The 144179-nt window shown below is 38.4% G+C and overlaps 1 protein-coding gene and 1 long non-coding RNA gene across 2 annotated transcripts; both read left to right on the forward strand.

Moving 5' to 3' along the window:
- The first annotated feature begins 33760 nt into the window (after positions 1–33760).
- Positions 33761–117054, forward strand: LOC122995259 (polypeptide N-acetylgalactosaminyltransferase 10-like). The gene is made up of 14 exons (XM_044370341.1): positions 33761–34025; positions 53389–53491; positions 57940–58078; positions 61377–61543; positions 90852–91037; positions 95002–95185; positions 102169–102286; positions 107748–107855; positions 110299–110520; positions 113371–113487; positions 113731–113880; positions 115859–116093; positions 116325–116488; positions 116623–117054. Exons 1-12 carry the CDS (start codon positions 33867–33869, stop codon positions 116021–116023), a joined length of 1818 nt encoding a protein of 605 aa, XP_044226276.1. The 5' UTR covers positions 33761–33866; the 3' UTR covers positions 116024–116093; positions 116325–116488; positions 116623–117054.
- LOC122995262 lies at positions 78061–79141 on the forward strand. Its single transcript, XR_006406767.1, has 2 exons — positions 78061–78649; positions 78896–79141. It is a non-coding gene; the product is annotated as an uncharacterized LOC122995262 (long non-coding RNA).
- Positions 117055–144179: the final 27125 nt, after the last annotated feature.

Genomic DNA, 144179 nt, shown 5'->3' on the forward strand with positions numbered 1-144179 from the left:
ATAATTTGTGACATCACAACTATTTTGGAGCCAACTGTGGTTCCAATATTCAACTTATGCAAGTGTGATGATATGATTCCCACGCATGATGATGAGGACTTTAAAGATCCCGCCCAGACATACATGTTTTAAGATGTGATTAAAATATTCTACTTCAAAGTGATTGATTGATTGAATTGTTTATTTAAGTGTCCTTCACCTTTCTGGTGTCCAGCCCATATGGGCTTACAAGACACTAGACAAAAATAACCAAGATGGCCACATGACAGATCATAATGTACAGTTCCTCAAATTCAGAAATAAAGCATTTCAGAACATTTAGTTCATAGAAGAAATGTCCCGTTATGATGGATACAATGTTCTCTGTCTTAGCTGCTGAGCATCTCCTATAAATCTCGCTAAAATAAAAATTTCTATATTAAAAAGCCAACTCAACACATCAGCATCGGACAACCAAAACAAATCAGGGTTTTTCAATTCTGTCTTTTCAAACAAACAATCCCTCAAGTCGTTGTACAAAGGACAATGAAATACAATATGAAATTCATCCTCGACAACACCAAGATCACAAAAAATTCATAAACGTTCCTCTTCAGGAATACCTTTGTATCCGCCAACCTCAGCTGCCAGTGGTAAAGTACCAGTTCTTAACTGAGCACACTGGGACCTTTGCCTTCTCTGTAAGTTTAGCTTTATATATGGTTCTGTATAATAATGTCTTCCTTCCATTGTTCCTTATAAATCTTTAATAATTTTTGTTTAAGTGTATTTATATTACACTGCAAGTTATTTCTGAAAATAAAATTCAAATCAGAAAGAGGAAATACTTCAAATAATAATTTGCGTCTAATATAATATTGTTAAAATCCTTCTTCCTCCTTCTCTGTATCACACTTGCATAAGTTGAATATTGGAACCACAGTTGGCTCCAAAATATTTGTGATGTCACAAATTATGCTTGTGACCTAATGAGAGAGAAGCTTTCCCTCTTCAGCAGATGAATGTGAAACCAAACTCTGCACATACATCGTTCTGCACAGAGAAGCTCAAACACTCAACTGGAAGAACAAGAAGAAATAAAAGATTTTTTGACTGGAGTGGGACTTTAAGAAGGTTTTTTCTTGTGAGGATTGTCTATCATGCTACAGCCTTTGAAAACAACTCAATGATCTCTACATGTTTCTATATATGTTTACGTAGACTTAAAGGTGACTGTGAATGTCACACTTGCTTTTCTCGCCTTATTCTACTTTTAAAAGAAATATATTCTCATAGCGGGAAAGAGGAAGGGACACATCAAGGATGTTCCACAAACTGGCTCCGTCGCTTGTCGACTCTGCTGATTGTATTTTCCTGTCAGTGAACGTACATCCACACTGTGCTGAGCAGATACGCTCATATTGGTGAACCCAAAGCCCCCTTCCTTCCCAATCTGTAACTCCAGCCCGTTGCTGTTGAGTATGATGCATGCTGGATGAGCTCCAGTGCCCTCTATTTCTCTTCTTTCCACCCCCAATCCTCCTCTTTCTCTATCCTTCTCTCTTCCCCCACGTCCCCCTTCTCCATCTGTTAGTCAGATGAAAAATTGGAGAAACATTGTTCTCACCATTTGCCATAACCCAGAATAGACCTGGCCTAGTAAAATGGCCCCTTCTTCACCTTCCCATCGGAATCGAGCCAAGAATACCTCCTTTTTTTTCATGTCATAATTAACTTACTGTTACTTCCTGGAAAATATTTTACATTTTGTGATTATTTGTGGTTTACCAGCAGTCCAGTAATATGAAGGTAAATATGTTACAAAATGTGAGAGCTTGTAGAACACAAATCTGAACTTGTATGTTGAAATTTTCATTCATAGAAAATATTCATACACCCATGATTTGAATGTGAAGTCACACAGCTCCAAGTGTTTATGAAGCATGGATGTAATCGTTGAATGCAGGCATGATGATAGGCTAGACAAGCAGCCCCCCCGCGAGTCAATGAGATGTAAGTTGATTGGCTGCCCAAAACCCCGACCCAACCCACCACCTCTGAAGCCACAAGTTCAAGTTTTGCAACACAGTTATCGCAGGAAGTGTTGCAAAAACCAAGGCGCAGATTCGTCACTTTGTGATGCGAGGGAGCACATTTGTGAAGTTGCAGTGACCAGTTCGAGAGGTTGTTTTCACCGAGTTGCGGTTGTACTGGAAAATGGACTCGAGTAAAACAAACAAACAAACAAAAAAAAAAAGAGTAAATGTCGGATTACAAGTTTGCAACTATCATTGTATTCATGTAAATATCAATCTACACATTTGTGAATATTTTAGTGACTTCACATTCAGAACATTGGTGTGTGAATATTTTCATGAGTTCACATTTTTCTACAAGCTCTCGTGTGTTTTGCTTTGTTCTCTGACTTCAAATTAAGCTCATGTGTGTGAAAATTTTATACAAGTGAAAATTTAAACATATGAGCTCAGATTGATTCTCACTTCAAGTCTAAAAGCTCTTACATTTTGCATTTACCTTCATGTCAGCATGTTACAGTAGCATGCAAAAAATGACTGATTAGTGCAGCTGAGGCTGATGGAATATAATTAGTTTTGAGTATTGGACAACTTGAATTTTTGACCTGATGATGGCATTAGATGAAAAGTTCAAAAACACAGGAAAACAGGAAAAAAAAAGGAAACATGTCAACAATACTCTTGACTGTGTCAGTCATGAACTTTGATGATAAGAGTATATTTTAGATGCTAGATGCTCCATGTTAATGTGCCATGGAAACAGTAAATCAAATAGTTCCTCTCTCCATTGTCAGCCTTCCTGTATGAGTAACCATTCAAGGCTTCTCAGACAAAACCTAAGCAAAACCAGAATGTCACAGCCGTCAAACTCAATTCATATTACATAATACACTGTATTCTGGCAGCGTACATTATACAGATCACAGGTTTTCTCTGGAAGCCTCACATGTGATTTTTTCTGTGTCTCATTTTTCTGTGTTTCATTACGCATTATTGAAGATTGAACACAACATTTCATTTTCTTCTTGTTTTCATGCATTAACCATTTCATTCTGTCCAGGTCAAAATTCAAATGTACATTTGAGAGCAGTAAAAACACTCACACATTTCTTTTAGCCTGCAATCTTATGAAATACATTGTTCTACATACTGTAGAGGGTGTTGGGGGTTAAATTTGATCCATATTTATTCAAAAATTCTAAAAATCACAATTAAAAAAGGTTGTTGCACTCTTGAGTTTATTTATTTGTTTCATTGTATTTGTTTGCACGGGTTAAAATCAAGCAAATACATACAAACAACAAGAAAAAAATAAATGTGCAGGGAGAGAAAAAACCTATTGGGCTTATTGATTACCTCTATAATATAACATGCTACTTATCCTTACTAGATCTTGTAAACGTATTTTGTCCTTATATTTATTATCTATATATATTTTTCTATTTACTCTTCAAAGGATTCAAACTATTTAATGGGGTCATATAGCTCTTAATTAAATTAAACTTGACTATGCTATGTGCCCTTTCTACCGGTTATCGTTTCCACTGATTACTGAGGTCACACTTCCTTCATTTAAAGAGGCTGCATTGTGATTGTTCATTTGCAGATGGATCCTATTATATAATTATGTATTCTCTTTGCTGATTGGCGTTTGAACCTTACCTGTTAATATATATTTTAATTTCTTGTGTTTTTTATTATGCTGATAATGGCCTCTGGCTGAAATGCGTCTGTTGCTGTCTACAATGAAAAACAATAAAAAGATAGATCCGTGAGTGCAAAATAAGAAAAACAAAATCAGACATCAAGAAAAACAAGAACAAAAACAAAAGAAAACAAATGAGATTAAAGAATCAAAGTTAAAGCCTTTTTAAAGATCTGCTGTAAAGAGAAATTTTAACCCACTGAGAAAAGTGGTTCCATAAATTTGGAGCCTTTTATCTGATTGAAAATGTGGTTGTCAGACGTTTGGGAAGATGAAGATTAAATGATTGTCTGGTTGAGTGAATCTGAGAGTTAGTTTCAAAATATGATCTGAAATGATCTGGAATATTTCCCTCCTTGAATGATATCCTAAAAGTACATACTTGGAAAATACGAATATCATAGATTGTGAGAAGTTAATAGAGGAGCTGATGGGGAGCAAAGATTTGAGCGGGTTGCAATTCTGACAAAGCGTTTTTGTAAAAGAAAGATTCTGTAAAGAATTGGGAAATGTACTTGCACATACTATATTGCAATATGAAGAGTAAGGTTAAATTAAAGAATGATAAAGAGTATGAAGACATTGATTGTCAACAAAATAGCCTGATTTCATAAGTGTACCGATATATTTGGTTACTTTTTACTAACATAATCAACATGTTCTCTTCAGCTCGTCAATTATCATTCCAAGGAATTTAGTTGTTTGTTTTTCTCTTTTAACTTGAGGCATGTTATTACTCTCAAGTGAGATCTTAGATGAGTTCTGACAACATGTTTTTTTGCCACTTAAAAATAACAAAATTTGATTTTGTAATATTTAGAGATAGTTTGTTTACTTAAACTACTCTGCATAAACAGATAAATCATAGTTAGCATCTTTAATCAATGACATTCTTCACATTTGAAGTAAAATTAATTGAAATTATTATTATTGCTGTTATGCTCTCCTGATGTAGCAACAGACTATAATGTATTATGATTATGAATGCTTTTTCTTCATAAACAAGTAGCGTAAAACCTAGAGAACACAGTCTTTCTGCTCTCTGAAATCTTAATTAGGGATTAATCACCTATTAATTAATGACTGAGGTATTTATGAATGAATGAACAGTATGTAATGGTTAACACATTCATGTGATGAGGAATTTTACTACTTTGTAGAAAATGCTGACACCATTATACCAGCAGCAGGTGAAAAAAACGCCAACTTTAAACTAACTACTGCTGCATCAGCAAAATCAATGTGAAAGACATGTTGGATATAAATCTAATCCTAGTGTTTGTTAGCAAATGTTCAATAAAATGTATCATTTATTCACCAAAAACTTCTTAAAGTCAGAGCAAGGAGGAAAAAGTCTCTTAAAATACTTAATTCCTTGCACTGACAAAACACACACACATACAGTACATGTTCACTTTGGCACACACTCATACATATTCACCACCTGCAGTCCTTGTATAGAAGCAGCAGACCTAATCTCTCCCACATACTGTTGGGTGTAACACGGCATGAAAGATGCATGCATGACATTTTCAAGAGAAGTTGCACAACACAAGGACATGACTTTCATTCTGTGTTGTTCTGATTGGTTCGTTGTCTTTCATTCTTAAGTAGTGGATTTCTCTCTGCAAGCCAGCAGAGTTTGAATATGGAGTGAGGGTCGTGCTGTTGGTCCAGAACTGATCCTTGTACTGTATTAAGAGGAGAGAGTTCTATTAGCAGGGCTCAGATGGCTTTGACTGTACAGGAAAAAGGTCATTTAGTGGTTTCTAAATAGGTTTGCTGAGTAATGAAGGTCGTTCTGTATCTTCCCTGTGAAAAGGCATGGAGTTTTATCTATGAATTGCAAATGGGAATGACTGTGGAATTAAGGTCACTCTGTGGGTCCATAATAATGTGCTGTAATATTAAAATAGATTGAGCACTTTTCCCAAGGACCTGAATCTGTTTGACGCTCAAATTGAATTGGATTGATTAACTTAAACTGAAAATTTATAATTCAGTCCAATTATATTTCTGTGCTAATGTCAACAGCTGACGGGAAGTAAACTTGGGTCAAAGCTGTTTTTAACTGTATTTTTGCATCAGAATTCAGATGGATAGGTCTCTATAGGCTGTAAAAATGCATAATGGGAATCACATACAATTTGTGTCATATGGTTAATTGAAACTAGTTATTATGTTAAGTCATTAGAGGATATAAGTGGACATGTTGCAACATAAAGCTTTGGTGTGTTTCAATGATGTCTTTTTATATGTCTTATAAAACTGTTAGAATAACAGCTGAAGCAGGGCTGGATTAAATAGAGAATCTATTTGATTACTACTATTTTGGCACAAAGCAGGATTTGTGTAATTGCTATATGTTGTAATGTAAGTTGTTATAGGTATGTATTATTGCATCATTTCATCTAGTCAGATTCCATCCAATTTTTATAGTTCAAAAAGTGATTCTGAACCTTCCTCGATTCTATTATTGATCAGCTAACGTGTATTACTCTTACTTACAAAGCTCTGCACGGTCAGGCTCCTGTCTATGTTGCTGATCACTACACCCATACACATCAGCTTGCTCTCTTAGGTCAAACATGCAAAATTCCTCACACTCGCCTTAAGACCCGTCGCGACAGAGCTTTTGAGGCCGTGGCACCTAAGCTTTGGAAATGCTCTGCAAGCAACCTTAAGGTCTGCTGATTCTGTTAATTAATTTAAAAAGCAGCTAAAAACACACCTTTTTAGACAGGTGTTTGAGTAATCCTGTAAGTTTTTTACTGTGTACTTTTATTACAGATTGTGTATTTCTCTGTATTTCTTTGTGGCATCATGGTCATGTAAAGCACTTTGTGACTGATGTCTGTGAAAAGCGCTCTATAAATAAATTTTACTTACTTAATTTTACTATTATATGATAGCTTTGGATTTTTTTTATTCAAACCGATCTTAAACCTGAGTGTGGACCTTCTGTCTCCCTCTTCTGGCAGTGAGAGTAAACAGCAGTTACCTAGATGTAACTCCAGTTCTTCATCTGCCACACCATTCATGTTGCATCACAGCTGAAAAAGAAAAGTGATAGAATCAAAACCATCGTGAAGACAGCAGGAAGATTGCTTGATATGAGAGATTTAAAAGCAGACCAGATGCATGCACTGCTGACAGCAAATGAATTTGGAGAAATTGTACAGGTTCAGGGTTAAGACTTTTATTATGATATCGCACAGACTACAGTGGAATGTGAGAAGCCTCATAGTGAATGGCGAAGAATGCAAAAAGTATGAATTAGTTCCAGATGTGGTATGTGTGCAAGAAACTTTCAGTTTTGTAAGACACGACAGAGCTAACAACTAAAATGTTGGAGGGTGTGCTACTTTTCTCAAAGATGGGTTGGCCTATAGGGAGCTTTCCTACCCTGAAGATATGGAAAGTATCATAGTTGAGATTTGCAGCCCAAGGAAAGAAGTTAATATTAAGTTAATCATTTTGTTTAATCCATGTAGAAATCTAACCGTGGACAAGGAAATGGCAGGGACAGTATAGAACGGAGATATGGTTTGCACACAGCAGCTTATGGGTAGCAGTCACACAGACAGGTCTTTTTTGTTACTGCTGGAGTTCACTGATCCACTCTGCTAATGTTAGTCTTTGAGTGACAGTGTTGAAAGTTCACAATATACTTCACGTTCATCTCGCAAAGGTAATTATTTAGTCATTAAGCCTTTTTTTTTTGCCTATTCAACAGAATTTCAATCCTTTTTTTGGAAAAAATGTACCTTTTTCCATTATGAGACATATAAAATGTATAAAACATAAAAGGTTGACATTTGAAACCAACTGCAAGACCCATAAGACGTGCCTCCTAGTAGCTGCATGAACTCAACAGAACTTATTTTACAATTCGACAAACAGAAATTCAAACTGAAGTTGATCAGAAACTCATTTATGGAAAACCCACTGAAACAGGCTCATACTGGCAGCTTACTGTATACCAATCAGAGGTGAAGTACAGGAGGAAATGAGGACACTGACTGCTCAGCAGTACATTACTTTTGTGTACATCAGTTAAATGAGCCTTTTTACATGTCAGCTAACATCAGCCAGAAAATTGCAGCCACTTAAAAACTGCAGTCTGGTGACTCTGAAAATAGATATGTCCGTTCCATTATAGCAATGACCAACAGACACACGCCCACTCATACATCTCGCTATGATGGGCCAATTAAAGTAATGCTTGCTGGTGAAATGTGCTGCCCCTGCTGTTTTGCAAAATGAAACAATACAACAAGGATAATGTTTTGTTTTTTTTTTTTTTTGGTCTCAGACAAACAAATCTTTTGTTTGGCTCTAAACTGCAGCAGCTCAGCCAAGTACTTGTTGACTGCCAGCGAATCTGTAGCTTGAAGGCCAATGTAAACATAAAACCTGAATAATAGGACCCACTGGCTTGTAACATTTACAGACCAGTACCCTGGCTCCAAAAAATTTAATGAATAATAAATTTGTGGACAGATGTAGCCTTTTCCCTGCCAAAGTCTCACGTTTTCACTGCAAGCCTGCAGAGATGTCAGCTGAACTTTTGCCTCACCCTCAAAGGGGATTGTACAAGACAAGACTGACCTTCTTTCACAAAGCCATATAGTTGTTTTGGTAACTACTGAGCTGAGAGACATTAGTTGTTTTTTTTTTTTGTTTTTTTTTTATACAGTATGCTTGATTTATTGAACTTCATAAACTTTTTTTTTTATTGAAACTCTGCTGCTAAGACAACATGGCTCCAGGTTTATTTCCTGTAGCAAACTTTGATTGTAGAGAGGGACGTGTAAGTGTTATACATATACATACAAGTGTTTTGCTGGAAGACAATGAGAGACAAAATAAAAGAAGGACCTTAAAACTCAAGAGTTTCTTTCTTTTCCATAAACAGCACAATAATGGAAAGAATTACACTTTGCTCCATTCATTTCAACACCATTGAGTCTCCCGTTGCTCATATCTGAGCTATCATCTCTTAACCATCTACAAATGGTCTTAAATGCTGCTGTAAGGCTGATAACCGGGTCCAGCATGTTGACTCACATTACACTAATCTCTGCACTGGCTTCCCATGTGTTTTAGGATTCATTTTAAGGTTCTTGTTATCACATATAGAGCCCTGCATGGACAGGCACCTGAGTACATCAGTGATCTTATCCATCCCTATATCGTTAGTAGGTCTCTTAGGTCCTTTGATCAGGACCTACTGGCTGTTCCTTGCTCTCAGCTGAAAACTAAAGGTGATCGTGCCTTTGCAATTGTGGCTCCAACACTATAGAACTCGTTTCCTTTACACGTACGGTCTGCATTCTCTATAGATGCTTCTAAAAAACAGTTGAAAACCCATCTTTTTAAATTGGCTTTTGTGTCTCATTGAGTTGTGTGTGATGTCAAGTGATTGTTCGTTTGTTTGTTTCTTTTTGAAGTACCCTGTTGCCTGTGTTTTGTTTTTCATTTTAACTTTAACTTGTGGCGTATGCTTTTATTTTATGTATGTTTTTATGGTCTTAATTTTAACTTTTATTCCTGTGAAGCACTTTGTGAATTTCATTTCTGTGAAAGGTGCTATTCTAAATAAACATATTATATGTCTAGGACCTCTTCTTATGATTACAACAGAAAACAAGGTTGAACCCATTTAGGATGATGAATGTCATGAAAATTGGCTGAAACTTTCATTTAAAAAAGTGCTCTGAAGTACTTATATAAGTTAAATCACTGAAATAAAAATGGGCAGAATGGAAATTATCATTCACACGACTCTTCTTCCATAACAGTCATAAAAGAGGAGGAAATCAATACCTAGAGACCTTGTGATGAATATTTCTGTGCATCATGTTTGTCCCTGTACCTCCTGATGAAACACACAACACAAAAGGGAGATATTAAAGTGGGTAACCAAGTATAAAGCTAGGACGTACATTAATATCTCTGTGGTTGGCTGTTTGGCTGCTTCTCATTTTTACAGAACAGTCAATGTAAAGAAATGCCACAAAGAGCTGGAAATGTGTGGATATAAGCAATGAGCCAGTATCCATAGCAACAAGAGTCCTCATGTCCCACATCAGCAGGGCACTGATGACCTATCTATACCAGTTTCTATCTGTTGGGAAAATGCAGGATTAAATGATGAAGGAGGAAGGGCTGCTGCATTTGCTAACAACATTAAACAAAATTTTGAAAGCTAAAACTACATAAAAAAAACACTATAATTAAACGCAGGGGCAAAAATATTTAAAGCTCCTCTTGTAGAATTTGAAATTTGATGACTTTGTTGACCTCTCAAATATAAATAAATAAATAAATAAATATATAGTGAAGTGGATAAGGCAGCCATTAGCATTCACAGCAATAATATTATTCTGTGTCAAACACAGAAGATGAAATAATCAAACAAACTGCTGTCATTGCTGTCAAATGTCAAAGTTCATCTTTACCTAATGTTATTTGACCTACACTGTATGTGTAGTAGTGCCTTATATCAACAGCTTCTGACTGATCTCAAAACCTACCAGAAACCCATCTCCTTACTACTATCCGTAATGAACTGGAGTCATTTAACATAAGGATACATGAAATTTTCTTCCCTAAAGCTGCATTCAGACCAAAATCAGCCCTGTGTTATAACAATGCAAGGGGCTGCGTTGGTCGAGATATATTGTTTAGGGTACTGGTGAGACATTGAAATACGATCCAGGAAGTTGAGTTGGAGCTACAGATTAATTCAAAACACCGCAGAGAGGTTTTTTAATACTCACAGACAGGATTTTACAACTCTGGCAACTATTTTATCTGTTTGCGTTGCAGAAAGAGGTTCAACTTTTTTGCTGAATGAACCTGTGGTGTTTTACAGGAGCTCTCTGTGGTGGCACCCCCGCTGTGTCAACATATTGCCCCCATTCAGATGAATGAGAGGGCTGCATTTTTTTCACATAGAACTGTTTTCTCTAAGAATTCTACATCCCACCTTCACTTTAGCTGCTGGCTAAAATGGTGCGTATGTGGGTGCATGTGCACAGGAACATGTTAGCTGAGCCAGTAAACACTTACAGTATACGGTTACAGTATAGCATCAGGGTCATCAAACAGCTTCAAATTATTTGTGACAGTCTTGAATGAGGCAATGTTGGACATTCACCCTGCACAGTCTGCACAAAGCGACTCATAAAACACACAGAGTTAACCCTTTTTCCAACGTTTTCTTTTCTTTTTACAGCCGGTGTACTATGCTATCAAAATTGATTAGATAGTGTTGCTTTAACTGTGGTACATGTTGCAGGTTTAAATATATCAAATGAACATTTGCATAAATGCAGGACTGGAGAAAAGCTTGTTATTCACAGCCTCCATATCAATGCATAATTATATACTCACAATGTAGTTTTGCTGATGCAACACTGATGCAACGCTGGCCCAACCGCTGTCTGTCTTATACCTCTTCACTTTTACTTATTTCTGTCTTGAATGGTTGTAGGTTGAGATTCGTCTCTTCCCTCTCAGAGCCCCTCTGGCTCCCAGTTATCAGATATTTATTCTCTAATCTCTCTGTCCAGGAGCAGGCTTGGTCTGGGTCCATATGGCAGAGAGCTGAGGTGGCAGCTGGCCCTTTATCAAAGCACAGAACTCGGCCAGGTTACACACTAACACACACCAGGAAAAAAAAAAAAACAACCACATGCAGTACTAGATACACAGATACAGTGCAGACAGCACCACTTGCAATCCTGCAAGCCCTGGCCATATTACACACAGCAGTCAGTAGACAATGCACATGCACTGGAACAATAACACAGATTGTACAAGGCAAATACAAACATTTGTGCAGAGAGAATGTCAGGGAACTGGCACAAACACCCATGGGAGAAGGTGGACACATGTACACAACACACAGACTAAAAGGAATTATAAAACTGTTTACTACTGAGGAATGAACACAGTTTGGAGACAGAATTGTATTTTTTAGTTATTGACTTATCTGTAAAGGGAGCACAAAACAAATCCAACTGCAATCACGATGTAAGTCAGTATAAGATAGCACACAGGGACACAGTCGAACATTTTGATCACAAAATCCTGATTTCTACCACAGTCAATTTCAAATCTGCCTACATATTTTTCTGCCACTCTGCCACTCTCCTCCTCCATCAAAGGTTTCCTTTTGCGTTTTATTGAAGAGGGTACAGTTGTTGGAAGTTGAGTGCCTTCTACGGTCGGCCCATCTGTCATTTTGAGCAGCTCCACAGAAAGTGATGCTGTGCTCTTCATGTCTCGGTCAGAAGTCACTTGCCTCATATCACAAATCATATGTTACACATATGTCGACCATGGAGTCATATTTATCATTTGTCATATTTAACAAATACTCTTCCTAGTGCAGCTTTAACAGCCCTTCAAGGTAGTGGAAGCTGATGCTGAAGTAAATTAAGAATAGCCAAAAGTTCCCCTAATGGACATCACAGAAAATAAATCATATGGAATGAAAATGAACGTATAACCCCCAACGTCCTGACATGATACGATAAAAGAAAAAGGTATCACTTTCTGCTCTATATGAGGCTTCTAAACCCTTCATACCTTTTATTAACCTTTATAAACTACCACAGAGGTCATTTTAGTGGAGCAGTTATAAGAATATCTATGTTTTTCGATTGCCGAATGTTAGGAGGGCAAGTTTTATCTAATCTGCAAGAATGGTGGATGCTGCAAAGTAAAGGAAAACATTTTTATTGAGACTGTGATGGAAAATGACGTATCGTGGTGTATCATTTCTGTCTTTGTGTAATTGTTAACTGAATTATGTGAAACAAATGCAGATCTATGATATTGAGGAAAAGCCATTATTTAGTGCCAAATTTAGCAGCATTCTCTCTTCCGTGAAAGCACCTTGTCTTTCCAGTTTAAACCTTGTGTCTTTGCTTTGCCAGATGACTAGACTTACAAACTCTTTTTTGGGCTTGAAAAAAAAAAAATCTCTAAAACTGACTCATAAAATATTTTCACAAACCCGGTGAATCGTGAACTTTTTTATATTCTGCCAATATGTTATTTTCATCTGATATTGTTACATCCTGCCTGGACTTTGTTTGTTTTTTGGACTTTTTGTGTACTTTTTGGTTTCCTGTATCTGAGGGTATTATGTTTTTGGTTTTCTGGTTTCCCTGTGTTTTCTCCACGTGTTCATGCTCCTTGTGTCTTCCCAGCACCTGCCCTTTATCAGCCTCATCAGCCCTGCTCCTTGTGTCTTCCCCAGCCAATCGGCCCCCGTCTGTTCACTCCCTGAGTTCTCCACCCATCTTCCCACCTGCACCTCATCTCCTCGTTAGTTTGGTTGGTATTTAAGGTCTGGTTGTGAGCTCAGTCTCTCTTGAGTCATCTGTGACCTGTCCCTCCTGACTGAAATAGACGACACGTGATCGGTCTATTTTGTGCAGAAACAGTGTTGCTTTTTGTTGTGATAATGTATTTATATTCTTCATTGCTCTCCATTATAATGACCTGTCCCTCCTGACTGAAGTAGATGACACGTGATCGGTCTATTTTGTGCAGAAAGAGTCAAATGATGTGCCAAACGCCCCCCTTTCATGGGGATGTGCAGAAAGCCTGAGTTAACAAAGAAAGTTGATATCCACCGTCGTGATACCACTTATCTCTGATTGTGAGTTGAGGGTTTGTCAAGCCAGCTCACACAAAGGAAGCCAGAGTGTGTTGAACTTGCTTCGTAGTACACCCCTCTGGTCTGTGTCTCAGTGTCTCCTGTGATTTGAATTAATTCATTAAATATTCTGCATCGTATCCTGCCTACCTGCTGTCTCTTGCGTTTGGGTCCACCTCCTCCACTCACCATCCTGACAAATATAAGATTGTGTATAAACAGCTAATTTCATAACACGAACTTTGAGCTATTAATGACACATTTGTACATTGTTTTAAACTGTTAAGTTGCAATAATACACTGAGTACTACTGTAACCACATACTGTGACTTGGCATGACATCTTTCAACTTCAGCTCTCAAGTCACTTGTATATGAGATAATATTCATGTTTTTCATTGGTTGTGTTATCTATATATTTCTGAATGTAACTACTGTATAATTTTGTCTTGTTGACACGTGCTGACGCACCTCCTGCTGATTCATGACAGCAGGTAGAAAACATCAAATCTCCCGCTTGTAAATACCAGGAGATTGACATGAATATGTTCTCCAAGGCCTCAGGCTGTATTTACAATCAGTCCAGTCCAGTCTTGTCACACTGACTGCTCTGTGTAATGAATGGGACAGAAGATGAATCATCCAGCAGTAATGCATTATCAATTACTTGATTTCTGCCCGGTCTCGGTCAAATGGATGGACACAGTGTGGGTTGACAGTGAAACCATTGTCCAGACTGTCAATACGGCACAGCTAGAGGCATCACTAATCTTTTTAATGTATGTGGTGAATTAGGACTCTGTATAAGGGCAGCTCATTAATCAGGTCCAATACTGTATTATCAATAAGCTGATCAATGGCAGACCTGAGCCAAATCTGGTACAGCAGTGAGTTCTTTAATGTGTAATGAATGGGGAGTGTTTGTGTGTGTGTGTGTGTGTGTGTGTGTGTGTGAGAGAGAGAGAGAGAGAGAGAGGTGGAAGTACAGTATAACATATAGTCTATAATGGCTAACTGTGTCTGTTTGTAGTTTGGTGTTAGGCAGGTAGTGTTCAGTGGGTTTTCATGGCTTTTTCTCTGAAAATGGCTGCCTACTGCAGCCGAAAACGATGCTATGAGAACGCTGAGAGTGAACCAAAACAGTAAAGTTGCAGCCGGACAGCTAAACCATGAGCTGAAACTCGCTATGAAGCTCCTTTAAAGTCAAGAAGAGCTGCAGATTAGCTGATAATTCTATGTAGCTTCATCACTATGAGCGCCACCTCTCACATGACACATTGTCATTTCATACATTGTTGCTGTGAAAATAGTGATTATAGCCTCTTTAAAGGTAATTAGTAGATCTTTTCCTGCTGCTGCTACATGTATTGTTTGTAAAAACCTCAACAGGAAAAATGTGTAAGCACAGTCAAAGGTGCATTAATTGAATCTTTTGGCCACTTGGGGACAGTGAATAAAGTTGTAAACACAACATTCAGCATATAATGGCTTTCTTCACCAGCTAGTCGTTAACTTTTTGTGCTTTGCAAGTGGTGTGCAGTGGGTTAATCAGAGCTTTTAAACTGGAAAAAAGCTGCTCCTGCTGGAAATGAGTGGTGAGAACCAAACAGTCACAGGTGACAAAAACCAAAACAGTAAGCTAAAAGATGCCAAAACGCACAGTGGAGGTGAGGGGAACTGCAGAGTTGAATGATAATTCTCTATATGGGTTCATCACTATGAGCAATTCTCACACTAGTACTGTCGTCAAGTGATCAGTTAACATCAGTTAACATAAAGGTGAAAATGATTAGTGCAGCTTTAAAGAAGTAAAAAAAAAAAAAAAAAAAAAAATTCTAGGGAGAAGAAAGCAATTCAGAAGCTGCTCATCACTATGAGATTAAAAGTCAACCCGATCTTGTTTCCATCTGAATGCACACGGGGCACTCTGGTACCACAGAACCTTACTTTTTTGTCACAATAGTGATGAAGATGTAAGAATAGCAAAGTTGTCTCATTTTTCATTCATTAAACAATTTTTTTTTTTTTTTTGTCCTTTGGTGTGCAATGAGCCTTACAGCCTAAGGTGGTCTTGGGTCTTCTTTTGCAGCTGCTCTTACTTTAAGAAAGCAGCTTATTCATTTTTGCACATTACTCTTTGATACAGTTCAGTCCATTAACTGCATATCTTAGTCTGAATGCTGGTATTTTATAACTGTAGTTCATTTTGTCAAGGCCAAAATCACTAACAACTGTACTAGATCATGGGTTTCAGTTTAAATTATTCCTTAAGATGGAATTTGATTTAAAAAAAAAAAACATTTTATAATTATTCCCTTTGCATTCATTACATAGACAGTAATGTTTAATCAACTAAATAAAGACTGATACTAGAAACAAGATGTTTGTCTTTTCTCCTCAACACATGAATGCACTTTAACAAAGGAGATAATTATTGTTCAGAGTGCTGCTGTCCTTCAAATGTCTCTGCATAAATAGCAGCGCTGAAGCGAGTAACTTCAGTATGTACACATGGAAACGCCATGACAGACACATATCCATTCACATTTATATTTACATCAGAGGTAAATACAATGGATTATAAATATAGAGGGCACTGAAAAGTGAAACTGTTTCACTGGCGATATCTCTTGAAGCCGTGAGGATTCTTGTATCTCTGGAATGACATGAATAAACTACCATTTCAGCCTGTTCTCCACATTTAAGCCACTGGAATAAGTAGTTAAAGCAGTGATCTGTGTATCATTCTCTGTCAATCAATGTGGAAACAATCACTTTGCTCAGCTTTCATGGAAGAAAAATCACAAGGGAAATAAATGCATAAAGGAGAAAAAAAAAAAGATGGAATGGGAAAAAAAAAAAAACCTCATTCATGAATTCATTCTCACCATATCTCCCTGCGCCTGAGTAGCTCATATCTCTGCTTAATGTGGTTTCATGCAGACGAGGATCTGAAGCTGTTAAATGCAAAAGAAGCTGCAATACGGCAGATACCATGAGAATCATTCCCAGCCTCAGTCAGAAAGGAAAAAAAGGACTTAGGGAAATTTATAAAGACAGCATTTGGAAGAAAAAAGACAGAACTGGTGTGAAATGTTACCAAAGTGAACTAAGACATGCATACAATTTTGATCCTTATTCAGTCTTTTTATAAAAACACAGTAAATTGCAGGGTAACTGTATCATTTGCAGGTTTGAATTTTAAAATTGTTCAGCCAACTAACCACAATTGCGATCCTTGCCATTAGTGCCATTAACATATCTGTATAACACTGAAAATCCATTTGTGTCAAGGCATAAGAAAATCAATTGAAATGCATTAGCCAAATAACAAGTACAAGGATTCAAAGGCACCAGTTTTCATGTGAGATGGCTGCATTGAGTCAAACAGCTCGTCTGAAGCTGGGAGAAAATCACAGCTGAATCTCATATTTATTTTACTTTCTTAGTAGAAATTGTCATTTAATCTGTTTGTCTCTCTCTGAGCCCGCAAGCTCGTCTCTGTCAGTTTCATCCGCCCAGTGAGGGTTCACATCATGTTTACAACCGCTTGTCAGTTTTTTTTTTTTTAAAAAAAAGAAAGCTCTGTTGCCTAATGTCCCAGTCGTTTTGTCAAAAATGTTGACAGCTGGAGAGCAAACATAGCCACGCTCCAAACACCTGTGATGTAAATCAAAATCACTTTGGGATTTAAAATGAAGTTGGAACTCTTCAAAGTGTGACAATGTGAAAAACTTTCTGAGCAGCGCTAGAAGTGGGGGCACCAATCTATTATATATCATACATTAGATATGGCAGACTCACTGTGGGAGAAATACTCTATTTGACCTTTTTTTTTTTTCCATCAGCAGTGGGTTTCTCTGCTTCCCCTCTTCACCTGCAAACAGAGTGATTAAATGTTTAAAAATACTCTTCCATTCACCAACTCCAACTCTGAACCTGCATGATCACTGAAACAACTGTATAAACTGAATAACAAGGTATTATTCACAAATGAAAAAGATTATTTTGAGTTAAGTGACGAATTGATTAACATTGAATTGCACTGTCAAAAGTCCAAATCCCTCATTTTCCTCATTTGTAGATGGAAAGAGACAAAGTACACCTTTTACTCCAGCCAATTAAAGGGGCAATCCATCTATTTTACACATGACGATCACACGGAGTGCCACTCAGCCTGTGAAAACAGTTGCACTGCATGATGTCTTCTGTTGCTCTGGAGGGAGCTTTTTAAAATCTGAGAAAGTAACCCTGATGATGTAATTTGGGTTATCTCAGACTAGACTTGAAACTTGTTACATATTAGGGGCATAGGGTTTGAAAGATCTGGGAGTTTACCAGGCTGTATATGAAGATGGATGTAGCGAGATGTGATGTCACCCATTGGTTTGCATTGGAGCCGGTTTGAGTTGCAGCTTATGGTTGGCGCCATCTTTTCTGCTTGAAAGCAGGATGACCAAAGCAAAGACCATCTTACTCTTTGTGTTTCCTCGGACAGTGTTTCCCTGTTGAGCTGCCTTGGAAGTATAGTAACATAACGATGGACTTTGACACTAAAAAGACTGTAACGTTGAAAGATATGATTTGACTCATTTGGACTGTTAAATCCTGTCAGTTGAATGGAAACAGAGCTGTTGTCCCAGCATTTGGCCCCCACGGGTGTTCTGGGTCTTGGATGAGATCATGCATTATTTGACTTTAATGAATAATAGATGGAGGGTCAGCTGAAAACCCTCCGTTCTCTTTGACTTGACATTTCTAGTATGTCAGTTCGATTAAAAAGACGAGGCACTTATAGCACTGGAGCAAGAAGGCACTGAAGTAGCTGTATGATCTTAATCCTCATCTTTTTATTCCCTCAGTCAGCTCTGTCTCTTACATTCACACTTTATAAATCTGCACACTCGTTTTCTCCCTGTGCCCCTTGGTCAGGAATAACAAGGCCACCAGATGGGTGTTCACACATGTTAATAATGGAATGCATGGATATGTCTCAGGTTATAACTCGTATTCACAGCCTTGATCAGCACAAGAAAAAAACATTTAACAGGCTTTTGAAATATTTCTGCATTCTGTAGCTGACATGCTTGGCCAAGGTGATTTCTTGATGTATGATAATTATAAGAGTTTCAAGTTTATCTTCAGTTTAAGTGGCTTGGCTGGCTGGATGGTAAGAAACTGACTGTTCGCTGAACCTTTCCTCTAAACAAAGATTGTTCAATCTTAGCAATCGTATGCTGAGGCAGTGTGGATGAGGAGCTAGTGAGATACTTGGCATTTAAAGAATTTGGAGAATTTGTATTTGACGTTTTTACCCTTTCCAAAGCCAAAAACACAAGAAAATAAGTCTAGGGAATGTCTTACAAACGTTAGCATGTCCGGCTATCTAGCCTACTACAGCTTACTACAGTTATAACCCAACGCAGTGTTGCTTCCAAGGCCAAAGAGTGATTTATTAGCTAACTACATTTCTTTTTTTTTTTTTTTTGTGATTAATTATTCACTGTTTTATTTCTTAAAACAGAATGAGACATGGGTCAATAGCATTTCCTCTTTATGTCAGCTACAGTACATACGATGATGCATCTTCCAGTACAAAATGTCCACTTGCAATGTTTGTTCACAACTTATTAAAGGGAGTAGCAAGAGTGCAAATCAATACATGCGACTATAAGGTAACATACTGTACAGTATGTGGCAATTACGGGAAATGCTACTACATCTACCCTGCTCTTTAATGGATAAGTTTACACTCCAGCTACTAGGAAGGTGCAGAGGGCCGAGTATTTGTATTTGTATCTGTATTTGTTGAGGCAGCAAAATTATTTGTATTTGTATTCGAATAAAAGTGAAAAGAGGCTTAAAAATCCTGTTTTTGATTTTATTATGCTTTTAATTTTAGAAAATTAAAGTGTTACAATAAGTGTTCATGAATAAACTACCTTACGAAGGAGAGATCATAGACGACTGCGCTGACTACTGAGATAAAACTTTACTCATCGACTCATTACAGACAGACCTCTACCTATTTATATACCCATAACACAGAGACAGCACAGCGTGTAATGTGTAGGGAAGAACTTCAAAGGTGATTTTTGCTTTGCACTTTTCATTACTTGCCTATTTTTTACAACCTAACTTTGTGGAAAAGAGAAGGGGAACAACAGGTTATGGAGTGTGTCAGTAGCTCAGCTGCTCATTGATGTCCATATTAGGAAATGTGCGTCATGTAGCAGGTGGATGTGACTCCCCTCATTGAGACCTGCTGATAGACGTACCAGCGGAGCAGAGGAGAGAGACTGAGATAGCGATGTAACCGACCTGCGTGCTGGTATTTGAGTTTTTTAAAATATTTGTATGAAACAAATATTCATTAAAAAACCCACTATTTGTGCTTTGCTGAATGATGTATTTGTAATCCAGCACACCCCTACCAGCAACCCCAGAAAAACTCATTATCTGTGATTATGTTATGTTTGCCAGAGTCTTGTTAACTTTAAAAAGTGAAACATTGTGGTTGAAAACACCAACAACAGAGCATAAATCTAACCTTTGTCTTGCTTATCCAAGGAAGCAAAGCAGTCAAAGAGGGTTATGTTAGAATGCAATAAAAATCTAATCTTACATTTTTTATTGTTATCATACATAATATAAACTAGGATTAATACACAGGTCATCAACTAGTGAAGATGCTGACTTTTTGCCTTAGGCATTCAGCTTAACCTTGTCTTTTAGCATGATGTATGTATGTATGTAGAAAAGCTTGACAGACGTAACATCAGTAAATAAAGGAAACAAGACATAAACATGCTATATACTAGAAAATGTACAATTTCTTGTTAATGGGATAAAATGTGCAAAACCACCTGTATGGTCCTTTTAACTCTGGCATTCAAGGTTATCTCACTACAAACTATTATTACTGCTTTAATCTCAGAGAAATTCACTATCCTCGAGTAGATGCATTTGCAGCACCATCTGCCAAACTCATTAAGGCTGTTGTTTGTTTAGAGGCTGATGAAGGTATTAAGGCAGCAGTGGGGAGAAAATAAGTCAGAAAATGAGTGGAAAATGGAATGGGCTGGCTATGTTTATGGTAGAGAGGGAAGCTTTATGATGGTGTTTGGATTGCAATGCAATGAATAGATTTGGAAGAGTGATGGATGGAGCAACAGAGGGAGACAGACAGAGGAGACAGGGACGGACAAACGGTGGCGGAGAGAGAGACTGACAAACAGAGAGAGATGACAGGGTTGCAGGGTAGGAAATACTGTCATTTTTTTTTGTATGGTTATAATTTTGAAAATGGATGGCAGGAGGCGGATCAGCATTTAGATGAGAAACAGAACAGCAAAGTGACTCGTGGAGCCATGCTTTTGGCAGCAGGATCCAGATACTATCGCTTTTGTTCCTTATGGAAGCAGGTGAAGTCATTCATATCAAACATCCTCATATTTCCAACAATGCTCACATGGCGGTGCCTGTTAGCGACTTGAAAGCAGGCAAGGCTCTCAATGTTACTGAAAACATGCAATCGCCGCATTTCACTGAAAATCTCAACACGTCCTCATAATTGAACGACCACATAGGTCGATTGTACCATGCCCTCCAGAACGACCCATAGGAGCGTTTTCTAATATGCTGCTTTCCAAAATGGTTACAAATCATTGTTAAAGAATAATTATGGTTTATGATGTGACAACGCTGTGGTTAAGGTCTGCTTAGGTTTAGGCACAAAAACCGCTTGGTTAGGGTTAGGGAAAGATCGTGGTTTGGGTTAAAATGATCAATTGAAAGGTGGTGTGGGTTCAAGTTACTACTTCCTTAAAATTAGGCAAATTTCGTCATCATAGCAACAGTAAACACCACAATAGTCGTAGTTACTGTTTTAAAAAAAAAACTGTTCTGACTCACGGTTGGAAAGGTGACACTCGTGGTCAGAAATTGGAAGTGAACAGCGGGTCTCCGGCAGCTAAGTCCACTTTTTGCCATCTATCCATCTAGCCGTCCACCCAACCCGCCTCCTCCTAATATGGGCATTCTTCACCTTTATATATATACCTCATCTGAACCGCTTCACTTCCCTAGGTCATAATTACTACGTCACCCAGATGATGTCCTTCATTCAAATGTAACTATAGGTCGTTTTTGGTAACTGAATTTTCAACCTATACTGGCGTTTTTTTCTTGGGGGTGATTTGGCGAGAAAATCTCCATGACACCACTGAGAGGAAAAAACACTGTTTGATGGTCGGTGCATTGATGCTGTTATCTTCATTCTCATACTGTGAGGTGTGGAGCAGATATTATACATAATTTAAGAATGATGGTTTTTGAAGATGAGTATGTTTTTAAGCCCCCTTATCTTGAATTCACAAATTAATTGTCTAATTATTGCTTATGTTTAGATTTTTTTATTACCTTAACATATCAAACATTGTTTTCGCGTGTTAAATGTTTTATTATCTTATGATAATTTTGATCTTTTGAAGTTTGTTTCATCATGGAAGTTTCTTTTCGGCCTCAAGAGAGAGAGAGAGAAAGTGTCCCAGAAGCAATAAATAAATAAATAAATACGAGAACCCCAGAAACACGATTCCTTATCTAATGAAACTAATGAATATTAGGATTATAACATGAAGTTATGCTGATTAGGAAACTGTTTAAATCACCATACTGTGAAGAGAAAATTATATTAGCAACGGCCTCCACAACAAACATTAGCTTCTACAGTCAGTTCAGTTAAGACAGTTAAATATCTGCTTGTATTGTGTTCAAATGTTTATACTGTGTACATACATATTATGCACAGTACTACTTAAAACTGGTCTGTACATTTCAGCAAGTAGAATGCTGTAGACATTGTATACATTGTATACATTGTATACATTGCCTACTCAGTGTGAATAGACAGCCACATCTAAATTAAGCAGAAGTGATATTTTTACTGTCTGATTTAGCTCTTTGACTAAACAATAACTCCCAAATTTTCCAAAACAAACTGTAGGTATGTACATATATGCTGAGATGAAAAGGGTAGCGTTAACTAATGAGGCTTACATAGGTGTTACCTTTAGTTATTGTGGTTTTGGAAGTTTTTTGATTATTCTTTATTTTCTTTTTGTTTCTATCTTGACAAGTTAGTTTTTATTCTAAGTTTGTACCACCTCCCTTGAGTTGTTTTTACTCCATTTTCTGATCTTTCTATTTGACTTCTTTTTGCTTTTTCTTGTTTTATTGATCAATGTGATTTTAAATTTAAATAAGTTTTGTTTAATGTTGCTGTTGTTGTTTGGCCTCAAGGAAGACTAGCGACTAGAAACTGAGGAGGATCCAAATAAAGAATAAAGAATAAAGAGCTTCACTGCCTGCAGTCCAAAAACCTTCAGAGGCATAGTCACTCATTCTTGAATACACGAGGTCAATCAAAACACTGAGAAGATCATGAAAAAAAAAAAACATCCCGCAGTGAAATAGATCAAACTTGTACATCCTGAGGGCAAAATAGACAATCAGAGGACATTATTTAGAATACTTCTGTGCATCTTGTGCATTAAACCTTTGGTGCACAGAAAAGAGAACATAAAAGAGAGCAAAAGGTGACTTCAGAAACACAAAGATATGCAAGCAAACACAAAGTCTGCCAAGAAATCCAGAAGTTGGCAATTTGTCATCACTCCAAGAGAGAGATTCACATTATGAACTGCTTGGGGGGCCAGAATTGACACATACGAGAGCAATAAAAACCAACAAGATGCAACAGAAGTCAACAGAAAGGGGCACAGTGGACAATAAACTGGGATGATGGGGCCTATCTATTGTCTCACAGCTGGGATTTTTTTTATCCCAGACAATATTCGAGGCAACAATAGAAGTCCCCTCAGGAAAGATAGGTGTATGACCACCTGGCGGCACCTTTTGATATTTCTTTATATAGGAAAGGAGCAGAACTACAGCCAAAGCTGTCAGAGAAAACAAACAAATGCAGAGACAGTTAATGTGATGTAAGGGATGTAGAAAGTACTGTGGGACCACAGGAGACAGATTTACAGAGGGCACTGGTCCGGGAACAGCTCTGGGAATGTAACAGCCTAATCTCTCTTTCTCTGCCAGTTACACCATGAGTCTTAGGGAATACTGATGAAGCATAATTAATTTATACACAAAGACAGCAGACTCCATTATTGTCAGCACAGAAGGATTCCTGCTTGGAGCATGTTTGATTTGGCTGCTGGCACACATACCACCAAACTGATGGTGTGTCCATATTTAAGTCCAGCTGGAAGACCTTTAGTGCATAAAATGAATAAATAAATGAAAGAATTCAAATTACAATTTCAGTCTGTGACTTTCAGTGCATTCCACGAGTTATCACATGATGTAATGTTAACTGACTTGATTTTTTCATTTCTCGCAATGCCTCCTGACAACTCTCAGAGAGAAGACATTAACTTTCTATCATCTCAACCAGTAACACTGTATTTTAACTCCATATTTAGCTTATATAAGCAGTATATAAACACTTAATTAATTGTGTTTATTAATGTATTTGTCAACAAATAAATGACTCACGAAGCTTAAACAGTTAATTAATAGCTGGTTGATAATATAACAGTACTGTTGTAATTATATAAAATGTGTCTTCATATTTATATGAATATGAAATACCAGGTAGATATTAGTGTAATTATTAGATAATATCGGTTATATTATTTGTTGTTTATTCATTGATTAAATATGTATTTAAATATAAATACTTTTTTGTTAAAAAACTAAAAACAGAACATTTTCAGAGTCTGAACAGTATTATGCATGTATACATTCAAACACATGCATACACACAAATATTGATATACATATGGATGCCGGTACTTTATATCAAAACATCATATCCAATTATAAAAAGAAGTATCTTAGATTTGTCTATTACATCAGTTTTAAATAATCCATTGAATGTCTGTATTGTACTACATATTTTTACTTCATTCTCAGCTTGATCCATAGTTTCACATCCTCACCCTTGATTTGTGAACATGAGAACATATCCTTCTTTAAATATTTACTATATCTTTTTGCAGACATATATAACAATTTTAAACCCTACTGTGAATGATCTGTTGTTATACATGCATATAAAATGTTAAAATTGTTTCATGTATTTATTCATATATTATTAAATATGATTGCAGCTATGTTATACTGGGTTTTCAACTATTCAGTAACAGTTTGAACACCAGTTATATAGCTTCCCCTATAGGATAAGTTACAATATATACAATAATTTCACAAGACATACACTTTCACGGGCATAACATGTTACAAGCAATGATAATAATTTAAAGCAGATATAATGTCTATGTTTCATAACAATGTATAAAATGACAATGTGCAATGTTTTGGTCGTAGCTCATACTGATGAACCTACAGAGAATTATCAGCGACTCTACAGCTCCTCTCGGCTTTACGGAGCTTTATAGTGAATTTTCATCTTGTTGTTTATGTGTCTGGCTGCAACTTTACTATTTTTCACTCTCAGCGCTCCCATAGTGTTGTTTTCAGCCGCAGCAGGCAGCTGTCATCAGAGAAAAAGCTCTAAAAAGCCGCTGTACACTACCTGCTTAGCACCAAACAACAACCAGATACTGTTAGCTGTAGACTAGCTGGTGAACATAGTGGAGCATTTCGCAGCTAAAGAGCCAGAATTTTCCCTCAGGAGTTGGTAGAGAGTAAAAACAGAGCTAAAAGAGAGTGAGTATTGGACTTCACATTCACCAGATGGACAGAAGCTCAAAATGAATGATAATGTTGCTCCACAACTGCTGGATGTGGAAATAAGCAACTGTTTGCTAACAACTTCAACATATCAACTTAAAAGTTGATGATATGCATATTCTGCTGTCCACAAGTGGCCAAAAAATCTGTTAGTGCAAGTTCAAATTGTTTAAATACTGCTTAGAAATGCTAAATTTGGTTTTGGACTGCATATTTTCCATTTTTTTAGCTGATTCCAGACAAAGTGGCTCCATAATTTGGGAGATATTTTTGACAGACCATCAGCTTTAGTTGAGAATAGGTATGAATAGACAACCAATTTCACACAAAGTAGTCTGTTTGAAGCATGCAGAGGTTATCTGGCTTCCTCTGTGGGATGAAACTCTCTCTTAAACTTTCCTGTGCTTGCCCACATGATAGATTGCTGTGCTGCAGATTTAGCCAGAGAAGCTGAGCAATTATATAGAAAGCATAAGATGAGAATAGTGAAAGTGGAACCATAAAGCAAACTCTTCACCAGTTCCATGCTTCATAACAGCATACTAGTCATGCCTGATATTATTTCACTGTCTTACCAAGTGCAACAGTAATTTCTCTGGTGAATTACCACATCTTGACCTTTCATGGCATTAAGAAAGGGCAAATTCCACATAAATTGTGTATGGAGTGTTCCTCCAGCTGCTTTATCATGAACAGAAAGAAAGCAAAGGCAGCGAGAGAGTTTAATTATGGGAGATTTGTTTCTTTTCTTTTTAACAACCAGGCTATATTAGTGGTTGAATGCAATTTCCCGTCTGTCATGAATGTGCTTAGCACCAACCAACAGTAATACAGCAGACATTTGAATAACACTGTCAATGACATTTGAGTGTGCTGAAAGACATACAGTACACAAATCCCGGGCTTCAAGTAAATATCCTGTTGCACATCCTGCTGATTCAATGAATGTTGTTGAATATCAGGTCTTTTTTTAAAATCTAAAATCATGCATTTTCATTCTTATTTTTTGTGGATTTGAGTCCCACAAATTTGCCAACTTTAGGGCAAGCCATAGCAATGCCGTATGTCAACTAAGAACAAACCAGAGAAACCAGAACTGGCCCAGATCCAGAATACACATACCTGAGAGAACCACATCTTTTACCAAAAAAGGCCCACATTTGATTTGGGATATTTGGACCATATATGCTATTTTACATGTGGGCCATTTCAGGCTTACATCCATTTTGTCCAGAAGAAGGCCAGTAGTGCCGCATCATTCCCTGAGGTGGCCCACTTTGGTATGCTATCTGGGCAACCCCCCCCCCCCCCCCCCCCCCCCCACTCTGACTGCAAACTGATAAAGATCCAAGAGTGGTGAGACTTCAGTGAGGAGATGTTTTAACATCATCTTCTCAAAACACTTGATAGGCACTGAGGTAGATGTGTTTCTGAAAGCCCATGGGATGTGATTGTCACTACATATAGCACCTGCTATTATGAAAAGCTTAAACTGTGAGACATATATTTTACTAAGGGTGGCAGTTCTGCACTGCTGTAGTTTTCTATCATGACACAAAGAAACACAACAAATCCTCAAATCTGAGAAGCTTGAAAAAAACCCCAATCAATCAAAATTGAAATTGTTGCCGTAAATTTTCTGTCAGTCAACGAAGTGACTTGCTGATCAGTGAAGCTGTAAAGCAGATGAATCACCACCCGGAGATACAGTTTTTGAGTCACCGGTAAGAAATCCCCAAACACTGTGTATATTATGGTCATTTATGCTACAAGGCAGAAAGAATCTTCCATAATTCTCCTTAGGGAGAATTTCAGTTTCCCATTTACAAAAGGGTGAGATGGTAGTTGGCCGAAGCTGCAGGAACAGAAATAATTGCCCATAACTCTGTTTTGTCTTCAGGGGAACAGTGCCAGCAGTAATACTCCTCTAATCACAATTCAGCTCAATTTAAAAACAGCATTGTTACATAAATCAGACACAGAAATAGATATACACATGCTGTAGATTGAGGTAATATTTTATTGGACAGTGGTTCAACAGGTGCTGTATATGTACCTGTTCTGATGATGATGATGATGATGATGATAGACATCCAGAATCTTAACCTACTGTAGTTATTTCTGTTCTATTTTTGATGTTTCTTAACCCGACAGCAGACCGCTGTTTGTTTCCCTTTTTAAATCGTGAGACGGAACAGTTATTTAGAAACTGTAACTACGATCATCCTCTAACCTAAATCCTGTGGTTATTTTATTCTAGCCATGACAAAGACGGTTGCCTAACTGTAAGGAAGTAGTAACTTTAACCCACACCATATGTTTCTCTAACGGTAACAATGTGATCATTTTAACCCAAACATGATCTTTCCCTAAACCTAACCAGACCTTAACCACAGCATTGTCCCATAAAACATCATTATTTTCTAACAGTGATTTGTAACCACTTTGGAAAGCACAGACAAATGTTATCCTGGTGATTACTGCCGATAGAGGCACCAGATTACAAAAAACATGTCTGTGTGTCGTTCTGGAGTCACATTGTCAAATTATGTAATTGGTTGTTTCATTTAGAGGACTTGCTGCATGTCAGGGATAAACGGACGTTTTCACCGGGGAAAATTATTGTAATTTCTACATACAGAGTTCTTTCACACTGTTTTCCCTGTTTGCTCAGTGTGCAGAAGCACATTTTTTGTATTTATATCTGATTATCCTTCCAGCACCGAGCAGAGCTTCTCTGCCAGGCGGAAGTGGACGGTGTTAGCTCTGCGGTTCATCAGTCCATTTGGCCTACTATTTGAGCTCAAAAGTGAAAGTTTATGCATTCATTTTTGCTAACATAAATAAAGTTTTGCAAAAGTAGTTTCTACTCACTTTTGTGACCGTGATTCATATAGAAAGATGTTGAACTCCTCTTCTTGACCTCAAACTGCCCCTGTGATCCATTACTGTGTCAAGTGGCAGCTGATTTGCCTCTTCCCTGTAACCTCTGACACACACACTATGAACAAATCCTCATTTCTAAGCCAGTCAAGCATCCCCCTAAGTCTCCCCTAGCACTTGCATTTGACAGGCATGCATATACAGAGCAGAGAGAACGAGTGTGGGTTAACTGGAGATTAGTCACATTGTTTAACAGAGTGGACTTGAAACCAGGATGTGTTGGAGTCTCTGCCCCTGCTAATCCTGCTCTTTCTATTCCTGCTCTGGACACTTGGAGAGAGAGCGAAAGAGAGAGAGAGAGAGAGAGAGAGAGAGAGAGAGAAAGAAAGCTCATTCCTCTCTCATTCTCTCCATCTGTACCAGCCCGAGTTGTGACAATTCAATCTGTTCAGTGTCTTCCAGCATGAATTATGGATGAACCCTGCAACCTCTGAATGTGCTGGGGATTTACATTTTTTTATAACTCCTCCCGCTCATGTCACAGGCTCAGTCTGGATTTGAAAGAGGTTCGGGAGGGGAAAAAATCAAGGTAATTTTCAGCGCATTAAAGCAGAAGAAATACTAGTATTATTATCCTCTGATGGCAGACCACTGATTGACTCTTATGTGCTAAAAGCCATTAGCAGAGCTCATTCAGAAAGGATTGGGCCGTGACTTCCCTGATAAGCCATAACTATATGACTATCATCCTGTCCCAATGAAGTGAGCTGTAAAATCTGCTCCTGTAGGTCAAATAAACCCAGATTTCACCAAGACTCTTTTCAGAGAAACCACAAATAGAAAGACATAAATTATAAGTCTGATAACACATTTTGTAATGTACGTCATACTGTGTGTGTGTGTGTGTGTGTGTTTGTGTGTTATGAGTAAATATAAGACTTTCTTGCCAGGTGTCCATTAAGCAATTAATACTTTAGGCAATGAATAATCAGATCAATAAATGTTGGAATCTATTAAGTGATAAATTGCGAAATAATCCAATAAATCACAAAAACCTAATTTTGAAATGTCATGTTTGGCACAAAGGAAACTAGCATCAGTTAAAAAAGAAAGCCAAACATAACATTACATCAGGAAATGTATGGGAAATCATGCAAAATATTGTATATAGTCATTAACTACAAGAGAAAAGTGTTAACAGAGACATTTTCTTTTTTTTTTTACCAGTCTACTGCTCCACACTGCAGTCCAGTAGGTGGCAGTAATGGTGAGTTTACACTATCAGTGCATTATCTTATGTTCACTTTTGGTAAAAATGCAGCAAAAGAATAGACCATATACTGTATTTAGTTTAACGCACAAAATAGTAAATCTGTGTGATTTGTAAATGCAATTCATATATACATACCTGTAATCCTTCAAACTGTAAAAAAAAAATGAAAGTATAAAATCATCACTCAACACAACAGTGAAGATAGTTGTGCAATTATTCATTTGGCAAACGATGTGTAAGCTATGAACTGAGTAAATATTATTATAACCAATAGAAAAGACGACTTAATTAGACCCAAGTTGTAAGAAAAAAGATTTCTTCTGACTGGTAAATGGACTGCATTTATATTCTATTCTTCCGATCACTCAGCATTGACTCATTCACACACACACACACATTCATACGCTGATGGCAGATGCTTCCATGCAAGGTGCCAACCTGCTCATCAAGATCTAATCTAATTTGCATTTAAACACCCACTCACACAACGCTGGCACAGCCATCAGGAGCAATTTGGGGTTCAGTATCTTGCCCAAGGACACTTTGACATGCGGACTGTAGGAGCTGGGGATTGAACCCCCAATCTTCCAATTAGTGGACGACCTGCTCTAACAACTGAGCCACAGCTGCCCCTGATAATGTCCCTGATGAGACGATTAATTTCTATTCTATTCTATATTAATGACCTTATAATGTACCGTCTACACAGTGAAGCTTTAGGTGCACTGCAGTCATAGAGGGGGAATAGTGGAACAAACCTCCCAAGGCCCCAACATGGGAAAATCAAGAAACCTGGAAGTTAGTATTATGTGCAAATTTATGATAAAAATGCTGTTAGGAGGTGGCTGTAGTCGGCTGAACTAATAGTTTGAATATGTTTAGTGTCAAAAACAATATTGAAGCCTTTTGAGGGCCCCTCCCCTCTCTGAAAGGTGCACTTTTTAAATTTTTTTTTTTACACAAGGTCAAAGGGACACATACACAAATGTATAAAGAAAAATATTAAGTGTCAGCAATGAAAACATATTGCACATGGCTTTGTTTGCTCCTTGTAAATAGATAGGACAAAAACTGTTCATCTCCAAATGTGGTCATTATACAATATAGAAAAGAGTGCTGCTGAGATTTCAGACTATGCAGACCAAAGTGCTACAATAATACATTATTGAGTAGCATTTGCTCATAAACTGTCATTACTGATGGCCCTAAAAACCATTACATATGCATATGTTTGATTCAATTATTTGTGCATGTGGTATAGGGGTTTCAAATCAGGCTACATTAAGATGTTCACACCAAACGCTGAGACCAGAGAGATGTGCAGACAACCAACGGGAGTTTATTTCATTACACACGAATATACAACTCATACTCTCAACTCACACCCAACCCCTATTTATACCAGAGCGGACGTGACTTTTGGCACTTTGTGAGTCAATGATCACTTGGATTTTGACCAATGAGAGGAGGACATTTCTTAATTTCGTCTTTGCACGCTGTGTGCAAAGACTATTCCCAGATGTCTCCTGTTTGTCTGGTGGCCTGACATTTTTTGGGTGTGTCAATGATCGGCATAGGTCAAAGCATCCTGGCAACAAGAGTATTTACTTCTCCAGAGATTGTAACCGGACTTTTCGAAAACAACTCCTTGTGCTCTGTGTATTATTTGGCACAAACAACTCCTTATCTATCTCTTCTGGATATGCAGCTATTTATTTAACCTGAAGTGCTCTCTGTGTTGTTTGGTACAAATCCACACGCTATCACGTTTTTTCGCTTCTACAGTGGGAGAATGGATGTATTGAGAAGGGAATGGGGCCCAGATTTTTAATGTGTACATGATGTGGTCCCACATCATGTACACAATGTGTACATGATGTGGGACCACATTAGGTTATAGAACATTCCCTTTTTTCCAGCAGTCATCTACTCTTCCTGCAACTCTGTTTTTGCCTTGAATAATATTTAGCAAAGGCTCTCATTCAGATTCTAGAGTCAAGCATCAGTGGTGTTAATTAAGTAGGAAGTGGAGAGCACAGTGACAATGGACAGCAGTAATTATATCCAGTCTGCAAGTGTAGCCTTGAGAAAAATTGCATGAGATCATCAGGGAGGGAGGCAGTGGAGGAGGGTTGAGGGGGATTTAACAGAACTTTCCACATGGAAGCACGAACGTTTATCTGAGGAAGTTTACAGCTGTGTTTGGCTTTCTATTAAGACAAAGAAGGAAGAAGTGAATACAAAAAGACTCTGGGATGAGGACAATGGCACATGGTGGAAAACAGCCGTAACAAAATGAGACAAAAGAACTGGCACTACTGGTCTCTCTTAGTTTATTTTAAAAGAGCCATTTAACATCAGGGTGAAAAGCAATGTTTTCTCACCCTTTGTGGTTGGAAGTGTCAGTCTGTGCTCTTGCATCTGTGTGATTACAGGTACGACAGTGATGTCACTATACTGACACACCTTGTAGTACACCTATAGATTACTGCAGCAAGGCAATATGCCTTTGTTAAACCACTGGAGATCAGCAAATACAAGATTTTCAGCTGCCGTTAAGTTGTTCTTTAAATACTTGACTGTTATTTTTTTGCATGGTTACCCGAACAAATTATGAATCATTTACATACAGCAACATGTTTTAGACTTTTCATTGTGATTTGTGGCTTTGATTAGTTTAAAACCCTGACACTTGTTTGTGTTTAGTTATCTATGACTAGTTTTACTGTTGTAGATTTTACCTTATTGTTCAGTGTAGAGTTGTGTTGTGTGGATTGATTTGAAACGTCTGCACCGCATCACCAAACGACGACAATTTACCTTAAAAGCAGACAGGATGTTCGTTAACGTGTCTTCAAATGGATTTCCATACAAAAATGAATGGAAACCAATGGATACATGGATGGTATGAAAAATTACACCATGTTTTGGAAAATGGTCATCAGCCTGAAGACTCAAAGTGGTCATGTAATTGAGCTTGATGCCTCTAATTTGTCCTATTGTTTCAGTCTCATCTACTGCACTGACAATGAATAGATTAAATGATGATTATAATTATGATGATTATGATAATGATGATTATTATTATTGCGTTTATTACTCGTTGCATACCTTTACCTTAATGTGTATCTCAACATGTTTGTATTTCTGCTTTTGCTCACATGGCAGATTTTTCATTTTAAGCAAGCACTAAATTCAGAAAACAAAATTTGTCATTGTCAAACGTGTGATCCACTGGATTACCTTCATCGGTCCTCTTTCAAAACGATCTCTTAACTGCATCACGTTTGTTAGAGAGAATGAGAAAGCCGCTGATTTATTCTGCAAAACAAAAGTGTCAATCAGGTCATTTTCAGAGGAGGGGGAGAGGAAGTGGGAGTGCAGAACAAAATAAATGAAAAGACTCAGTGGAATCATTACATTAACTTCAGAGTGATACTGAAGCAGTAAAATGCTAATTTGTTACAATACTAATAATTTCCTGGTGTCAGAGTTTCTTGTGGCCCATAAAACGTAACATTTGATAACTTAATGAAGCAAACAGAAAAGAACATTTCAGTTTCATTGCAGAGCCATAAATTCAGAAGTTTCTACAGCTTTGCAGAACCTGAACACAGTGTGGATTCTTCCAAATTGTAAGGTGGAAATTTTCTCAGTGACTTCTCACAGCATGGCACACAAACAGTGTTCATACTGACACCAGCTTAGCTCTGATTTGGCAGCATTTGGGAATAATTATGTTACAACCATGGATTTAAATAAACCTTTAAGAGGCAGTAGACTTACTTTCAGGCTGCTAGCTTTATTTTTTCATTGTGTAGCTGTGTACATGTTTGAAATCTATCTAGATGAGTTTAAATAATATCCATCATGTACTACAGAATGCCTTTGTTTTGTTTAACACTTAAGATTAAATTTGCATTAGTTATTTGCATATTGAGGCAATTAACAAAGACAGTCAGTCACATACTGCTGGAAAGACTTATTTTGGCCTCTTCAATCTGATATTTAGGGACATTTTAGTTTGTTTCAGATATTTTATATGTATTTTATTGTTTTTATTTAATGGTGATTTGTGAATCTGGAGTGTCTAGGATTCTTTATACCTTTCATAAAAAATGTATTGATTAAATTTCTTTTCCCTCCACTTTATTAAGTCAGACATTGAATTCCTGTCTCCATCCTGATTAATGTTGATGGACTGTCCATACAGCCAATAAAAACTTAATTACTGAGACTCATTTGACTTTACCCTTGTGTTTTGTGACACTGACTTTACTTCAGGCACATCATCTAACACGAACAGTCTTGCACATGTAGTTGAGAACAGTCAAAACGACTTGTAAGGCTAAGATATCTTATTTTGAAAGTCACGACCGGACGTCGCGTATGTTAGTATATTTCAAGTAGCTTATGAGCAGTCCGTCCCGCCAGTCAGAGTGAAAGTTGTCTCCGCTTGGGAGAGCAGGGAGTCGGGACTCGCTAGTTTTCACCGCTGCTGCTGCTGCTGCTGCTGCTTCACACGCTTTCTCCCGGAGAGATGAGGCGGAAAGAGAAGAGGCTCCTGCAGTTCGCCGGGTTGCTCATAGCGGCTCTTCTTTTCCTCCCCAACGTCGGGCTGTGGTCTTTGTACAAGGACCGCGTGTTCGACAACTCGCCCGACATAGGGGACGGTCCGGGCGGCATCCCCTCGATACAGGTAGGGGAAGCTCGGTTACTACTACTGGTGGTCCTCTCATATAATGCTTCTCAAAGTGGAGTCCGGGGACCTTCAGGGAGGATTAAGAACATGCAGGTGCAGAATATTTTTCATAGTGTTCTCCTCGTTTTCCTCTCAATTCAAGCGACCCCTGAGGTGGAGTTGCTTAAGGTTCTGTTCAGGACTCGATAATCTGAAACAAAGAGCTCACTCATAGGCGACCTCATAATTGTGAAAATAGTCCCAACATAAATGTTTTCAGACATGTTGAGAATGTCTTATAAAGCAGAATGTTCCACCCACCGTATGTACAGTATGTTTGGGGTAGAGAGTCAGGACCATGGAGAGCGACTTGGTACTTTAAGCGCAGCCAAGGTTCAGCACCATGGAGAGCGCCCAGGCTGTTAGATACCCAACTGACGGCAAACGACGTTTCTCGGTTTTGTATGACTGTAGCGATAAAGCATTAAAGTCTAGTTTGTGCAGGTTGCAAGACTGCAAAGAACTGAAAAATTGAATTAGTAATTGTGAGATTTCCAGCAGCCCCTGAAGACGGCTATAGAGGCATGAAATTGCAGGCGGTTAGGCGTTTGGATCATTGTTCCGCTGCTCTAAAGTAATTTGTGCTGTTAGTTTTGTTTGCCTGTTGCTATTATTCATCTCTGTTACAAACTTGGTGAACTGCTGCTGTTGCGTGTACTGTATTTAGCAAAATCATGTCTTGGTTTTTATTTTATAAAACCAACCATAAACCGTTTCATGTGTGCTCTTATTGATCATACAGTCCTTCATTATCTGCTTTGTAGCAGTTGCCATGGGGAATAACTAAGGCTGCCACTGTTTCTGTTTTTTTTTTTTCTTTTTTGGAGCGTTATTGAGTAATGTAAGGATTAATTGATCATGTAGGAGATGAAATGTCAAGAAAGAGAAAGCACTATTCATCAGATTGTTTGTGTTTGGAATTGTTTGTGTTGTTCAAGAATAATGAGGGATGCACTCACCACAGGCTGCCAGAACCTAAAGTGATGCCTTCAAACTTCTTATTAGAAAAATCATTTTGATATCATGATATAATAAGAATAAGTATAATAACAGAGTAAAGCAGCAAATCTTTATTTATGGAAAGCTGCAACTATCATGTTTTTTATACTAGATAATGTTTTCTATTATTATTTTTGCAATTAATATATTTCCTGTTTATCACTGATCCTTCAGTTAACTAGAAATGACAAACTATTATACATAAGCATTTACGGCTAATTACCGTAGCTCATCTACAAATCAATGCTGAAGTACTTTTTGTCTTTGTCTCTGGTATTTGGTATCCCATTCAATGTGTCCAGCATCTCCCTACAGCAGTAATGAAGCTCTGATGAAACCACTGATGATAATTATTAGTCTCAGCTGGTCACATCTACAGGATCATTGACATCACACCAAGCTGTTGTCACGTTTCTACTTGTATATATTCACGTTTCTACTTTATGTGTGAGAGGAAAGCCACCCTGAGCTCCAAATCTGATTACAATCAAAGCATGAAACAACAGTTTTCCACTCAAAATTACCTCAAAATCATACAGAGGTGTGCTGTTTCAGTTTGTTTGAGGACAGCTATTATAAGTGGGTAAATTAACATGATTTATGTGCCAGTATGTGATATTATTCCATTCAGTTGCTGATCAACGGTTGTAAATGTGACAAACAGCAGAATGTTCAGACATGAGCTGCCATGAAGATTTCCCTCCATGAGTTTCTTCTTATTGATGCTTGCATTGATTCCTCACTTTCCTTCCCACTGTTTCAGCAGAGCAGATGAGACAAGATGAGCGCAGTGATTAGAGTTTATCATATGGTTTACAGACTGACTGACTTACTGTCCGGCTAATTTACTGAATGCAAGAGTGGATGACTGGCCTGGAGGACTTTTTGTATTTGAATTTGCATCACTGCATAAGGACTCATGGCTCAGTTTTAATGCAACAACTCCTGAAGTCCATACTTGGAAAAACCAGAATCTCTGAGCAGAGCTGGCATTTCTAACTGAATGTGTATACAGTTAGATTAATCTATTGACATGTTAAGTTAATAGATTAGATAAGATAAGATTTTTGCAGAGGGTTTGTGGAGGATATCCCCTACTGTCGCTGTCAAAATCAGTAATACTTTGGATTTGTGTTGGCTTTTTATTTCATTTTCCAATATGAGGATCCTCAGACGGTTATCACTAACAACCCCTTTATGGCATAATGTCAAATTTTGTAAACATTCAAATCCATTGCAGTTCTTAGGTGCTTTGTGATGTGGCACAAATTTCATCAACTTCTTCAGAGAACATTTTGCACAGATTGCCTTTAATATCCCTCATGAGTTCAAAAATATAAAGGCTAATTATGTTACATAATTACAGTATATCTTTATTACTGAGCTGGATTTACTCAGTGCTCATTTGGCAAAACCAGCAGTGTTTCATGCTAAATATTCTGAGTGAGCAGCATTCTCCTGTGTCAAAGTCTGTGGTTTTGTTGACCCATTCAACCACCCAAACTCCTCTCTCTGTAGACTTTGAGGTATAAAACCTGATACATTTGATGGCTGGAACTATAACAGCAAGACCCAAGTGGCAAAAAAGCATCATCCCTTAACTTAATTTAGAGGGACAATTTAATCTGATATTTTTCATGCATGCATTTTCTGTTATGTTTCGAGGGATGAAATAAAACATTTACATTTCAAATTGTGAAATAAACCCCAAATTTCTCAATTTACCCTCTCATCTTGTCATCCTACCATTCTTGCTTACTTGCTTATTCACATCATGTTGGATGGAAGACAGTGATGGAAAAGATTTATATTTATGACCTGCAAGTTTTTATATCATAAGATGTATCATTGCAGGTTGGCTGATGTTGTGGTCAGGACAGCATTATATCTATTGATTGAGCATTTAATTACCTTGAACAGCAGGTTTTGGCTGATGTGAGGCATCTAGGATTGTTTGCATTTTCAGGCAGTTCCATATTAATTTGTGCTGAGTTGCAATGATGTTAATGGCATTGTTTCAGTTTCATGTGGGTACTGAACCCTATCCCAGCATACATTGAGTGAAAAGCAGGGAAACACCCTTGACTGACTGCCAGGTTATTGCAGCACCAATATTTCTCATTTTAACATCTAATATAACAGAAGAACCTGTTTTACACTGCGGGACTCTGGCTGAAAGGATTCATCTCTTGTTCTGTTTCTTTCTTGTAAACTTTTAATAGCAAAAGACAAATGGAACACCGGACAAACGAGGAGAAAGGAAGGAACAATATGTGTGTCTGTGATCTGTGTTTGAGTGCTCCCAGTGGGCTGTTATGGCTTCACTGAAGTAGATAAAAATCAATACCCTAATCCCATTGAGCCTTTTCCCACATAAGTCTTGTTAGAGACATTTGTAGTGGATATTTTCTTACCCTTGTTGGTTTCTGTCTGTGTTGTGGTTCACTTGAAGACGACACAGTGCTTAAACCGTCAGAATAAAATCGCAGAGGATTAAATACAAACAGAATGAGCTGCAGCCTCATTCATATACAATCTACTCTTCCACTGATGTATTAGATAAAATGGAATATAAATGAGTAACATTCATTCATATTGTTTTTTTAAAGATTTGTTTACTCAGGGGGGAGGCCAAGAAGGCTTTTCTTCAGCAGTGTCCTTATTTACATGTATTTAATTTAACTTTTTCACAAATAGTTTATCCTGCAGGATTTTAGCTGGAGGAAAGTGTGTTTTACATACAGTACATGCCTTGCTAAAGGGCAACCTAGCTGCTATCAGCAGCATAAAGCTATATCAGTCTTTGGCCATACAAACAACAATACCTCTTTTAATAGGGACTATTTCTTTAGTAATTCTGAAGATACTGTTTATGCAAGAAAAAAGGATGTTCTCGAGTCAAATACAATTTTTCAATGATTTGAGCACCACAAATAAAACTGAATTCAGGTTCATTAAATTGGGATGGCAGAACAAATTCCAGACACGGATTCTGTATCTCAAGAAAAAAAAAAAGACAAGGCAATAAATGAGGCAATAACACTAAATCTACACCATGTGCATGGCTAGATACCACTAGGGGTGAGTTGAAAATGTCCGTTTATCATTCAGATAAATTGACCCTTCAAAGGGTAATTCTGAAGGGTTAGTGATGTCAAACCAGGTGTTTTCATATATTTATTTGAATTCCCAATTTAATATTAGATTATAAATGTTGGACTTTACATGTTTTTCCACAGTGTGAAAAGTTATTTGAACCATACAGTGTAGACCACCAGTGTGACAAAATGCCTCCCAGCAGCAGAGTGAAAACTCTTTGTGTTAACTCAATTGATCTGCTCCTCTTAAGCATACTGAGCAATGATTGTTGTAGTAGAAGGAAGGAGCAACCTGTCTCTGACCCCACGCCCCCACCCCCCTGCCTCAGAAAAACACAGCACGACTCAGCAGGATAAGTCTGCTTTAGATCAGGAGGTGTATAGTACGTAAGGATGCTGGGAGGAGGATTATGTGAGCCAGTGAGATGATGATGTAAGTCACATCTGTCCTTTTGTAGTCCCATGTTGAATGGAGCCAAGCTCAGAGGCTACAAGGAGAGACAAGTCACTCATCTGTAGTCTGAATTCTGCTGACAGAGACTTTCATTCACACAGAGGGAGAGAGAGGACTGCAGGGTTGCCACTGCTGCTACCGGTCATGTGACTGGGAGTTTCATCTGTAGCTCTAAAACCACAACTGTGACAGAGAGATACAGTTTGGCCACTGGTGGCAGTGGAACAAGTTGTAAACAGTTGGGCAGGTTGTACCAATATCAAACAATCTTACCATTTTAATTTCACATATCTTTAATGGTACAATCTATGCAGAGTTGCCAGGTTTGTGTGTTTTTTGTGAAAAGTGGGTTATTATGACAAAGAGTGTTTAAAGTATCATTTTGTTTTACTTTTAACATAAAGTCTATTTATTAGCCTCATCTCAATATCACTGGCACTTCACTTAAAGGTTAACTTTGGTATTTTTCAACTTGGACCTTATTTTCCCATCTTTGTGCATCTAAGTGACTAACAGGGACAATCATTTTTGAAATTGGTCCAGTATTCGGGGAGAGTGCTGTAGCAGGTAAAAATGTCAATTTTTCTAACATAGAGGTAAAAATGGTCCCTATTTCTTAGCTTCATCTAAAGGTTTAGTGTATTACTGAAGCTTTGGAGCTGGTTTTGCCGAGCAGAGAGTCAGGGGCTGATAGCTGCGCCTGTCTGTCAGCTTCACCTCTAGCTGGGATGGGACAAGAAGCTTCTCTTTGAGCTGGCAGCACCCTGGCTCAGCACTTAATGGCCACCGTACAGTATTTCTGTGTTGTTATTCCCCTGCCTTCCTCTCCCACAGACATGATAATAAGGAGCTTATTTGAACAGCTCAGATGGGTTTGGACTGGAGCCAGCAGAGGCTGTGATTCCAGCAGTGCCAACACAGCTGTAAATTACCACTGAACTTCCCAGCAGGTCCATCACACTATGCTTATAGCTAACAATGTGCTGTTGTCTGCTCGTTTATATACAAAATCTTGTGCAAGCGTCCTTAAAACATTTTCTCTCTTTAAGAATTAAAGCCTTGGGTTCCAAATTCTCAAAAAACAACAACAACAAAAGATGTATTTTGTCACTTACCCCACTTACTAACCTTGGTTATGCAGATATTTTTGGTTTTATGTGCTGAAGTTTTGAGATATACATCTCTCAAATGTCTGTTGTTACATTACACTCACATGGCACTTTCATCCAAAGTGACTAACAATAAGTGTATTGTAACACTGTCTCCAACGATGTGGGAGAGAGTTAGACATCACCCAAAATTGTTTAGTGCTACAGTACAAGTTGTTTTACCTTTCTTTCAAGAAGTGAGACATAAGTAAGTGCTAGCAGGGCCAGGGTTGTCGAGATGAAATCTGAAATGGTGGTTTTTAGCCTGCGGCAGAAGATGGGTAGTGACTCTGCTATCCTGACTTCAGTGAGCTGTTCATTCCACCACTGTGGAGCCTGGACCAAGCAACCACAGGGTTGTCTGAGTGATTTGACAGCTAAATGTCCAGAGGCAGAGGAGTATAGGGTTTGACCATGGCTTGGAGCTAAGAAAGAGCAGTTCCCTCCACTGCCCTGTAGACCAGCACTACAGTTTTAAACTGGATGCAAGCAGCAACAGGGAGCCAGTGTAGTGAACAGAGAAGAGCATTGGTATGAGCTTTATATGGTGCCTTGGCATCCACTCAGAGATGTCATCCAGGCAAGCATTGATGGGCGTCAGGGAAAGGGAAATGGTGAATCTTGTTTGTCATCTTCAAAATATTGGAAAATCAACAGCAAATCACAATAATCCACACTGACCTCACCATCAGCAGTTTTCATATAGGGACTATTTCTCTGGAGGGAAGTAGTCCTAATGAAAACTTCATCATGACAAGAAGCAGACAGGAAAGCAAATAAAGGATGTGGACAGGATTGTAAGAATGGGCAGCTGCAGTATCATGAACTCTGCACAATTTAGTGGGGTCTGTGCATGACAGCAGTAGCAGGAGTGCAACACCTGAAGCACTGAGTTTAATCATTGAGTTTTATGGTTATTAATTATGGCAAGAAAGGTATCTTCAAAGCAGTCAGGTCCTTATTATAAGTCCTCATTGTATGCACTTAACAGGCTTTTAAAAACAAAACAAGCAGTTAGCAGTAGTGTATGAATATATATCAAAGTTTTCAGTAGCAGTAATATGAGCAAAATTCAGGTATCTGCATGTTTCCAAGCTGTATCCACCAACAATAACCTTTAAGCTGTTTGGGAGACTCTGCTGTCAGCAAGCGATAGCAGGACTGCTTTAAGCTGGAGGTGCGTGTGTGTGTGTATAGATATGCAAAGTTTGCCCTCCTTAGTGTTAGTGAAGTCCTCTCGCTATGTTTGTGCACTATGTATTTGCCCTCTACACTTTTTTGTCAAGTTTGTTTGCTTACCATGTGTGTATGTGTATGCAGACCTGACAAAGTCTGCAAGCTGAAAAGAGAAGTAGAGTACGGCAGAGCAAGAGAGAAAAACAGTCTGGAAATAGACAAAAGTATGTTGACACCCTAAAATTACACCCATATGTGATTTTTGAACATGTGATTCCAAAACCATGGGCATTAATCTGCTGTTATAACAGTCTCTGCTCTTCTGGGAAGGTTTTCAACAAGAGTTTGAAACCTGGCTGCTGGCATTGGCTCTCAATCAGCCACAATAGCATTAGTGAGGTTGTATGCTGATGATGGGCGATAAGGTTTGTACTTAGTGTCCCAGTTCATCCAGTTCAGTATGGGGATGAGACCAGGGCTCTGTGCAGGCCACTCAAGTTCTTCCACCCAAAACTGGGAAAACCATTTCTTTATGGATGTGGCTTTGTGCATGGGAGCATTGTCATATTGAAACGGGAAATGGTCTTTTTCAAACTGTTGCCACAAAGTTGGAAGAACACTGTTGACTAAAATATCATTGGATGTTGTAGCATGAAAAGTTGTCTTGATTGGAACTAAGGGGTCTGGGCCAAACCAAGAAAAACAGCCCCAAAACCAAATGCATGTGGACAGTGTGTCCAGCTGATCGTTATTGAAAATATTGGCCCATTTTTCTGTTGTGCTTACAGACATGACTGAAGTAAACAAAACCTTTAACACCATCAACTAACATGAATAACTTGAGAGATGATGTTTAGTTATTGTCTAGTGTTCACCTCTGTATTGTAAGACAATGTCAGGTTATTTGAGAGTGACAGCAGGTTTTTATCCTGTGGTTTAGTGGTTGGACGACCCTTTTGTTCATATTTGAAGTTTGGATTAACATTTAATAGAAAAAAAAGCTACACTATTATTAACAGGTTAAATCACAATGGGCCCCTTGCTGAGCTATCTTATTAGACCAATATTAAACCATTGACACATAAAACAGTCTCTAAAAAATAATTATCCCTGCAGTTTTGCAGCTTTTCATCTTTATTTTCTTTTGCTAAACATTTTGTATCAGCAAATGCAAATGAACAAATTGTACAAATAATATAAGTCCACTATTTATCCATCCATCAAGTAGTGTTTGAATAGAAAAATGGTCTTGGTGTTGAAGTGACATGTTGTATTTTATGATTATACTAATTTTCATTTCTTCTCATGATTGACAGGCTGAGATGTGACTTGACATTTTCTGGAAAGTTAAACCTTTCACTGGAAGTGCTGCACTCTGCCAAAAAAAGCCGCCAGGTGCAGCGTCTCTTTAAAAAGAGCAGTTGCACTTTGATTGTGTTATGGCTGCTTTCCATTGCTCTCTGTGCATATAAGGAAAAGTAAAAAAAAAAAAACAAAAACAAAAAACAGAACATAATTGCATGTAAACACATCCATTTGCAAAATCCAGTCCTCAACACAATGCTCTCATGTCCCCAACTTCATCCTTCATCTTTAGTTTGATTTAACAGCTGATATCAAAAAAGGAGCGAAACCCTTCATCTGGACTCATGTTCTCTGGTCATTTCATGGAAACAGCAGGTGGTTCAAACACTTTGTAAGACCAGTGTTTGTATCACAATCCATCAATATCTAAGGAGAAACCGCAGGAGGCGGAGAGTGCTGGCCTCTCTCTGGTCCTCTTGCTTGCTCTCTCTATCTCAGCGGGACTCTCAGTAATGACTTCTTCTGGGAGATGGACTGTGCTGTGGCCTCGCTGAGCTCCTCTTTGAGGGGGGGGTTTGGAGTGCCTCGCTGCAGGGTACTCTGCCTGGAGGTCCTCTGCTTTAAGCTCAAGTCTGGCTCAGACAAGATAGAGAATGGGAGCCTAAAGAGATTTGCATGTGAATCGCAACAGGACTACTCAGCCTAAAAGAGTGTTTCTATGTGCTATTTCAGTGCTTCATCGAAAGTGGTAAGTGAAAACAGATACACCTTATGTTATTTTTAATTTTACTTACTACACAACAGCAAAGCATTTTTAGCCAGTGTTGTAACCTGTGAATAGATAGTCAGGACTTTCATATCTCTCTGCCTCACTGAACTGAAGTAGGAGTAGGTCAGTTACTCTCACAGAAGCACACAGGTTGTTCTTAGAAGAGGGAAGGGTTGTGAGTTGTGTCCAGTGCAGATTTACTAGTCTGTGAAGTGGTTCAAGCTGGAGGAGGAGGTGCAGAGGGGTGAGGTGGAACAGGAAAGACAGGTAATTGTATCTCTGGGGGTCAAGGTGAATCTGTCTGTGATCTGACAGAAGAGGAATGGGGGATAAACAGAACAGAAAGCTTCCTCTTCTCATTCAGAGCTACTGTCAGCTCTCAGCAGAAGGAAAGGAAACAGAAAAGGGAAGTATTGACCCAAGGTGGTCTGATTCGTCCTCCTCAGAGAATGAATGGGCCATTCTGTTCTTACCAGAATTACTGTTCTGCTGGTAATACAAGCTTTTCCTCCGTACCAAACAAAGGCAGTCCAATAGAAGTTTTCTGTCTATCTGTTCATAAGAACAGATTTGAAAGCAGCTAAAAATGAACAAAGCACCACCAGCTCACAAGCTGGTGCTAGAAACAAGAAAGAAATGACGCCTCGCAAAACAGCAACAACTTTTGGTGGTATTGATTTTGAGCCATTCAGCTGCTGTCGGAAGATACCATAAAGCTCAGCAATGTTCAAATTTCCCGCTGTCTAACTTGTTTTCATCTAGTAATTGTAGTTCCACTGTGTCACAACTTCATTCAAATTTGCATCAGTGTATAGGGTTGCAACTAACGATTATTTTCATCATCAATTAATCGTTTCATCTATGAAAATTCAGAAAACAGTGAAAAATGTCACATCACATTTTTTCCACAGTCTAAGATGACATCTGCGAATGTTTTTCTCCAACCAACAGTCCAAAACCCCAAAATATTCTGTTTACAATGATATAAAAAAGCAGCAAATTCTCACAAAGGAGAAGCTGCAACCGCTTTGAAAATGACTGAAGTGACTATTGATTATCAAAATAGTTAATTTTCTCAGTAGTCACGTGACTAATTGCTGAGTGTCACACAAGTGGCCTTGCTGAGTTGCTGAAATGTGCAACACTGGTGCAATATTATTTTCCTGGTTTTATAAGCTGTAGTGATTTTTATTGATGTCATTGGTCTCATTGTGTTCTTTTTTTCTGTTTGTTTGTTTTTGTATTAATGATGTAAGGTATCTATGTGAGTATATTTGGGAGATAAATTTTGTGATGCAGCAACACTAAGCCTAAGAAAAATTTCCCTAAGGGGACAGTAAAGTATATCTTATCTTGCAATGAGCAACAACTTGAAGTTGTTGAACCATGATGTAAAATTGATGGCAGAGCTAAACACAATTAACTGATAAACAAGAGACAACTTTGCTAATATTAGATCCTTACCTCTAGTGTGACAAGAAATTCTAAGTTTTCCCTTGGTGGCACCAGAGGAGAAATCATGCTGTTCCCTGATTCCAAAGTGTTTATCTTCCAAGGAGCACAAATGTCCTCGGAATATTGCACATTTCCTTATAGTAGTACAACAGAAAGGATCTTGAACTAAAACACTAATAAATTTGTAACGCTGGTAATCACAGGATAAACAAGGATATGATACTATCTAAATATATTACATGATACCAATACTATATCACATCAAAGATTATTCTATGATACATAATATATTGGAAGACATTCAACTTACATATATCTGTGTAACTGCTGGGAAAAAAATACAGTATCTCTGAAATGGCAAAATGTTATTTAAACTGTAATTTGGCTATTCAATGTCCATTCGGTGTGTTTTTTCTGTCCCACCCAGGACTTTGAGCAAATGGAAATGATGGATGGGAGTGTGGTTGGTGCTGGTGGGATGGTCTGGGTGCCACCAACATTTAAACTGAATCCATGTCATGGTATTCCTCTATTTAGATTGTGAAGCATGTTGTGTACAATTACCCTAAAAACAAATTTCCAAAATTAAAATATCAGCAATTTGTCATGAGCTAGAGGCTCAGACAAATGGATATTTAATCTGTCGGTGGCACAAGATGAAACTTCAAGGGATCACCAAAGTCTTTTGGATTTATTTCTGGAGACAATGAATGGCTGTAGAAAATTCAATGGAAATCCAACCAAAAATTGCCAAGATGTGTCACTCTGACCAAAATGTTGGACCAATACACCAACTTTTCCATCTCACTAGTGTAGATAAAAAAATATACTCTATATATTCATAAGAAATCCACAGTGGATGCCTACATTTAGCATGCATTCATCCTGGGGATTAAATGTAACTCAGGCATTATTAATGTCACACCTGACCCATACAAGAAAACTGTGTGTAAAGTCAAGCAGCTGAGATGAAAGCAACACTCACATTTTCTAGTCAAATCTCTGGAGGCAGGGACAGCAGTAGCTTATACTGTCAACACCAGTAAATACTGTGCTGCTGTTTCACAAATGAGAATACAAATTTTGCACAGTGTAATATATGAATGCTTTCTGCCAAAAAAACCCCAAAAAACACTCTAATCATTAGTTTAAATAATTATTGTAAATTGTTGACTTGGCACTTAGATTCTACTCTTGGGGCTCCTCAGTGCAGTAATACAGCATACTTGAATACATAGAGATAGATAAATAACAAACAAAGAGCAATACAAAGTGGGGATGGGATTTATTAAGAAAAGACCTACGTGGTGCTTTCAAACTGAGAAGACACAAAGCATTTGGAGGCTGGGATGCAACAACCACCATATGTGATAAAAGATCAGCATTCCAGCCTCTTGTGTTTAACTTGATCTCTGTAAAGTTTCCCGTTGTGCTTTAATGGAAAGTTTTGGAAGTACAAGTTAGACCTCAGAGGTCACTGGCATTTTGTTCTGATTTTGCTGTCATTTATTTCTCCGGAGAAATGTTTCTCCCTTGTGCCATAATACAGCCGCTGAAGAATAAAGCCACTGCCACAAAGCATGATGAGGTAACTCTTTGCTGAAAAGGTGACACCTCAGAGGTTAGCGTGGCATTTCCAGTCATTGTGGTGTGGTTTTCATTGGTTTTTGCAGTGCTGAAGACCTTTTCAAGTTTGGTCAGGTGCGACGTGTAAGACATTTTCAGAAACCAGGGAAATGGCACAAAATGGTTAGCAGATATGTCAAGAATATAAAGTAATGTAGAACAATAAAGGATAAAATAGAATCAAGAGGTACAATGTGAATCTTTCATGTCCCTGTAGTGCAACCGACCATTCAGGAAGGGTCCAACTTTCTTACAATTATTGTTGCTTCGCCTGTCAAGCTTTCTGTTGTAGAATGACACATATGGAGTTTACACTGATAAACTGTTAGATTGACCATTAAAACAATCATTGGTAATATTTGAAGTAATGGGTTATTGATTTTACTTGTCAATTTTGTCAGCTGAAATGGTAACTGTGTGGCTGATTTGATCAGCTCTAGAAAGCTAATAAAGCTAGTTTGTTGAAAAAGCTTTCTCTGGCTAACTTTAATGTTTCAAGTTGCCTTGTTTTAAAAGGAGATATGTACTTGATGGCTGTGTACATCATATGCTAAAAGACTGAGACTAAAGCCGCACCCTTAGCCGTTGATGATCCATGTAGAAGACATGGTAAGAAGCATTGTTGTTCTGTTATTTCAGGGTAGAAAGTCAGTCCCAGTATGATGAATGAATATTATTTCATTCTAACATAACCCTTTTTAGGTCCTTGCTATAGAATAACATACTTAGACAGCAGCAGAGGTTAGATTTTTGCTTTATTGTTTGTTTTTCAAAAAATATGTTTCACTTATATAAGAGAAAAGGCTTTCAGGATGAGAACTAACCAGTGTGTTTGGGGGAAAAAAACCCAAAAAACATTATCTTGAGTAACAGGTTTTTGCTACGGCTGCTAGTGTGTGGACATCCGCAAATCCAAGCAGGACAGAGTCTCCAATGTTAGCTTAACTTCTGTGACTGGGCTTTTTGTAACATAACCTCTATCCTCACATAACAATGTGGTTAGGTCATAATATGCCCCTTGTCTGAAGATATAATGCGGGTTACAAGTGTAGGTAGAATGTAGGAGGCAAGTTAGCCAGTCATACTAATGTTTGCATGTTACAGCAAATAGATACACTGTATTATCCATTCCTTGGACTTTGCTCTTGGCTTTTTGGTCTTGGAAAACAAAGACCCTTTTTGACAGAGCTGCCGTGCCTGGTTATGCTTTTTCTGTCTCTGTCCATGGTGCTGAAAGAGTCAAGTTTTGGGGTTTTGGCAATCTGTCACTTTCTCTTTAATGTGCAGATAAGCTTGCACACACACACACACACACACACACACACTCACACACACACACACACACACACACACACAAATCCATGCTGAAACTTCAAAGTGGAACTCATTCATATTGTTTATCCTCACCCAGGGACAGAGCAAACATTAGATGAATAGATGAATAGACCATTAAAAGACTACATGAAAGTTAATTAGTGATCACTCATGCAGGTGAAATTGGCCACTCCCCCCCCCCTCTTTCTCTGTCTCACTCTGCTGTACCCTAAACGTTTTGCTCGATAAAAAGAAGAGCTTCCATTCCAGCCTGTCACTTATCAGACACAATGTTTTGTAATTAATGGTTGAACAGTTGATGGAGATAAAACACGGCCTGCATGGCTTGTGGTGTAGCTCATATGATGCCCTATTAGCTTGTTTATGCTGAACCTTGAATATTGATGGAGCAGAAAAGTGCCCTGAGCAGACATTTATTTGTGGCAGCGTGAAGCCTCATCCTCATGATGCTGGCCATTAGCAAGGTAGCAGCAGAGCACACAGCAGGGAGGCAAAAAGAGTACACAGAGTAGAATAAAGAAGGCTGTGTTTGACTGTTTTTTTTAAGTACAACGTGAAAGCCACTTACACCAGCTTTTATGAGGTGGGTATTGGTGATGTGGTTGATACTACACAATACAACCCCTAAGCAGTGTAGATTCACTCCTTTATTAGAAACCTTCTCCCCTGCCTTGCCAGTTGAATTACCTCTTTTTCAAGTGTTGGAGTGAATGAAAAAGGGTCAGGTAACCCTGGGGGTTTTGTTTAGTGAGGTAGCAGCAGGTGAGGAGCTGTGAGATGAAGATAAATGACGGTTAGGTTTGCTGAAAGGTTTTCTTGTATCTTTTGAACAATAGATTGACTGCCTGATTTCAGGATTTCTGTATGTTTGGAATTAACTTCTAGATGTTATGTTGTGATTAATACCTTTGCAACCTTCATCTCAACCTGGGTTGAATGGAGGTCAGATGCTGCTTGGCTTTGGTGAGGAGGTGATTCTGTTATTGAAGGGAATTTATTTTAATGTGATTGATGTTTAAAGCTGCATTCAATGTACAGTGGGTTTATTAGAGCTTGTTTGCTGAAAACAGTGATGTTTCATTTGTTGAATTGGACTCTGATTTTTTTCTGTGACAACTAAAATGGGAAATAATTTAATTATGTAATGCAATTGTGTTGTTTAGAGGTAAAGAGAACAGAATATAGTTGCAAACTGGAGTGATTGGTAATGGGATGGGATCAATTTATAACAGCTGTCTAGCAAGAATTAGTCCAATGGAGACATAATTTTTTTCATTGTTGACATGATGTGTTGTTATTGCACAGACCTCCTCAATGATTTCTTGGTATGTGAACTGAAAATGTACAAACAAAGGAAGAAAACGAGCAACACTGTCAAGGTAGCGAGTAAATAATGGTGAGCAGCAGCTTTTCTTGTCAAAAGTCTTTAGCCAACAAATCACACTGACAACTTCTGTTTGATGAGGTTTGACATCATCCCAGTTTTTTCTTTATTTAATGTGCAATAAATGTACTCATTTTAAAGATAGTGTAGTTTGCCTCTTGGTTCCCAGCACAGCCTAGCACTTTATCTCATCCCTATTCTTATCTGTGCCTTTTTATGGATTTTATTCATGTATTCAGACTAGAGCGAGTCATTTATCCACTTTTATTGTTTAATATTGTCTTTTAAAGCTGCTTTGCTGCAAAACTCTTGTGTGATAATAAAGAGAAGAACTGATGAACCGAATTTTCCCACTTGACCCACAGTAAGAACCATTGTTTACTTACAATAATTTGCTGTGTTGCATTCATGTCTGTTGACCTCACTGTGGGTGTAGAAATTAATCTCTGGCTCATGTGCGATGGATTTTTCCTTGTATGACTGTTGAACTTGGGTGCAAAAAGGCAACTCAAGAAAGAACCTCCAGCTTTTTATAGCAGAAAGTAACACCACTGCAACTATGCTCTAATATGGTCAGTGTAGTTCCGTTTATATACTACTATTGATGTTGAACCTTTGTATGGTATGTACTGTATTTCTTGTCATGTAGTGAGGTGCACTACATTGCTTTTTTTTGTTGAAGCCCACAATTTGAAAAAAGAGCAGCTTGCTGCGTCTTTTTTTCATTGCTGAAAGGCAACCACTGAGTAACCTGTTCTTAGCCTAACCATTATTTTGTTGCGAAGTAAACTCACCCCAGGCCTGCTGATCTGTTCAGATCATGGCAACTACAGTTAGTAAAATCATAAGAAGTCAAAGTCAGCTCCGGGTATCCAACAGTCACCACTAGTTTGTCCTCCATGACCATTAACTCCACTTGTTATTGTCACCACCACAGAAGGCCCACCTCTTGATTAATCTGATTGGACAAATGGGGAAAAAAGGCAAATGATGTCAGGTATTCTGAGTTGAAGTTTTATCAATTCGAGGTGTTCAGGGCGCTCCTGCAAAAATACGAGGCACATAGAGCAGAAAAACGCAAGGAGATAAGCAACGCAAAAGCAGCGAGTAAAAACTTTCACTCTCATTGAAAACAATTACAAAAAGCTGCCCCAGGCTGCTTAAAAGCGCTCTGTCTGAATGGGGCCTTATTGTGGTGTCCAGTTCCATTCCCTCCATATTAGTGTTGAGTGATTACGACAGCTTTTCTGGGAGCTAAATTCCCCTGGCTGTTTGTACAAGGTCCTCTATATCTACTCTGTGAATGTGTATGAGAGAGAAACACACACACACACACATACACACACATACAAACCTTAATCTAAGCTCAATTCACACCTCTCCGTTAACCTTAACCAGGACCTCAGAAATGACATTTTGCCTCATTAGGACCGGGCTTCGGTCCCCATGAGGACTACTGGTCCCGACAAGGGCGGTGTATATTCTGGAAAAGGTCCCATTGAAGTAACAAAAACATGCACACACACGCACACACACACACACACACACACACACACACATACACACATGTAAATGCCACAAAAAATAGACTTAGAGAGATTATGAAAAATTTCAAGTTCTCCTTGTTTGTTTTTCAAGGTCTTGTTAGAGCAGAAAAGCACCAGTGGAATTATCATGGTGATGTGTGCTGAAATTTTAATCAAAAGGAAATGGGGTGGAACATTGTTGCTTCCTTTTAGTTGGAAACGCACAGATGGACTCTTCCTGCATGTCAGACCCTGATGTGACTTGGAGGAGAGAGGAGGCAACATGAAGCAATCAGAAAAGAGAGGGATGAAGTTGTAAGATGAACTGGCATTTTATTTTGTAAGAGAAAACTTAAACTACAATTTCAGCAACAGCAAGGATCAAATTGAACAGAAGTAGAAAAACGATGACAACCTTAGATTTGCATTTGTAGTCTGAATCTCGTTAAGTTTTCTGCGGATCCAAATCAATGCTGAATAAATCTCTGTGATGCTTTCGGGATGTTATCAGTGGCTGCAACGGTTCAATGACCTCATCACACAAATCATTCATAATTGACCTCATTACTAACACATCGTCAATCAGAATAACTAGCCACTAATTATTTCAAAGAGGTGGCACTGAACAATCAGGATGCTGATTTTCCCAGTTAATGAAACTTAAATACTGTAGCTGTGGTATCGACGCTTTGTGTTTGAAATATCCGCACGGGTGCATCAGATCCATTCTGTCACTCAAAACTGTCAGTCTGACTGCTCTCTGCCTAACAAAGCATTCTCATGACATTCATGACCAATTATTTCTACATGTAAGTACATTTTCATCACACTTGCTGTATGTACAGACGGGTGATAAATTAAAGGAAAAACCATTAAACAGTGTCTAGTAAGGTGTTGGACCACCAGAACAGCTTCAGTGCGCCTTGGCATTGATTCTACAGTCTCTGATCTCTACTGGAGGGATGAACACCATTCTTCTAAAAGATATTCCTTCATTTGGTGTTTTAATGATGGTGGTGGAGAGCGCTGTTTAACACGTTGGCCCAAAATCTCCCATTGGTGTTCAATTGGATTGAGGTGACTGTGAAGGTCATAGCATATGATTCGCATCATTTTCATACTCATCAAACCATTCAGTGACCCCTCGTGCCCTGTGAATTGGGGGCATTGTCATCCTGGAAGAGATCACTCCCATCAGGATAGAAATGTTTCATCATAGGATAAAGGTGATCACCAAGAACAACTTTGTATTGATTAGCAGTGACCTTTCCCTCTAAGGGGACAAGTGGATCCAAACCATGCCAGCAAAATCCTTTAATTTGTCAGCCGTCTGTATATGAATAAATCATCTTTACTGTTAGTGGAATTTTCATTCTTATTGGATCTAGTTTTATTTATTAAGGAGACAGTGATTTCATGCTATTCAGTTTGTACATCTGAGTTAAGTTTTATTCATGAGGTTAAATTAAACTATTACATAAAATATTAAAATGATGGACATTTTCTGTAATTGTGTGCAGTATATACTTGTTTATAAGTCTTGTTTAATCTGCTCATTAGTTCCTCACTTGGTCTATAAAACATCAGAATGGAACATCAGTGGAAAATGCCCATCACAATTTCCTAAAGTATAATGTAACAACTTGAAAAGTCTTGTTTTATTCGTTTATCATGTTTACTTAAAATTAAGGATTACTTTTCCTCATTTGGAAGTAACTAAAGGCTAAAATACCTACATTGCCTTTGTACCTTTTGTCGGTACAAAGTTTTTAGTGGCAGCCTACTGTAATTGATATTTTTGCTGTTGCTGCCAGCATTTTTTTCTTTTTACCAGAGACAGTCGGCTAAAAATTAGAAGCCTGCTACTATATGTTTTCCATTGCTCTTAATTAAAAAGAATGAGGAGAGATAAAAGGTTTAATCTGTTAGTGCAGGAGTTTAAGAAATCAGATTATTTGGCAGACCGGAAACTGGATCCAAAATGGAACCAGCTATAGGAACCTGTCGCTAGTATGCACCACCTTGGCAGATTGGCTTGGCTGTCTCTGAAATGTCAAACAGTCATATGGAAACAGAGAAAACACCTACTGTAGGTGCTTTACACTCACATTTACACACACTCTCATTACTCGCCATAGCAGTTTGTTTGACAGTACTGTGATATCAGCTAACAGCCTGGTTAATAGTATTCCATGCAGTCAGACGTGTCATTTGTATTTACAACGTTTCACTAATTGCATCCTCCCATGGAGCTAATTAATTTACCGTTGTGCTGTGCTCCTATAATATCTTGAGTCACTGAAAGTCATTTCTAAAGCGGGGAGAATTTCATAAATTGCTGCTTTTGCATTTTAATGCCGAGTAGAGAATAATAGCTTATGGTGATGAGGGTGTGTGTGTGTGTGTGTGTGTGTGTGTGTGTGTGCATGTGTGTAAAATTGAATGTCATTTTCTTGGTGTCATACAAATAAACAGATTTCATTTTTGCTTTGTGTGAAACCCCAGCTGTCAGCAGCACATGTAGAGTCTGTTTTTTTTTCTTCTGTTTGTGTTTGTTGAAATGATTATAATATTTAAGCATCTCAGTGCACCAATTCTTATTTTTAAACCAATTATATAGATTATTATGAATCAACTTTATATTATTTTATACCATAAGCTGTCTTCCTGTATTTTTTTATTGTTTGGTATTAAATGACAAAACTTGAACTACATGGATAATCCTGTTTTTTTTACAGACACTGGAAATCTGTCAGTATTTCAAGGAAAATTTCTATTCTCAAGGAAACCTCTCAAGTTGTATATGAAAGCATAATGTTCTTTATTGTCATGAGAGTAATACTTATGTTTCAAGTGTTTCAAGTCTCAAATGATGCTCATGCTCGTTTGGAATAAAGTTTTATTTTCTTTATCTTTCTCTCTTTGTTCTCGTTTTTGTTTGAAACGACTTAGTGGTCAAGATATTGCCCGAAACTGAGTGCAAGCAGCTAAAAACAGCTGTGACTAAAGTCTTAATAGTTTGTGTGTTTTCTGTGTACTCTTGCAGGGCTTGAACCAGATGAGGAAGGTCGCTCAGGTGGGACTTGATGGTGTGCGGAGGACAGACTGGCATGACTATGAAGCAATGAGGAAAGATGCTGCTCGCATCGGTAGGTCCAAACTCTTTGCTGATGCTGCTCTTTTGTTTGGACATGTTTGCTGAGAACATCTGCTCTGTTTCAACACAAGGCCACATACACAGACTGCAGCACTGCAGTTCAACTTTCTTTTTTGTCTTTTTTTAATTTCCTCAAAGTGGATTTCTCTCCCTCAGAAGTAGTGTGAATCAATGCAGTGAGTACAGTTCTGAGTTCATAATTTAACACTGGTAATCTTCTATAATAAGCATCGATTGAGCTTCAAGGCAAGGCAAGGCAAGTTTATTTATATAGTACAATTCATACATATTGGCAATTGAAAGTCCAAATGAACAGCTAAAAATATAGAAAAATAAGAGATTAAAAAAAGGTGAAGTGCATTAAAAGAGATAAAGGAACACATGAAAATAAGAGATTTAAAAAGGAGGAGTGCATTCGATCAGTTAACAAAAAGCATCTTAGAACAGTTGGGTTTTAAGTCTAGATTTGAAACTGGCTACAGTTGGAGCATCTTTGATACCATCAGGAAGTTGGTTCCAGAGCTGAGCAGCATAGCAGCTAAAAGCTGCTTCACCATGTTTAGTTCTGACAGTAGGCATTACCAACAGATTTCTAGCAGGTATGTACTGCTGAAACATATCTGAAAGGTATTTTGGTTCCGCCCCATTTAGTGATTTATAAAAAAGCAGCAGTGCTTTAAAGTCAGAAGCCAGTGTTATGGTGTGTTCACATCAAATGTGAAGTTTTTTTAGTTGTTTATTTGACTCAAACAGCCAGTGAGCAACGGCAGGCACCGACTAGTCCCCACCTGGACAATGGCAGGCAGTGCAGTGATGTTGCTGAAGCTCAGCCTTCCTGCTATCATGATGGCTCAGTCCTCCTGCTAACAATAGTCATACCAACACTTATCTGTAAACACTGAAAGATACATAATCAACTCTTCTCTGTTCGTCTTGCTGTGATAAACTGCACTAACCCATCACACAAAACTCAAATCTGTTGCTTCACTGCACTTCCCAGACAACAACTACAGGCCTTAAAATTGGTATGAAGCCAAAATAAACTAGATTTTGCTGTGATTTAATTGCAATAAGTGGATCAAAAGGATGCTGAAATAACTACATCATCTGCAAGACAACAAGTAAACAACAATTAAAATGCTTGTTTTTTGAATGGAGTTCAGATCGTACAGGGCTATGCTTTGCAAACGTTGTAGCTGCTCCTCATAACGTCATCTAAAGATACATATAAACTCACTGCTAAACTATATAAACGGCTCCGGATTAGAGCAGAATCGGGTGTGACTGGTGTGGTGGTCTGGTATGTGTTCATCAGCAGCAGCTCCGATGTGCTCCCTGACTCCCTCCTCCTGCTCTCAACAGCTGTCTGGAGGGAAGCCACAGCTGAATCCCCTGGTTCAGCCCTGCAGTACACGCAAATTTTTTGCTCAAGCTGACTATTTTCAACTCACGAAAATATGCAAGTGACTCAAATTTTGGGTATTCGCATTGCGAAATTCACATATTTGCGTCATTATTAGCTGCTTAACCGAATCAAACATGAAAGACATGAAATCCTACAGTTCTCTGATTGCTGCTGATGTTCTATCAGCAACTGTGCGGCAGAGCTGTGCAGAGCACGTCTGGCTGTGTTTGACCGCTACGTGACAGATCATAGATGATCTAATCACAAGCACGGCTGGTGTGCCAGTATGCTAGCTGCTCTGCTGAGTATGTCCACTGGACTTTCTGTGAGACCCACTGGCCGGTTGATGTGGTTGTGTGTTCAGCAGCTGTAGCAAAAGCAGGATTTGCTGGGATAGCAGTACGGGTATGTGCCACAGCATCAGTGGAAAGCTACTACAGCCTCTGGTTGACAATTTCGGCCCAAAGGCTGGGGTCATTGTTTGATGGCAGCCATTGAGACATCGGCTGGATTGGAAAGGCTGAGCGGTGGTGGTGACACAACGTGGTGATTTCCCTTTTGCCTCTCATAACCAGTAGTCTGAGGGTTGGGGGTTGAGCAGGGGGATGGCCGCAGACATGACACAGGATCCCACAGGATAGTGTTCGGTTCTTTGGAGAATTGATGGATGTCTCTCTTGAGGTTGGTGACATCTATGTTGGCTCCATGGAGCAGCTGGCTGTCCTCACACAGCACATTGATAGCATTGATCCGAATATATTTGTGCAAATGGTGATCGATCAGTCTCTCGAGTGGAAATCTACCACTGATTTAAAATAGGATCAGAGCAGCAGGATTTGTCCAGGGAACCACTATAATAAACGACTCTTCAGGCCTTTTCTGGGAAACATATCTTTGTCTTTTTACTCCAATTCCAGCAGATTTAACTGGCTTTTATATGGTATTAGGAGATACTTAGGTGGCCAATGAGCTGGAAATTCAAGAGAGTACCAAATAGTTTGAGACTCTAAAATGATCAAAGCAGTAGATTTTCTGGACAAAACAATGGTTTTGGCTGTCAGGGTCCATGCCTCTATTGTCCCCCACATTTTACTACCTTTTTTTCCTCAACATCATAGTAAAGATTTGCTGATTTAGCTGTGTGGACATGGTATGACAGTCCCATTCATTTTCTGCAGCATTAGGTGACTGACAGTTGGAGCACTTCCACAACTTTGAAACTCTCCTGCTTGAATCAGTACAAAACATGAGCAACAGTGTTAGAAAATATCTCATTCATAAAAATGTGAAGTGGGAAGTTAACTACGACTCCCAAGGTAACAAACAGGATGTGGGTAACAAACACTACACTGAAGATTATGCTGTTGAGAGAACTTGTGATACAATCTGCAGCTTCAGTTAATTTACTTTTGGAGTCAGGGTCAATTTTGGGATGAATTCAGCAACTGTGGTGCCTCTTACTGGCTTTTTCTCGATGGAAACAAGCTCACAATTATTGTAGTATTTAGAGCCATCCACCATAGCAAACTGATTTATAAACTGAACTGATAACATAAACCGGATTGTTACATTATCAAGGAAACTCATATGTGTCTATGTTGTGTTACTTTGAGGATATCATTAAAAGACAGACACACATTTGCTTAAAACACAATTGAAGTGATCCATGTAACAAGTTTATTATGCAGGGAAAAGTACAATGTTAAGTAGAAGAGTTTATCTCTGAAATGAGCCATTAAAGTGAGGAGTTATTTTCCACAGTTATTACCTTCAGGAATATAGACAGATCATTTCTGCCTAATGGAACAAGGCAGCTCATTTTAATTCGATGCTCTCCTCTGACTATAGATCAGCCTCCATGCATGTGTGTGTTTTGTGCGGTGCATTGATGAGTGGCTAATGCAGCGCAGTGTAATTTGATGTACCCCTGAAATGAGCTCAGATTTCATAATGTCTGTGTGTGAAAAAAGGTTGTTATGGAGTGATTAGGTATACTGATACTGAATGTCCTTATTATATACAGTTTACACCTATTCTCAAACTCTGTGCTTGAATGCTGTGATCTCTTGCTAGGTGGGTGTAGTGAGTTTTGGCCATGCCTCAAGACATTGTTTTCACAGGAGACTTTCTGTTTAAATAGAATGATTAATAAATTAGGAGGGAGACCCTGTAAATATCTTGTAAAACAGAAAGCAGATTTTTATGTTACAAGAACAGATTCGTCTGATCGGACCTTTCATCCAAGTTTCAGTCCAAGTTTTGTTGCACATTTGCCTCTGTTGACATCTTGCAAGCCACATATTACATGTAATTAAGAATACTACAAAACTTCATTAAAATTAGTTCAAGTCAAAATCAGGTTCTCTGTAGACTTTAGGTGTGTTTCCATCCACCGGTTTTTATTCACATTTTCAATGTGTGCATGAAAAAAATGTATCAATGCTGAAAATTTGAAGAAATCCCAAAATATCACAAGAAAGTTTTTAAGCTTGGCAGAGGCAGAAAAGACAAAGTACAATTAAAACAGACTTAGCAAATAAATCATCATGTACATGAAGCACGTTACTTAAGTTTTTTTGTGATTATTGTGGCCAAAAATTCTTGATTTTGCAGCGGCTTTTCTCAAGAATTGCTATACAATTTGCAATATTTTATGTGCTCTTTTTGCGGTTAAATTGCAGGAATTGTGAAAAATAGCAAGCAATGGATTTTTAAATGCAATTTTTAAAAATTACTACCAATGAAGAGTCATATGTAATCACTTCCTGTGCGCTGCGATGATGTGAAGTTACCACATCACAAAACGTTGGTCCAAATCACAAGTGGTCTATTGATTTGGCCTTTACATGTGGAAAAGTTGTAGAAATTTTGCAGAATTTCAACCTCTCGCAAATACGGCAGAGATTTCTTAAATTTGCGTTAATCATAGCAATTGCGAAATTGCATTTTCCTGGAGGGATCGGTATGATGTGTACCGATGAAGAGTTTGTTTTTACACTGACATGCATGTATGTGTGTGTGTTTGTGTTTGATAGGTAACGGTGAACAGGGGAAGCCGTTTCCTCTAACAGACGCTGACCGGATGGACCAGGCCTACAGGGAGAACGGCTTCAACATTTACATCAGCAACCGGATCTCCCTAAACCGCTCCCTCCCGGATATCCGCCATCAAAAGTGAGTCCTGTGTATGTGTGTTTGTCCCTCCAGGTAAATGAATGAAAGCACTTATTACAGTAAATAAAGACACTATCGCTAACAGTAGTTTTCACCAGCCCTTTAGGTCAAAAAAGGGCCCTACAATGAATTCTGTGATAATCACAAACATGGTTAGGATCAAACCTGATCTGGCGTGGTATCGATGTGTTGTGTTAAGATTGCTTCACCTGGTGCCTCAAAAGAAGTACTCTTTATTCACAATTAAATACTGTGACTTAATTAAGTCCCTGAAATCCACCTACAGTTTGTCTTCATCTTCATCAGGAACAGCTGGTCATTTAGAGGATGCTTGGCGCAGTGTTTGCCAAGGATTACTGCTGGGGCTGTGCTACATCAGGAAATAGTGACAAAGTTTTAGAATTCCTCTCTAAGAACCAGAACATGTCGAAAATCCTGTGAACCGCATGCTCCCTTTCAATCCCAGAATGGCATTGTGAAAAGCCTTTAATCATGGTTTTTCTTTTGCCTGACAAGAACTTTCCTCTGACATTTGACCCTCCCTCCTCTTTCATGTGGAAAGCAGCTTTGAACGCTTCCTTGCTGCCAGTTTCCCCCCTGGAGGACTGAGTCTTTTTTATCTGTGTTTATAAGAGCAGACCTTCCTTGACCTTACACACCTCTTGCCATGACCTGTCGGTGCTGACAGGTACTCACCATAAATGCAACATCTTTAAACATTCACCCACAGATACCTAGTTTTCCACATGGGCCTCCAATTTGGTTCTAAAGCCTCCCGATCTAGATGCGTGGGAAAATGGGACTCCTTGTTTTTGGACAGCCATGGTCAAGGAATGGCTTGTTATTGAATGCATTCATATCCATTTTTAAGATACTTACATGCTGATTAAATAGAGGTAAAGACTTTTGGGGTAAGTCCCAGTCAGTCCCAGTCAGACCCAGTCTCAAATCAAGTCTAAAGTCCGTCATGGCAAGTCCAAGACAAATGGTCATTTACATATCGCAAGTCACAAGATATTCTTTCAGGTGTCTGGACGCTGATCTTACAATGACACAGCATTTGAATGTGTTATTTTCAAAGCTGTTAATAGTGTTTTTTATTACATAACTGAGACAGAGTTCTTTCAGTAAATATTCAAGGCATGTAGCAAGGCCTGTTTGGCATCTTATTTGTTCTTTAATGTTCCAGGATTTTAGCAGCTCAAAACTAAAGATTTGGATGTTGTTGCTGTTAAGTTAAATCAAGTCTCGACCCTATCCCTAGCTCACACTGGGCAAGAGGCAGGCTACACCCTGGACACATGGCTGGTCTGACAGGATAACACATTCACATATTCACCCCTAAGGGAAATTAAGTCTCCAAACCACCTAACCTGCATGTCTTTCGATATTAGGGAGAAACCAGTAAGTTACTGGATACATGACTTTTTAAATATCTAACCATGACCACGCTCTCTTTCTAACCTGCTACAATCAACCACAGCATAATATTGTATTGCTATGAGTGGAGATGTTAGGGAAAACAAATGGAATTCATTTTCAACATTTAAGTTTTGCAGATATGTTCATTATCTACATTTTGCGACAGAAATGTAGTGAAAAACTTAATTTGGTCGAAATTATATGTCTCTCAAAATGTTTTTGATGTTACACATGCAGCATACTAAGTGCTGCATCGCTGTGCTGTGCTATAATTGAATTATTAGAGCTTAATGAGTGAATGCTGTTGATGACTGACGTGCACCTCTAGCTGCCAGACGCTCGTGACTCTTCTGTGACCAGTCGGATGGACACTCCTGCCACAAACCAGTGGCTGTCCACAACCACTCCCCCCCGTTTGAGTCTGCCTCTTAGTGATTGCCATGTTGTTGGGGCCACGGAGGCAGCCAGTCCCAGATCTGCGACTGACACATTCGATTTCTGCACGCTGACAAGATTTAATTGAAGCACACACACATGTACACACACACACACCTCCATCCCCTGCGGAATTGGACAGGGTTCATTAGGATTCACTTGCTGGCTGCCTGTCGATCACTCTGCCTGCCTGTCTACCCGGTGTTCATATTTGAATGAATAACACGCAGGCTGATGTTCAACACAGACCTTGATCGCCTGACACAGATCACTACGCACTTTCTCTCTCTCTCTCTCTCCATCAGTGAGGGAACATAACTCTCTTTCCATGATGAGCTCCTTTGCAGGGGGTTCGGCCGCTTGCTGTGATGATCATGTACGAGGTGATCGCTGTAACCCGTCATCGGAGCGCATGTTAGCGGCTGATAACAGCTGTATATGCTGCAAATAATGAAATTACAGCTCTTTTCCTCTTGCGTCTCTGATGCAGGAGGAACACGTCAGTAGCATCACTGCAGAGCCTGCTGCGCTGACCTCATAGGACCTGTCTGAAGGTCTGGTCACTGTTTTGTAGTTAAACCACTTCTTGACTCTTTCATACAGTATGTATATAGTTTTCTCATTTGACAGCAAAACAGATTATTCCAAAGAAAACAAATTCTTCAAATGCAAATGTTTCGTTGCCAATTTTGTTTTTTGTTTTGTTTTTTTATGGGGAGGGCTCCTCAAAAACGAGATCATTGTTCTTAGCCATGCTAGCGACGTGACTGTGCCAATCACTACTGACACTACTACCCAGATTGTTGGCGACCCGCTTAAGCCAGTTGTAAGCGGTAGCATCACGCAGTAATGAGTAAAAGCAATTGGCACTATTTGGCCAATTGGAGATGATTGGAGAGGTTCAGGGACACCAGTGACACCACAAACAAAAAACCACCGACCTCCGATAAGTTAGGCCTAGAGGTCTGGAATTATATACAGGTTGACAAGATGTAGGAGGTATATTGTGTTCTGCATAGTTCTGGCATAAAGCATGTCTTAATTATTGTTATTCAAATATGACTCATTATAGATGAAGACCACTTTTTTGAGCCTTATTTGAACTGATGTAGTTTTGTTTGTTTAACCAGATGCTAAACAAACACATTTCCAGAAACTAGAAGATGTCACTTGTCAAATGAAGCCTAATACATACATCGTGGCCTTACAGTTCTTCTGTTATGAGCTTTTTCCATTTGAGTGTGCCAAATAGGTGGAAATTCTACAAAAAGGGTGGATGTTAAGGAGTTAAATGTATTATTTATTATGATATTAATAGTCCTTATGAATCATCCTTCCCTCAATAAAGTGTAAGGAGAAAAATAAGGACAATGTTGTAAAATGCACACCATAGAAGTATGAAATGCTTATTCATATATATATATTAATTCTGTGTGTGTAGCTGTAAACAGAAGCTGTATGCGGAGAAGCTGCCCAACACCAGCATCATCATCCCGTTCCATAACGAGGGCTGGTCGTCGCTGCTGAGGACCGTTCACAGCGTACTCAACCGTTCTCCTCCACAGCTCATCGCAGAGATCATCCTGGTCGACGACTTCAGCGACAAAGGTACAGAGAACACACACTCATCACCGATAAGACCAAAATACACACATCTGCACAGATGACACACCTTGATTTTTATTTATTTATTTATTTTTTTGATTTCTGACTTCACTGAAATTGAAAAAATTATGTAACGGTCCAGCTTCAAGTACCCCAACAAATGCTTGTCCAACTTGTGTTTGTATTGCACTAAAAAGGCATTTAAGAATATGATAATATATCCAGTACATAAGCATTAACAGTCATTTAGTGTATTAGATGTGATGATATTCAACTTTATTGTCATTGTGTATGGTACAAGTACACAGGCACTGAAATGCAGTTCGCGCCTAACCAGAAGTGCAAATATATATTATTTATGGATAAGTGCTGCAGGAAATATAATTTATACTACAGTGGTATTGCAGTAACCGGAGGCATATTAATAGCAATGAACAGAGCAATAGCATAACCACATACAGCATGCTGTGCAGAACAAAATGAGCAGTAACATGGCACATATTATGTGTAGTACAGAAACCCCCCCCAGAAATGAGCAGTATATGCAGTATGTATGAACAAGATGTACAGTATATACAGGGTGCAGAATTTACAGAAAGTACTCATATGTAAACCTGGTAGTCTTGAGGCAGGTGTGTGTTTCTCAATTCAGACCTAAAAACTCCAACTCTGCTGTTACAACCAGGAAACATGAATGTAAAATACAAATTTCTCCCTCAATTTCTGCTGAGGTTGATCTGAGAAAGGTACTAAACTAAACTTATTTAATCTGCTTTAGCTAACAGTAGCATTAGCAACAGCTGCTAATGACTAGCAGGGTGGAAGTAAGTGAGAAGAGTGTACACGGTCAGATTTTTCCAGAAAAATACAGGTTCAGGGAAAAAAAAAAGTTATTACCTGGAGATTGAGACTCATATGTATCACACAGAAGTCTGCAGTAATTTGTCATTTAATAATGGCTGCCCAATTTCCAAAGTAAATGAAATCATTAATTATATCGGACTGAACAAAAACACTACTGCGGCACTTATCGCTGCGGTCCACTCTGTTCAGCATACCTGGGTTTGTGTATGTGTCTCTGTCTCCCCATTTCCTTTCCATTTTTGCATAGTTTGCGCGTGTGTGTGTGTGCATGCGGACATGTCTGTGTGTTATTTTCTCCGTCCCTTCACAAGCCCTCATAAGAAAGTGTTTAATTCCTTGTTAATTAGTGCTCTCTGTCACGGTCCCTCGTTGAAGGATGTGTTTACTTCTTGTCTCCACGGTAATGAGATGTTCCGCTGCCTCACACTCATTTGGAGGTTAACACCCATCAGAGCTCCGAGACGAAACCCTCCCACGGCTGCTGCTGAGCAGAGAGGAAACAAAAACAGGCAAAAGTAACACTATAATCATCAAGACTGTCAAACTCCAGGACACTTAATTAAAAGTCTTGTTATTTTCAAATATTTTCATCTGTAATATCTACATGTTATGTAGTGTATGTAAAGCATTTTGAAAGTAGAAAACATGTTGCGAAATCTTATCACGAAACAAAATCAATGATGCAACACATGAGTGTAGTTGTGACAGTCTGAAGACGAGGCAGGAAGTTTAATAAAGTAAGTATCTCCATGTCCAAATCAACAAATAACCTAATTGATTTGACTTTTTCATTAAATTATCATTTATTTTAGCACATGAAAGCGCATTAGAAATGAGGACTAACTTTTTGCAGATGAGATTTTGTAGAAATTTAGCAACATACAGTTCCAATGCAGTAAGATGACATCCTTAATGTGGAACAAAAAGTTGCAGGCAGGGATTTGGATGGATGGATGACCAGGATTTGTGTCCCATACCACAAATGAGAATTTATGTTTTCATAATTAGATAAAAGGCAATGATCTTTCCCCAAACTTAAGTGTTTTAATTGCCTAAGCTTAACCATTACCAGTGATTCCCTAATCGCAACCAAACGATTAAAGTTAAGCACATTTTTTTTAATACAGTATGTGTTCAGTATAGTGAACCTTTTCCAATACTGTTTAATACAGTTTTGTCAGTATATTTATATATATAAAAAATAAAAATCACAATCTGGCAACATTATATTTTCTCCAAAAAGTGTTTAGCTATCCATTTGACTTCAGTTTGCACCCCACTGTTTGAGTGTAGTTAATCAAAATGAACCAACTTAAATTAGGGTTCTCACCAAGGAGAATCATTTTATTCCTCTGTTTCTTCTGTGGGTGGGGAGTAAGAAACAGCTCAACTGTGTGAAAATAGCCCAGAAGCTAGGATGGGTCTGGGCCCCTCTGTCGTCAGGATCGATGGGAGAACATTACACAGCTGCAGGGGATGGATTTAACCTCTACAAGCTGTCTGCTCTAACGTTCTCTCTCATCGCTGTTGTCCTTTGATAAGAAATTACTTGAGCTGTAATTAAAATTTAAGAGCCCAGAGAACAAAGTGAACTTCAATCAGTTCTGGTCTCTGGTTGAGAGACTGGTTTAACAACGACTATGTTTACATGCACACTCATTTTCCACTATTATTCTGATTACGACGATATTCCGAATTTGATACGGGTCATGTGAACAGCATATTCTGGTTGGATATTCCGAATTAGGCCTTATTCTGAAAGTAGCATTTTCCGATTAAGACGTGGGATATATTATTCCGGTTTTAGAAGCATTCTTTGGACAGCACTTTTGGAATATGTGTCTCAATTGAAGTTTTTACTGCAGTTTACAACACACGAACCTCTTGCCTGTTTACCCCTGCACAGGCTAAATGACATACGCTGGAGCAGGAAGGCAGACAGTGGAGAGGAAAGAGAGGAGAGTGGAGAGCTGTTCAGGGCAGGCTGGAAAAACAGAGCGCACCTTTTCTCCATAACAGGGAGGGAGGGGATTGGTTATTATCCTGAGACACAACTATTTAATGACGGCGATGACTTGGTGTGATGCACCAAAAACTCTCATCATCATGGGACAACCTAGGTGCTGGATTCGCCTGTAACTATAAATTTATAATATCAGTCAAATCAATATCACTTATGTATATCAGGCAGGAGCTCACTAATTTTTTTCACCTTGCTGGTTTACTGCCTGTGGAGATCTTGTGATTCTCGTTCCCACTGGAGCAGTGGGAAACCCTGAAAGTCCCTGAAAGCATGTAAATAGGAATATTAGTGGAACATTCATTTTCATTAGCCATGTAAAAAGCTTAGTAGGAACATGGTCTTTTTTGGAATAAGGGCAAGAACCGGAATGTTTTGTTCACCTAAACATTGTCACTGTTGGAGAGAGTAATTCTGAACAGTTTCTTTGCAGAATACCACAAATCAATGCTCAAAGCTTTGAAACCTCACATAATAAATAAGTGCATCATAGAGGAAGAAAAAGTGATTTATCGTGAAGTGTGGTTCAGAACTACACTGTAGTGCTTAATTTCTGGTTTGCACATTAATTTGCCAAGCAGGGGAATAATTTTCTGTGAGAATGTGGAAAAAGGAGGGAGATGAATTGGTGATACATGTGTGCTGGAGCGTCTGAATAAGTCCTGTCTGTGTGTTGGTGTTTGTGCTGCAGCTGTTTTGTTGAGACAATAAAGCAGTTTAAGTCTTTTTTGGAGCATTTTATACCGTTTATTCAACAGGGACAATAGGGAGATGTAACAAAGGTCCCCGGCTGGATTCGAACTAGGTGACATTGTCCATAGTTGTTCTTGACCTGCATGGTCCATCTAGTGCTTTGGTCTTTGGGCAGACCTAAAACCTGAAGACACAACCTAACTTAAACTGAGTCTTAAGGTCCAGACTTCCCAGCTTTCACCCATTCCTGACAAACCTTTCAAAAGTCAAAATGGGGTGTTCCTCTTTGCCTGCTTACTAAAAAAAGATTCAGTCCTTAAAGATTTATTTTTTCCAAAGTTAAAGGACTTTTCGCAACATGGTGGGAATACAGATCATAGCACTCATCAAAATTCTGCTTAAAGGGGACATATTATGCTTTTCCTTATTTTCAGACATATATAATGTCACAATATCGGATGTTCATGTTAAAAGTGGCCGACGTGTCAAATAACGAGGTAAATGCAAAAAGCAGCAGCTTCAGACTACTCCGAACGCTCGGTTTCCAACCGTTTTTTCTACTTTCAGCCTGGGCTGATGTCAGTTCATGACGGATTTCTTTATATGGACATCTGCTACGTGCACGGCGCGCGAGTTCACCGCTCTGCTCCGAGAGTAGTTACGCCAAGCCACAATGCCATTACACAGCACAGCAAAGTGAAATAAGTAATTTACCTGTTGGAGGTGTGCTGGTTGTCTGCAGCTCTCTGCAGCTTGTGGGACCGATTTTAGTGCACATTTTTACTTCCTGTAAATTCTTCACAATAAAAGTCTCCCATTGGTTAGTCATTTAAAAGCTTTTAATTTGAAGCAGTAAAGCAGGAAATGTTTGGTTTTCAATGACGGTAAAGTTACACAACTCTGATACGTAAAGCTGGCCAATCAGAACAGAGTGGGCTGCATAAAGGGCCAGATAATTAATAAGATAATTAAGGAGTTTTTTGAACTTTGAATCACGCTGAGCTACTCTAGTGGAGTCCAAAAATAAAAATTTAGAGCTGAAATGAGCATAATCAATACACTTAACCTATCTAAACCAAACATAAACAAACCAAAACAAAACACAAATAACTTACCCTGCTAAAACATGAGAAAATCAGTATAAACAGGACACCCACAGCTACATCTCCCAGCGCAGCAATACATTTGTGAAACAGATTTTTAACAGTAAAATACAACTTGCACGTACACAGCAGCACATTGACTTGGTTTCTTGAGGGCTGCCTGCAGGCTCTACCCTCTCCATACCGAGGGAATCACTCAAACACAACTTATCCTTTGGGAGAGAGAAAGATCCACAATGAATACCCAAGTTTAATATGTCAGTGAGACCTTTGGATGGAACAAGGATTACATAAGTTTTAATTTGTACCAGTCTATTGGAATTTGTTATTCATAGGAGGTTTACACAGCTAGTTTGGAGTTGGATAAGGTAACAGACACAAGACCTCTTACTAATTAGAGGCGACTCACCAGCAAACTCCAATTGCTAATGAGATTGGGTTTTATAGCATTTTCTTTTAAATAAGATAAATAATTCATTCATTTTGACAAACAGTTCATCTTGGGTCCAGGTAAGATATTCAGTTTTTTTTAATTGCAATGTCTGTAAAGTTCTAAAAGTTGTCTTCTTGTTCTTCTTTCTTGAAATATAATATCACTAGAGAATATCATCAGTTTACCGTGTTGTTGTTTCACAGCTCTTGTACCTTTTATTACTTAAACACTTACGCTTTTCACAAAACTGGACCAGAGGTCAGCACAAATCCTGAAATTACACACAGAGCATTTAAGCTTTTGGCAATTTATTGAGTGAGCACAATATAGAGAAGGCAGAACACCTGGGATGGAAAGTGTAAGTGAACTTAAGTAGAGTTGTTTTTTGGACAAGCACAAATGCATGCGATCAGACAAAAATATGTATAAATTCTTAAAAAAAGGAAAAATCTCTGTGTAACAGATAAACTGAAAAATTCATTAAAATCTGAATCTAGATAGAAAGTTCGTATCTAACTACCTAGTAAACTAGCTAACAGCCCTGCTAAATTTGTTCTAGCTTGCCCATCAAATTTATGACACTTTGCATATCCACACAAAGGCACACTTAACCGCGGTGTATGGAGACTTCAAGATCAAATTGTCATTCACAAATAAGAATCAATCTGCATGAGTCATTCATGGCCTAGCCCACCCACTGCTCCTTTCATAACACACACACCCACACATACACACACACACACACACACACACATATTGAAACTATCAGTCGGCTCTGCTGACGCTACTTTACCTCTCTCTGTTCACCAGCAGCTTGCCTGCAGTCATGCTAATACCTGATATATTTATAACACATCATTATGCACCAGAGCTGCTTGTAACAGTGAACTCATGATGAGACTGTTGTTTTTGTTTTTTTTTAACATCGTGAAGTTTGCCTGTGAGGTGAATGAGATAACACATGTTGTATTTATAGGAATGACCTCTAGTTTCAAATGTAGTCATTAAAGGACCCCTACTGTGTTGATGAAAAGCCTCTCTATCCCTTTATCTTTTGATTCTTGTTCTTTGTCTCCTCGATATCAATCACAATTGTGGAATGTATATGTCACCTGTAGCCAAATAATATCCCGCCTAGTGTAGTTTACTGAAAACACAAAGTTTAGAGGTTAGAGCTTTGGAAACCTGTCACCCCAACAGAGATTTGTCCTGCAGAGATAATTCAGATCTTGATGATGGTGGAGGTTTTTTGCTGTACCTTCTCTCATGCATCAGCTCTATTTATACCAATTCAGAACACATGAAGAATATATTTCTATTAGTCTCAGTCCAGACTTTGGTTTGCAGGCAAAGGTTCCACATTTATCTTCATCTTGCATTTCAGTGCCATCCTTGGTTGTGATGAGATTCTGAGATGCTCATACCACTTTCTTGTTTGTTTTTTTTGTTTTGTTTTTTTGGGTTTTTTTCAGCTAGAACAGGACTAGAAATTGTCTGAGTGCCTTCAGGTTTGGAATGGTGTTTTTATCGCTTATCTAATTAGCAAAACTTCAGTCTCTTCCACTGAAAAGGGGTTTACCATGAAATTACCCCCTGCTGTCAAACAGTGGAAACATCGGGAGGCAGCATTTCCATTTAATTTTCATCTTGGTAATTTTCACCTAGTGGCAGATTGAAAGTGTCTGCTCTCCCCCACCTCCCCTGTCAACAAGTCGTGCATCTTCACTCTTGTTGTAGAGTAGATAATAAAAGCAGCTCGGTGCCTCTCTAATCTCTGCAGGTTTTGCACTTTCTTCATATTTATTCAATCACAGGTATCAGTTGAGGCTGGTTCAGGCGTCAGGACAGAATGACCCCCACTCTCTGGTCTCTGCCTCTGTGTCTCTGTCTCGCTCTGCCTCTCTCCCCTCCACCACTCTGTCACCACATCTGACCAGCAGGCAGCTGTGATTTACAGCCAGCAGCTCAAGCGTGACACTGAGTCAGTCAGTGAGCAAGTGTTGCTATCAGAGCTGACAACAGATCTTTTACATCTCCGTGTTTTGACTCTTTTCTTCACCTTATTTTTATGCCTCCCCACTACATACAGTATATAACTTGAAGAAAATAGTGAAATACCTACATCTAAAGCCCCTGTATGTAAAATATTTTCCTGAATACACCATTTACCATATGAAGTCACCAGTAAAAGGGTTAGCCCTTCAAAGGGGTTTAACCATGAATCAAAATTATCGTGATGTATGATAATGTCAAAATTATATATTTCTGTGATTTGTGATTATAAGAATAGACTGATATCCCCTTGCTGTTTATAGACAGTCACACTGGGTAAATGGTTGTGTGGGTGTGTGTCTGGCAGCTTAGCTTTGGTGGATGAGTGTCAGCAATGAATACTGCGGGTGGAGCCCAAGTCATTTCATGGATTTATGGCCAGACGGGTCAGGGAAAGTCGCTGTAACTTATCACATACAATACCAAACAGAAAAGAACAGAAAGCTGCCTCCTTCTTCTACACATCAGGGAAGAGAAAATAACGTACGGGAGACGAGGAGAGGGAACATTGTATGCAAGACTGTGCATGTAATGGTATGCAGCGGCTGGAGCCTCATATGTTCCATCAGTTCTTCAAAGGATCAGATCAAGAAAGCTCCTAAATCTGACTCATAGATCAACCAACATCAGTTTCAGTCACTGCTCAGTTGTCATATTGTCAAATATAACTTCTGCTCCTAAACTCTGCTGCTGTTGACTTGGTGAATTCTCCACCAAAAGTCAGTAAACTCATAATTGAGCACACTCCTATACAATATCATCAAAATGTTAAATGATTCAAAAATGTATCATCTTACAATAATTTGTAGTACTCTTAGGGTGAAGTGTAGTGTATTTGATCTTATTTCTAGTGAAAAACAAACAAGTTAGATAGACTACACTGACAATACAGACCTCAAAGTACAACCTCAGTGCAACAAAAGTGAGTACACCAGTGACCACTGATACAAAAACTGACTAATTGCCTGAACAAGGTTATAAAAGAACCTGTGAACACCACAACTTTCTCAGTTTTGGCTTTGGGTTGTGTCTCATGCAACATGGCTCCACGCAGGTTGTGAGCCTGCATGAAGATGGGTACAAGATCATCAGTAGGCTACCGAACATCAGCCGAAACACAGTTGCAGCAGTGGTTAGGAGGTACAAGAGGACCCATACTACCAATAACAGAAGGCGCAGTGGCCATCCTCGAAAAATGACAACACGCATACTTCGGTATCTATGCAGCCTTGCATTGAAAAGACAGATGGGCAAGTGCTTCTGACTTGGCACAAGGATTATCTTTGGAAATTGGTGTTTCAGTGACAACAAGTCCTCAAAATTAAACGACCACATAAATCGTTTGTACCTGCACTCCAGAACGACCCCTTGGAGCGTAATATGCCACTTTCCAAAACAGTTACAAATCACTGTTAAAAAATAATTATGTTTTATGATGTGACAACGCCGTGGTTAAGGTCTTGTAGGGTTTAGACACAAAAACCACTTGGTTAGTGTTCGGGAAAGATTATGTTTTGTGTTAAAATGTTCACTTGAAACGTGGTTACTACTTCCTTAAAGTAAGGCAACCCCCATTGTCATGGCAACAGTAAACACCACATTACATTTTAAAAAAAAGGCGATTAGAAACAGGAAGTGAACAGCAGTCTTGTGCATCTAAGTCCATTTTGCCATCTAACTAACATACTAGCCATCCACGCAACACGCCTCCTCCTCATAAGGAAGTCACCTTATATAGACGTCATATGAACTGCGTCACTCCTCCAAGTCATAATTACTATGGCTGCTAGATGGCGTCTGTCACTAAAACATAATTGTAGGTTGCTTTTGGCGACTGAATTTACGACCTATAGGGACATTTTTCTTGGAAGGACAGGCTCTTCAGTGACTGCTTTATTGTTATATACTGTATTTGTCCACATATCAAATAGTGACCCCCTGTAGCCTTGAAATGAGGTTCTGAAAGGTTTGGAGCTTACTTCTTCATGGTGGACAGCAGCTGTTGCTGTAGCTACTGGATTGTTATACAGTTACAATGGATTCAAATCTGAACCCGTTTTCAAGGGCAAAAAAGTACCAAAACATTCCTAAAACTTCTCAAATCACTACTGCAGCAAAAATAAGCATAATGAGGAAACATTTATATTTAAATATCTTCAAACTGTTAACTGTTAACATTTAGTTTTCCAGCAATATCCTTTCTTGGCAAGTTGTTCTGAGGTGTTAACTTCTAACTGGGTACGTTAACTTAGAGCGGAGGCGTAGCAGAGCCATGGCAGCAGCTGGAGATAAATCTGATGTTTTGGCAGCGCTAATCAGAGCCCAGCACACAGTCACTGTAGTCGCATGCATAAAACTGAGGAAAATAGATGTGAAGTGTCTTGCCATTTTGTGGCCTGTGTTGACAGCTGCGCTGAATGAAAATAGAAGCATATCTGTTAGGTCAGATGTGTGTGAGATGGACAACACACTGTTGGACTAAATGAAATCACATTTTCAAGAAATAACATATACAAAAGAACTGTCACAGCCAACTGCATAATTATGAATTACATTTACACATAAAGTAGACACAAGACCATATGAAGGAACTCAACATTACAGTTCACCTATACAATCTGACAAAGTTAACAGTATCTGACTCAATTCTAGTAATTATGACAAAATGCAGTTCTTTGTACACATACACTCACCGGCCACTTGGTGGTGTAATGGAGTGCATTATATTGCAAGGTGTTCCTAATATTTTGTCCACTCTGTTAACATACATGAGGGTGGCAAAATATTAGGAACACCATTCAATATAATGCACCCCAGTAAACCACCACCACCGCCCACTATGACCTCAATAATTAACATAAAGTAGAATTATCACCTTTCCGACAACGTCAACAAAAACTAAAAACGTATAAGCTTCATAAATGTAGAATTTATGGCGGAGCTGTTGTATTGGATTGCATTAGAGTGCACAGGTGTACCTAATGAAGTGGCCGATGAGTGTAGTTACACACACAAACACTTGAATAACAGATGTCAAGAAGAGGCAGCACAATCCAGCAAATTATGCTTAATTGAGTGCAACTGGTGGCTCTGAAACACAACCTAATTAACCTTATGGGTGTTTTTTTTAACACAAGTAAAGCGTAATAAACATTTTCACATTTATGTTTTTAGATTTAGGTTAGGGAAATGAGAACATAACTTGATGCATGAGACATATTTAACCAAAACCAGATTTTTTTTCCTAACCTTAATTATTTCAGTAGCCTAATCCTAGCTATATTTGCGACGCAGAATGTGAACTTGGTCTCCGAACTCAGGCTTTTTACATTTAGACTGCCCACCACTGCCGTATAGGAATTTCACACTTCCTGGACTGGAAAAAACTGGAAAACCGACAGCAATTACGATTTATCCAAAGCATAGAAGCATATAAGTGATATATACAGTGAATTCATTACTCAGACACATCGCCATCACATTATCACATTCAGGATTTTGACACCACATGAACACTCACCTTTAGACTTTTCAGCTTTTTTAATGACAACAAGTTCACAAAGAAAAACAAAACATTGTTTACAGCAGTAGCTGTGGGGGAGAGCTGTCCACATTCATATCGTCACACCTGGGAGCCGGCCAGTACGACCACAGCCTGAATCTACTGACACATAAACAGCACCAGTAGAGCAGTTTGGGGGCGAAAGCTTTGTTCTGGGGATTCTGACAGGAGTTAATGATGCAGGGGAAGGTGTTACTCATTCAAGTCCCTCGGCCATCTCACCGTGGGGATTCATACAGGGGGTGAGCTGAAGTAGATAGTTTGTTATTTTGTTTGATCTAGTCACAGCTGTCTCCAACTCTGAAAACTGTGGAGCAATATTCAGAGCCTAAAACGCATATCACATTTTTCAGTGCAGAGGTGAAGCGTATTGAATAAGTCTGTTTGTTAACTTTCCTCCTACCAGTGCTGCCAAGTGCTTGAATACATACTGATTCACTGTTTGCTTATTTTTACTCTTCTATATTTTATAAATGTTAAGAGATCATGTGGGGTTTTTTTTTTTGCCTTCTCTGTCCCATTTTATTTGGAAAGTCTGCCTCAAGCTTCTCTGTGATAATATAGCTCACAGTTGGTTTTGATCTGTGGTGCGTTCGGGTGCTGTAGAAACCCATTATTTCTTTCTTCCATTCTTCTGACCACTGTTTTGTTTCTCTGAACCTCATTCACAAGAACGATCAGATTGACTTGTCTTATTTGTCCAAATTTTGTTTTTATTCCTATGTCTACTCCCATTTACTTTTAGCCTTAGTTTTACGTCGTCATGCCTTTCTTCTCAGAATAACAATCGCATAGTGCCAGAATAATGATAATCATAGAAAAACATAGAAAAACAACATAAAAAAATAACTTTATAAGTACATTTTGAACCCCAGAACAATAGTACAAAGTAAGAAAATTTTTTTAAAAAAGTTATCCATTTGACAAGTAAGAATCTGTTATGTATATAATAGGTCGGATTACTAATTTTTGAACATCTATATTCTGTTTCTGTACTGTGCGCATAATTATGCACAGTAGTCTCCTAGAAATTATGTTCATATAATGACTAAATTGCAACAGCAAAGACCTTTTGCTAGAAATGTAACACTGGCTGAATTATATTTCCTCTCAACATAAAAAAAGAAAAAAAAAGAAGTTGTTAATTAATTTATTTGAAAAGTTGCAAAATGTTGATACTGAAGGTATGAGTGAAATGTAAACAGACAATGTAGTTCTTTGCCAACGCAAAATAATTAGAAAAACAATTAAGGTAAAAACATAATTTAAACTTCCAGGAGACAGTGTTGTTTAGTTAAAATAACAATGTTCCCTGGGAAGAAACATAACTACACTCTCTCTATCTATAAGACTCTCTGGCAGTATTTTGTCATTTGTGAGAAGTCTCTTTTTTTAATTAGCAAGTGAATACAAAACTCATTATGGGGCACATGCTAAGATACATACTGGCCATTTTAAAATGATTTTGGCAACCGTATTTACTTTTTCAAGGAGATTCTTGAATCATAGCAGATGCTGCCGGTGGCTCAGCTTCTCCCCCTTTATTACTACAACAGTAATGTAGTCTGGTCAAACAGTTGCTCCAGTGAAAAGCACAGCAGTAAACAAATACCTGTTCCAAATGCCTGATGCAGGTTCGTATTTGGCCAAAGTGGAGTGTGACATTCATGTACTTCTGTTGCATTTGTCAATAACATTCATTTTCATTCAGAATGAAAAAAAAGACTTGTGTCATGTAATCACAGCCAGTAACAGAGCCTGTATTTATTCAGTGTGGCTGCTATGGCACACTGCACTCTCAGCTTCTCTATGATGGAAATCTGCCATTGGCAGATTGATCGCCCAATTACTTTCTCACTTTCTGCTCCACGATGGCATCAGTTGAGCAAATGGCTGCAATACTTCATTTCAAATAAGGAGCAGCCTGCGTGCTGTTCTTATGCAGAGTGAGTTTTGATGTATTTCCAGTCAGTCGTAGGGGCAGTTTGGCGGTCAGACAGCGCGGCTCCCAGCAGGTGTCAGCACAGCCTCCAACCTGGAGCCACCACAGAGCAGACTGCCAGAGGTCTGCTGATAATGTGTCTCACATTTCCATGGCAGACGGATTTTCATCGTGTGATATACACATACAGGTGCTTCCTTGGCTTTAATTTACACCTGGCATCCTATAAATATAACGCGTTTGATGTTTCTGAATAAAATGTTGCAAATGAAAAGTCAAACGGGGCTACTGTCTATCTGTAAGAATGACCACAGCATCAAGAAGACAGTTGCTGCTGTTTACTGCTGTGATGCCGACTGGTTTTTTTTTGTTTTTTTTATTATTGCACCACACTGTGAAAACCACATAAGAGGAGAATGGAGTCTGAGTGCTGAGATGTGTTTGTCAGATTTCTACCATGCCTCAGACAATTTGTTCTGTAATTGTCCTTGTTTTAAGACATACGAAGCTTCAAAACGTGTCTTCCTGTGCTGTGTCCATGTGGGTTCAGTTTTCCTTCCTCTCTTTTTTTTTCTTTCTTTGTTTGTTGTTTTATTCTCATCATATATGAGTATTCATTGTTAGAGCCCTTCTCTGTGATTATTGTTTTGGTGCTAGAGGAAATACCCTGGAGTCATGGATATATGCACAAAATCTCACAGTAATCAGACCGCTTAGGAAATATGTAATTGTCACAACCGGGCTCAAGGCTGGACTAAGGAGGGGAAACCAAACATGAGTTTTAACTAAAAATAGGGTTATTGTACATAACTAAAAGAGAAATTAGACTTAAGACCAACTAAACACAACAAAACCAAAGCAGGTGGAGAGAGGACTGCCATCAGTTTATATAGAGCAGCTGGTCAGTCCAGGTGAGCTGAATGTCCCTGATGACCCCACCAGGCTCCTGCAGTGAGACGCCAAGGAGTCTAGTGAGGGTCGTCACATCACGTACGATGCTATAAGAAAATCTCATAGAGTCTCTAAAATGTAAAATACTTATCATCTGGGGTGCTTGAATATTCTTAATACATTTCAAGGCAATCTTCTCATCAGATTTAGAAATGTCTGTACAATTGGAAATTATTTGCTTGATGGTGGCGTTAGAGGAAAGGTCATGAGGTCACCGATCCCATGAGGATGTATCCCATCCTCATTAAGAGTTGTAGCAAATTTTTGGCATTGCAAGACATTTTGACCTGGTGGTGGCGCTAGATGAAAGGTCAAGTGATACCCACAACCACCAGGAATCAACCTCTGGTGACCATGAACATCTAGAGCAAATATCATGGAAATCTGGCAAATAGTTGTCAAGACAGAGAAAGTATTGTTCTGAAGCAAAGTGTTTGTGACTGATGGACATACTGGCCACCTGACATCACTATGCTTTGGCTGTGCCCACTATCAGGCATCGACTGAGGCATATGGTATGGACCTAGTACAAATAGAAACAACATACTTTATAAACAGTAAGCTTCTAATCAGTACTTAATAAACTGATTTCATTTCAGGACAGTTTTATTAATGATTTAGTTGCTTTGGCTGCCTGAGACAGCTGCTGTCAGCAGTGTAGAGCTGCTTTGAACAGTCTTATCAACACCAGCAGCCTCGCCATCTGCATGATGAAGGGGTGGGGAGAGGAAGCGGCAGCGATGAGGAGATAGGAGACGATGTGTGGGGATGGAAGCGAGTACGAATGGAGAGAGAGGCAGCAGCAATGCATAAAGATTGAACAAAGTTCAGCATGTTTATTCATTCATGTCACTGTGTGTGTGTGTGTGTGTGTGTGTGTGTGTGTGTGTGTCTGTTAGTGTATGTGACTGAGGGTGGGGGAAGATAATGAGGTAATGGTGCTCAGTGAAGTGTGACGGCGAGACAAGGGAGAGAGTGATATGAAGAGGGAGGTTGAGAGGGAAACGGACGACAGAGGACAAAAGGAGCTAATTGAGTGTTGCCATTCAGGGATGTAGAACCATCAGTTGGAGCCGATCAATTCAAACATCTTTCTGAAGACGAGAGGACCAGATGAGTCACGTTTCCTGTGTGAAGACAAAGTAAAACATATCTACTGTAGCTCTGATGATGTAATTATTGGCCTCTGCATTAAGTTATGAGGTGAAGAACATGCCATCTGGAGCTTCATTTAAAAGCTAAATTCACTTTTATCTGATCTGGCTTTTAATCTCACAACTACCAACATCCAATACCTCAGCTGTTGTGTTACGTTATATGTATACCTATACCAAAGTTTATCACATGTAAAAGCAATTTTCTAAGTCTGTTGTTAGGCCTAAAATGAAATAATTTCCTCCATCAATCATCATTTTACTGGATTAAATGTCTCTGAATGATTGTCCTTGAAAACGACTGAATCGGGCTGCTCACAAATGAGTTTATTAAGGCTGATCAGTACATTCAAGCTGTCATGTTGACAAAAAAATATATAACCATCTTTGTTGCATTTCACAACTTATCAGAACATCAGTTTACAACTTGGATTCCTGAAACCTTTTACATAGAAACTCTACTCCGGCTTTTGTTTCCACATTACAACAGCAAAGGAAACTGGCTTTATTTTTCAAGGTTACTATACATGTAGAGTTAAGAGTGGTAGAAGTTATTCAGAAATACTTTGATCATCAGCACACTTAGATAGAGTAGTCACTCTGGTTGATGGCCCAACCCCTCAGGAGGTTTTTCTGTGGTTTAGATCCAGATCGCTTCACACAGGCATCTAACAGCTCCCTGTTTAACTGCTTATATTAACATTTGGTGGCAGAAGATACGTGACAGACATTTGTATTAAACCTGTAAAAAAAAAAAAAAAAGTATTTCCTCCTTTACATTTCATTGCCTTATTTTTGTTCTTTACCCCCATTCTTTGCTCATGCATATTTATGCATATTTATTTATAAGGCATTTTTAGAAAGAGCTTATATTTAGCATATCAGCAAACAACAGGGATTTCATTATCCCTCCTGGTCTGAAATCTGGAGTACTGAGATACTTGAGCATAGCAGAAATAAACCACTAAGACTCTGTAATAGAGTTAGACTTGTAATTTGAGTTCTCTTATTTATAGGAGCAGCATCTTAAATCATGAATTATTTTTATACATTCATACTTTTTTTAAATTTACACCTTCCCTACTGATCATGTGGTTTAGACCTTAACAAGACTTGCACCAAGACATCTTTTATTATTTTCTGTGATTTATTTTCTTCCCCTTGTCTCGCTGCTCTTCTCCTCAACAAATCATTCTTAATGAAAGCATTTTTATTCTAATAAGACAAGCCTTCAATTCCTTCGACATCTCTGGCTTATCTGGAAAAAACACCTTTACTCTTTTAATTTTAATTACATTAACACAAAACATGATTTGCTAAATGTCTTCTAGTCTCATTGTATATCATCATATCACATAATATGCTGCGGATTGTGTCCTTTGTTAGTTTTTCCCGTTTGTCTTTTTTTGTATACTACAGTTGTGCTGCAAGGTATCAGCTATGAAAGTCTAGAGAATAATTGAACACAAATGTTGTCAGCTCTGTTTTCCCTGACTGTAAACGTGCTGGTATTGCCTGTTGGATATATTTCATTCACATGGATCGAAGATGTTGTCTCGCAAAATGCTGCTGCTTTTCAAGGTTCCTGTCCTCCTCTCCAGCATCTAAAATATGAATCCCTAAAGTAGATAAACTGGTCTAAAAGATAATCATCATTCACCAATATCTTCCTAAGTTTTTTCTTAAATTTGTCCTTAAGAAACGTCCTAAGAAAAGTCTTTGTCAGATTCACAATGTGTTCCGCAGAATTGTTTGCACATGTGTTCTTATAATGATGAATCCCATTGTCCTCGTAAGTTGAAAGAGTGTTCCAGGTGATCCTAATTAGCATAGGTAAACGCCCCACCAATCCCTATTAAAAGGAGACTGCAGGGTCGTGTGCAAACACCAGCAACAGCCCAAACCAAAGTCTAAAGAGGGTGGAGCACCGGACTCCAAACGTAAAAAACCCTCAGTAGTTCTGAAGTGGAACTACTGCTGCAGGAAGTGAACACCAAACGAGCTGTCATATGTAGTAGCATCAGTAGTGGATATAAAATAACCAAAAAAGAAAATATGTATGAGATGCTATTACTCATTCAGTGGAGAAGGTGACACACAGCTGATGAAGTAAAATAAAACGGTTTTACCGTAAATCTGAGGCAAAAAAAACATTGCCAAATACAGAAGAGAGATGCTGACCACTAATGTGTTATCTGAGCTGGACCAGTGGATAAGGGCCATAATTGGAAAGACAGCACTCTCAAGTGTGCCATCAGATGAGCATTTGGACACAGACCTGGGCCCCGTGTCAGTGGTTTCATCTCCTCTCCTCTCCTGATCTCAGAATCAGAAGGTAAGCTGGTTTTGTGACACATTTAACATGTAAACACCAGTATGTAAAACCTAAAAGGCAGGTGATTATTTTTGTGAATAAGTGTTTTCTTCTTCAACATGTGTTTAAAAAGTGTTACCTAAGTGCTTAGTTTGTATTCAAAATTTAAACATTTGCTTTTGCAGTATAGACCAAACATTACATAATTGAAACCCCCTAAAAATGAAAGGTCACTACAATGGTTTGATTTTTATTATTTATTTACAGATGTTCCCCCGCTGAGGCAACAACCCTCAGAGATTGAACCTGGCACCTCACAGCCAGTAACATCCTGCAGCAGGAACCACCCAGATCCAGATCTGGTCTCAGATGCGATCCTGGACAACCAAGAGAGAACAGCCAAAAGGCTTTCACAGATAGCCTCAACACTGGCCACAATCTCTGAGACACTTGAAGAAATGAATATAAGTGATAATATAATAATACAAATAAAGATATGCACTGAAACCTAATTGATTTTTTCAAGTGATGTGTTTCTTATTCGTAAGATGTAAATAATCACACTGTAAAAGTCAAATTAATTCAAAGCATTTGTTTACAAATGAGCAATTAATTGCTGTTGAACTTGGACAGCAAGGAGTGGGTGAGGACATATGTTATTATACAAGATATAAGACAAGACATAATATTGTACAACTGTAGAAATGAAGAAAATGCAATAATCAATTATTTTGCATAAACATGTCAACACTCAAGTGTGCACTTGAGTGTGCGTAGATTCTGTTCTTACCTAAGAACAAATCCCAAATAAGAAAACATTGGTGAATATTTGTGGGTTTTAATAACTTTCTTCTTAACAGTTGGTCAATAAGGGCCCATTGTTATTATCTCGCAGTCTCAGTAGAATATTAGCTCACTATATAATGTTAGATGCCCATTTTATACACAGACAACCTCTATTAAGATTTTTTGGATTCTTTCTTGATTTAATCTGTTTCTGTCTTGATAATAGTGTGACAGTGATGTTGTTTAGAGAGACTTAGATTATATTTAATAGAGTAAGGTCTAGCAATAAATGTGCCACCTTTTTTTAAACTTGTCCCTTGCCGCTGCTTCTGTTTTTGACTTTCATGGATAGAATCTGTTGCGATGTGGAAGGTGTCAAATTTGATTGCCTCGGTATTGCATATCTACTTGTGCAGATGATGTGTGGTACTAATAGCTTCATCAATCTGTGACTCTCAGCACACACTGGGGGGGGGGGGGGGGGGGGGGGGGGGGTTTGCAGCAAAGTGTACAGCTATATTTATAATTGATGCAAGGGGTTAATAACAGTTCCTTTCACGTAGGTGTTGAAATTATAGTTCAGAGTCAGATTTCACCCTGTGATATCATCCCTGCAATGCTGGATGTATCACAATCAGGCCATGCTTATATCGTGCTTATATTATATCCCCCACAGCTACTGTATTTACCTTTCTGTCTTTACTTGTGATACAGAGCAATGTAGAACTGGTGTTACATACAGGTAATTTCTGTTTTGCATGATCTCATTACTCAGACTGCTGCCATGCAATTGTACTGGTTACATTATTTTATCAACTTTATGATAGATAGTGGTGATGGCAGTAAGTAAGAAGTATGCAGTGGAAATGGCTTTTCTAAACATAACCCAATCCATGAAATGACCAGATGTTTGACATACAAACTTCTGTCTGATTTCCTTTATTTGGCTGGTATTTATCATGTTGTCTGGTTGATCTGGTCCAATTTAAAAAAAACACTAGTTGCTATAGCAACCTTCTATGCACTTGAATAACCTGGATGATTTTCATTTCAAAGAGTATGGTCTAGACCTGCTCTACGTGTGAAGTGCCCTGAGATGACTTTTGTTGTGATTTGGCGCTATATAAATAAAATTGAATTTAATTGAATTTTGATCATGTCATGCAATATGTATTTACTGAAGTAAAATGTTTTGCAAGCAGGGTAATGAAAATACATCATTTTATCACCAAGCAACTTTTTCAGAGGAACCAGAAACTAGTGAAAATGAAGTGAAAGTGAAAACAGGCAGAGACAGAGAGAGTTACAGCAGCTGGGAGGAGTCTACCTGTGACAGCGTTACGATTCACTCCTGGTAGTGCTGTTAGCAGTCTGAGGAGGGACACCAGCATCCAGCCGCAACTCCATAACCAGCAAAGAAGGAGCTTCATTGTGTTTTGGTGAGGCGCCTATTTAAATTTTGAAAGTTCAGAGTGTATAAGGGCTTAGAACATTATGAATTATGAAGTACATGCCATTCCCATGCTCAGTTATGTCTCATAAATTGCTGCAGTAATTTTCTGCATACTTTCCATTTGTTACACAGATTTGGTACAAAATTTAATAATTTTTAACCACTCGAGAATTGATAAAAATGACTAAAAATCCCTCCAAAATATCTCATTAAGACACCAAGACCTTGAGGAAAAACAATAGAAAAATTCATGCTGACATTTGGTATCAAAAACGTTTTCACATTTGGAGATTTCTGTAAGAATTGCATTTTTCGGTGATTGGATGGAGAGCACTCCTGTTCTGGAAATTGCCCATAAACCCCCTTATTGCCATTATGCCTATGAAGGCCATATATCCTCAGAACTCCTGAGGTCTCTAGTTTGTGGTTGTAAAGTTTCATAAGGCTGTGATTATCCCAGACACAATAGGTCATTTTATACAGTGAGGTCAAGTTTCAAAAAATGATCTCACTACTATGAAATGGCTATTATGGGGACTAACATCATCACACATGAAACTAATTGGGCTCACTCTCACTCCACTGAGACTCCACAAGAGTCTCAACTTTCCAGTCATACCAAATTTATGTATTTCCAAGACTGTTTAGAGACCCCAGTATGCAGAAATATTCAAATACACCATTTTTAGAACAGGCGAAAATAACAAATTTATACTGCATGCAAAAAACTGCATGGTTTTTGCCCAAATCTACATGGTATTAGCATAAAGTGGGCATGTCTGTAAAGGGGAGATTTGTGAGTACCCATAGAACACATTTTCATTCAGATATCTTGGGACCCCTTTGAAAATGGCCATTTTCTCTCGAAATTTAGCGTAACTTTGGAGTGTTATTTAGCCAACTTCCTGACAAGCTAGTATGACATGGTTGGTACCAATGGCTTCCTTAGGTCACCTAGTTTCATATGATACCAGTATCTCCTCTGTATCTTTTTTAGCCTGCTACAGACAGTGATGTCACCTGCAGATGCCGGCATCATCGAGGAATAGAAGAGGTTCAAGGGGGTTGTACTGGACTGTCGTGGTCAAGGAGTGGAGAGAACAATATTAAAACTGCTATTAATATTGCAGCATGCCAAAGCTCGACATCATTGGTTTGTCATGCACCTCTCCCACAATGCAGCAAGCTCTGACCAACAGTACAAACATGCTCAGTCGCTCCCTTAACAGCCTTTTTTTTTTAATGACAAAAGCAGCAAAAATTAAAACTGAAAAATTGACAGAGTGTGATGGAGTTCACAAGGGCCTTTGAATATTTTGCTGAGGGAATAAACGAGCAGCTCCGATCTTTGGTGGTGTGCCAGAGCATCTGGGGATTAATCTGCCACCATGGAAACAGAGCTCAGCGGGTCATTTCGGGTCTACAGTGTCTCAACGCTAATTAAATTATTAAGAAATGGATTAAGGAGGATGTCGCTGCTGAACATTAGTTTATGTTTGCTACTGAGAACACGGAACTAACTTTTATATTTCATATAAGATTTTAAGGCTGAGTCTACAAATTTGGAATAGAAAAGTGAAAAATTTGCTTACATGTGTAGTTGAATATTTTGAGTTAAATGCAAAATAAGAATTTTGTGTTTCTCAGCATAATCAAAATAACCATATTTATAATTCAGAACAGCTTGTTTTACTCTAATATCTCCAGACATTACTGATATAAACTTTTCAGCTACACAAAACATTAGAGACTTCGATTTAGTTGTTGTTTACTGTTAATCCTTGTTTTAAAAGTTCTGTCTATCAACTTAAATGTGTTATAATGGACATGAAAATTACACCATTCATGGTTTGTTTAAACTCTTAAAACTGTTGTTTCCTAACAAGTGACTGTCTGTGGTGGTGTGAAAAATGACAAAGCAGCAAAGGAAGCAGTGTACTACCATAAAAAGTCTTAGAGAAGAAGTCACAGTGAATTATTGGCCATAAAAATGTGTGACTTTCACACCTGAAGCCAAGATTTGGACCCTGTCTCCCTGTCTTGATGACAGAGGTGGCAAATCAGAAAATACTTACAAATCAAAAAACACTCACATATCAGAAAACACCCTATTATGGAAATGTTCTATCGTTGCTCAAGAACCACACAGAGACACAAAGAAAGAATTAAACACTGTAACTTGTTGAAGCAGTTGTAGACACTGTACAATCTATCACACCATCAGTAACAATTATACAAATGTCCAAACACAAACAAAAATACAATCATCTTGTATTTTTGGAGAGAAAGCATGTTGTTCAGCTGGCCCTTTCCCTAAAGATTGTGAACCCAAACTATAGCTAGCTTTATACCTCTCCAGAAGCAAAGCTAAAAACAGTCTGGTCCCTAAATGGACACTTTCACAAACCATTACACCTTCTTACAAACAAGTATGGTCACACGATCTAACAGAGACCTCATGGCCAATCAATAACTTCAAACATGGACATCCTTCAACTTTAGCTTGTCTAGGTACCTCCACACAGTCTCTAAAACAGTAGGCTTAAGACAAAGATATCTCTAGCTAATCCCAAAGGTCAGCAAGCAACCCTCAGATAGAAACAAGTTCAAGAGTTCAACTAGCCTAGGAGTAGGTTTTCTTCACTAACATGTATCCCCAAAATGACAATGACATTACATCACATTCAGCTGATAACAAACATTGACTCTTTAGTTTAAAACATTTGTAACATATATACAAAAGATTTATAAAATGATAACCTACTATTCAATTTTCTTTCACAACCCGTATGAGTAATCTTTGGGTAATTTCAGAAGGAACTGACAAACTAATGTTCTCGTTTAGGTGTGAGGACTTGTTATCTCCAAAAGGGCAGCTGTGTTGGAACTGGAAACCATAAGTCATTATAAGTCATTAAAAAGTTTTGAAATTTTCTGAACCAAGTGAAAAATATATTGGGAACAAATTATGCATTTTAGCTCACTGGCTGATTTTTAATTTGCTTTAAAGACGATTTGTTAGGAGTCAATACAGCTATAACTGACATGCTAAAAGGAACGTTTTGCAGTTATGGAGCTTATAGACCTGAATTGACTGACTACTCCTCAGTCAGCAGATGTGATTTCAGTTCACAGGGAAATGCATCAAAGTGAGACAAGCATAAACTACAAACGTGTACATTTTATCAATGACATTTTAAATGCATAAAGACACTTTGACAAGAGCCCGAGGCCAACTGCCGCACCTTTCATCTGCTAAGTACTAATTCATGTTTGAGCATGGCCCCATGTGAACAGATGAAAGACGGCCGGGCAGCTCCAGCACTGTCCGCAGGAGAAATAAGTGAGTGACAGGCTGCAGGGAGGCAAACAAACAGAAAAGGGAAGAATGGTGTGCTGGCAGTTAAGGTGGAGTTCAGTCTGTGCAGCATAAATGGCCTGGATTTCTATCACCAACCTGATGTGTGTAATGAGCGATTCATCCCTCTGATCCACGCTGTGAAATGACCCCGACATCCACGACGCCTCAGCCCTCCAATCTCCTCTGCTTCACATTCTAATAAAGACTAATGTGTTTGCCAACATCAGCTCGCTCTCATTAGCGTGATTAATTGCCTCCTTACTTTCGGTAAACAGTATGAGCTGTATTCCAATTTATTCAGGGAAAATTAACCAATCATAATTAAATGCTCTGATCTTTCTCCCTCACCTCTCCTTGTACAAGTTCTCGTCACACAAGAGAATTCATTTCGCTTCGGATGATGTAAGCATCACTTTGTGCACGGTGAACTTTCATAAAGAGCAAGAGACTTTAATGGTCAGTTTTTAATAGGTTGATTTATTGCTGGAGTATGCGAGTAGGACAGTTTGTTTTTTCCTCACAGTTTGGCGTCGACCCCTGCGACGCCCCTCCGCCCTTCTTGCAATGTCACATTTTACAGTGTGTAGGTCAGCTGCTGTGCAACACAATAAACACACAGCGGTGGAGAAAATAAATAAATAAAAAGATGGCTGACCTTCACTGGTGTCAGAGAGAATCTGGAAGGGAGAGACGAAGACGTCACATAGAAATAAAATCAGGGATGGAGAGTTTGTATTCGGGGTTAGTTTTTAGAGAGGGACAGTAAAAGATATTTAAAGTTCTCCTCCAGTTAAAAATGTGTTTTTCTTCTTGTTACTTCAGTTGGATGTTGAGTTTCACTGTGCAGACTGATGTATGTTTAGTGTATGAAACTAGAAGGCTATTTTCACATTCATCTGCTGAAAGTGGAAAGTTTCTATGAGCATGATTGGTGACATCACAACTACAGACGTGTTACAAATTAAAGGAAAAACTAAACAAAAACACTTGTCCCCTTGGAGGGAAGGGTTTAGGGTCACCTTTATCCTATGATGAAACATTTCTATCCTGATGGGAGTGGTCTCTTCCAGGATGACAGTGCCCCCATCCATAGGGCATGAGGGGTCACTGAATTGTTTGATGAGTATGACAATGATGTGAATCATATGCTATGGCCTTCACACTCACCAGATCTCAACCTAGTTGAACACTTATGGGCAATTTTGGACTGACATGTTAGACAGCGCTCTCCAGCACCATCATAAAAACACCAAATGAGGGAATATCTTTTTGAAGAATGGTGTTCATCCCTCCAGAAGAGTTCCAGTGACATGTAGAATCAATGCCAAGGCACATTGAAGCTGTTCTAGTGGCACATGGTGGCCCAACACCTTACTTTATGTTGGTTTTTCCTTTAATTTGTCACCTGTCTGTAGTTTGGAGCCAGTCATGTTCCAGTATGCAACTTATACAAGCTTTTTTATATATAGCTTCCATTGCACATACAATGAGAATTGACTTTTCAGTGATGTAGGAGACATCGTGCGTCCAGCAGTTAAACTTGTGAGATGAACAATATTTTTATTGAATTTTTAATAAGGCAGAAGGAGTGGATGTCATCTTGAGGATTTTAAAGAGATAATTAAACATTTTTTTTTGTGGAAAAACCATATTAGATGTATTAATTATTAATTTACATATTTACAAATGTAATTTACATAGTAAAACGTGTCTGGAGGGGATCTTTAAAAATAAAATGAGGCTTTAAACAGGATAACAAACACACAGCTTGGAGGGATCAGCTTGAGGTGAGAGTTTAGTTATTTGCAGAGATGATTCCTGTATTGAGGCCTTGTTTCAATGTCCATCACTAAACCTGCCTCCTCATGCAGCAACAGGGGATATTCATTATAAACAGGGGTGTGCAGCCTTTGTGAGTGTGTTGCATCTGAACTGAGTAAGCAAGAAATACAGCAGCTATGTATCTCATACATTAACCCTCAGAGCCAAATTGATGCATTTTGTACCTCCTCTTCTCAAGATCATAACTCAGTGTGCATGAAGGATAAACATCCATAAATCTATTTTGCAAACACACAAAAAAGACGCTCCTTCAGATGTTGCCTCTTAATCAATTACTCAAATTAGACACAAACAGTAGCAGCCAATAGCTATTGCAGCATGACATTGCAGATTTGTCAAAATAAAACTTCATGTAAGAAAAAATAGACTTAGGTGCCCACCAACCCAGTATCACAACAATTTGTGAAATAGTCACAAAATTTAGTGTATAGATTTGTGTACATGGACAAAAATCTCTATTTTTTCGAAGTATCGTTCGTGCCTGTACCACGTTTTTTGGGGGGTTAGGGTTAGGGTTAGGGTTAGGGTTAGGGGCCATAAAAAAAAAACATATTTCTTGTTTCTCAGAATCGAAGGAGAAATAATTCAAACTGATGGCTTTAACACTGACCTATTGTGTTGTTGTGTTGTTTTTGTGTTGAGAATGTTGCGGATATCATTAAAAATAAAATATTTACTGAGAACGGGTCATCTGGTCCGCCTACTGGACTGACACAGACCATTGACTGTATAATTAAGAAAAAAGATAAAATCTTGTGGTTAAATGTTGAATAATGCAGCTTAGTTTTAAAAAAAATGGATAACAAATGTGAAAAAACAACACAGCTTCTGTGCTCTAGAGTCCATACATGAGATTAAAAGTTGTCACAAAAAAAAGGAATATTAGTATCCATGTACACAAATCTATAGATTAAATTTCGTGACTATTTGAGGAACTGCTGTGATACTGGGTTGAGCCCATAGCCGACTGACTAACTGAATGACACCATTCCTGTTTGCATCATCCAAAGAGTGATGGGAACCCACACAGTTTCAAATCACTTTGTTTTCTTTTTTTCATTCATGTCCTTATACATGTATGGTACCACATGCATACCCAGTGAAGGCCTTTCTTAGTATCTTATAATAGTTTATCCAAAAAATAGTATATCGTGCCTACATAAGAAATAAAGTACCTTCGCCATAAGCTTTCAATAAAGGTGAGAAAAACAAACAAAAAAGCAAAAATTCACAGTAAGAAGGTTTCCTGTGAAGTCACAGATGCTTAAATGTACTCCTACAATCCAAAGACTCTAAATTGCCTGTAGGTGTGAATGTGAGTGTGAATGGTTCTCAGTCTCTACAATATGTGTTAGGGATGTGTAGAGAGCCCAGTATTTGTATTTGTATCCATATTTGTTGAGGCAGCAAAATTATTTGTATTTGTATTTGTATTCGAATAAAAGTGGGAAGAGGCTTAAAAATCCTGTTTTTGTTTTTATTACACTTTTAATTTTAGAAAATTAAAGTGTTACAATAAGTGTTCATGAATAAACTACCTTACGAAGGAGATCTCCACACCAGGTCTTGAACTGGAGTCTCCCAGATCATAGACGACTGCGCTGACTACTGAGCTAAAACTTTACTCATCGCCTCATTGCAGGCAGACCTCTACCTATTTATACACCCATAAGACAGAGACAGCACAGCGTATAACGTGTAGGGAGGAACGTCAAAGGTGATTATTGCTTTGCACTTTTCATTTGTTGCCTATAATCTAACTTCGTAGAAAGGAGAAGGGGAACAACAGGTTATGGATGGATGGATGGATGGATGCAAAGACTGGTGCAAAAGGAAAATAGGTGATCAAACCAACACTGCCTGCCTGGTCAGCTTCTGGTAATAGTAAACATTTAGGCACAGACCAACCAGAGAAGAGAAAAAAATAACAATGGACAACTGGGAGAAAAGCACAAAGTATCCATAAATGTCAAAAAAATCCTTACATGTCATTGCTAAACAATAGTTATAACAGAGAGAGATACCAAGGAAGGAATGAATGACTCCTGTCACCTCCTCCCTGTTGCTGTTGTAGATGTGATTCTTCTTTCTCCTAAAAGTTGTGTTTCTCTGCAACACACCTATTGGTCTTCAACAGCTCAGGGAGATACAGTTTTAGTCCTAAAGGTTTGATATATAAAGATGAAACAGATAAGATGAAAACAAGAAGGCTCTGTGGAGTTTGGAGAATATTATTTTTTCTCCTTTAGTCTCCCCTTTGCATCATAGTCTCCTCCCTGTAATTTTTAACATTGTTCAGCCGTACTCTCTACTCTTCCTCCCTCACAATATCATAAAAATAATTAGTGATTATTTCTCCCCCTGCTGCAGGTTGTCTGCATGTGTTTAAAGTGTAGCCTTTCAGAATACTTTCTTTTTCTGTATTTCTTACTCTCTGTCAACCTCAACTCAGTCGAAGCTGCAATTGGCATGGAAGTAAATAAAGTTAAAAGGTCAACATTTCAACTTCGGCTTCTGGCTTTCTGTGAAGAAGAAGCTGTCTCTGAGTTAAACTGCATGCTTTGATGGCCACAGGAATGACCTCTATTCAAACCACTTTGACTACTGTCCCAGGCTCCGAGACCAAGATTTTTGGTGTAAAAAATCTAATTTTCACATGCTCTCCAAACAAACACAAAGGGAGGCCACAACATCCTTCTTAATTGAGACATATCAAGTTTAGATACTCAACCATTTTTAAAACATCACAACCGTTGCCTCTTGTCCTTCTAGTTGTTGGTGAAATTGATGATGTAGATTAAATAACAGGATTTCTTTCCCAGTCCATGTGGGCTTTAAAGACAAATATACCAAATACAATGTATTGTGAGAAGATGACCTCTTCCTGCAAGAACGTCTTCAAGGAGACCATTAAATCAACCTGTGTCTAGGGCTAATTGTAGCTTTTAATGCAGGTTTCAATATTTGGGGTTTGAAAAATCCGATAACAATATAGCAAAGGTTCCCCTTTATAGATGAAAACAAATTTATAATAGATTAATCGATATTGGTCTTGATGAATTTTTGATAGTTACAATATCCTGTTTCCAGTGACTACTACATGTTCACGTACCCAGTTTATCCATTTACCTGTGCTCTTTTGTTTCCATCTATGAGATGGAAGCTAGAGGAAAGCATTTTCCAACCACCATTTATGTCAACAGACGGAAAACACAGCTTAAAAACATGACATTTTTAATGATGCAGTAAACTGATGCAGTGACTGAGAGTGAAGGTCGCTGTAAACACAAGACATATAATTGGAGGAGGGAGGGGGGCATGAAGAGTGTCTGAATCAGCTTTCACTGTCATTTACTTATCTCAGTGCGTACAGGCCGAATACTCTCTCTAATACTACCAGTTCTCTCCGGCTTTTTTTGAATGTGATGATCCGATATTAGCTAATAGGATTTGTAATTCTGAAAAGGCGATGTGTCTCAGCTTTTGTAACAATAATTTCTCTGGTGAAAATCAGACATGTGTTTCCAATATCACTGACAGTATATTTACTATGATGTCAGTTAGGCAATGCTATACGTTAACAGCTCATTAGCTATCTCCCACTCTATCGACAAGCATTGACATTAGCTAGCTTCATGGCTAACTAGGGAACTAATCTAGCAACAGACAAACTGCAAGTGTGTGTTTTCAACATCAATGTTATACTGACAAGGGAGAAAATGATATGGCCATTGAACTGCTGTTGAGTGATTGAGAGAAAGTGACACAAGTAATAAAATATCTCAGAAATTTACTTTTTGCTTTTCATTATTTCATTTTCTTAATTATCAGCCGACATAAACACATTTTTAGCTGAAATCGGCGATACTATCAGCCCGCTGATGTATCAGTCGGGCTCTCGCGGTCTTTGAATTGATTGCAGTGATTGATGTGATCACATGATTGTCCTGTAGTCCATCTGTTTGATACAGCTGATAGATTTTAACAAAGTTAATAGTTTATATATGCTACAGCATTTGTTTACTTGTTATAATTTGGCCAGAAGGAGGCCTACAGCATTGGTTGGATATGACATATCCACTGTGATTTTAGACTATAAGGAGAATTACTTTGCAAGGGCGGTATGTGCTGCTGCAAATACATTCATAAAAATAGGTCATCTACTTTATGTAGCAAGATAATGTATAATCAGATAATTATGAGTATGAATAGTTTGTTTCTGTCTCTTTTCTCCTCAGAACTAATTTTGTACATTTCCGGCTCTTGATCATTAAATTAATAACTGAGTCCACCTCACCAACACAGAGCTGTGGACTGTTACTGATGCAGGATCGTTTTCCATCATTTCCATTCATTTGAAGACATTTGTCCTGCATCAATAAAGCAACACATCTCTTTGTCAGTGTGATTCATTATCGCTGCCTTTCTGTCTCTAATGTTGGCATTCACAGTGCAAAAATCCCACAGGCAAAAACTTTGCCAATTGCCAGTGTTTATTGGGCAAGAGGCAAAGTACACCCTGGACAGTCGTCAGTCTATCACAGGGCACTGCAGTGACCACTGCCTCTATGCCTCTATGCTGTAAATACAATCAAACAGATATGTCCATCCAAAGCAAACAATTAAGGAAACATATCAGTTATGTGCCTTGAATTCTGAATCAACACTTTTGTTCCTTATTTTTCACTCCTGAAACATCTCAACCATCCAAACTGCAATACAATAACATTTAATTATCAACGTGCACCTGCTGATTTACTCTCCTCTGTCTTCTTTTGCAGAGCACCTAAAGGTGGCACTAGAGGAGTACATGATGCGGATGCCGAAAGTTCGCATTCTGCGGACCAAGAAGAGGGAGGGTCTGATCAGGACTCGCCTGCTGGGAGCTGCTGCTGCCAAGGGAGAGGTCATCACCTTCCTGGACTCCCACTGTGAAGCCAACGTCAACTGGCTGCCCCCACTGCTGGGTGAGGAACACACACACAAAAACATATATTTGCATTTCTGTACCTGTGAGGGCACTAAACCCTAGCCTTAACCTTTACCCAGACCTAATTCTAGCCAACTCTTAGACCATCAAACTGCACTTTGAGAAAGTGAGGAATGTTTACAATATCCCTACTCCAAAAAATCCTCACTTTCCAAAAATGTCCTCAAATTCCAAATATGTCTTGACTTCCCAAGCATGTCCTCACTTTCTAATAATGTCTTGACTTACCAAAAATGTATTTATTTTTCTAAAATGTCTCCAGTTTCCCAAAAAATGTCTGATGACTTTTCAAAAAGGTCATCGCTTTCTAAAAATGTCTTTAGTTCCCAGAAATGCTCACTTTTCATAAATGTCATAATTTAGAAAAAAATTTCCAAAAATAATAACACTAGATAACACTATAAATGTCAGCTTTCCAAAATGTCCTCACTTTGAAGGTCCTCACAAAGATAGATTGATTGAATTGTTTATGTAAGTGTCCTTGGGCTTACAAGACACTGGACAAAAATAACCAAGATGGCTACATGACAGATCATAATGTACAGTTCCACAAATTCAGAAATAAAGCATTTCAGAACATTTAGTTTACATGGAAGAAATGTCCCGTTATGATGGATACAGTGTTCTCTGTCTTAGCTGCTGAGCATCTCCTATAAATATCGCTAAAACAAAAATCTCCATATTAAAAAGCCAACTCAACACATCAGCATCGGACAACCAAAACAAATCAGGGTTTTTCAATTCTGTCTTTTCAAACAAACAATCCCTCAAGTCATTGTACAAAGGACAATGAAATACAAAATGAAATTCATCCAAAACACATAAACGTTCCTCTTCAGGAATACCTTTATATCCGTCCATCTCAACTGCCAGTGGTACCAGTTCTTATCTGAGCACACAGGGACCTTTTTCTTCTCTGTAAGTTTAGCTTTATATATGGCTCTTTATAATAATCATCTTTGATTTGAATGTAGTTTCTAAGCTTTGGCTTCTTACAAATGTCTTCCTTCCATTGGTCTTTATAAATCTTTAATAATTTTTGTTTGACTGTATTTATATTACACTGCAAGTTATTCCTGAAAATAAAATTCAAGTCAGAAAGAGGAAATATTGCAGCCACCTCTCTCGACTGAGGATAATTGTGTGCTCGATCCCAGTTAAATATCTTTTTGGTCAGTCTTTCCTCTGGCAACCTAACCATTTCAACTTTCTGCTTTACAAGACATGACTCACATCCCATGTCCCCTTCGACAGCTTGCTTAGCTGTCAATTTATGCACCTCAAGAAAACACCTCATGGCTCGATTCTGGGTGTCGTTACTGTCTTGGGCATCTTTAAAACCCCACAACCCTGCAGCATAAAATGAAATTGAGCTGACCATTGAATCATAAAGTTTAGTGTAAGTTGAAAAACTAAGTTCAGGACACAATTTCATTTTATTCATTACAGACTCCAGTGCTCTTCCTGCTGATTCTGCCAGTACTTTTCCTCTCTGTAAAGCATTTTCATTAAAAACCAAACCAAGATATGTATAAGAACTAGAGCAGTTTAGAGGCATTGATCCAAACTTAAATAGATGTTTACTCTGCCGTTCACTTTGCTTTCTAAAATGTATAATCTGTAATCTGTTATTATAAAAGTCAGTCTCCATTTACTACACCATAAACTCAAAAGATTTAATGTTTTTTGTAAATGAATCTCTGTCTCTGCAACCAACACAATATCATCAGCATATAATAAAATACTTAGATTCATATTACCAATCGCTATACCTATATTGGCCTGCTTAGTTTCTTCAGCTAAATCATTTACACAAAGGACAAATAATATAGGGTACGTCTCCTTGTTTCTTTGATGGCATTATAAAAGTAAAAAAGTACACACATACATATGCACAGTCTTGATACTGCTGTCAATTTGTTTTCTCAAAACAGAGAACTCATCACTCTTACACACTGAGTGCCTCCTCTTCAAGCTGATGGAGTCGCTCACAAACAATCTCACTCTTCTCAATTACCTTGTCTTCCATCAAGGACTCGTGTTCAGCCATGTTTCCCAGCATGGCGTCGTTCCATGTGGAATTGTTTCACAACAGCCCGACGACCCCACGTTCCCTCCGTATCAAGCTGTTTACTCATCATGAGGGAATAGGACGTGTGTCTGCCAGTGTGTAATATTAATACGCAGCTATTGTGTACATTATAGCGGGCTGTGACACTTGGAATGTTAATAATGGAGAGAAGTTGTGGAAGCTTTGACAAAATGATTTTACATTCAAGTTCATGTCCTGTGTTGCATTCAAATGACAACAATTTAGTGATATATAATAATCACTTTTTTTCAAATTAAATTAGAAGTTATTATGCATACAGTGAATTAAACTAAATATAAAAGATCATAAGCCACTTCTGAAAAAAAATACTACAGTGTATGCAATATAGTAGATGACCCAGTTTTAAGTTGTAGAAGTTTGAAGATGAGTGAGCTTCCTGGTGACTTTTAAGTAAAAGTCTCAAAGGCAATCTAACTAGGTCAGACCTAGTAATGTTTCTGTATCGCTGCTTTGCACACAGCAAGTCTGAACTGAATGCCATCAGATTAACATAAAGGCTGCAGCGACAAAAGATAAAACATACATAGAGAGAAACGCACATTTTGTTTTACATCACTGTGATAAATGTAATATCTCAACTATCATCTCTTATGCAGAAAAAATGCTTTAATAAACTAGAAAACACTTTGAAAAAAGCTAATTTTAAAAAGGCATTGAGGCGATTGACCTTCTCTTATCTGATCAGTCTATCAAAATATATTTTCCACTCATGGTGCAACTGCAGCAGAGGAGGTTAGAAAAAAGCTCTCATAAGCACAGTAATAATCTGACCAGCAGGCCCTCTCTATAATTTCAGGATGCTTCACGTAAAGCATGTCAGCAAATGGAAATGAAATAAGAACTTAACGTCTTGTCTTTCAATGATGCTGGACTTTGCAGGCAGCAGAATTCACTTTCTAATAACGTTAAATGATTAAATTGCCAGTAGTGCTGTCAGTGTCGAGCATCCTTCATGCTCATGATGGTCATTAACTACAGCTCCAACATCAAAATAAGTTTTAAAATCTCTCAGGGACACAGCCTGTAAACCAACAATAAAAAAACTTCACCTCTCTCTCTCACTCTGCCTCCTCTGACACACCAGACGCCAAATATCACGCAAGCATTGTCTCTGTCTCTGTAAATGTCCTGTCATGTTTGAATAAGGCAGTGAGGAACAATTACATAAAAGTCACCTCTGTCTGAATGACAAAAGCTGTCACTTTATCAGGCTTTGAAAATCACAAAATGTGACACGTTGCAGGTAATCTGGCATGTGAGGGGTGGAGTCATTGATGGAAATGAGCAAGAGAAAAAAATCACACTGCAGACCTCACATCTACAACATACTTAATCCAAAAGCAAATAATGAAGGATTTGCATTTTCAGTCATCAGTTACCATGAAAAGTATGGGGATGAACAGAATATATCTTATAAGTAAAAGGCTGGAATCAGTGCCGCAGGTCAAAACATTTCCAAGTTCTCTTTAAACTATGGAGGAAATGTTTTTTTTGACAATAAGCAGAAGAGAAGACAGCAGAAGCTGTTACATCAGTGACCTGCGTCAACACACTGGCAACCCTTTTTTCAGAGTCAGTTGATGTGTGTCTGACAAGAGTTGAGAGCTCAGTGGAAAGATATTAGTATTTTATTTCTTTCTGGACACCCAGTGGCTTTTTTCTTTACCTCTATAGATGATCAGGACACACTCTTACTCACAATACACAAACACACACAAATATAAGCCCTGTATTTTTTTTTTTTTTTGATCCTTCAGTAAAAACCAGTGGAACAGCTTTTTTGAACTGAACCAACCATCAACCATCTGCCTCCCCTTGTGTCTCTCAGACCGAATCGCCCAGAACAGGAAGACCATTGTGTGTCCGATGATTGATGTGATCAACCACGACAATTTCGGCTACGACACACAGGCAGGGGACGCCATGCGAGGGGCGTTTGACTGGGAAATGTACTACAAACGAATACCCATCCCTCCAGAGCTACAGAGGGACGGCGCCAGTGAACCCTTTGAGTGAGTGACAACACATTTAACTTAGATTGAATCATACTGTCTATCAGTTTCTTTGTTTTCATTCTCCTCCTATTGACTTTATTTTAGCTTCACCTTTCATTCAGCCCAGCTGATCTGTTAAAAGCTTCTGTCTGCTAAAAGCACACATTGTACTTTTTTCTTGATGTTTCTGTTGGTGTTTTTCTGTCAATATGCTCCATTAAATGTATCATAAAATTATACTCACAATCAACCACCAACTGTTGCAGGAGGTGAGGCTAGTTTATTAGGCCAATTACTAAGTGCAACATGGTGGGAGCACACACTGGACGTGCTGTGCAGACAGAAGTGGTTAATGTGATAAAATTACTAGTTTTCTGGAGAGTTGAGGCTTCTTGAGTTGAATGTAGCTAAAAATGCACCCTGCAAGTGAAAAGCCAGGGCTTCAAGCTGCTCTGAACGCTCCATTTGCAAAGCGACCTCTATTTCCCCCTCGTGTTGACATCAGATCGTTCGCACATGCCGACAAACGGCCATCTTTTCTGTAGACTTTGTTCCTAAGGTTGTTTGTGTTGTTCACTCACATTGGATTAATGCTCAAATTGGCATTTTGAGTAAATAACGAGAAAAAGGAGCAAAATCCTACCCTATTATATGTCCTCTTTAAACCATTAGCAGGAAAAGGCTAATGGTTTTTTTTCTAAATTATGACATTTATGAAAAGTGAGCATTTCTGGGAACTAAAGACATTTTTAGAAAGCGATGACCTTTTTGAAAAGTCGAGACAGTTTTTGGGGAACTGGAGACATTTTAGAAAAAGAAAAAACAATGTACAAAAAACATATAACCATGCTGCTGTGCAGGAATTTTATATTATAACAGTCTATTTTTTTTTTTTTTAGTCTGGTAATCTTAAGGTCTAATTTTGGAGTTTAACCAAATTTCTTTTGGATAAATTACATGTAAATTGGTGGTGGACAAATATCTTATACTTATTGGAGTCAACCTAAATCAACAGTGAATTTATATAGTTGCATCCTGAGGTAGGTGCGTACGACAGACACCAGGGAGGTAGACTCAAGGATCAGTCACAGTTTGTGTTTTTCTGCACTGTCACTGATGTTATCATGTTTTACTCTTCTACGTTATTAAGAGTAAAATCATGCACACACCATCTAATTCAGGAAATGAACTACTACAGATTAAATTATTATAGTAGTTTGCCAAAGATAAATGGAATTATGATTCACTTTAAAAATATTCAGTGTGACAAAACATTTTTGAACACAAAAATTATGTTTTGAGCTCTTACACATCCAAATGCACTATGTTGAATTCTAATAATGGTGTAAATGTTGTCAGTTACAACCCTGTTTGATGATGTCATTCCAAATATTTCAAGGTAGTCTGACATAAATTGGCAAAAAGTACTTCCTGCTTCCCTACGGCGGGTTCAGCTGCTGTCACTCCATAGTATTAGCAAACCAACTGGAAGCTACTGAGGTAACTAACACTGAACAACACCTCCTACACACACACACACACACACACACACACACACACTCTGCCACCTCACTTACAGTAGGTTGCTATTTCAGATGTGTGTAGGAGGTGACAGGTAGTGTTTCATTACTTTTTAACTTCACTATTGAGAGCCCTGCAGGAGGGGGGATCCAAGTGCTCATACGCTCATACACAAGGCAGTACAGTGGAGTCGAACCCTCCCCCCCCACCCCCGAGCAGCCACTTCACTGGTGCACTGCAGTGCTCTTCTAACTGTAGAGACTGTGTCAACACATGCATTAAACATTTCGCTCGCTGGTTCTCCTACTTAAAGTCACACTGTTGTACCACAGCACTTCACATGTGGAACACTTAGAAACAGGACCCAAAATGTCCATTTGTCATCAATATGGATAATGTGCATACTGTAGACTTGAGCCTCAGCAATAGGCCATTTATAATGAAGCAAAAGGCAAATGAAGTGTCCTAAAGAGCCTCCACTGTGAAGGAGATTTTGTATATATGTCAAACAGACAGTGAGACACAGACAGCTGTCTTCTCCCCACTTGAGCCGACCTGGCTTTACGACTGTTGCCATAGCGACAGCACTAAAGTAAATACTCTTATGGTATGTTGTGACCAGGAAAAAGGTTGCCTGGGCGCTGCCTGAATAACAGAGTAGTTCAATTCTTTTTTCCTTCATATTTGTTGTGGCATTTCACTGGGTCTGCATCGGCACTTTGAATTGTAACTGCTATCTTCTTGGTCAATCAAGTTTGTGTTTGTCAGTAAATCTTCTTGGATGAGACATATCTCCTGGAGTTTCTGAATTGACAAGCTCAAGAGTTCCTGTGTCACAGTCGGGGAAGGGAGAAAGGAAGAAGTGCATGTTTGTGTATCTATACGCTTTCTCTCGACAACAAAGTGTTGCCAGTTAATTTCTGAGGGTAATTAGAGCTGTACAATGTGTTGTATTGTTGTCAGTGCAGTATGAGCTTTCTTAAATTAACATCACACAAATGCTGAGTCATAAAACTGGTAGCTCCTGCTTCCGTACTGCTTTACTTTGTCTCTGCGGTAATTAAGTCCATCCTTCTCCATTGTTTCAAACTCATGATTTGTGCTCAGAATTGTATTTACATTGAATAAGACCTTTTTTTTGTTAAGCAATGAGTGATTGTTTCAGTTATTATGTGACTGCAGCTGCCTGCTATTTAGTACTCTCTCTACACTGGACACGTTTCTGCCATGGTTTTCATCCATCCATCCATCTCATGCCCATCTGATCAAACAGATGTGCTTTACACTTAAAGTTTAATTAATACAGCCATCCACACCTGCTAAATATTGTTTATCCCCTCACTCACATAACTGTAACACATTTTTTAGGCTTCGAGTCTGTCTGAGATTTTGGACTGACGTGTTAGACAGCACTCAGACAGAACTTTTCTGGAGGGATTAACATCGGTCTTCAAAAAGATATTCCCTCATTTGGTGTTTTGATGATGGTGGTGGAGAGCGCTGTCTAACACGTCAGTCCAAAATCTCCCATAGGTGTTAATTTGGGTCGAGATCTGGTGACTGTGAAGGCCATTACATATGATTCACATCATTTTCATACTCATCAAACCATTCAGTGACTCCTTGTACTCTGTGAATTGGGGGCATTGTTATCCTGGAAGAAACAACCCCCATCAGGATAGAAATGCTTTCATCACAGGATAAAGGTGATCACTCAGAACAACTTTGTATTGATTTGCAGTGACCCTTCCCTCTAAGTGGACCCAAACCATGCCAGCAAAATGCCCCCCAAAGCATAATAGAGCCACCAGACCTCCTCCTCCATTATTTAGGTGAATAGCATGCTGTCCCACTGCACAAATCCAGGTACACAGTGAAATGGTTTTCTCAGTTTGATATGGAAGAACTTGACTCGCCTGCATAGAGCCCTGGCCTCAACACCATCTAACACCTTTGGGATGTGTTGGGATGCCTTACTGTGAGCCAGGCCTTATCACTCAACATCAGATCTCACTAATGCTCTTGTGGCATTAGTGAGCAAATCTCTGCAGCCAGCAGGTTCCAAAATCTATTAGAAAGCCAGAAGTGTGGAGGCTGTTATAGCAGCAGATTAAAGCCCATGGTTTTGGTATAACACGTTCAACTGTCAAGTGTTCAGATGTTCACATGCTTTTGGCCATATAGTCTACATTTTTCTTTTATCAGCAGACACTGAATATGAAATATTATTGTCATTGAGAAAGTAAGTTGAAAATCATGTAGATTTTATTATCCATTATCAGTTATCACACATGCGTATCATGCAGTTTACAGTTCTATCACATGGCATATTCACAGAGGGCACAGCAAACATAAATTGTCACTCCAAATTGTTCTGACTTTAAAGCTGGAGTGCGTGACTTTTAAATATAAATGAACGTCTGTTACATTCAAGCACCTTGCCAAATGAGTTCACACAGTGCTGATTAAGTCTATCACTGCCAGATAACTCTCTCGGTATTTCACAGTCTACAGAATTTTTAAATCTGGTGTCTGGTATGACATTCCCGCGCCGCTGCACCGGTAGTGATGCGTTTCACGTCAACCAGCAATGATTGGTTTCCCCTCAGATTTGCCAGGGAGCTCAGCCCTCGGGTATCTTTGTCAGACCACAAGGTATGCTGGGTATGCATGGCTAAAAGCTGTTGTGATTTCCACTGTAGGACTGTTAATATGGCACTTTATTAAGTTTTAATATTTTTCTCAAGCAAGAAAGTAACCTTTTAGATTCCCAATATGTGGTCGGTTTATCCAAATAACACCTATTTGAAAATTTGCTTCGACGTTTTCAGAGCTGTGAGGAACTGTCGGCATATGTCTTATAAGCACTTGTCAACGATGTTTTTGTTGTTACTCTTATTGCCAGAAGGGAGAGACAAAAGTTCCACACTACAGGTTTAAGGTGACAGTGAAACAGAAATTAAGGCATAATGTGATGTATTTCTGTGAGCGAAACTGAAATAACTCACATTGCTGAGAAAATATGGAGCAGGAGCTCTGCACACATGAATGGGATGAAATAACTGAATCAGATGGCATTTCTAGACTTTCTAAATGTTATTGAACCAAATGGATCTAATTTTTTTCAGGGTGTTTGTGAAGCTTAGGAAAATGTATCCTCCGTTTTACAGCTACTCCTTTTCTGATGTTGTATAAGGGGAAAAACGCTTGTTGGGCAACTGTGTGTCACACAATACTGGAAGTTGCATTACCCAGTGTGGCCACTATGCCAAAATTGCTTCACAGCTCAGTGTTGTTCCTTGCCTATGAGCTATTGGTCAAGTGTTGTTGTGTGTGGTTTCTGGGATTAACTGATGTATAGACCCTTAACAATAGACAGTTAACAAAGGGAGAAAGGATTATAATTTAAAGAAATATAGTTTTATTTCACTGTGTCTTTAATAATTACCCAAAAAAGAGGGTATTTGTGCTCAGTTGTTGCTGCTCGTATTGAAACGGGTTGCTAAGCTTTAGATGAAGAAAGTTAAATGTTTCCAGTGTGAGCTCGAGATGAGGGGAAATTATTATTTTTACTTTTTCATTTTATTGTATTTATTTATTTACTGACATTTGTATTGAAAATCATGCATCTATTGTTTAATTATAGATGGATATTAATATCACACTAACCAGGGTCTATATTATATATCCCAACTTTACCCTGAAAGCACACAAAAAACAAAACTTTAGCTATTTACTGTTAGATCCCTGCTAGCAGCAAATTTAAGAGTCAAAACATATAAACTGTCGAAACTTGCAGCATAATCTATTTCTCTGATGTTTATAATATATCTATGTTCAATACGTTCACTATGTTGTTTCTCCACTGACGAACAAAGGTATTTACTTCTGTCGTGTATCCTGACAGCTCCACTGGAAGTAGTGTTTTAGTGTTTTAGCAACAGTTGTTTGAAACATACGGATCAGGCAGAGAAGTAAATCACATTGCAGGAGTGGTAAACGTGTATACTGGCTCTTGGTTGAAATCCATTGTAACTGCTTTGAATCAAAACAGCTGATTTCCTCCACAAAGAAGAAACAAACGTTTTCAGGGGCTGCCCTTTAATCCTAAAGGTTTTAATATTTAACACACATTTTCAGCTGTGTATTTCTTTAAAGAACAACAAAGTAATAGTGAGGATAAGAGTTAGACACAGACAATGTGAGTGTGTGATTTTATGGTGGTGCTATTTTTCTCCAGATAATGAAGATGCTCTGAACAGTACAGAACCAATTAACCCACCACAGAGCGCTGTGACTTCTGTCTGCTGTGACAAGCTCTGTGCAGCTGAGTGCAGGGCTTGTTAGCTGTACTAGCACTGTATCCCTGCTGCACTTTATTGTAGCTGCTGCACACCTGAGGCACAAAAATTGGGGCAGCAGGTGCAGACACACAAACATCAGATCTTCTTGAGAATAAATTCATTGACTAGATCTGAACCTTAAGCCCAACTCCTTCCACTTCACAATTTATTTTAACCCGATTAACACTAATCGTAACAATCAGTCAAAATTCAAGCACATCTTTGACATATTTCTATTCCCCCGCAAGTAATGTGTTCCTCTTCAGTGCAGAATGATAATAACACACACACACACACATGCAGGTACACCAGGTTGTCATAGTTACAAGCTTTTCATCAGGTGGAAGTTGGAGGCATCCAGCCAGCAGGTAGTCTGCTCTCCCCAAAGTCCTCCCTGCGGAGGATCAATTAAAGGCAAACAGGGCAACTACTGTGCTGTCAGCAGAGAGAAACACTCCAGGGCTTCCCACGCCTCATGAACAGTGAGCACAGATACGAGTCCTGTGGTGATAACAGCCAGGTTTCTGCAGCTTTCCTTCTCCAAAAAGATGAAATGAATCAAAAAGTCATTACAAAAGACCTCCGTACTTCTCTTCAACACTCTCATTTGTATAATGTTGTTTGATTCTTCTCGATCACTCAGGGCAAACAGGCAGCTTGTTTTCAGGTCTTGATCACATATGTATGCTGCTTTAGTTTACTCCAAACATCATTTGTGCAGTCATGTTTTATCTTGTGACACATCTTCCCTCATACATACAACATGAGTAGAAAGGTTCAAGCATAAAGTTTAAGTTTTAAAGTGCTTCAGTATCGATATTTCTGACGTCTGTTTATTCTGTTTCTCTGACTTTTCAGTTTATGGTGATCTCAGATTGTCTTTCTTGCTATTTCCATGTCATCTTTGTTCCCTTCAATCTGAAAACACGATGATGTGAATGTTAGTTGTTGCAGTTGTTTGTGAATAGAGAGTAAGTTAGTGAGTCTTTCATCTATTTAGACATTTATTTCTTTTGACAGGTGAAAAGTGTCTAGAAAAACAAAGTTGAAAGTGATTCTGCTGATTGCATATGTACAGCTGTTGTACAAAATGCACTGCAAACAGTGAGTGTGTGTGTTGTATTGTGTGGCTTCCAGGTCGCCGGTGATGGCAGGTGGGCTGTTCGCTGTGGACAGGAAGTGGTTCTGGGAGCTGGGAGGATATGACACGGGTCTGGAGATCTGGGGAGGAGAACAGTACGAGATCTCCTTCAAGGTAAAAAACAAACAACAACACAGCGAGCGCAAATCAGGGAATAGAAAGACAGTGATGTGTCACAGCAATTACATTATAATTAAAAAAAATAATTTTCCATGTTTTTTTAGACAAACATGAAACCATCATCCTCACAGGCTCATTTTCTGCTTCATTGTGTTACAGATGATTTCTAAATGTGAGCTGTTGCAGTCGGCAGATGTTTTACTGACTGTTGCCAAAAAATAAAATTATAATTCAGTCTTTTCCACCAGCCAGAAAAGACTGTCCATTACAGTACAGTACAGTACAGTACAAGTACAGTACAATATGCCCTCTTGAAAGTTAATATTCCCAAGTAATGATATAATCTTTTATTTATTTTATTTTATTATATTACAGCTGTAGTCACATTTATTACATTAGCATGGCTCGCATGCCGCACCAACTTCAAACCAGCTACAGGGACCTTGTTGTGTTGCTGACCTCTGACCTGCCTGTATTGGGTAAAAGAAAAAATATTTCCATCCAATAATATTTCATTCTGATAATTTATTGCTAAATTTAACTGTAAAACAATATTATTTAGTTGTTTCTAAACAAACTACAGTGAACAAAACTCTTTATGGCGAAGGAACATGTCATGACGTGTTTTTAATAGTTTCTGGACAACAAGGCTTTGGATACACACACACACACACACACACACACACAATACATAAGTAGGATCCATTTATTGTTGGTTTTGCTCTGTTTGCAATAAGAAAAACATAGAAAATCGCCAGCCTTATCTTTTAAATAAGCCCTGGGCTAAATGTAGGCATTTGTCATAGTCTCCAGTATTTGACCTCAACAAAAACCAGTGGTGACCCAGAGCTGGTGTGAAAAGCTCTTATGTTTTAGCACTGTTTTGAAGCTTTTCATCTTATTTAAGTAATTACTGTGATGATATCATATACCAAGGTTATTATTTTGGCCAAGATTCTCATACTATTAAATTTTGCTATCAGCACATGCCTAGCTGTGCCTCTTAAGTCTACTTTATGCCCTCAGATATTCAATTTGGTTTCCTTTTTATTAAGATCCCCATTAGCTGATACAGCGCAGACAGCCAGTCTCCTGAGGTGAGAAGATTAACAGGCTCTCATACTAATCCTTACAACCAAACTGCTGCTCCCACAGACAGCCAGGCCCTGTATGCATGTGAAACACAATCACTTTATTCACTGGTACCGGTAATCTAAAGCTCCATCCTGGTGACATTGGTATGGGAACACGGAGCGTTTCCAGGTCACATGGAGAGATAATGTCAGGACATAGAAGCACGTGGGGCACAGAGGCAATATGACCTCACATGGAGAGCGAGAGGATAGTGTAAGGCATAAAACTGATGACAGATTATTTATATTACTCTGGAAGATTGGTACAGAAGTGTAATGCATTCACTTGAGAAAAAAATTCTGAATTAATGAGATTATTATCCCTGAAATTCTGAAAAAGGTTTTCATGGAAAAAAAAATATAATTCTACTCTGTTTTTCTGAATTAACGAGATACTTCAAAATCCCAAGAGAAGCTCTCATTCTTACTTGAGAGTTCAAAGTAAACATGTCCTGCCTGTTTGGTTTAATCCAGTTTTATTTTAATGTTGGTTTGAAACATTGGGAGATACTCGTGTCTTTAAGTAATATAGATGGTGTTATTAGTTTGTTGACTTTGCGCAGGCACCTCAGGACGAGCAAAAATGTTTCATCAAAGCCCAAAAATAGATTAAACAAACACACCAGACTGCCTACAGAGCTAGGATGTTATTTTAGTTTGCAATTTCCACAAACAGGTACAGTGGGATGACTCGACTTTAATATTGTTAGAGAGGACATTGGGACCAGCGATCTTCAGGGTTTATTTGATAACCCATTGGCAAAATAAAACTTACAACAGGTCAAACATGAGAAAAAAAGTACAATGCATTATGTTCATAAAAGAACACAGAAAGAACATGAAAGAAAAAGTGTATATGTATCTTTCAGGACCTTCGCCTCACTCAGAGGCTGTTGTTACCATAATTACACTACTTCAGGCACAACGAAAGTCAGACAGCGGCGTTACCACAGTCAGGATTTTGAGGTATCTCGTTAATTCAGAATAAAAAACAGTAATTTTTTTTGAGTTTCAGTTACGCTAACATTTCTTTGAGATAGAGTTGCTCTGGAGGCAGAAATAATTAAACCTCTGTGGATGGAGCCAAAAAAAGTAGTTATGCAGGGTAAAAAATTAGCTAACAGTTGGCAAAAGAAAACTTTCTAAAAGCATACATTAAAACAAAAATTACAGATGTATTCAGAATTTGAGGTTAGGTGGATTTGCTACAATGATAATGCACTTGCTTTCTGATGCTTGTCTCCATGACAACACCATCAAACAGTAATTTTTGGCAAGAAAAATGGTAAGTGACATCATCCTGCATATTGCCAAGTAAGGATCTCAGGTCCAGATGCAGGTGATATGATGAAGTCACTGGACTGAACACATTAATTAAAATAAATCATCAGTTGTTAAAAGTCCATTCAGGTTGGTGTGGGAGGCAGTACTTACATGTGTTCATGTTTTATTTATAGTTAGACAACTCAAGTTTTTGTTGCATTTGCCAGATTTTTCTTGCAGCAAAATGATTTATTCATACAGCTGGAGTGAATTCTGTTGTTCTGTAGTTTCTCTATCAGCTGAGCTGTGTACAGTCTTGTGATCTGAGCTGGTTCGCTGGTGGTGGAACTTCTTCATCTGCAACAGACCAGAGAAACTGTGGTTGTGTTGCGGAGAAAATAATATCAACACACAAAGTCATGAGGACTAGTTAGTTATGCGTGGATGATAATTTATACATTTATAGACTCATACAAAAGTAATCCCTCTCAATCATCATTTATGACCCACTAGAAGTGTGTGGAGGTGTATTTATCTGCATTTCAAAGAAATCACATTTTGTTTGTGATTTTGGCATTGCAGACGGCTAAGAATACTACAATACCCACGAGCCTCAGTCACCGTTGCTATGGAGAAAAGGCCATGGACGTGAATCAGAGTGTAATAAAATTCAAAATGCTTTGTCGTTGAAGATGTGAACAAAATGTGGCACCACAGTTGCTGAATTCACTCAAAAGTGATATTCACAAAGCAAATTATAAAATAAGTCAAACATTCTGTGTAATTAAACCCACATTTAATGGATGTAATGTAATTTTATCAGTGCTCAGTATTTTAAACCCTTATACAACCAACTCAATTATCATACAAGTCCTTAACATGGGAATCTTTCTGATCCTTCCCATCCATCTGACATAATGTGAACATAGCACTAGCTTCTGCCCGCCATCAGTGGTGCGCACGGCCAAATCTTAAGGTTGATGATTGGCTATTTCTTGCTGAAATGCATCTTGGGAGTCGTAGTGAATTTATACCCTGGAATTTTTATGTACATCTGTATCAAAGAACCATATATTTTATAATGTTGTTATTCATCTTTTGTGCTGATGATTTTTACCATGGGAAAAATGAAAAGGACCTTTACTTCCTGAACCAGTGTTGCCTGAAATAGTTCCTCCCACTTTACAATTCTATTATTTCCTATTAAAGACGTAAATCTTTGATAACAGGTCACAGATATATATACAGTACTTTCATTTTTTAAAAAGGCTAAACAACTTTCTCAAACAGCTGTGTGCACTAGTGTTTTGGTAAACATTACTCAAACAGGAGTACATGATGTATTGTTGGATACTTAGTCAGTACGAGTTGTTAATTGCAGCAAGATGCTGACAGCTCTGACAGTCATTATTTCTGTCTATTGCGTCACTATGAAAACTGGCAACGGTGAGCTGTCGTCACCACTGTTAGCTGTGGCATACTTGCATATTTATTAGGGTTTTTAATAGCATGGTTTGAATGTGTGTTCTTCCATTTTGATACTTCTAACTGTTTTATTATGGTTTCTATTATTACATAAAATGAAAGCACCCACTTTGGAAACCATTGTCTTAGAGAGAAAAATAAGATGAAAAGGCTTATGCCCCGTTAGAAACCCCAACAGACTATTTGTACTACACCACACAATATTAAAATGCTGGAAGTAGCTGCTACAGAAGTTTGTTCTGAGGTGCTGCTAGAGGGAAGGTAATGGGCTCCATAACACTTGAATGTGCTCAGGATTTTTTTATGTCATGGTTGTAAGATACCTTTCATGCAAGTTGATATTTTTTCCCCAAAAAGTGGTGCTAGAGGATTCATCCTGTGGGAAGCAAGAATGTGCTCTGTAGATTTCAAGGCCATTTGGACATTAGATTCGAATCAACGGTGAGAAGGGATATAGCAGTCATAACATGGTCAGTAGTTGAGAGCCTGGATGTTGCCTATTGACTATTGTATGTTGTATGTAACTACACATTGGCTAAAGAGTTTATTGGACTGCTATGTATTTTTCATGCTTTATCTGTCCATGTTATTGAACTCCCAACAGCTTCAGCCTGCTTCTAACCTTCAAACAGCATGAATCTTATTTACATATTAAAGAACTTTACTCTGCAGAAACAATTTGGAAGCACTAAACCTCTCTCGCTCTCTTTCTCCCCATACTCCCCTTGTTTGTTTGCACGTTTAAACACAGCTTTTCATTTCCCCACTTTTCATTATGCTATTGTCTTACGTAAAAACAAAAGACCACTCTCTCCCTCTCTCGCCTGCTGTCTCTAAGTCTTCCTTTCTTCTTCCTCCTCTTCATCTCCTCTCTTTCTTTCTCAAGGTTTATTTTCAGCATTGAAAGCCAAGGAAGAGAATCCCCACTGTTGTCTTCATTATAGTTGGGGGGGATTAACATGAGGATCCACTGCTGGAGATAGACTATTTTACCTAAGTCAAGCACATTAGGGTGCTTAAAACATAATAAAGCAGCATGGTATGATTTCAAAAATATTTCAAAAGACACAACACGCCTTGTTTTCCTCATTGCTAAAAAGGCTTTTGCAGTTGCATGCTCCAACAACACAGTTTGAGATGCTCTGACAGAGACTTAACCCAGCAACTCATCTTTTTCTGATCCAACCCTACTGCTCAGGTGCAGTCAGTTCACCATCCAATCATAATTTGGTTTTGGTGTCTTCTCGTTCTCCTCCACTATCCATCCATCTAATCTATGTCTTTATAGATTCTCCTCCTGTCCGTCTCCTGCAGGATTTATAAGCCTGTTAGAACTGCTGTTCACTTCCTCTTTCTTCTTAGCCATCAGTCTCCTGCTCATCTCCTTGATTGTCTCCTTCCTTCACCTTCTCTTACCTTTCCAAAACTTTTTGAATATAATGACATGGACAAAACTTCCAAGTATAATAGATATCCATCTAAAGAGGGTGCGCTCTCTCTCTCTCTCTCTCTCTCTCTCTCTCTCTCTCTCTCTCTCTCTCTCTCTCTCTCTCTCTCTGCCTGTCTTTCTGTAGGTGTGGATGTGTGGTGGTCGGATGGAGGATATCCCTTGCTCCAGAGTAGGACACATCTATAGGAAGTACGTCCCCTACAAGGTCCCTGGAGGGATCAGCTTGGCAAAGGTAATTCTTCACACTTCCACGGTTCAGTACAAAATACAATACAGCAAATCAGTCACAGATTTTCTCTGTTCTGTAACAGTCTGATACAGTAGTTCAGTGTCAGTACAATACTCTCACAGAACCTCTCAGTCTGAATACTATACTGCTAAATCTGAGTCCCAACACAACAATAGTTTGCATTGTGTGATAGTAGAACTAATTTGTCAGATTTATGATAAGGCTAAGCAAAGCCTATTTTGTTTTTGTAACCCAGTGAGCTCCAGTTGTCTGACACCTTTTTGAGCTCTATCAAAAACACTAAAGCTGTAGTATTTGGCATTGCAAGCAGGTGAACAGAGCAGAAACACGATGAAGACCAGCTGCCAAAATATTTTCCAAACCATTCTACTTCAAAACATCCACATATTGAAAATGCACAATGTAATGCAAATACGAAATCTATAAATAAAAAGGTATAATGCAGGCTATATTTTGATATATTGTCTCTTGTATGGTTCACGTTCCACAATTTCTCAATTTTACACTTCACATAAGCCAACTCACCAGACTGATCCGTTATAAATGCTCATTTGTCCCAACGTTCATTAAGTTTTTAAATAGCAGCAGTGAAATACTGTGTTGGTGGAACATTTCATGCTCACAGAGCACTTTACAGTCAGTCTACATTGGCATGTGCACTAATTTAGTTGTTGGTCTTATGTTGATTATGCAATATTTTGGTACAAGGTGAAATACTAATGCAATATTATTTTACAGTTTTTTTTAAGCTGTAATGGTTTCAATGATTTCATTGGTCTTATTGTGTGTTATTTGATGTATAAATGATTGTAAGGTATAGTATGTATGTAAATGTATGTATGCATTTAAGTAAGATAAGTATTCTTTTTTTCTGCATCTGGGTCTCTTTAAACATTTGATTTGATTAAAAAACATAAATAAAGCAAAATCCAATTATTTTCTTGCAAAACCAAATATCACAGTTTATTGTGACACTGATTTTAACTGGATTATTATTGGTATTTGCAGTTTTCATGCACAGTTTTCAAATTACAGTTCGCAACAACAATTCAAAAACAGCATAGAGTTGGCTTTGTGTGGTGCTTATTTATGGCTTGAAACTGAATATATTTTAGCTCAGGAAATATTTAGCTGCTGAAGTCAGAGAAAGTGGAAAATTCCTCTTTTACATCCAAAAACCCTGAACCTGATCCTAAATTTAAATATTCTTAGATATTACCTTCAAACAGTCCTTTGATGCAGTGAGGACCATCCAAAATATCCTCAAAATGCATAAATTTCCTCACACACACACACACACACACACACACACACACAGAGCACAAACACTGTAAAAACAACATCTGTGTGCTTAAATGCACCAAAAAGTGAAACTGAACTAAAAGTGTTAAGTGTAAAGAGGAGTGAATGGACCTTGTTCTAATTAAGCTCAAGTTACCAAATAAACATATAGATATATATATGCACACATGCATTACAAACTACATATATATGCTTTACACTTTCACAAACAAACACTTCATCCTGGTGTTTAACTAGTTTAGGAGGCACATGATAAATAATGACAGCCTGTGGCTTGTATCCTACTTCCTCTTCTGAGTACTCTTCTTTCTCCTCCACATACAAGAGCACTTTACAGTCGGCTCAGCATCCACAAACAAAAGACCACCAGACGAGAGGCAGCAGTATGCGGTGTATCCACTATCTACAAGTTATAGCCTTTTCAGGTGCTTCTGTGAAGAATGAGCTTAAGTTTCTTTGTTCCTTATATTCCTCAAAGTACCTACACAGAATGTGAAATTGTCTAAAAGTGCTAAATCATCTGGGATGCACCATTCATTATGTATGCCTCAGCCGTAGCCTGGAACTTGGCTCATATTGGCTCAGTATGCAACTGAAAGCCACTGGCCTTTACTTTGCTTTTTTATTCTGACCAACAGTCTTTAGACTAGACCTCAGTGGAATGCTGATGGCCCTGAATCAGTCTGACCCTGCAGATGAAGGAGAAAATTTACATGAAAGTACAAAAAAAAAAAAAAAAAAGAACTCAGACTTGTTGTGACAAGTTTTCACAGCTGAAACAAAGATGCAAAATGTTGCCGTTATCATGTTGAGTTGTTCTGATGATAATCGCAAATTAAGCCAGAAGAGTAAGCAGGAAATGGATGTCATCATCTGGGCAAACTGCCTGTCTCCCTGGTAACTCCCCTGTTACCAATCTATGGTAATATGCTAACGTTTATGTTCACAAAACAGTTGAATGTGGTTCCATGGGATAATCCTCGCTGCCAGGGAGTGTGAGATTTTGTGTCTGTTTGTGGGAGGCTAATGGGATACCCGAGATGCCAGAATGTCTAGAAGATGAAGATGTCTGTTGAGTGAATGCCTCTATCCACCTAACTCCTTCTCTTTGATTTGATTTCAGAACCTAAAACGTGTGGCGGAGGTGTGGATGGATGAATACGCTGAATACGTCTACCAGCGTCGGCCGGAGTACCGCCACCTGTCAGCCGGAGATATGACGGCGCAGAAGGAGCTGAGGAACCGCCTCAACTGCAAGAACTTTAAGTGGTTCATGAGCGAGGTGGCCTGGGATCTGCCCAAACACTACCCACCAGTGGAGCCTCCTGCTGCTGCATGGGGAGAGGTAAAAGCTGTGAGGAAATAAGGTCCAAAATAGATACTTAAACTTAAACTTCAGCATGCCCACGCAAGGATTTATCATGAAAAGTTCTGGTTTCATGAACACATCGGTCAACCATTATTTCAGAGATGTACTGTACATGCTCTAATGCATACTTGACAGACAGATCTGTGGGAGAACAGCCATCAGATAAAAAGGTAGTAAACTCCCACCTGCTGTCAGCACTAATAGATTTATTTAAAGTTAGTTCTTTGGTCCTTCCTCTGTCTGATTACTTCAGGAAAAAAAAAAAACTTCAGAGACAAAAGTAGGAAGAACAATATCAAAGGAAGGGAAAATTATTATAAAAATGTATAAAGACTGTTCCTTAGGTAAAAGCAAAGTGAAAACAATGTTTTAAGCCTTTGTTTGAAAATGTCAGCAGTTTATAATTCCCCTTATACTCTCTGAGAAACTCTGAATGCTGTGAGGCTTTTTCACCAACTCTGGTTCTCGGAACAACCGAGATCAAACATTACTATACTGTGTGAGGACATTGTTAATATATCCAGACTCAAATCATAGAGATAGTGCAGTGCAGTATTTACAAATGGATGAAACATGTCGTTTACTTTATACCAGAATCTGCAGCGCATGTTTGTATGGGTTATGCATTACAAATATATAAATAAAACTGCCAATAAGAATCATATAAAAGTCTGCATCCTAGTGACACCTCAGAGACAATCTAACAGCGGTGTAACGTGAGGGTTCGATTGAGAAGAAACAGCAGGATGGAGACGGATAACTCTCTTTAGCAGCACTTTACTGTTCTCCGCACTTCATCAGCTTCACAACAACACCACCTTGTTTCTAACTCACATGTGGCTGAACTAACCAATCAGAGGCTAGAAGGACTTAGACTGAGGTGAATGTGAGGAAAACCAGATTATTATAACTGTTTTAAAGATGCTGATGTAAATATTTAAACATGTAAATAATAAGTGTGTAAACATAAATATGTAAATAGTTATATGTGTAAACATTGTGAATATATTTTAAGTAAAGTAATTCAAATATATGAATGAACGTCTAAACCTTACAATGGTTTAAAAGCTTAAAATATACAAAATAGCCCATCTTAGTTTGCTCACCATTCATTAGTCTACTTTAGATGTCTTCTACTAAGATCAACCTCTCCATATACATTTTAATATTATATTATGTACAACAAGTCCAACTAAGATGAACAGTTTCTCTTCTGCTGATACCGTAGCAGAGTTACATTTATTGCTGTGCATGAGGATCGGCTTGGGTTTTGTAGCACGAACACTGTAAGGTGTCGTGCACTGGATAAAAAAAAAAAAGAAGTAATCATCAGAAGCCATACATCATGTTCAATACAACACAGAATTTTTGACTTATTAAAATTAAATACTAGTGGGAGATTTCCAAGTTGAAAGCAGATGGGTGTGCATCGAGTTTGAGACAGTGATTGCAAAAATTCCCAGTGGTAACAACAGATGAGAAACGGTGATGAAACATGTTTGCAATAAGACAAGATTTATGCCTTTTCCTCTGGCATTCTGCAACTACAAGCAGAGTGTCCTGCCTCCCATACCCAGGGGCCAAACATGCCTATGGGCCCTTGCAAGGCTGTAATCAGGGCAAATTTTTAACCGAGGTCCATTGGCAGCTGTGGGTGTTGTGGAGAGAAATTGTTACAATTTCCTGCAGTCCAGAGCAGCTTCCATCTATTCTTAAATGTACATTTAATCTGTCTGATTCTCTGTATCTCCTCTTGATGAATCACTGACTCTAAAGATCTTCGGGCAAAGAAGGTGATTTTTATTCACCTCTACTCCCTCAGCTGCTTTAATGAAACTAATAAAGTCAAATACTAGCTAAATATATCACAGTTAAGTATAATAAGTTAGTAGCAGTGTGGAAGATCATTTCTAGGTGTAAGGCCATTTAAAATGGTTTGCATGATTTCACAGATCAAACTTATATTATTAGCAAGAACCAAAAACATTTGAGATATTATCACTGTGGTGTTCGGGACATCAGATTAGTCTCTCATTGTTTTATTTGAATAATTTAAAGGCAACGTACTCAATGCAATAATCACAGTTGACTGACAGTCAGAAGCAGCTTTTAAAAAAACGTAATGTAAAACAGGAGAAAATGTGATCCAACCAACCGAAAAAAAAAAAAATCACTCAACCAATTCAACAAACAAACTGATATTTTGATATTTGGAAAATATTCTCAGACCGTAGCTCACAGGACGGTCAGATAACAGAGTCTGAGTACTTGGTTTCCATAGCGACTGACATTGCACATTGACTCTGTTCATATCTAACCCCAGCATGCAGTTACTACTACTTAATGCAAGTGAAAAATATCCCCGGGGGGGGGGGGGGGGGGGGGGGGGTGCTGATACACTCTATATTTCTGTGCATTATGCAGACCTACACTAACACTGTTTATCATGATTAAGAAATTACATGAATGCCTGATGTTACTCACTTATATAAATGTTATCTCTCGAATATCTTCCTGTGTTACTGGTAGAAAATCATTCACCTGAAAGAGCATGTCTGTGCTAAAGGTTACAGAGGTCCAAACCTCTGAGAGATCAAAGGCATATCGTGTGAGATATATATACAGTATATACTGTATATAGCATACACACAACACAGAACCCTCTGGAAGGTACATGTTCATTCTTGTATGCAAGAAAATGTGTGTGATCAATGTATTGATTGACATGTGTCTTCCTGACTCCATGTCCACGTGTTTCTGTGTGTGTGTGTGTGTGTGTGTGTGTGTGTGTGTGTGTGTGTGTGTGTGTGTGTGTGTGTTTTCTAGATACGGAATATGGGTAGCGGCATGTGTATGGAGATTAAACACTTTGTATCAGGAAGCCCCATCCGCCTGGAGAGTTGTGTGAAAGGACGAGGTGAGGTGGCCTGGAGTCACGGGCAGGTGAGGGTCGTCCATTATGCTTCCTCTAGTAAAATGTCTGTTTTATTTCCCACCCTAACAGATTGGAGCGACTGTACATGTACAATAATATTATACAATACTTACCTCATGCTATATGGTTGCTGTGATGCACTGTAAATGTCATATTTGCACAGTCCTGTATGTCTTGAATTTGTTAATCCATTTGGATATTTTTAGCTGCACCAATTGATGTTGCTTAAACATGAGATTTATTCCCTACAGGTGTTAACCTTTGGTTGGAGGGAGGATATTCGGGTTGGTGACCCCATGCACACGAGGAAGGTCTGCTTTGACGCTGTCTCTCACAACAGCCCCGTCACTCTGTACGACTGTCATGGCATGAAGGGGAACCAGCTGTGGCGCTACAGGAAGGTATGAAAGAGGAAAGTGGAGACTGTATTTACTGCCTCTTTTCAGCTAACCAAGTGTGCTGCTGTTTTGTTTGATTTGGTCAGCTAAGCATCATTTAGTAAATTAATGAATCATTTCATAAGTGTGGCTATCTGCTAAACATCTAATTAAATAATACGAGAAACACTTGACATAACACTTCTGCTTGTGTCTCCTTAATGACACAAAGTGAAAAAAAAAGACAGCATATTTAAATGATGGCATTACATTTTAATTTGTCTGCTATTATGTCCGTTTTGATACAACCACTGATGGAGTTGGACATTTTCAAAACACCTAGTGGCTTTCAAGCTGCCGTAATTTAATTTTTATATAAAAATATGATCAAGTGACTATTTTTAATGTGAGAGGGGTCACTTGTAGTAACAAACAAACTGAGATCACCCAACTCTGCAGCTCTTCAAAGCGTTTGAGCATCTTTCAGCTCATTAATTTGGTTTTCCAGCTCAAATTTACTGGTTTGGTTCATTCTTAACTGCTTTCAACTTTCCCATAATTTCTATAACCAGGTATCTGCATACCAATGCAGAATCTGTAGGCAATCTGTAGGTTCTGCTTTGCGTTTGTAGTCTGAGTAGTACTGACCAATCACATTTGAGCAGGCTTTGGTTGCATGCAGGTAAACAGTCTGGATGGAGAGCAAAAGAGGACAAACGCATTGGCTGAAATGCAACCTCAGAACCCATCTGACTACAATTTAGCTTTTTATTTGCGTTTTTTTAATTTATCTGCATTCATATGCATATATCTATTGTCATATAATGTTGTCTGGACCGTCTCAAATCGGTAATAGGAACAGTCCTATTACAACAACGCCCGGTGCACAGAAGAGGAAGTCTTGGCCCAGATATCCGTTATCTGGATATCCGCTTGCTACACTGGAACCCCCAAAACATTGGTCTCACTCCCAGAGACTAAATCATCGTCAGACAGATAGCCGATGGGTTACAAGATTGACTTTCCCACAGTACACACAATGAAAACAGAGCTGAAAGGAGACTGAATATTGGACATTCATCGGGTGTACACAAACATGACTCCAAATGAATGCTACATAATGTTGCTCATTGTCTGTTGGATGTGTAAATAAATAAGTGAGTGTTTGCTTACATGTTCACCAACTTTACAAGATGATAATATGTCAGTGCTGTGTTTACAGCTTATTGTGCTGCCCCCATGTAGTCAAAAAAAAAAAAATCATAAAATCAATCAAGGTCAAAAAATTGAAGAAACAAGAAAAACATTCAGTAATAATAGCAACAGCTGGTTAAAATCTGAATTTAGCCTGCTAACTGCAGCATTATCAACATAAGTATTTATAAACCAGAAACAGTATAATATATAATATATAATATAAATATATAAAACATATAGAAACCATAGTTTGTAATAATTGTAGAGAGTAGAATATTTAAAAGGGATGTCTGTCTCTGCTGTGAGCTTCCTCTGTTTGAAAAGGAGTTTTATAATGGTTTGGTTTGTATCAATGGACAATGATAAGCTGCAGCAGAGTGGTGAGTTTTTTCTTAGACTCAAAGCTATAAGCAAAGTGGAACTATGTGGCATGAGTAATGCAGAAAACCATTTTAATGAGATCAGGGTTGAAAACCTCTCCTTTGATACACTTTTCTTATGTTAGTTTGATGTAGCAGCTTCATCATTACACTGAACAGAAGAAAACATTCAAGGCCTATTTATGAAAGGACATACAGTTGTGTCCCTCTTGGATTAGAATACAAAATAATTAATTTAAGGCCATGCATGATGCTTCTTTATTCGTCAGGGAAAAAAACAAAAAAAACTATTAAGTGAGGCCCCCCAAATCATATGGAGGGGGAAATAAAATGCCCTGTCAAAAGGTTTACTTCTCTGTACTGTGTGAATATGAATAAGGCTGTACTTTCTCTTTATGTGCTCTTTCTCACTCTCTTTCCTCCAGGATAAGAGTCTGTATCACCCCGTCAGTAACAGCTGTATCGACAGCAGCCCGAGCGAGCGGCGAGTCTTCATGAACACGTGTGACGCCTCCTCTCTCAGCCAGCAGTGGCTGTTTGAGAGAACCAACGCCACCGTGCTGGAGCACTTCAACCGGGGCACCAACTGAGAACAGTGGATGGTGAAATCAAATGTCTTCCAAAGAACAAGATCATTAAGAAATGATCGCCTTTGATTAGGTGAGTAATACAATACAGTACTAGCTTCTGTTAGTAGTTCTGTTAGGCTAGGAAAGTCAGATTGAAGTATTCAGAGACAAATAAATGCACTGTTGTGTGTTGGTCTTTTTGTGGGAGTAAAGACAATAAGGCAAATAGAAATGTCAACCTCATTCTTTAAATTTTGTTATAAACTTGTCTGAGATGCTGCAAGCTGTCTGTTAATTTTTCCTCTGTGTCACTGTTGTCCAGATAAGAATGGGTGCTACAAGTGAATAATGCGCTGCTTCAGAAACATTCCCCGTGGTACAACAGTGATTGAGTGCACTGGCTGAGAGCTGAAGAGCTGGTTGGACCACACACAGAATTACATCGAATGTCCAATGATACAGTATGAGCTCATGACAAGGAAGCAGGTAAATCACTCTACTGTCAACTGAAATTCTTAGTATTGCTAAATTCTTTCTGATATAAAGAAGTTAAGTAAGTACTGATATAAACTGATTTAAATAAAATTACTCCCCTCTCTGTATTCTGTCTTTCTCCGTAGTGGGGGAACCACAGTGAAACCTGATTATCCTGTGGAAACCAACATGGAGCTTTTACACACTGCACTTTGGACCTCAAGAATTTCCAAGAATCAAAAATTTGCAAAGATGCTCCTTTCTTCAATTGCCAGTGTAAATCTGTTAAACACAGACCCTTTAATGGATGGTCTAATTCTTGCCTTTTTTCCCCTGGTCTTTTTTCAATTGATGCCTTAAAATTCCAACAGTGGGACTTCCCTGCTCCTTATGTTTTCATCTAAAACAACATATGGTGATGTATATGGGACTTTTTGGAAGCCACAACTGTATGGAAACCGGAGAAAAGGCCTGCACAGTGTGTAAATTCACTGCAAGAAGATGCCTTTTTTCAGAGGACCAAATCTTGTACAGACCCATCTTGGAAGTGTAAATATTCTTTTTATACTGAGCAATAAAGCAAGAAAATGGTTGTGTAGGCTGTGTTCATTTGTATTTCAATATGCAGGGTTTTTTTTTTTTTGTTCATTTAAATGCTGTGTGAACATTTGCAGATAACATACTGCTCACACAGGTTAATGGAAAAGATTCCTTAAAGGCAAACAAAAATGGAACTACACAGAACATGTATTAACATTTATTAAATATTAATGTTCTTTTCAACAGGGATACAATCAAGGTGAAAAAACGAACAGCGTTAACAAACGAAAACTAAAACTTATTTCAAGCGTACCACATTTTTATCCATGCCAAATTGTTGCTGAATGGGTGTTGTTGGACTGACGGTTGGTCCTGAGTGAAATATCTCTACAGTAAATGGATTTCTATGATTCCCAGACAATGTACTGTACCAAAAAATACTTTGGTGATCACCTGACCTTTCTTCTCTTCTTCTTTCCCCACAGGATGAATTGTAACACCTGAAGGGACACCTGACAGTCCATGTGTCCAAATTTTACCAAATTCCTGCAAAACTATTATTCCCATTAGTCTCACCTGGTCTTGTATGCTTATTTTCACCTGTCAGCGAAACAACTTTTACCAGAAAAACAAGCCAATCCATTTTGCCCCAGACCTTTCCCATTGTAAAATAGTCTCCGCCAGCCTGTAGGAGTTGGTAAAGAGGCAACAAAGAAAAGACATCTCAAACACAAACACAAACACCGCCAGTTGTGTTGGCTAGAGTATTTGGCAGCTGCTAAGGGACTGAACTTGCATCTATCTCTGAGTTGGTGGATAAATGATTTTACCTCAACATTTTATTAAACAAGTATGATTGACCAATTTAACAGTGACTGACTTGCAAAAATTCTTCAGTTGATTTACACATTATAATGAAAAAACAGTGCCAGATGCCTGAAAAGGAGGGAAAGCAACAACTCCACAGCATCAACTGTGACAACAGCATTTTTTTCACAGATATATGTCAAAACACGGACTGCAAAGAAAAATATACATTTGTCTACCTAATGATTATTGGTTGATTAGCAACAGGTGTGGAGTATAACTCACTATAGCCTGCAAAAATAAAAAAATAAAAAAAGTAACCTAATACATATGAATACCTTTCATTGCATCTGATAACCATATCCCAGATGTTATCACTACCGTCAGGCAACCTATAAATAATACAGCTGAAATTGACATGATTATCATTGTCAGAATATACATGACTCATAGTAGCACACATATCTAACAAATAATAATAACATCACAGCTTCAGCCACAATGCTGTAGACATGCACTTCATAGACATTATAGTACAGTTAAAAGAACCTGTAGTGAATTAAGGGTCAAGAATGGGAGATTCAAACTAACTTTTCTCTTAGCACACCAAAGGTCTTTGATGTTTTGAAGGCTGTTGCATCACTCAAGAACATTTCTTTATCACTGTTTGGGTAACAGTTAACCAAGTAAAATAACATGAAAGGTAATAAACATTTGCTAAAAAATTCATTCATCACAGCCTAAATATGAAACAAAGATTGATAATGTAGTATTAACAACAAGTCTTCAAAAATAAATCACAATAATATGCTGGTCCATGCACTCCAGAACACTAGGGGCCTGTACAATGAAGCAAGTTCAACATACCAGGATATCTTTTTGTTAGCTGGCTTCACTGAGCCTAACATTGCCGTCCAGATAACCAATACTACGAAGCTGTCTATCAACTAGCTCAGTCAACTCCGGTTTTTACCATCTAGATCCCTGCGCATTCATGTGAAAGAGGTTGTTAATTATGAGCGACATCATCAGAACCATGAATGAAGTACTTCATATGATATGAGAGGAAACGATGATACCAAGTACCTGCGGAAAACTTCTGGTTTAGGGACAGCAAAACATCATATTCAGTGAAGTGCAGTTGTACAACAGAATAAGAAGATGCAGAAACACTGGAAATAATTGCCACATATGAAAAGTAGGCTAAGGCTTAAAATACATGTAGGAATGACTGTATATGACTTATATAGAGTGAATATTTTCTGCTATTTAGTTGGATGATGAAGAAACCGTTCTGAATATGTCACATAAAAAAAAACTTAAGCAATGCAGAAGCAGAGGGTGGAAAAGCACTTAATGACTGATGAGTTCTATCTAACCAAAATGTTGCATTTATAATAAATGGGAGCTGATTAACAGTGTGTGGATTATTTCTCTAATAAAAGACAATCTTTCATTTTTACTTCCAGTTATCATCACACAGTTGTCTCATGTTATTCTGAGCTGCAGTGATGGAAACAGAGAGTAAAAACATCCACACTGTCAGCTGTCACTCTAAGGACAAAATCAAATTTGCACAATTAAAATGCAGCTAAAATCATCATCATGTGTTTAGTGTCGTAAACAATCTCTCTGTTTGTTAGAAGCTCTGTTTTAAAACCACAGCCGAAATAGAAAGCCTGGAACAATAAAATGTTTCTACTGACCTATAAAAATATATATATACACACACACACACACACACACACACACACACACACACACACACACACTCATAACTTTATTGTAACTCTTTATTTCCAGTGATCTGATTGGTCAGCAGTCAGGGTGTTGACAGGTAATGATCCGATCCTCTGAAGTTAACCTGCTCCGGAGCAGGTTCGCATAAGTTACCATGGTGATGTACCCCGGTTAGAAGTGAACCACCGTTGTAACCCTGAAAAACCAGAGATAAACCTGAAGTTACCTAGCTAACCCTGAATCCTGCTTTGTAGTACAGGCCTCTGATCTACTTATAAGTATTGTGTGTATGTGTGTGTGTGTGTGTATTGTGAAATAAAATTGAATAGTAGGTTATCATTTTATAAATCTTTTGTATATATGTTACAAATGTTTTCAAACTAAGGAGTCAATGTTTGTTATCAACTGAATGTGATGTAATGTCATTGTCTTTTTGGGGATACATGTTGGTGAAGAAATCCTGCTCCTAGGCTAGTTGAACTCACGAACCTGTTTCTATCTGAGGATTGCTTGCTGACCTTTGGGGTTAGCTAGAGATATCTTTGTCTTAAGCCTACTGTTTTAGACACCATACTTGTTTGTAAGAAGGTGTATTGGTTTGTGGAAGTGTCCATTTAGGGACCAGACTGTTTTTAGCTTTGCTTCTAGAGAGGTATAAAGCTGTCTAGTTTGGGTTCACAATCTTTAGGGAGAGGGCCGGCTGAACAACATGCTTTCTCTCCAAAAATACAAGATGATTGTATTTTTGTTTGAGTTTGGACATTTGTATAATTTTTACTGATGATGTGATGGATTGTACAGTGTCTACAACTGCTTCAACAAGTAACAATGTTTAATGCTTTCTTTATGTCTCCACAAAATTTCCACAACAGTATCCAAAGCCAAAATATCTTATTCCTCTGTGCCGTAGACCTCCATTGTCCAAAAACTATTAAATACATGTCAATGAGCCACAACTTTGCACTGGGTAACATGTTCCATCACCAATAAGTTTGGGCACATTAGTTTGTTTAGAATCAGCTCCAAAGATTAATAACAGTGATCATGTTTTCACTCTCCAGAGAGTTGTTCTGTGTAAGACACTGAGCGTACAGTGCTCCGCTAGCTTTGCAACTTCTTGACTTTGCAGTAAGTCCTTTGAGAAATTTACAATGTAGTACAAAGTCAAGAGGTTGTGATGTGTAGCACAACAAGCAAGCAAAGTTGTGCTATATATAGTTTTTTGACAATAATGGAGGTCTACAGTACAAAAGGATAAATACTTGTAAGTAGAAATTGTTGGTTTTGTTCTGCACATGAGAATTGTTGACAAGAAAAATATACAAAATTGCCAGCCATGTCCTTTAACGTTAGGGAGATATCATGGTTTTACAAAAAACCATGTTGACTCGCAGTTGGAAACTGGAAATGAACAGCAATCCCTTGTTATGGTCTAATTTTTCTGTTGACCCATCAATCCAACCTCCTCCGACCGCGGACTTTAACACCTTTGAGATTTTCTCCTTTACCCCTGTCATAATAACTATGACTGCTAGAAGGCTTTTCACTTTAACATAAATGTGTTTTGGCTCACTTGCTTAAACAACTAATCCTGTCGTTTTTCAGTGTCTGTTTTAATTATCATACCTGGTACACCCACAGTGTACCCACTCCAAGCACTGTGTGTTTGACCACTCAGGTACTTGACTTAGCCCCTTTATATAAGAGCAGACGTCTTATTGGAAATCTGAAAAAACCGAGGTCACACAAATTCAGCATCTCTGTGGGGAAATGTTAGCTTGCTGTGCAGGTTTAATTTCCAGACCGAGTAAAGGACAGCTGCTGCTAAAGCCCAAAGTTCATTTGCCACTTTCACTTTTTTATTGACAAAATGAGTCATCAACCTTAGTGGTAAATCCAATACCTGAGTATGAGTCTGGGGATCTTACTGGAGGTCTAATGCCACCAAGGTCAAACAAACATCGGAAGCCTTTGCAGAAATGATTTAACCTTTGTTTCTGCAATACATGCAATAAGGGTAAAAAAATATATTATAAAATAGACCTCCAACTACCAAACTTCTCAAAAATAAACTGAAATTGTATGCCAAACATTTTTTTCTATAACATTTTGTCTTATTTGAATGGATGTATCAAACCTCCAATGATGAACACTGATCTATACAGCTTCATACAAACTACAAATGGCAGCAAATTTGCCTTTATTTTAAAAAAAAGCCTTTTGAGACCCCACATTGAACGTTATAGTGGCACATCCTAGTGTCAGAGGTTCACTTCATAGCCAAGATATATTTACATGGAGAAATGAACCTCACAAATGTCTTCACAATGAAAAATTGCCTCCTTAATAATAACAAATGTCTCTTTAGTTATAATTAAACGCCTCCTCAATAATAATGAACAAATGCCTCCTCAATTAGTATATAAATGCCTCCTCAATAATTACATCTTTGATAATAAGGAAATGTGTATAAAGGAGGTTTCGATGAAAATAAATACATAGACAAAACAAAATAAAGCCTGCACAAATAGCACTAAGAACTGCCCTACTTCAGATATCCTGGTTGAAGGTCATTATTTAATATTTACACAAACTAGGCTCCAGAATGCTCCAAATCACCCTCCATCAGAAAAGCAAAAGACAGAAAAGATGTCTCAAAAAGGCCTAAACAGATCAGAGTTTCTGGCTGACAATAACCCCTTTTACACATGCACTGCAATCTGAAACTTTATCCGGAGGAGCTGTACGTGTGAATGCAAATGTTTGAATCAGTCGGACCGGACATTAAGTGGACTTTACCCTGACAGCTCCCTGGTACAAAGTCCGTGTAATGTCTGATTGAGTCCATGTATGAATACAGCGGGTCATTTTCGAGAGAATTCACAGAGAGGGAGTGTTGCAGAGATGTGTTGATGACATTTCTATCATGTGGCTGGTGCTCGATAAATGCAGCAGGCCAGCTAAGCTGCATTGTTTTGACTGAGCCTGAACACTCCACTGTGAAGCTAGCGCTAATGGGAGAGAGGACTTCCTATAATTTCATGTAAAATAAAAGCTGTTTCATTTCTGGTGCAAAGCTTAAAAACGCTGAGTTACAACGGCACAATTTGTTTTGCATCATGTCATGCCTCCTGCACACGGACAATCTACTGCTGTGTGCTACATACGTGAAAGGGCATCTCTGGACAATGTCTGGACCTGATCCTCCAGCCATTGTTCAGGGCTCATATGTGAAAGCGGCTGAAATCTGCTAAAATTAGGTCTGCAGTTAGTCAAGAAATGATCAGAATGAGATGGGTGTGCAATTTCCCACTTCTCTTAAGCCCTGAAGACAGGGCGTAATCACATCTTGATTGGTCAAGAGGAAAATGAATCCAGCTGCTCTCAGTTATTATTTAGGTGCCAGTCCCCACACCTTGATCTAAATAACCCTCCAATCAACTCAAAGGAATTTCGACAGTCAGCTACCATGAATTAGGAAAAGAGAGTTGGCAGCAAGTACCCAAGAATTGGTGACTGCTATAAGTAGTTGAGTCATTTTTGCTTCCTCCAACAGCAGAAATAAATGGGGGATTCAACCTGTACAAAAAAAGAAGAGACAACATGAGATAAAAACAAGGAGAAAGAAGACAGTAAGACAGCTTAAGCTCAGGGAGGGAAGATAAAAAAAGGACATGGCATCTACAGGAAACCTCCCAAAGCTTAATGCACACACGAATGCCTCATTCCCCATTCCTGTGTCCTAATTACTTTCCAGATAGTTATTTTCTATAATTTGTTAGATAAATAATATATCTGTTAGACCAACCACACTAATTCACTAAACACCAACTCATCAATTATTCACCCAACAATCTACTCACATGAAAAAATGTGAGTTAAATATAGTTCCTGGAAACTACTTACATTGTATTTACTTATTACAGTATTTTTGTTATTTATGTCGTTATCTATCAGTCTTTCATTCTTTTTTTTAAGGTTGTCTTTTTTGATAAATTAGATATTTTATGTATGGCACCTTTACTTTGTTATTTCCATATCTTTATGACCTGGAAACTGATGGGAGATGCAGCTGCAGTTTACTTGCCAGAGAAAATGACAATGAAGCTTTCTTGAATCTTGAAAACATGTTTTCGCTAACATCAGTTCATTCTGAACTCAAGTTGAACGTGAATGAACATGGCTGATACAGTAATACAGAAGCATAGGTATGGTGAACTTTCATATATATATATATATATATATATATATATATATATATATATATATATTTTTTTTTTCTGTGCTGTCACCTTTATAGTATACCATTTTTCCACTTATTATACAAATATGTGTTTTTCCAAAGATTACATTTTTTTTTATTGTTGAAAGATCCTTTCACTGTCTCAATGTCACACAATTCATTTGAAAGTTTTGCAGCTGTGATTAGCTTCTCCATTTCCTCTATGCATTGCACTGTGCTACAATTGTGTCCAACAACAGCAAACTCAAAAATCAAACAATGGTTGGTTCAAAAGTTGAATATAGTGAACAGTAAATTGAGATTGAGGGTGCAGAGTCACACAATGCTCATTTCTAATTTCTAATTTGTGGGATTTTTAGCATATTGTACACATTTTGCACAGTACTTTTTTCATCCAACTGTTGAAATTTTTGCAATATATAGATACACATAACACTGTGCAAAGGTTTAGGCATTTTATTCAGATGTTTAAATTCTTATCGATAATGCAAAACCATCACAGGGGCTTCTGATCAGTCCCAAATTTACTCTGCAGCAACGACCCCAAACATACAGCCAGAGTCATAAAGAACTATCTTCAGCAACAAGAAGAACAAGCAACAGATGGTTTGAGCCCCACAGAAGCAGCTGAGATGCCTAAATCCACAGAAGAACTGTGGCAACTTCTCCAAGATGAAGGAACAACCGACCTCCCGAGTACCTGAAAAACTGTGCGCAGGTGAACTGAGGAGAACTGCTGCTGTTTGAAAGGCAAAGCTGCTCACACCAAATATTGATTTAATTTAGGTTTCTTCTATTTACTTAACTTTGAATGAAGATAAGTAATAAATGAGAACTATTCATGGCATTATTTATTGAAACTCTGAAACTTTTGGACAGTTCTGTATATGTCACATTCAGAATTCAGATGCTCAAATAAAGGATAAATTTGATGCACTACTAAACAATTTTTGTCACTTTCCAGTGTGAATACAGACTTAAAACACATTTAGGATGAGTGCAGTATGGAAATAGTACAGAGAGAGAGAGAGAGAAGTTTTTTTCTTAAAACAGAGGTCAGTAATAGTACATTCCACATTTCCAACTTTTAACCATAAAAGAAAAAAAAAAGCCTTATGGTTGTCATTTTAAGCTTTGAGTCAGTACAAGTCTCATTGGTCCTTTAATTAACAAGCCTTCTGTCTGTCCTGGGATTTTTTTTTCTTTTAATTTACAGCTAAAATAAAAAAAAGAAGAGGAAGAAGAAAAAAGTCTGAAATTGAGTTGCCTACTCAAAACATTAAACCCTCAAAGAACTTCAACTTCAAAGAAAACCCTCGCCTGCACTTGCTCTTTGTCATATTTTATAAATCTGAATGTATTTTAATGATCATTGAAACCTACAGCGATGGGCTTTTCCACACAATGAATTCAAGCTCCAAGAAACGATGCTCTGAAGTGAAATTGGTTAGAAGTGACAGGCTGGTGTGCATTTTGACTAGTTTGATTATTTTTTTATTCACTTAAAGCTCTTCATTCAGAGTGTCATTTGAAATGATGTATGATTGAAAGTTTGACATCTCAAGCTCTAAACAGAGGCAGAGACAGTCTGAGGTGAATGGTGGTTAATCTTCCTAACTACTAACTCCGGATCTGTGTGTGTGTAATGCACCGTGTCGAGTCAATTTTACAAGGGATAGAGACCCACTGTCATTTAAATTCCATCTCTAACACATCCAGCTCGACATTTGCCTCCATCATATTATGACCCTGCAAATTGCAACCGCTCCATTTGATGATGTACGATATGAACATCAGACAGCATGAAATGGAAAGATAGATGCAAGCTAGAGACAAAAACTGAGACAAAAAATGCTAATTGAATCCTGCCCTGACTGAAAAAATAAAACTGTCTTCCTTCCTTAGTGTCAGCTTTTATCTTATCTGGAAAATATGTGTGCAGAAATGGGTCAGGATGAAAAGCAGCTTATTAGCATGTGTGTTAACCGTGCTAATGGAAGTATTAGTCGCATGTTGGAGATCAGACTGAAAGAGTCCTTGAGTGAAACATGTAATGACTCCTGGTGAAAGCACTGTTCCTCATGGGGAGACAGTTGCCGCCAGTGTGACTAATTCCACATGCTCCTCTTAGCTTGTGATTCCCTCAGTCCGGGGAGCCAGGAGAGGTGTGACAGGCCTGCTCTGCTCATAACCTATCAGCTGAATAATTACAGCTAACCTGCTTCTCCACAGGGCTTTGCTGCTATAAACGGCCCTGCTGCCACACACTAATGGAAAATCACAGCTGTAGTAGTGTTGCAGTGGCAGGCTCGGGTCATCGGGGACCTGGGTCGACGTATTTGGGTCAAATCCCTTAACATGTCTCACTGTTTAAAAAAAAAGGCAGACTGGAGCTGTTCTACAAGGGTTGTGTATTTAGGTGATATAACACATCCTCTGGACGCCATTTTAAAGTCCAACTGAAATCATATTGCTCGTAAATTACATGTCTTCAGCTTTCATTAAAAAAAATAAATAAATAAAGAACTAGAAAGAAAGAAAGAAATCAGCACCAAAAAGGGAGAAACATATACTTTTTTGTCATCGTTGTGCATATTTACACAATGTTATTGCTATGTGTACATTGACAGGACACTGATTTGTATAGCCAATCAAATCATTTAATTTTGCATCAAGTAGATGACACTGACTAACAGCCACATAGAAGCCTGAGAAACATAAAAAAAGGCCTCAGACTTTGACACGCAGCTCACATTAGCTTTCTAGCTAATGCTTCCTTCTTGTATACTGTTGCAGCATGTAGCCGGTCTTAAAATAATCAGGTCTTCAAATCAACATCAAAATAGGTTTTACTTACCATAATCATTCCTCCTGTTCATACTGGCCGTCAGAAGATCCCTTCATAATGCACTTACAATATAAGTGGTAGGGCCCAAAATCCACAAGCCTCCTTCTGTGCAAAAAATGTATTTAGTCGTAGTCATGTATTTAAAGGTAATGAAGCTTCAAATCAAGTAGATATTTTTCAATGTCTTTTTAGTGCCAAAGTTCCTCTTTTTGTTACCATACTTCCACCGCAGCTCAACAGGAAAACACTGTCCAACGAAACACAAAGAGGGAATTTGATGCTAAAAAGACTGTAAATGTGGTAAAAGTGTGCTCCTTGCATTTTAATGCACTCGATTTGTACTTTCTCTCCATTTTACCTCCTAGCTAGATTAAAAAAACACATCACCTTGATCATTAACTTGACAGTGTGCAACAACATGACACATTCACGGCACACGGCATACACAGGTTGCTAGCTTTAAAACTCCCAGCAGCCAAATATAGTGGTGGTGGTGGGGGGGGGGGGGCTGATTAAGGTGGTAATAAGGGGTCAGAATCAATGACAATACAAACAGGCCACAGTGCCCCCACTGGTCCTGTTTGCTGCATGAGATGAGAACCGCTTGGCAGTGGTGGGAGCTCGTCTCTGCTCTGCAGAAGACAGATATGGTATGAGTCTGACTTTTTATTTTTTGCCACAATTATTCCAAACATTCAACTAAACAACAAAATTGCATGTTCAGGCAGGTTGGGCCCAAGGTGGGCTTCGTTGTAACTGGAGAGACAGCCGCACCCTCTGCCTCCCTGCTTACTCCGCTACAGGGTACAGTACTGAAGTTTGACTTTCCAATATAACTAATATTCAAAAGATGAAAAACTACACAAACTCAAACACTTGCAAGTGTCTGAAAAAATAGCAGCCAGTCCTTTTCCTCTCAATCCTTCACGTATCGAATGGATAAAACAGTAATTTGGAGGAGAGGCTTCAGTTAAAAGAGAGGCTCCATCTGAACCGAGCCATGTTTCAGTCAGAAAAATAAAATCTAGCTTATGTTCACTAATAAGATCATTTATAGAAAAAGTCTTATTAGTAAGTGCCTGGATGTTTAATAGTTTAACAGCCATGTTTACCTTTTATTCATATCTGAACTTTTTGGCTGAGCTACGACTTTCCAGGAGGTACAGTGATTAAACTAGACCTTCTCTTCGACTGCTTATGTGCTTTGAGTTTTCTACGTGAAATAACTATTTCATCATCGAAGACATTTCTATCAGAAATAACACTTTCAATATTGTAGACAGCATAGTGTGTTTGAATATGTATGAAAATTTCAAGCAGCGAATTTACTGCCGGTCTGCATATAGGAGTACACTGCTCTGTTATTGCAAAGTCCTCTTGTCATAATAAATGGTCCATGAAGTTATTTGCCAGCACTGACATCCTGTTTGACTCGAGTGAAGCCCATTTCTTCTGAACAACGCAGGCCTGCCTCAGAAACAGTCCCAATTATCATAAAATCCAAATTGTTTGCATGAATAACTCAGACAGCTGAAGCCTCATATAGGCTTCAAATAAACTTTTAAATGAATTTCTGCACAAAATGACTGTGTGGACACACTGTGGATTTTGGCCTCCATCACTTATATTGTAAGCACATTTGTGAGGACATTGTAATAGCCAGTATGAAAAGGAGGAATGATTACAGTGAGGAAAACCTCTTTCAGTGTTCATATGGGCACCTGACTGTTGTTTTAAGACTGACTTGAAAAACTGTGAATCTTTCTTTTAAGTTGTTTTTTTAACAAAACAATTTAATATGATTTGTTCTGTCTCTGAGCCATGTTAAACTATGAACACATAAACATGCTGTATTCACATATACACAGTAATGATGTGCATTCCCTTTAGGCGTAGTATTGACTAGCCTCAGACTATGTTTTTCATGTACTGCTTTTATTTATCCAAATCATTACTTTTATTCTGCGCCGCACTCCAGAATTAATTACTGACTGCTTCATTTTACAAACGCTGTGATGAAGACTGAGAGTAAACTTACTGCACTTGAATATGGTCCATCTTTAGCTTTGGGTAAACAACTGTTGTCAGGAGTTTATCATGTTATTAAAGACAGAACCAAGGCAATATGACACAAATGAGTCAACATTAAAGCTCTGTTGGTGTATTTAAACAGTGGGAACATGTTATATTTACATATATATTTAGTTGTACTTTGTTGTCAAGGACTCTATTTTTCCTTTGTGTTCAAGATGATCTCGTACACTGTAATGTCATTTAATTATTCCCATAACTGGCTGAGGGCAGATGATATGACCACTTTCAACCATCGATTGCTGACAAGGGTTTGAGACTCTTTGCCCATAAACATCAGTTTGGCAACTCTAGGGATTGTGGAACTCAAGACAGTCATGTTTACTTTCTTTAAATTGTTCATGTAAGCTAAAACATTGATTCTGGTACCTCAGAGAGGAATCTGAAGGCAGCATCATGTTAATTTGTCAAAGCAATCCAGTGGCGTTTTAGGACAGTCAGTCTGTCACTTCAGTGTGTGAAAGGCAAAATGAACCATAGTTAAAGTGGCAAAGAGAACTACTGATTCATAAAATGTGATGAATTTATGACACATCCAAGATGTGACAGTTGATTGAGCAATGCCTGGACAGAGACCAGCTTGATTGCAGATATAGGACCCTGAGGCTGCATCAATGATGTATTATACAATTCCAACAACACACATAACCCCCCTAAACTATAGATTCGTGGAGAGACAAGAGATAGCATGCCACTTTTGAATGTCTGGACATTGTGTTACATTTGATCCCTGATCATTTCCATCCAATTTGGAAACTAATTTTGACAAGATATTGTCAAAAAAAAAAATGTTTTTCCCATTATTTTCACTCCTCCGTCATAACAGCTTGTCCATCACGCTGCATATTTATTTTTATCTTCATCCTTCTAGCTGTAACGTGAGTCTGTTTGAGGCTCAGTGACTTAGTTAAATACCTGTTTTTTTTATATTTACATAAACCACATCCAGCCTGTGTGAGTAAATCATGGTCTAGAGCTGCAGAATAACAACAGCATTTTGACAGCAACAAGCAGAAACTGCAGCTCATTGTGCTTCAGTCAGTTACTCGCTGGTTGTTGGTGACACACACTTGCTGCTGTCACATCCGTCTTTGAACAGATTTATATAGCATGCTATATATTCTGTTCAGGTTGCCTGTGCCAGGCAGTCGTCCAAAAGCAGCTGAAGAACAGGAGCCAAACTGTTCTTCAGCAACACTTCAGCTGAGTGAAAGCCATTAAAAATGCCAGTCAGGAATTAGACTGAGTTTACTTTGCAGGGATCATACCAGTATTTTAGCATTTTCATTCCATTTACTACAAATCAACTGCTGTAATTTAGTTTTGAGTGTGTTTTCCCACCCCCTAGGAAGCCATTCTCTAACTATCTTTACTACAGTGTGAAAATCAACTTGCAGAGACATGAAACTTGCTTGAGTTTAATAATCAACCACAGATAACATCATGTCTGCAAGAATAACCAGAGCACAACCCAGAAACAAAGTCCTCAGGAAGATCATCTATAATTAAAGTTACTTGTTATTTTTTCGGTCAGTGGTCCATTTCACCAGACTGGCAATACGCAAGCTGTGATAATCAATATTAGATCATTTCCTCTTGCATTCATTTTGAGACTTTAACTAATCAAAACAAATATCAATCACACTCGTGAACCATGCATGAATATGCAAGAGCCCTGAAGAACTCAAGATAAAATTATCAGAAATTGGCAAGTGACATTTGTGAAGCAGGATGTTGCTAGTATTTGCGATCTGTGTGTAAGGAAATCACTTTTGTGAAACGGGCCCCTGGCAAGCTTTTAGATTACATCCACTGGTGCCACCCTCAGGATAAAAATTTTCAATTTTAGGTCCATCACTGGAAAGGCTCTTTGAATTCATCCCCAAACTCTTATATTGCAGTCTCTAGGGGTTCTGGAGGTTTTAAAACCTTTAGTTTTTTTCGCTGCACCGACAAACTCTAGTATTTACTTCATATAGTCATGTGTTATTCCTCTAAATACACAGTTATTCAGGAGGCATAAAATGCCTTAAAGGATAAATTGTGAACAAGAGAGGAAGACTGAGACTACTACTTTTGACTGGGGGCTCTGAATCCTCACAGTATGTTGTGAAATGCTAAATTAGGCCATTCCACAGAAAAAAAGCAGCACTATTCATTCTTCATTTAACAGACAGATTTATACAGGGAGGGTGGAGCTGAGATTGATGTAAGTCTGAGTTTCTAAAATCATGCAGAAGTGCTCTCTTGGAAACCAGAAAACTGAAAAAGTAAATACTTTTCTTTCTGCACTTCTGGGATAGCCTATCATTTTAATTCCATTTCATCTTGTTTAACGTGACATCTCATGGCATGCGGTGTGCCCAATCCTAAATTCAAGGCATTTATCCGAAGGCTTGAGGGCTTTCTCTGATAGGATGATGACAACTAAAGAAAAATCTCCCATCTCACTTCGTTATATATCATCGCTGTGTGATGTTCACTGAGCTCCAGGGGGCATTTCTGTGATCAAGTGGAGTAATTTACTCTCTCTGTGTACCCATTTACACTCAAGCCTGCCTCGTCACTTCAGCTGGCAATTTCCTACGTTTCCCAGAGTGCATCAACAGTCCCCATGCTATTGGCATGATTCTGCTTTAAGCAACACATGTAGCCATTGAAATCAGAAGTAAGAGAATAGTGAGAAATAGTTGAGTCACAGCATTAAGATAACATATAGCCTTGTACTTGCAATGCATTCTGGTCTTTTTTTGTATGAATTGGTCTCTTTGTGTCTTGTACAATGAATTTATGATGATGGCTGAACATTGGTACAGAATAGTAGCTTTGTATGGTTCAAAACGTGACTTGAGGATTTTTATAGGGCCATATTACACCTGATTTAGCTTCCTGACACTACTTCTAATTAAGATAGCCTAATTGATATCTTACAGAATTCCTGAATCTCCTGGGGAGACATTTTCACATTCAGTAACCCAGGCAACAGCAAGCCAATTCAGATCAAATTGATTTTTTTTTTTTCTCCAAACCAGTCATTCTTAAGCTCCTCTCTGCCTCCCTACAATCACTGCACTCTCATGCCCAGTGTCCTCTAATTTTCATCCATCCAGTGCAGGTAATTCATTATTTCATACCAGGCCTGAGCACAGAGGTGCTAATTCCCCCAACAATGGAAGCAATCACAGGTGGGGGAAAAGAGGAAGACTATTGTTAAACACAGTAATTCACTCCTGAATTCGGGGGAAAAAGGCCATTTCAGACTACCTGTAATGAAAACCCTTATACACCACAGAACAGAAAAAAGCATATTGTGTTTTACTGAAAAAAAAAGGATGGAAATTAGGCAGTCAATTAAAGCCTATAAAATTGGAACATTGGACACAACACTGAAAGCCAAATGTTTAGCCAAATGTATTTTATGTTAAACATTAGCTATCTGGAAACTACATAGAAACAAAACTACACACAAAAGTGTTGAACAGAAATAATACTGTGTGAAGAGCCATATCAGAAGTGAAGATAAAAAAAGATAAAAGGCCAGCGGGTCATCAAAACCAAATGGGTTAATTTCCTCAGGAGCATTAATTTGCTCAGTTAATTAGAAATCTACCTATTAGTGTAGAATAGCTCCAACATTAATAACAAACAAAACAGAACTAAAGTAATCCAAACTACAATTAAGCAAAAAGAAAACACAGACATTTACCTGAATTGGTGCAATTAACCTGGATTTTTTAAATACCAGACACATCCAGATACACTATTCACTTCAATATCTGATGCAAAAACCAGCCAAGATTGCACAAACAAACATTATTCTTGAGTGGATGGTGGTTATTGTATATGAATCTCTCAAATGCGTCCTAGCAGCAGTTTCTGCTGAACAAGAGGGATTGGGAGGAAAAAACAATCACACCATGCAATTTCAAATGGATTTTGGCAAGGATGAACTGACTGTTTCATTTGCCGTAACAGCTTTGTTACATTTTTTTCTGCTTAAATTAAATGCAGCTGCAGGAAGAAACACATTTACTATGATGGTTGATTCAGGGACACATTCACAGCAGGCGCCTGTGAGCAGAGGGTTTTCGCAAAACTCCACAAGGGAAAACCAGCATCTGCAAACAAAAGCTTCACTCCAACACACACCCTACCTGGAAGTGTCTTACAAAGAGTTTTAAAATACTGCAAACAGGATTGTCTGGTTATGTTTTAAAATTGGGGAGCAAACTTGGAAAGATATAAAATTGGCGGAGGGGTCTGGGGTTCCTCTCCCAGAAAAAAAAAAAAAAAAAAATGTAGTTTGAAGCAAATTTCCTGCATTTCTACACCACCTAACCTCATGGATTAAGTCAAGAAACAGCCACCTGCACTAGTCTAGTTCAGTTAGATTGAGGGTGCTATCAAAACCAAGAATGCATCAAGAACAGTATATAATGGGGTGGATCAGGACAGGAAACAATTATACGAAGACTGGCTATTTCATATTTGAAATTATATTTTTAAAATCATTATTTAGCCTAAAACGGTAGTAGGTTGCAGGCTACTAGGCTATCTGCAAGGTCGAGCAAAGACAAACAATTTGTAGAAATGAAATTGTCAGGTTGGGGAAGCAGGAGTGGACCCAAACGCAGAGGCCGGAATGCAGATTTGATGAAAAAAATCTCCTTTAATCGTGGATGGTCATGAACAGGCAAACAGAGCTGAACAGAACTAGCAGACGAAACAAAACGAATGATCCAACAAAGACTCAACTCAAACTCAGACCTTAAATACAGCCTAAACTAATCAGGGAATGGGGAACAGGTGACGAGACACAAGGGCAGGCTGGGAGTGATTGGCTGAGGAAACACAGGAAGCAGGGCAGGGCTGATGAGACTGATACAGGGCAGGTGTGGGGAAGACACAGAGCAGAGCAGGGCTAACGAGGGTGAAGCAGGGCAGGTGAGGAGGAGTACATGAACACACAAGGGAAACACAGTAACAAAACCAAAACCCAGAAAACACAGTACTCTAAATACAATCCACACCAACCTGTCCAAGAACCATCATGAACCTAAACTAAAGTATACAACACATGAGGCTAAACAACAAAAGGCAGTCCAAACCCACCATCCAAATATAACAAGAAAACCCATATGAACCGAAGGACTAAACAGACGTGCAAACCAGGAGACCCCAAAGAACACAAGAACATAAAAAGACCAAAAAACACACAAAGTCCAGGCAGGGTGTGACAGAAATAGCCTTACAGCACATCACAATATGATTTGGAAAATTAAACCTGGTTCAACAATGTTAACCTTGAGGGCTGCTGTTCTCAATACTCACAAGGCCATCTTCAAAGTATAACAATTCCGGCAAGGCACAAACAATTTGGATGAATGAAATGAAACTTGCACCACTAGCTGAAGGTGAGTTTTTCTTTAAAGGGCCATTTTAGTCAAGACTAGACCTTACTGTGAAACCACCCCTTAGTGAAAACTAGAGAATAATCATAACAATGAAAGGACAGCACAGAATACGGAGCGATGCGTCCTTGTATTTAAAAATAATTCCATCCAAAGTCTGACTAAACTAAAGAAAAGTAGTCTGTAGAAGTCTAACTAAGTCACTTTCCACCACTAAGCATTTCACTGTTTGTTAATTCAGAGCCATGGAGTGGTTCAGATGTGTCATTTTACCAACAAAGTTAACTTCAAATTTATAGTAGTGTTCTATTGTGACAACAGATTTATGTTTTAAAGTGTAGGTTCACATCAAAAAGTATTAATGCATGTATCAAATACATGACTTACACACTCTTATCAGTATGCACGACATACAAAACATAGCTTACAAAGCTGACACTGTTAACACTTGTTATTCTAGTTACTTTTAGTATTTAAAAAGTCTTAATTCTAATTACTTTAAGCTTATTACTCATATACGGCTCAGCTTAAAAACGAGCAAAGAAGAAACTCTCACAAGCAAGCAGCCAGACCTCCTGCACACTCTTTCACAAATCACACAACATCAACAGGTGACTGAACAACCACTCAATTAATCAATTCCAAATAAATCAGGCTCTTTCCATTTTAGTCCAGACAGCTCACTGTAACTCTTCGACAGCTTCAGTGTCAAGGCAAACTACCTACAGCATATTATGTGATATCTGCTGCTTTCTTGTCAAGGAGATAAATTTACATAAAAGCCACAGAGACAATTAACCATCAGAGAAGAAATTATCAACCAAAGAGACAGAGAGAGAGAAAGTGTATCTAACTCACGTTATCTGATGTCTTCTTTCTTTCATGGAGATTAAGTAATTTAAGATAAGTCTCCCGGTTGACAACACCAGTGTATTCACACCATGTGTCCAGCCCTGACAGCTGAGGCAGCCCGGCCTGAGGCTGCTCCCCGGCGGCGTCCTGTCAGTGCCATGCCTCCAAGTCCAGATCCATTCTCCCATTAGCTTAACAACAGTCCTCAACAGTCCTTCAGGGCTGCTACAACAAGCTAAATGTTGCATTGGCTGACGCAAGTAGGTATCTACTGCACGATAAAAAAAAAAGGGAAACGTAACCACTAAATCAGAAAAAAGGAAATTTGGACTATCTCTTTACTGCATACAGTGGTGGAGAACTGAAGACGAAATCCGGAAGCTGTCATTATACAACAGATAGTTCCGACCAAGCGATCTGATTGGTCAACTAGACATTTAGAATGTGATCAGATCAGCATGACAGCACACCAGGCTGTGCTCAAATGAAAAATGCCTCATCACTATAAATATAACTCCGCCATTGATTAGAACTATAGACCATGACGTCGTACCAACAACAACAGTCACTTCCAGGTAGACAACTGGCAGTTGATTTGAGTTGCAAAGATATGTGAACTTGGCAAACTTGTTTATTTCTGTTGTCATTTTCAGCTGTAACTGTAATGTTTGAAGATATATAGTTAAACACAATGGTCCAACCTGTCTGATGTTTCTCCTGTGCTTATTTTATGTACTGTATTGCTTTTCTAACGTCTTTGGTTTGTTTTGTCTTGTGTGAATCAGCAGTAAAACCCAGAGCAGACTTTTGAGTTATGTTTGTGAAACTGGATTGAAATGAATTGGTTTGGGGTTGTGGGGAAAACAAAATGGACCCTTACCGAGTGGATTGAACTCTGAGACTGTGGGACGAGTTACACACGCACATGCTCACACACACTGAAAAAACCTGAACCCTTCTCCACTCTTTATCGTTACCCAGCACCACGATACACAACAAGACTTTTCCATTCCATTTTCCGCCCATTTTCCCTTCAGTTGAGAGTATATCTCAGCTTCCACTCTGGCATCCTCCATCAGCTGTGACAGTGAGTCGGTGACATGGTGCTGAGCTAGCAAAGCAGTTTTGTGTTTATATATGTGGTATTTCTTCAGTTTCGGAAATCCCACAATCTCTGGAAATCATTAGCTCATTTTGGCTGGCTGACTAAGCAGGGACTAGAAATTGTCTCTGTTGCTAGGTTGTTAATAAGGGTTGGCCTACTTGCTGGAGTAGTTAACTAGGTTTCATTACATAGGAGTCTACCAAATATGATGGATTTTTTCCAGGTATTAGTCATACCCAATGTGTTTTCATGGAAATGGAGATAACACTAACAAAAAGTTTTTGTTTGTTTTTGTATTTTTACAGTGAATTGCCCCACGATACATCTTGTTTATATCTTTTATTTTGCTGGTAACTATTGTATAATCACAATATTATATATTATAATATAATATCACAACATCATATTGCTTAATTGGACCAAAGCGATGTCAATATTGTATATTGGTTGTTTATTGGTTATTGAGGACGTCCTCTGTTGGAACGTTTTGGCCAATAACAGATTAACATGAAAGAAAATGAGTACACTCTAAATCCTTGTGGGCTCTCTTTTATCAATCTTATTGTTAAAATATGACAAATGGGCATGTTTCATTATTTTTTTAATTCATCAGGCCTTTGTGGGCACATTTTTTTATTCTGAATTACCTAAAACACATGGGTTCATGGGCACATGGGGTGTCTTGTAAAATTATATAATGTGTCGGCGAACAATCCACTTACACAGCCAGCAGAACCAGAGCAACACTAAGGTATCATGAATTCTGGAGTCATATATCTATCCACCCAATGACTGTAAGTCCAACATTCACCCTCCTTTTTGCTCTGTTTTGGTCTCCACCAACTCTTTAGCTGCTAAATCTTCCACGTTCTTCATCAGCTGGTTGCTAACTTCATTAGTTGCCATTTGTTCAGAGTGTATCATAGCTTATTTTCTGAAAAGTGGCTTGAAACAAGGTTGCCGACAGCACTGAGACCATACTGTAAATGTCCTCTAAAAATAAAAAATATGAGCCAAAACAGACTAAAAATCTCAGTAGAGTGGCAGAATTGAGGGAAGAAATTGTCTCTATGATTTCAACTTGATGAACTTTTCATATAACAGATTCATTAGATTCAAATTTAATATTAAAAATATTCATAACTGCAGATTGAATTGCCCAAATTGAGGAAAATTCTCTCCCATCACCAACACATATGGAGCCATGTGGAGAGATGTTGGCTGTATGTTAATCTTCAGATTTTATATCGTAAACCTACTTTGTTCAATTTCATCCAGCCCATAAAATTCATTTATCCGTCACCGAGCAATTCTCATGGCCGACATTAAATCAAACACCGAAAACCACACCCACACGCACGCACACACACACACACACACACACACACACACACACACACAGAATAACCTTCAGAAACTTGCTCCACGATCGGCAGCATGAATCTGTCACATAAGGAAGTGTGGAGAGTGAAGAGCCTCTCTAAAACGCCTGCCTCGCCACTATTCAGTGTCCCAGAAACCATCCGCCTTGTCAGAGTAATTTTCTTCACTTGAAATTAGCTGCTTCTAATAAAATTTTAATTCAGTTATTACAAGCACAGTAACGCCTCAAGTGCTGCCCCTAAGCCCCGTCTGGCTTATGTAAATTTATTCACCAGATGCACTTAAGGCTCATGCAAATGAATTTTAATTTGGTGGAAATTGGTTCTGTTCATTAACGTGCATTACCCGGGCTACAAATGGAATCTGACCATTTGTCTCTACACATTGACATCAGTTCAGTTTCGCTGTGGGAGTGTTCTGCACGAGGACGGTCTATTTGACAGTGTCATATGAAGTTAATGAATGCATTTACACAAAATGACTTTTTGGGAAAAGTTGGTGCAGTTTCCTCTGTTCCAGCTGCTCCAGTAATGGCTTGAAATCTATTTCAGGAAAGGAAAGGAGAGAAACTGTGACTGATGAAAGTTAAATTTCCCAGGAGAAACCACAACAACACATGAAAAGAACTTGGGATGCATCTATTACAATGTTTCAAAAAAAAAAAAAGTACATTTTGGAGTGTTTTGTGATGCCCCCGGTGATGAAAAATAGATGCCCAAATAGATGCAAGTAGATGTATCTCATGACAGCCTGATCGCTTTTTCTGATCTGATCTGTCACATCAAGGCTTTTTCTTTCTACAAACTGTAAGTGTTTACAAATATACAAACAGCTCACAGCACAAGCTGTCTTCTAGTCCTCATGAATTTAACATGAATTCTCACATCAGCGTGGCTTTTCTGAACGCTGTCAGCATGTACATTGAGGAAGGGACTCAGAGGCCCGGAGAGAGATCATTACCGTTACCTGATTCAGACGGTGTGTGTCCTGTTCAAGTATCCTTGAGCAACTGCTTCAAGTTCCTAAACCTAACCATAAAAATATCAATATTGTTTTAGCTACTGTGAGTGAGTTAGTGAGATACTGTATTACAAGATGTCATATTGCAGGAAAACAAATGTTTACATTGTAGGACACATTACGACTTTTCTTGAATTAACAAGGAGGAAACAGCCTTTCTTTAATTTCAAACTGAGGAGGTGAGTGAATGCCCCAGAGACATGGTTTAAAGCCTCACCCTGGACCCCGAACTGACCTCTTTGCCAAGTGGGTGTTTGTCAAGATGATACCGGCCAAAGCTAAACACAGTGACAAATTGGAGATCGAAGCGACCTCCTAAGAGACCATTTATGACCAATAACTAAATTATGGCCTGAACTGAAAGCATAAATGACATTTAGGGTCATTTGAACCAGGACCAGGACCGATAACAACAACACATGGAAAGAAAACTCCCTTCTCTAATCTTTCCCAGACCAGTATTGTAAACTCTAACCCACATTCCTGGAAGACATTCATGGAGCCTCCCTGCAAATCTGAACCGAATCTGAATTTCATGTGAATTAAATATCTATCGTTATGTAAGTTATGTAATGTTGTCTTCCATGTAAATACATGAAGGGTGGCATAATTTAGATAGCTGTGTGATTATCTCTTGAGGAGATATTCATTTGAGATTGATTGATTTATTAGTTTTTTAACACATGTCACACTACTGCCCTCTAGTGATAATATTTTGAATTTCCTTATGTTAAGAGTTAATGAATGTTCGATAACTATGCAATGATATTCTAAAATCACCTAAGTGTTTAACTTTTGATCTATTAACCTCATAGACAATCATATTTTAATAGTTAAATTAGATAAATAGTTGTATTGAATGAAATTTCTGTTGAAAGTTTCATTGAATGTTTTATATTATGAAGTAAGAGTTATGTTGAATTTATATTTGATATTCAATATTTTATGTTTCTGAAAGTTTAATCTTCTCACATATTTGCTGCTTTATCTTTATTTCATTTCACTATAGTATTAAAACTTTGATAAAGATGAATCAATTAAGGTTGGATGTCTAAAAATCATGACAAGCGGTAATATGAAGATTAATGTTTGATATGTTGATAGAAGAATGACCTTATTATAAAGTGAATATATATAGTTGAACTGTTTTATTTTTCTGAATGGTCTTACAGTATATGGTACAAAGTGATATGAAGTCTTCAGAGATAGTGACTGAAGTGTGAATTTGCGTTTAAAACTCAAAACTTAATTCTTCAGTGTAAGTCAACCATACATACAAAAGTCCCTGAAACAAAGAAATTGTATATTCATCAGTAATTTGGCGCAAAAACATTTAAACACACCCAAAGCTCTGCCTACTTTGACCAAAATTATAAATAGAAAATCTTAACTGAACTCAGATCAGCCAGTCTCCAAAACTCATGAGTCAAGACACTTCTTTTAAGATGTCTCTTTTTTTTGTTTTTTGGCCAAGTATATGCGTATTTTAATCTTTTATTGAAACAAGTTCAGTTTGTAACAGTACGTCTTGTTTTTCCACATACAGTATTTTATTTTGAAGTAAATGCCACTGAAAAATTAAGTGTAGCCAGATTAAACTTTATTTGGCATTCAACTAAGATTACAAGAAGCCAGCCAAAGCCTAAATTCTTCATTCAAACTGAGGTGTCGCTTGGAAGCTTACAGCAACACTTGAAACTGGATTTCTGCCTGGGGAAATCAGGGAGGAAGAATGGATTCACCAGAGGAGCAACAAACAAGAGAGTCTTGGCTCTCACTGAGCACAGTCAGTGCAGTGACCACGTATCGGCGGTCAACTTAACGCAACAGAAAACCACAATGAAAGGCCACTGTGAGAAGGCTAACAAAACATCCAACAAGCTGTGCTCTCAGCTACAAGTTGTATTTCACATGGTCAAAAATTACATTGCATGTCATCAGTATGTGGTATATATGTATAGTATACGACTGACCTACTGAGAGCAATTGAAACTCCAGAGTTTGTCACGTGTGTTGGCATTTACTGCCCAGTGACTACGCCGATGACATGGAAAAGGCAATGTAAGACATTATGATGAAGCAGCTGGATGAAAAGCTAAAGGGGGTGACTTTATTGGAATTATCATCGATGAGACAGTTAATATCACTGTGTCACCAGAATTTTTCCCATTTGTCAGGGACATTGAAATCACATTGAAAGGATGGTGTTCCTCAGCCTTGGCATTGATTCTACAAGTTTCTGGAACTCTTCCAGAGGGAAGAACACCATTCTTCAAAAAAATATTCCCTCATTTGGTGCTTTGATGGCGGTGGAGACTGCTGTCTAGCACGTCAGTCCAAAATCTTCCATAGGTGTTCAATTGGGTTGAGATCTGGTGACTGCGAAGGCCATAGCATATGATTTACATCATCTTCATGCTCATCAAACCAGTCAGTGACCCCTCCTGCCCTGTGGACTGAGGGCATTGTTCATCCTGGAAGAGACCACTCCCATCAGGATAGAAATGTTTCATCATAGGATAAAGGTGATCACTCAGAACAACTTTGTATTGATTTGCAGAGACCCTTCCCTCTAAGGGGACAAGTGGACCCAAACCATGCCAGCAAATTGCCCCCCAAAGCATAACAGAGCCCCTCACTATAGGGGTCAATTGTACAGGCATTCAGGCCTGTGTTTATGTGTGCTGATTAAAAAGAGCACACATAAATTAATTCCTGGGCTACAACCCAGTGGGGTCCTGTGTAGCCTCTCCGAAATGTAAATTTAGTTTTCTCCAGAGTAAAGAGTGTAGCTTTCTGGTGTAGCTGGCCTCCCTGCTCTGCTGTCCAGTTGGATAATTCTTTAAGTAACAATCATGCGTGATTGGTCCAGACAGTAATATACCCCACTTTGACCTCAATTATTTCCCACTTTTTACTTAGAATGTTTTTTTTTCTGGGTTATTTGCTGTAACATGCAATCCAGACTCACACCTATTGAGACCCAAGTCTATGCTTGCTGCCCCCCTGCACCCTACAGATAACAATCTTTCAATGTGTATTGATTTCTCAGTGTTTGACCACAAATCTGAAACTCTCCTGTGAAAGGACACAGAAACTTACCATTCATGAGTCTCATGCACCACTGGTTAACAGTCTGTAGCAGCACTGATGGAAGTTTCACCATCTGTGGCTGTGAGTGCCAGTGAAACAGCAGCCTTTTCTTCTTTTTTTCTGATCTAGATGTCACAACCAATTCTGTGTATAGCCTTCCTTCCACACAATGTCTTCTTTCTAAGACTTTGGCACAATTCAATTTGGGAGTGGTGGAGCAACACCCAGGCTTGGGACTAGACTACTCAGCTACAGTCTGTTGTGGTATGTGGAAATCTCTCTTCTGGTTCTAGTTTCACTCTCTCCCTGCCCTTTACTGCTGATGCTGTTGTCTGCAGCACCTGGAACGGTCCTTTCAATTTAGGAGACAGACACTTTGTCCAGAGATTTCTTTAATACAAAATCACCAACATAATCAAATATCCTCAAATCATGAACTTTCTCAATGTTTCTGTTAGTATTAGTTCAGTTAGTTAACATACTCTGTCAGGTATTCATCAGCCCAAAGCAGAGTGGTTTTGTGTCAAAGGTACTCCCCATTAGTACTTCATGAGGATGCAATTTATACATCTCATTAGATCAGACTTGTCAGTTAAAGGTTTGCTATGACTTCTTCCCATTTTGTTATTCTGCAGTCACTCTGATAATATTCATTATTTCATTTAGCAATTTGTTTATCTTTTTTTTATTAGTTTAAAATCCTAGCATGGCTACAAGACTCTGAGTTATCTTTGCCACAAAGGGTGTCACTGTTTATTCCCTGCAAAGTTTATTCCCATATTGAACTATTTGAACCAGCATGCCTTGATCTGTTAGTGACTGAATCACTGTCTCAAATCCTTCCATTGCTTTCTGGGACAAATAATATAATTTAATCGTGGGCAGCTTAACATTAGCTTTGAGTGTCATTTGGTGAGGCCAAGCAAACTTTACCAATCCCGCATGTTTAGCCTATGAAAGGGCAGGAACCTCAGAAAGATCAGATGGGGGTCCATATTATACTGATAGAGGTGGCTGCTGCAATACAAACGTACTTTGTGGCAGGACAATTTGTTCACTCAGGTGTAACATGTACAAGTTATCACCTAGGTTTGTTACAGTCTAGGTTTGAGAAACTGTTATTGCTTTTCTCAATGAATGGTATCGGGCCATCATTTCTCCAAAATGTTTTGGTTCGTAACCTGGAGTCACTGCTACAGTAACAAAATTTGCTCACTCTTCAGCCACTTGCTTGTACTCATTAGAAGGGTTAAATGCTGCTGTACAATGATAATGCAAGACAGGAGTCATAGCAGACATCAATGATGCACATGCTGGCAATGTTTTAGCAACTTTCTGAATGTTTGACAGCCTGAAAATGTGTTCCAAAACCTGGCAAAGTCCAGACATACAAACAATCTTTTTTTTTAGAAATGGGCTCTGCCATATGCAATTTGTACTGTGGTAACAAATGTAGAAGTTAGTGAATACACTTGTTCATTTGCTTTTATTGCTGAAATGGTAGCTCCACTATCAACTAAAATATCAACCTCAACTGGCATAGTTAGACCTTCTGCAGGACAATAGAAAGAAGAATTATTATTGCTACTTGTAATTTAGGTTGCTTTGATCCTGTATCTCCATGGCCTCCCTAAGCCTGATTGTGATTTGTTTTATGAGTGTTTCTTGTTCTGAGATCTCTTTTGGGGAAGAGCTCTTAATCTTGATGAGAATGCCTGATTTAATAAAGATAGTTTAATTCTTCCATTATATATTTCATAATCATATGATTTCAACCACTTGAACTGCTTTTTGCTGCTTTATTATTAACAAGAGAGGATAATAAAACCCTCCCTGCGCTCTCCCCTTCTCTTTTTTTCTTTCAGAAAACCGCAAGTCTGCTGCACTCTCAGATTTTTATTCTCTCTGGACTTTTAGCATCTTTTGGTGAATTATTTACTGATTCAGGGTTAAATTCTGCTTTGAACTGTTTTTTTTTTTACCTATACTTGCGACATTCACAGCACAGCATTAAACACAAACAAAACATGCAGACAATACCAATAAATCCTGTTGCAACATCCAGCTCTCTCTCTAGTCAGCTTTATTTTTTTATGTCAGTAGCGGCAATTTGAGACCATTTATTCAATAATAAATGAACCTGTGTACATACACTATTTATTTATCAGCGCTTAGATCTCTGAAGCAATAGATACCATTCAGAACCTCCTTTCCCTGTCGACATAGACTCACACAACAATATTTCGGGGTAGGCTTATTTACACCGAAATAAGCCTACCGCAGGGTTCATACAGCTTTCAGAGAGTAAAACTCAAGCACTTTTCAAGCACTTTCAATGTACCCAAACCAAAAACCTCCAGACTCTAAAAGCCTCCATCACCACATCCAAACCCCAACTACAAATGTAATTGCGAAAAATAAATTCCACAGAATTCCCCTACACCTACAGCAACCAATGTACACCGCCACTCCTTCCATTCCACAAACTGCTCATATCAACTTCGACTGCATGTCTTGAGCATTTCCATTTAATGCTTGCCAATCTCCAGAGCAAGGGAACATCTCATCCC

Source organism: Thunnus albacares, chromosome 13, assembly GCF_914725855.1.
Source record: "Thunnus albacares chromosome 13, fThuAlb1.1, whole genome shotgun sequence".
In the NCBI taxonomy this organism is placed as follows: domain Eukaryota; kingdom Metazoa; phylum Chordata; class Actinopteri; order Scombriformes; family Scombridae; genus Thunnus; species Thunnus albacares.

Excerpts from the sequence above, each read along its gene's own strand:
- LOC122995259 (XM_044370341.1), top strand. The coding sequence starts at position 33,867 with ATGAGGCGGAAAGAGAAGAGGCTCCTGCAGTTCGCCGGGTTGCTCATA. Across the intron at positions 34,026-53,388 it reads GCGGCATCCCCTCGATACAG|GGCTTGAACCAGATGAGGAA; the intron begins GTAGGGGAAGCT and ends GTACTCTTGCAG. Across the intron at positions 91,038-95,001 it reads CTGGCTGCCCCCACTGCTGG|ACCGAATCGCCCAGAACAGG; the intron begins GTGAGGAACACA and ends TGTGTCTCTCAG.